Source organism: Amblyraja radiata, chromosome 1 (genome assembly GCF_010909765.2).
Source record: "Amblyraja radiata isolate CabotCenter1 chromosome 1, sAmbRad1.1.pri, whole genome shotgun sequence".
In the NCBI taxonomy this organism is placed as follows: Eukaryota; Metazoa; Chordata; class Chondrichthyes; order Rajiformes; family Rajidae; genus Amblyraja; species Amblyraja radiata.
Window position 1 is genome coordinate 109,567,103 of NC_045956.1, and position 144,179 is coordinate 109,711,281.

General features: G+C 43.7%; 1 protein-coding gene across 2 annotated transcripts; it reads left to right on the forward strand.

The window, feature by feature from the left end:
- Positions 1-36,248: 36,248 nt before the first annotated feature.
- Positions 36,249-93,369, forward strand: pdgfra (platelet derived growth factor receptor alpha). 2 transcript variants are annotated; one of them, XM_033028494.1, is made up of 23 exons: positions 36,249-36,886; positions 55,741-55,816; positions 58,183-58,497; positions 60,926-61,192; positions 61,856-61,986; positions 64,400-64,562; positions 67,337-67,526; positions 70,195-70,310; positions 71,494-71,620; positions 71,831-72,027; positions 73,124-73,218; positions 74,535-74,667; positions 75,753-75,857; positions 77,953-78,063; positions 78,359-78,512; positions 79,032-79,198; positions 82,116-82,234; positions 82,377-82,499; positions 83,594-83,705; positions 84,810-84,909; positions 85,029-85,134; positions 88,475-88,713; positions 91,682-93,369. In XM_033028494.1, exons 2-23 carry the CDS (start codon positions 55,756-55,758, stop codon positions 91,827-91,829), a joined length of 3,279 nt encoding a protein of 1,092 aa, XP_032884385.1. In that variant the 5' UTR covers positions 36,249-36,886; positions 55,741-55,755; the 3' UTR covers positions 91,830-93,369. The 2 variants fall into 2 exon arrangements, with proteins under 2 accessions (XP_032884385.1, XP_032884392.1); XM_033028501.1 differs by lacking the exon at positions 36,249-36,886 and adding an exon at positions 36,911-37,656.
- The last annotated feature ends 50,810 nt before the right edge of the window (positions 93,370-144,179 follow it).

The window sequence follows — 144,179 nt, forward strand, 5'->3', positions numbered from 1 at the left end:
AACCGTCTCTGCCGCACAAATTCAGCAGACGCATGTCCAACATTTGAGTGCTGCCAAGAAATCATTTTTTCTGCTTGTTATGCGGATTTGTATATCTCAAAACTGACGGGACTAGCACGTTACAAAGTAAATCTGACCTTTGCCCTTGGATCTTGTGTAAGCAGAAAAAGCCAACACGATCTAACTATAGATAATGTTAACTATTCCATTCCACATAGCAACACAGCAAAACACACGAAAACTCCTTGGAGAGATTAATAAATTGATCTGATCACCATGTTAAAGGGGACAAAGGTTTCAAAGTACAATTTCACTGATAGGTTTGAGAACTTCACAGATTATTGAACTGGGCCATTTCCTACTGTTATACGAGCAAATACTTAGAATGAATGCAGCAACAGCATTTGCCCATGTCAATACGAATATATTTTGGCAACACAACATTTTCCAACAGTTGGATTAATAATGTAAATGTGCATTAACAAGTTTTTATAAAAATGGATCTAGTAAACGGAACAAATGTTGGAACTTCTGTGGAAGTTATCTGTTACTCTTGAGTGAAAAAAATAGTTTGATCAGTGAAATACATCAATGCAATGCTTTATGTGAAGTCTTTTTCTGACGTGCTAGCATAATTTGTACGGCATTGCTCATGATAACTCAGATTACATTATTGGTGGGGTCCTGAAATGTAGGAATGAGGCAGCGGTAACTAACCCCTGAAAGGATTCAGAAAGAAGTTGAAGAAAATATAATCACATGAGTTGTGCATTATTGAATTCAGTGGTTGGAAACTACATCAGGGTCACTTTTATCCTTTGGTGATCAGTCCTACCTATCACATTGTTCAATCCAACATTCAGCCTTGTGTTAGACATTATTGAAATAGTTCTCCTAAGTTATGTGAAAAACACATATAGATTGTGTCTGAATTTCAAATGTGCATTTGTAATGGGTAAGATCTTTGGAATCTTCAGGTTAATAAGACAGGTCCCGATCCGAAACATAGCCCATGCATTCTCTCCCCAGAGGCAGCCTGACGTCCTGAGTTTCTCCAGGACTTTGGGTTTTGCTCAAAAGTCTTCAATCCTGATGGACTTCTTCCAAGGATGTTACAAGCGGTTATTAGTGAGAAGGTGATACATTGGTTGTAATTTTCAGAAACACCCTCGCTTCAAAGAAGCTTGCATTAGATTAGAAGACACCCCTTTGTTCAAAAAGTGAGACAGAGAACAACAACTATCACAGGCAACTATTATTAAAGGTATTGCAGTAAGAGGAAGTCATGGTAATTCGGAAAATTCAACACGGTCTTTTGAAAGGGAGATTATATTTAACCCATCTTTTTTGGCGCTAAATTAACACATGCTGTGAACAAAGAAAAACTGCTGAATGTACTGTATTTAGATTTCAGATAGTGCAGTATCTAAGGTTATTGCAGAAAATAAAATAGTGTAGGACATAACATAATGACAGGGATAGAAGAGAGGCTAACTAACAGGAAATAGAGTTGGCATAAATGGGTCTTTTTCTGGTTCGTAAGAAATAGCAAGTGCTGTACCACAGGGATCTGTGGCTGAAGAAGGATCCCGACCCGAAACATCACTTGTTCATTTTCTCCAGAGATGCTGCCCGACCCGCCTCATTACTCCAGCATTTCGTGCCTGTCTTTGGTATAAACCAGCATCTGCATTCTTTTTTTATTACAGGTATCAGTGTTGGGACCTTGATGTTTTAGAATATATAATCCTTGAATGAAGATATTGTTTCGGTGATTTCACAAATATTGCGAAAAGTTGTGGTGGGCATAAGGCAATATTGATTGGTGTGGCAGATAGAGTACTTTGCGGGAAATGTGACATTGCCCCGTTTTGGCAGTAAACAATAAAAATAAAGCACATTATCTAAATAGTAATCTTTTGCAGAGCTCTGAAATACCCAGAGAGTTTGGGGAGTCCGAATGAAAGATTCTTAAAAAGCAGGTAGACACGTACATTGAGTAATTACGAAAGCTAGCAGAATGTTATTGTTTTGGACTGGAGACATTGAACGCAAAAGGAGAAACATCATCTTTCAATTTTAATTGATGAGGACCTCATCAACATTGCTCACTGCTACACTGGTCTCTTTATTTTAGGAACATAGAAACATAGAAGCATAGAAAATAGGTGCAGGAGGAGGCCATTCGGCCCTTCAAGCCCTTCGGCTCTTAATTGATTGGAAGCAACAGATTTCACCAGTTACTACATTTCATTTTGGAATGGGAGGTTTGTTTATTGACGACAGGTTAGGATGGGATCCATTGGTGTTTGACAGAGAGAAAATGCGAGATCCAAGCATACATGATCTTGAGGGCTCTGTCGAGTGAATGCAGGGAAGATATTTCCTTTGTAGCAAAATGTAGAAATGGAGATTACTGATTAAATATTTGTGGTTGTCCTTTCAGGACAGAGATTAGGCTCTTTTTACCTTTGTGAGTCTTTGGAAATCTCTTGCTCAAAGATTGTCGGAAGCAGATCTCTGTCGCTTACAGTCGCTTACAGTCGCTCCAACTCGTCCCGAAGTTTCACAATCAGCTGTGACTGGGGAGAGAGAGAGAGGGGGAGGGGGAGGGAGAGAGAGGGGGAGGGAGAGGGAAAAAGAGAGAGAGAGAGAGAGAGAGAGAGAGAGAGAGAGAGGGGGGGGGGGGGTGTTGAGAGAATCCAGCAAAGTCTAATCAAGGAAAGTCCGAGGGTCATCAGAGAGGTAGATAGTAGTTCAGCGCAGCTCTCTGGTTGTGGTAGGATGATTCAGTTGACTGAAAACAGCTAGGAAGAAACTGTCCCTGAATCTGGTGGTGTGCGATTTCACACATCTATAATTTTTGCCTGATGAGAGAGGGGAGAAGAGGGAGTGGCCAGGGTGTGACTCGTCCTTGATTATGCTGCTGGCCTTGCCAAAGCAGCGTGTGGTATAAATGGAGTCAATAGAAGGGAGGTTGGTTTGTGTGATGGTCTGGGCTGTGTCCACAATTCACTGCAATGTCTTGCAGTCTTGGGTGGAGCTGTTCCCAAACCAAGCTGTGATGCATCCTGATAAAATGCTTTCTATGGTGTATCTGTAGTAGTTGGTGAGAGTTGTAGGAGACATGCCAAACTTCCTATGTCTTCTAAGGAAGTAGATAGCATTGGTGTGCTTTCTTGGACGTTGCTTCTATATGGGTGGTCAGGGAGAAGTTGTTGGTGATATTGACTCCTAGGAATTTGAAGTTTTCAACCATCTCTACTTCGGCACCGTCAATGCAGACTGGGGTATGTGTACTGCTTCACATCCTGAAGTCGTTCACTATCTCCTAGGTCTTGCTGACATTGAGAGAAAGGTTGTTGTCTCGACACCAGGACACGTACCCCTGTACTCTGTCTCATCATCATTTGATATCCGGCCCACAATGGTGTCGTTTGTGAATCTGACAATTGAATTAAATTTGTACATGGCTGCACGGTCGTGGGTGTACAAGGAGTGAAGGGGCTGAGAAAGCATGTATCCTTGCGGAGCCCCCGTGTTTGTCTCCTGTCCTCACTGATTGGGGTCTGTTGGTCAGGAAGTTGAGGATCCAGTTGCAGAGATGGACGCTGACACAAAGTCCTGCCGGTTTGGTGATAGGCTTGGATGGTGTAATGGTATTAAAGGCAGAGCTGTCGTCTATATATAGGAGGATGACGTTGGTGTCTCTTTTATCCAGGTGGTCTCGGGATGAGTGTAGGGCTAGGGCAATGGCATCATCCGTGGATCTGTTTTGTTGGTAGACAAACTGCAGTGGGTCAAGGCTGCTGGGTAGACTGGATTTAATGTGTTCCATAACTCACCTCTCAAAATAGCCATTAAAGGAATGGGTAGATATCAGGTTAGTACAGGAAGTGGACTCCAACATAGATCCACCAGGCCTTAATCTCAAACACCATTCCTGATTTCATCACTTCCGGCTCTCTGCCCTCTAAAGCCTCCAACCTTATCATTCCCCAGCCCCGCACGGCCCAATTTTATCTTCTCCCCAAAATCCGCAAACAGAACTGTCCTGGCAGACCCATTGTTTCTGCTTGCTCATGTCCCACCGAATTAATATCCACATACCTCAACTCCATCCTCCCCCCCCCCCCCCCCCATGGTCCACTCCCTCCATACCTACGTCCACTCCCTCCATATCTATATCCAAGGCACCTCACATGCTTTTTGTCTCCTTAATGACTTCAGTTTTCCAGGCCCCCGTTCCTTCATCTTTACTATGGATGTCCAGTCACTCTACACCTCCATCCCCCACCAGGAGGGTCTTAAAGCCCTCAGTTTCTTCCGTGACCACAGAACCAGCCAATTTCCATCTACCAATACTCTCCTCCACGTAGCAGAGCTGATCCCTACCCTCAACAACTTCGACTCTCTCCACTTCCTCCAAATCCAAGGCGTAGCTATGGGCACCAGCTATGCCTTCCTCTTTGTAGGGTATGTCGAACAATTCCTGTTCCAGGCTTACACTGGCCCTATCCCCGAACTCTACCTCCGCTACATTGACGACTGCATTGGTGCTACCTCCTGCACCCATGCAGAACTCACTGACTTCATCAACTTCGCCAATAATTTCCATCCTGCACTCAAATTCACTTGGACCAACTCCGACATCTCCCTACCATTTCTAGATCTCACCGTCTCCATCACAGGAAACAGACTATTGACCGACATCTACTACAAACCTAATGACACCGATAGCTATCTTGACTACACTTCATCCCACCCTGCTTCCTGTAAAGACTCTATCCCCTACTCACAATTCCTCCATCTACGCAGCATCTGCGCCCAGGATGAGGTGTTCCATACCAGGGCATCGGAGATCTCCTCATTCATTAGGAAACGGGGGTGCCCCTCTTCCATTATAGATGAGGCTCTCACTAGGGTCTCCTCGATATCCCGCAGCTCCGCTCTTGCTCCCCCCCCCCCCCTTCGTAACAAGGACAGAGTCCCCCTTGTCCTCGCCTTCCACCCCATCAGCCGTCGCATTTAATCCTCCAATGTTTTCGCCACCTCCAACGGGATCCCACTACTGGCCGCATCTTCCCATCTCCGCCCCTTTCTGCTTTTCCCAGAGCTCTTTTCCAAAACTCCCTGGTCAACTCATCCCTTCCCACCCAAACCACCCCCTCCCCAGGTACTTTCCCCTGCAACCGTAGGAGATGCAACACCTGTCCCGTCACCTCCCCACTCGACTCCATCCAAGGACCCAAACAGACTTTCCAGGTGAGGCAAAGGTTCACTTTCATCACCTTCAACCTCATCTACTGTATCCGTTGTTTCAGGTGTCAACTTCTCTACATCTGCGAGACCAAGCGCAGGCTCGGCGATCGTTTCGCTGAACACCTCCTCTCAGTCCGTCTTAACCTACCAGATCTCCTGGTGGCTCAGCACTTCAACTCCCCCTCCCATTACCAATCTGACCTTTCTGTTCCACGCCTCCTCCATTGTCAGAGTGAGGCCCAGCGCAAATTGGAGGAACGCACCTCATATTTCACTTGGGTACTTTACACCCCAGTGGTATGAACATTGACTTCTCTAACTTCAGATAGCTCTTGCTTTCTATCTCCATCCCCTTCCCCTTCCCACTTCTCCCACCAATCTTACTGTCTCCAACTACATTCTATCTTTGTCCCGCCCCCTCCCCTGACATCAGTCTGAAGAAGGGTCTCGACCTGAAACGTCTCCCATTCCTTCTCTCCAGAGATGCTGCCTGACCCGCTGAGTTACTCCAGCATTTTGTGTCTACCTTCGATTTAAACCAGCATCTGCAGTTCTTTCCTACACATAGATCTGCCATGATTGTACTGAATGGTGGAGCAGACATGAGGCATTGAATGGTCGATATGTGCTTCCATTTAGGCTTCTGTGCTGAAAGAAAAATTGGGGGGAGTGGTCAAAGACATTTGCACTTGTATACTTCTCCTAAAATGTAGTTTAAAATGTCCTGCCGAAGCCAATTAACCTGCTAACAATTTTACCGAAGCCAATTAACCTATTAACCTGTATGTCTTTGGAGTGTGAGTGAAAACCGGAGCCCCCAGAGAAAACCCACGGAGGTCACGTGGACAATGTGCAAACTCTGTATCGACAGCACCCGTGGTCAGTATCGAACATGTCTCTGGTGCTGTTAGATTAAAAACTCATCACAGTGCCACCAAGGGGGTGGAGGGGATGAGGCTAAGTGGGCAGAGTAATGGGGAAGGGGGAGAAGAGACCGAGTGGACAAAGCGATGGCTAACAGAAAGAAGGGGCAGCGGGGGGGGGGGAAGAGAGATCCATGGTGACCGAACATGTTCTGTCAGTGGCAGCGGCATGAAGAAAGTATTTTCTCCAGGGGCTACAACATGAGCCGCAATAACAGCCACATCAACCAAACCGTACGGTAGGTGAAAGGCTCGCTGGTGTACCTTGCGAGCAGGGGTAGGTGTAGGAAGCCTGGGCTGAGGAGGTGGTGCGAGCAGGGGTGACATTGGCAGGTTTGTGCCTTCTAACCAAAATCTGTGATAAAGGGGTCAGTTAAATTAGGCTTTACTGTACTCATTTCTTGTATTGAATAAGAGCCTGAAAACAAAGGAAATACTCAACATTAGACTGTATCCGTGGGAAGAGAAACAGAGTGAATGTTTTGGAATGAAGGTTCGGCCTGCCATGCTGAGTATTTCAGCGTTTTCAGTTTTTATTTTAGATTTCCAGCATCTGCGTTTTATGAAAATATTCCCTTGTCACGAAGAGGTTTGCTAGTTGAATGTTGTAATTTTGAATAAAACCTGTAAGTTTAGATTACTTTGTTTACATGGCGTTTAAAGTGATGCGCATTATCTCTGGAGAACAAATGTGTTGGAAATATGAGGTTCCACCCACCATGAATGGTTTGAGTGAGTGATGTTTTATGGAATTACATTCATTTTCAATTCTTTATCCATTGTCAAGGTGGTTTCTGCTAGGTCAGGTCTACAAACCTGTTAAAATGTACCTTCGAGCTTCTTATCGATTGTTATACTGTGTGGCCTTATCGGTTTGCAAGGCAGGAAATGTGTCTCAAACATTGCTTGATAGCTAAATGTTGACCTGCAGCTTTTGGGCACCACCCAATTCCCCAATGACATCATTTGAAATCCAATGCAAATGATCCACCTTTGTGTATTAAGGAAGTTTGAATAAGCACTCGGTGTGTGGGTAAGGCAGTTAAGCTGCTGCATTTATTCTCTGACACTTCATATGCAGGCAATGGATTTCTTGAAGCGAGTAGTGCCTGCGGTTATATCTGGGGAAGTGGTTTTGGATGTTGAGCCTACAGATCGTGATACAGTTCCCAGGCTTTTAAAAATGGGACAGTTGAGTCTGCTTTCAGTAGGACGTACAATAGAAGAAATGAATTCCACCGTTCAGCTGCGTGGACCAGAGCCATCAAAAGGTGCACTTTTTGTATCTTAACTGTACTAGGTCAGCAATGGGTAGTGGCATAAACCTTTTGGGATTTGTATTATACTACAGAATGTTAAGATTTAAAAGAATGACGTTTGTATCTTGCAGAAAGTATACAAATGTACTTTTTCTAGATCAACTAATTTTATTAAATTGTTTTGGATGGTAGAAAAAAATAGGTAGATCTTGAAAAAGACAATTCTGTAACACAAATAAATATTGTTCAACCGATCTGATCAATTGGTTGACTCTCTTTAGAAATGATCAGGAGCTTTGTTCAAACATTTAGGAAATAAATTGACATTTTAATTGTATTTGTTTATTTCACATCTGAAGTTAGGTGAACTGATGTATTATTGGAATTAAGGAATCTTAAAGGGCCTGTCCCACTTTACGAGGTAATTCAAGAGCTATCACGAGTTTAAAAAAAAATCAAACTCATAGTAAGTAGAATGTACGTAGCGGGTTGTAACGCTAACGGCAGGTTCTCGGGAAACGCGGTAAGCTCGTGAAGATTTTTCAACATGTTGAAATATGTCCACGTTAGCCCCGAGTACCTACGAGCGGCTATTATCGTAATTCTCCGAGTTCGAATCAGGGGAAACTCGGGAGAACTCTTGAATTACCTCGTACAGGCCCTTAATAGTAGTTTAAAAAACTTGTTTTGACTATTATCTGAAAGCATGCTTAAACTAAACTACCTTAATCCAGACAGAGTGAATATTTGCTTTTACATTAATTCCTTCTGTTAATAATTACAAGCAGGCGTTAACCAACATGTTTTTAAAGATAAAATAGAACGTTTTTACATTTTCTTCCTTAAATTTAACTAGCAATAGGTCTCTTGAACTTTTATAAACAAACAGTTATCTGTCTTTTATTAAAGAATCAGAAATTTGGAACAGGAATTCCACTTGATTACCTCTGTTATTGGTCTAATGGAAATAAAATGTCTTTAGATATCGTTTGGTTAAACTGTTTTGAGAAATATTTGAACATTTGACTTTTGAGTTGGCTGAATAATTTAGTTCTTTCCTGCCAGTAAATTGTATTTCTTACTTTAAAACTTATTTTGTGCCCTTGTGGGTTTTTCCTTCTGGATACTTATTAATCTTGATTTGTCTCTACTACCATATGTGTCGACCTTGCTTCAGATTTGCTCCATTTTATTTGTTGAGCTCTTCTGGCATTGAGAATATCCAGATTTTATTCACAGCGATCCTCACTCAAGATAATAGAAAAGACCAAAGTGCATCACTATGGTAATGCACCCTGAAATCACCCCATGGAGATCTTCAGAATTTTGAGAGTGATAAGGGTGCAGAATAATGTTCTTTGGCTAGGAAATTTCAATGTCCATCATCAGTAATGGCCCAATAGCACCAGTCATCAATATCCTAATTCTCCATAATAATAATTCCTGCCTCTGTCTTCAAGGTTTAATTTTTGTTACTTGCTTGCTATACTCTTACAATATAAATGTCTCTAATTTCTGAGCATCCTCTGGTCCTTGCTTGCTGTGAGATTACTAATATGCAAGGTAAGATTTAAAATAGTGTATTTTCTTTTTGTTCCCCTTGTATACTAATCTAAAAAAATTATTTCAATGGATTCTGTGAGCAACGGTTCAATTTACTTTTTGCCGACTTAATTTATTTTTGGATGATCTTGACTTCAAATATAAAGTAGATAATAAATATGCATGATGCCAGAAGTTCTTGCAGTCAACAGACATGAGTTTAAAAGTGGAAAGAATAGTCATGTGTAATTCCAACTAAAGAATCATCCCAGGTATGGAAGAAACCAGAGATGAATGAACAGCAAAAGATCAATTGCTGTTGTGTTCACTACCCTATGTTAAGTCCTGCCTGACAATCTTATCTTTAATTGAATCTTCCTTAACCCCCCCCCCCCCCGCTCCCTTCTCTATAAATTCACTCAACCATATTTCAATAACCATATTCAATCTAACAATTTTAAAATATATTTGCACTCTGAAATCTTTGTAAGCAATAAGCAAAAAGGAATAAAATGTTTCCCTTAAATGTCACATTTGTTTCTGAATTTTAAGGTGAACATGAAGAACTATATTCATCATAATTAAAGATTAAATTAAATGATCTATACTTTCCCAGACATCTGAGACACTGTACCCAGTGGTACCAATTAGCTTCATTTTATTCAAGTTTGAGAGTCAGGATTTCTATTCAGAATTGCCCTCAAAACTTAATTACTGATTATTCTGGAAAGTGTTATTATGATGCATATAAGGAAGATTTTTTTCCATGACCATATCCACGTTTGATTGCCTTATTTTATTCCCTTACTGGGTTATAGAAAAAAAACCTCAGAGCTTTTGTTTTCACAGTTACTTCAAAAAGTAAATGAAATTGGAGTCTAAATACTTCTTGCTTCATTTTCACTGTAAGCTGAAAGGGCCACATTAATCATATGGTTACAACGCCCAAATATCAAATTTACTGCACTTTCATCAAATAAAGTAAGACAATTTGTGAAGAATTTCCTGATGACGAATTCCTGATGAAATTTAGCACTGTCTCATGTTTCAGTGAGTGGTTCCACTGTTCATCCAAATATGATAGACATTTCCACATGGCTTGCATGCCAGAAGTAACCTTTCACTGAATGTCCTCAGTTCATTAGAGATCACTATATGTTATGGAGGGTGCAATCTCACACCTTCATTCATTTATATGGGTCAAATTAAAATGCTCCTTGCCTCCAAGTTAGAAGGTCTGGAGTTTATCTCAGATACAAGAATAAATAATCAAGGAAGACATTGTGATGCCATAATGAGATGGTACGATGCAGTGTGAAGAATCTTACCATTTATTCCATTGAAATACAAACTGAGAGTGGCTGAGACGCTGTCTATAACCTGGCCGGGCATTTTCATTTTTGTTTTTACTAAAATCAAAGGAAATAAATGCAGTGTGGGATGTTAAATAGCTGTTAATTCACATACTATTGAAATTTAAAGCCTGCCTAGGATAAAATTGCTTGATAAATTAAAACTGGCCTGTTTGGCTGCTCCGATTGACATAGAATATCTGATGGAACTAACTAAAGAATGGTAAGTATTCTAATTGAATGTTATCACTAAAACAATACCTGATGTTGGGAGATCTTTACTCTTTTTAAATAGTCTCAATTTTTGCTCGAGTAATATCGTCAAAAAATGGGCTATGTTGCATTTTGCAGATGTAAAAGGACACAAAGTACTGGAGTAACTCAGCAGGTCAGGCAGCATCTCTGCAGAAGATTAACCGGTGAAGTTTCAGATCCTCTTCTTTTCTCTTGTATTTTGCATATCCTGACAACTATAAAAAATAATCCTTGCGCACAAGATAATTCTTACTAATTTTAAAGATATAAGTGAGCATTTACATAACATAATGATTGGTCACAAGGGAAATCTTAACATCACATCAGTGGAGGAATTCACTATCTAAGGAAAAATCTTATTCCATTAATCAGGCCTTCCCTGTTCTATGCGCTGATGAATCAAAAGCAGTGTATCATTCATTCACATGGAAGGAGCATTTGTACGCATTTGTACATAGAAAGAAAGTGTCACTGATACATGTAAAATTAAATGATATGCCAACTCTTCAAGGATAGAAAGTAAAAATTCCTCCAGCTTAACTTCCCCAAATTTGTTTAGGCCATTTATTTGAGCAATGCACCCTAAGCTGCTGGGCACATCCTTCCATGAATTCAGTTCAGGTCATGCAATACCTGTATAGGTCTTGGTCCTAGTAAGTTGGTTATTGAACTGTTTTGACTGTTTTACTGTTCTTTTTACAATCCATGTTCTCGGGATATCTAAATCCAAATTTTATTAGTTATTTATGTTATGACATCGGTTGGAAGCTGCATAACAAATCTCATTGCGCTTATGTGCAATGACAATAAAATATATTATTATTATTATTATTATTATAATAATAATAATAATAATTATTATTATAATAATTATTATTATTTTATACAGACAGTAGTAGCACCTTGAGAGAGTTTCTATGAGAATCTGTCCAATAGCCCAGGGTTTCTGGGCTCTTAGAAAACAGCAAATCTGATATACATTTCTCCAATTCCTGTGGTTTGCATATTTTTCCAGGTAAAAACCACAGGGAATTTTGCCTCTTCCAAAAAATAAAGGCTTTCATTTGTTCCGTCACAATTTTTTTCATATTGATTTTTTGGTGGTTACAATTACAATCATTTCCATTAATTGAAAAAAAGCTGTGAAGCATTTTTGCTGGGTTTTATTTTAGGGGTTAAATTCTGCATATATAGTCAATAGACAATAGACAATTGACAAAAGGTCTATTTGTCCCTTCGAACCAACACCGCCATTCAATGCGTTCATGGCTGATCATCCCCAATCAGTACTCCGTTTCTGCCTTCTCCCTATATCCCCTGACTCCACTATTTTTAAGAGCCTCTCTTGCTCTCTTGAAAGCATCCAAAGAACCTGCCTCCACCGCCCTCTGAGGCAGAGAATTCCACAGGCTCACCACCCTCTGTGAGAAAAAGTGTTTCCTCATCTCCGATCTAAATGGCTTACTCCTTATTCTTAAACTGTGGCCCCTGACTCCCACAACATCGGGAACATGTTTCCTGCCTCTAGCATGTCCAAACCCTAAACAATCTTTTATGTTTCAATGAGATTCCCTCTCATCCTTCTAAACTCCAGAGTGTACAAGCCCAGCTGCTCCATTCTCTCAGCATATGACAGTCCCGCCATAGAAACATAGAAACATAGAAATTAGGTGCAGGAGTAGGCCATTCGGCCCTTCGAGCCTGCACCGCCATTCAATATGATCATGGCTGATCATCCAACTCAGTATCCCGTACCTGCCTTCTCTCCATACCCTCTGATCCCCTTAGCCACAAGGGCCACATCTAACTCCCTCTTAAATATAGCCAATGAACTGGCCTCGACTACCCTCTGTGGCAGAGAGTTCCAGAGATTCACCACTCTCTGTGTGAAAAAAGTTCTTCTCATCTCGGTTTTAAAGGATTTCCCCCTTATCCTTAAGCTGTGACCCCTTGTCCTGGACTTCCCCAACATTGGGAGCAATCTTCCTGCATCTAGTCTGTCCAACCCCTTAAGAATTTTATAAGTTTCTATAAGATACCCTCTCAATCTCCTAAATTCTAGAGCGTATAAACCAAGTCTATCCAGTCTTTCTTCATAAGACAGTCCTGACATCCCAGAAATCAGTCTGGTGAACCTTCTCTGCACTCCCTCTATGGCAATAATGTCCTTCCTCAGATTTGGAGACCAAAACTGTACGCAATACTCCAGGTGTGGTCTCACCAAGACCCTGTACAACTGCAGTAGAACCTCCCTGCTCCTATACTCAAATCCTTTTGCTATGAAAGCTAACATACCATTCGCTTTCTTCACTGCCTGCTGCACCTGCATGCCTACTTTCAATGACTGGTGTACCATGACACCCAGGTCTCGCTGCATCTCCCCTTTTCCTAGTCGGCCACCATTTAGATAATAGTCTGCTTTCCTGTTTTTGCCACCAAAATGGATAACCTCACATTTATCCACATTATACTGCATCTGCCAAACATTTGCCCACTCACCCAGCCTATCCAAGTCACCTTGCAGTCTCCTAGCATCCTCCTCACAGCTAACACTGCCCCCCAGCTTAGTGTCATCCGCAAACTTGGAGATATTGCCTTCAATTCCCTCATCCAGATCATTAATATATATTGTAAATAGCTGGGGTCCCAGCACTGAGCCTTGCGGTACCCCACTAGTCACTGCCTGCCATTGTGAAAAGGACCCGTTTACTCCTACTCTTTGCTTCCTGTTTGCCAGCCAGTTCTCTATCCACATCAATACTGAACCCCCAATGCCGTGTGCTTTAAGTTTGTATACTAATCTCTTATGTGGGACCTTGTCGAAAGCCTTCTGGAAGTCCAGATACACCACATCCACTGGTTCTCCCTTATCCACGGTACTAGTTACATCCTCGAAAAATCCTATAAGATTCGTCAGACATGATTTACCTTTTGTAAATCCATGCTGACTTTGTCCAATGATTTCACCACTTTCCAAATGTGCTGCTATCCCATCTTTAATAACTGACTCTAGCAGTTTCCCCACTACCGATGTTAGACTAACTGGTCTGTAATTCCCCGTTTTCTCTCTCCCTCCCATCTTAAAAAGTGGGGTTACGTTTGCTACCCGCCAATCCTCAGGAACTACTCCAGAATCTAAAGAGTTTTGAAAGATTATTACTAATGCATCCACTATTTCTGGAGCTACTTCCTTAAGTACTCTGGGATGCAGCCTATCTGGCCCTGGGGATTTATCGGCCTTTAATCCATTCAATTTACCCAACACCACTTCCCGGCTAACCTGGATTTCACTCAATTCCTCCAACTCCTCTATGGCAATAATGACCCGCGGTCCCCTGCTATTTCCGGCAGATTATTTATGCCTTCCTTAGTGAAGACGGAACCAAAGTAGTTATTCAATTGGTCCGCCATATCCTTGTACCCCATGATCAACTCACATGTTTCTGACTGCAAGGGACCTACATTTGTTTGAACTAATCTCTTTCTTTTCACATATCTATAAAAACTTTTGCAGTCAGTTTTTATGTTCTCTGCCAGTTTTCTTTCATAATCTATTTTTTCTTTCCTAATTAAGCCCTTTGTCCTCCTCTGCTGGTCTCTGAATTTCTCCCAGTATGCTGCTTTTTCTGGCTAATTTGTACGCATCATCCTTCGCTTTGATACTATCCCTGATTTCCCTTGTTATCCACGGATGCACTACCTTCCCTGATTTATTCTTTTGCCAAACTGGGATGAACAATTTTTGTAGTTCATCCATGCAGTCTTTAAATGCCTTCCATTGCATATCCACCGTCAACCCTTTTAGAATTAATTGCCAGTCAATCTTGGCCAATTCACGTCTCATACCCTCAAAGTTACCTTTCTTTAAGTTCAGAACCATTGTTTCTGAATTAACAATGTCACTCTCCATCCTAATGAAGAACTCAACCATATTATGGTCACTCTTGCCCAAGGGGGCATGTACAACAAGACTGCTAACTAACCCTTCCTCATTACTCAATACCCAGTCTAAAATAGCCTGCTCTCTCGTTGGTTCCTCTACATGTTGATTTAGATAACTATCCCGCATACATTCCAAGAAATCCTCTTCCTCAGCACCCCTGCCAATTTGATTCACCCAATCTATATGTAGATTGAAGTCACCCATTATAACGGTTTTGCCTTTGTCGCACGCATTTCTAATTTCCTGTTTGATACCATCTCCAACTTCACTACTACTGTTAGGTGGCCTGTACACAACACCCACCAGCGTTTTCTGCCCCTTAGTGCTTCGCAGCTCTACCCATATCGATTCCACATCGTCCAAACTAATGTCCTTCCTTTCCATTGCGTTAATCTCCTCTCTAATCAGCAATGCTACCCCACCTCCTTTTCCTTTCTCTCTATCCCTCCTGAATATTGAATATCCCTGGATGTTCAGCTCCCAGCCTTGGTCACCCTGGAGCCATGTCTCCGTGATCCCAACTATATCATAGTCATCTGCACATTCAACTCATCCACCTTATTACGAATGCTCCTTGCATTGAGACACAAAGCCTTCAGGCTTGTTTTTACAACATTCTTACCCCTTATACAATTATGTTGAAAAGTGGCCCTTTTTGATTTTTGCCCTGGTTTTGTCTGCCTGCCACTTTTACTTTTCACCTTGCTACCTATTGCTTCTACCCTCATTTTACACCCCTCTGTCTCTACGCTCACACATTTAAGAAACCCTTTCCCTTTAACTCCATCCTCCACTATCCCATTCGACACCCCACCCCCCTTATTCAATTTAAAACCACCCGTGTAGCAGTGGCAAACCTGCCTGCCAGAATGCTGGTCCCACACCTGTTAAGATGCAATCCGTCCCTTTTGTACAGTTCCCCCTTACCCCAAAACAGATCCCAGTGATCTAAGAATCTAAATCCCTGCCCCGTGCACCAGTTCCTCAGCCACACGTTCAGGTCCCGTATCTCCCTGTTCCTGCTCTCGCCAGCACGAGGAACTGGAAGCAAACCGGAGATAACAACCCTGGAGGTCCTGCTTTTCAGCATTTTTCCGAGCTCTCTAAAGTCACGCTGCAGAATATTCATCCCCTTCTTTCCGACATCGTTTGTGCCGACATGCACTACCACTTCCGGATGTTCACCTTCGCCCTTGAGGATTTTCTGCACTCTGTCCGTGACATCCTGGACCCTGGCACCAGGAAGGCAGCACACCATCCTCGCATCCCGTCTGTTGCCGCAGAAACCCCTGTCCGTACCTCTCACAATGGAGTCTCCCACTACAATGGCGTTGCCTGCCTTAGGCCTTTTTGGTTTTGGCTCAACAGCCCTATTCACATCGCAAGCCAGTCCGCCGCCCAGTGTAAACACCTCTTCTGTCCCGACAGCTTCTAAGTGGGTGAACCTGTTCTCAAGAGGTACAACACCCGGGGACGTTGGCATTCCATGCTTCCCTCCCGTTCTCACTGTCTCCCACCTTCTCTCTTCCAGTACCTTAGGTGTAACAATCGTACTGTAGGACTTGTCGAGGAACGACTCAGTTTCTCGGACGAACCGGAGGTCATCCACTTGCTTCTCCAGTTCCCCAACACGGCCCTTCAGGAGCTCTACCTGGATGCACTTCTCGCATTTGTAGCAGCCAGAGGCACCAGCGGTGTCCTTGACCTCCCACATACTGCAAGCATCGCACTGAATCAGCTTGCCTGACATCTCCTTCTTTCATCTCTACCTCTCAAGTGTATTGCGTGGTCTCCTCTCCTCAGCCTCCTCGCCGAAGACTCTCGAGCCAAAGACTCACACTTTTCTCACAGGGCACTTCCCTCACCTCACAAGGCCGCTCACTCACTGCTGCTCCCTAAGAGCAGTCTTGCTTAAATTGACTGATAAATTGCCTGATTTACCAATTTCTCAGTTTTCAACTGTTTTCCCGGCACTGACTCACTTCTCTCCTCCCACTTGGGCTAGAGCCAATCAGTCGTATCTCTTGCTAAGCTCCTGCTGCTGTTGCTCCCAAACTACAGCAGTTCTGAGTAAAGTCTGCCTGTCCTTGGCCGCTACTTTAACTGTTTTCCCTGCACTGACTCACTTCTCTCCTCCCACTTGGGCTAGAGCCAATCAGTCGTATCTCTTGCTAAACTCCTGCTGCTGTTGCTCCCAAAACTACAGCAGTCCCGGGAATTAACCTTGTAAACCTACGCTGCACTCCCTCAATAGCAAGAATGTCCTTCCTCAAATTAGGGGACCAAAACTGCACACAATACTCCAGGTGTGGTCTCACTAGGGCCCTGTTGTATAAAATTATAGTAAAGTGGCAGACCCTTTCCATCTCTCACAATATCTGTTTTCATTGAAATCACAGAAAAATATAAATAACATGATATGAAATAGCGTTTGATAGCACATATTTTCACTCGCACCTCTTTTGCATAGTTCTTTAAATTTAAAACCTCCCTTAAGTTTGATTTTACTTCGGAGTCACGTGAGTGACTACGTGAAGAGCCCGCTCAGCACGCATGCGCGGCATTACGTTCAGCAGTGCAACAGCGGCGCATCGGGAGTCAGGCGCTCCCGCTACGGGGTGAAAGAACGGACCGTCAGGTAAGCTCTGAGGTTGGGTTTTCTTTCACAGGGAGCCTTCTGCTTTCAGGCAGAGAAGAAAGGCTCTTGGACAAACCTGTTCCCCGCTCGACTCCACGGAGGAGCGTTCCATCTGGGGGGGGGGGCAGCAACAAGGCGGTAGGACCACTTACCCGGCGCTCCGCTATTCCCCGACACCGCGCTGGAAGTAAAGCCACGGAAGAGGCGTCCGGGCTGTGGCTTCCGACTTGTCGGACGGGGACGTCTCTCCACCCGCACGGGGGGAAAGACAGCCGCCTGAAAAGACCTGTTCCCCGCTCGACTCCACGGAGGAGCGTTCCATCTGGGGGGGGCAGCAACAAGGCGGTAGGAACGCTTTCCGGGCGCTCCGCTATTCCCCGACACCGCGCCGAGCCCAGCCTGAGCAGCGGGCTGGAAGTAAAGCCACGGAAGAGGCGTCCGGCCGGTGGCTTCCGACTTGTCGGACGGGGACGTCTCTCCACCCGCCCGGGGGTGAGACAGCCGCCTGAGCCGCTTGGAGCGGCTCCTGGAGCAGGAGCTCCAGCGAGACGCGCTTCGTGAGAGGCGCTCTCGCAGGGGGAGTTCAGGCACTCCCTCCACAGTGCCTTGTGCACTGCCCATTGCTTCCTCCTTACCCGAGGGTAGCTTTGGTGACCAGGACTGGGCTGGTCAAGAAGAGGGGACGATGACTGAAGATCTCGGGAGTATGCAAGGGGTGCAGGAACAGGAAGAGCTGCTAGGTGTGGTGGACCGCTACGTGGCAACCTCATGTGCAGGAGGCCGTTAAAGGCCAAACCAGCGGCCAGCATTGACCACCTCTCCAACAGGCCCCTACAGGAGAGGTGGTCAATAAGGCCTTAGAAAACTGCAGCGGATCCTCAGGCTCCTGACGTCAGCCATCACATAGTTTGCTCGTTCCGTGGACAAATATGGAGATGATCACAACCTTCGTAAACAAATCATAAAACCTGCCATAAAATCCTAAATTTGTGGGGTTGTGCAAAACCCCAGCCACTGAGGATATGGAAGAGGCTTTAAAAAAATGTCAGTCTCATGAGGGCAGGCCCGGGACGAGCAAACCAAAAACAATAATTCCTAAGCAGCAGCACCCAATCGCGTCCATCAGTCGACGTCTACCATATGGGACTGGTGTAAAGCTCGGGGTCCGCATTCTATCCCCGGAAGTCTTCTTTAGACCAGGGCCCATAGCGGACCCCATGGAAAATGCGCCACCCCCCAACATCACCGCCACGTCAGACAACGTGCAAGACTTGATGGACCGGCAGGAAACAGAACAATACCCATAACCATGGAGGTAGGTGGGTCTGGTTCCTACCAGCATATAGAAAATAGAGGCTTAATACTAACAGGGGGGAGATTACACCTGTTTTAAGAAGCACGGGAGTCTATCACGAGTGATCAGTGTATACTCAATGGCATTAGTGGATACAAAATACAATTCATACTAGAAAAATTGCCACCAGTTCAACATTCACCCCAGAGGGTATTTTTCCCTCTCCGTTAGAGAAACGATAGGGACAAGCTGAACTGGTGAGACTATTTACAAAGGGTATCATGGGAAAACATGAACCCTTGCAATATATTCACTAAACCGAAACAAGATGGTGGATGTCGCATCATCATTGACTTAACTTCACTAAATATGTTTGTTAAGTATATACATTTCAAAATGGAAACAGTTGTTACTGTCAAACAACTACATTCCAAAGGATACTTCATGGCAAGCATTGATCTTAAAGATGTTTACTATTTAGTACCATTCACAAGGATCATCGCAGATACCTGAAATTTACCTAGATGGGGCAGCTATAGCAGGTTAAAGCGATGTCTTAAATGGTAGGCAAGACCATGGAATTGACGATGTTAGCTGCGTCAGCTACAAAACAGTTATTCGAAACGGTGGGATTGTCTTACATCCAGATAAATCTAAGTTTAAGCATCCACAATCATTAACTACTTGAGCTTCACAATTAATTCAGACTACGTGACTGTAACATTGCCAAGAGACAAAATAGTAGAATTGGCACAATCATGCAACAATTTAATGGTCAACAAACTACCAACTACTCAACAAGTAACAGAGTAATTGGAAAAATGGTAGCAGCATTTTCCGGCTACATAATTCGGACCTTTACACCAAAAACAACATACAGGTCATTATGATCGTGTCATGAAGTTACCCACTGAAGCAATATCAGAACTACAGTGGTGGGCAAAAAACGTTTGGCATAGTTTACAGCCCTATTATCATCACTAACCCTATGTTAGTTATCCAAACAGATGCCAGTGCTCAAGGCTGGGGAGCAACTAACTCTATATCCAGCACAAGTGATAGATGGACTAACCCAGAGTCATCGTTACCACTTACACTGGACATTAATTATCTAGAGATGTTGGGTGACTTTTATGGTTTAAAAGCATATGCATAAATATGCATCACTTGCATGTACGGTTACAAATAGATAATACTACGGTGGTGGCCTACATTAACCATATGGGCGGCATAAAATCGGTATCATGCGACAAGTTGGTCAACACAATTTGGCAATGGTGTGTCGAAAGACATATTTGGCTATCAGCAACTTACCTGCCAGGTAAGCTAAATACAGTGGCAGACACCAGGTCACGTAAATTTAATGACAACATCGAATGGATGTTAAACCCCAAAAAAATTGCAATAGTTATCAAGCAATATGGCATGCCAGATATCGATTTATTTGCATCAAGGCTAAATCACCAGGTACCTATGTATGTCGCTTGGGAACCAGACCCTGAGGCAGCAGCGGTAGATGCGTTCGCGCTGGATTGGGGAAATTCTTCTATGCATTTCCTCCCTTCTGCCTCATCAGTTGGGGACTACGCACAATACAAATGGACTCTGCTTCAGGTATTTTGATAGTACCCGACTGGCCTACGCAGCCATGGTTCCCAATACTCCATGACATGGTTGTTGAAACTCCGATGGTATCCCCCAGTGACCCAGAGTTATTAACACCCAGTGTCGGGCACAAGCCACCCGTGCCATGAAAAAATCAAACTCCTGGGTTGCAGATTCTGCACAAACCACTTCTGGGACTGGGATTATCAGAACACACCGTCAACACCATGTCAGCATCCCTCCGAACATCCACTAAAAAACAGCACTTGTCCAGCATCAAAAAATGGGAGAAGTACTGTTTGGATACAGGGACCACCTACTCAACCGCTACAGTTACCAACGTACTGGAATTCCTGGCGAACCTTCACCATGATGAAGAATTCAGCTACAGAGCCATCAACACAGCTAGAAGTGCCCTGCCTGTCTATTTAAAACCAGCTCCAGGACAACAGGCCATGGGGTCCCACCCGCTGGTGGTCAAACTAATGAAGGGTATTTACAACTCTAACCCCCTAGACCAAGGTACACTCATATATGGGATGTCATTGTGGTCCTGACATACCTCAGGGGATGGCCACCAGCCAGATCCCTCAACCTGGAACAATCTATGCTCAAAACACTCATGTTGATGGCACTTGTATCTGCACAGAGGGTCCAGTCGCTACACCTATTGTGACTGGACAGCATGCTCACAGCTCCAGACCAGATCTCTGTCGTTATCCAGGGACTGATCAAACAGAGTAGACCAGGAACACCTAATCCAGTCGTGGAATTCCGGGCTTACCCGCCAGAACCACGGTTATGTGCCATGACCCACCTACTATCCTACATAGACACAACCAAAAATATTCGAGGGAGATGAAAAGCCTTGTGGGTCAGTCATAAAAAACCTTATGGTCGGGTGACGAGCCAAACCATTGCGAGATGGCTCAAGCAGGTGCTAAAAGCTGCTGGGATAAACACTAACATGTACAAATCTCATTCCACCAGGGCAGAATCCACGTCGACGGCTAAAAGAATGGACGTGCCTATAGACCACATCCTGGCTACAGCAGGATGGTCGGGGGAAAGACCGTTCAGAAATTTTATAATAAGCCGTTGGCAAAACCTGTTTTATTTGCAGAAAAGATTTTACAGACTGCAAATATTTAATTTAAGCCCAGGGGAGCAATTTAATTTCTTTGTTGTTATTGTTAATAAATACCATTGTGTTTTTTCTAGAAACAGATTCATTGGTTGATTACGATAACACACTTCCTCCCTCAAGGACTTCGGCAGTGCGTGAAGTAATACCTGTTACACGGTTTGAAATCACAGAGCTTTGAAGTCTTCACGTAGTCACTCACGTGACTCCGAAGTAAAATAGTAAGATTAAACGAGAATTTACCAGTTTGAAGTTTGATCTGTATTTTATGAGGAGTTACGATGAGGGATTACGTGCCCTCCGCTCCCACCCTCAATAATATGGGTCAAACTGATAAACTGATGTCTCTTTGTCTTTACTATGTTTACTTCAATAACTGTGTCTATCTGTGATTCCACACCGCTGCTTTGAAGTATGCCGCGCATGCGTGCTGAGCGGGCTCTTCACGAAATCCCTCATCGTAACTCCTCATAAAATACAGATCAAACTTCAAACTGGTAAGTTCTCGTTTAATCTTACTATTTTATAGTCTTTATATTAAACATGCTTTTGTGTTTTTTTCATGCAGTGAGTTAGGACTGGCTTCAAACAAAACAGTAGAGAGCACAAAGAATAATTAGATCAGACCGAACGAGATCAATTCATCCCTACTCAGAGTTATATATTTTTTATTTAAAATAATAGCTTGAAGTTAGATGATCATAGATGAATTGTAGATGAATCTCAGAAATTACAAATGTTGTTGGATGTAGAGAAGCAAAGTAATTGGAGCGGAGGATCATTGCAACAAGGGAAATAATCTTCTAAAATGAAAATGTAAGAATTATTAATTTAAAAAAATGATATGGAGCAGATGTTGGTGTCGGCATAAAATAGCTCCTAACCGTTCAACGTGGCGGGCGCTGGATGCCTGGCCATTCAGTTTAAGAAGAGCATTGCTGACTATCGAATAGAGATTTAATTGGCTTCCTAGGTATACAGATATAACATGGCCATTGGCATGGTGACACCTGGATGGTGCTGTTCAGAAGCTAGTACTTGGACTGTGAAGTAGGTGAGTTAAACATCAGTGATAGGGAAATTATTGGAAAAATTCTGTGGCACAGGATTAATTTGCACTTGGAAGGACTGACCGTAATGATAGTCAGCAAGTCCCACTTCTACCAAGAGGTAACTAAGTGTGTCAATAATGCCGCCTAGATGGACTTCAGGGTTTTAATTCATTTTACGGATACAGTGTGGAAACAGGCCCTTCGGCTCACTGAGTCTGCACCGACCTACGATCACCCATACATTAGTTCAATCCTACACACTAGGGACAGTTTACAGAAGCCAATTAACCTACAAACCTGCACGTATTTGGAATGTGGGAGGAAACCAAAGCACCCGGAGAAAGCCCATATGGTCACAGGAAGAACGAACAAACTCTGCACGGAGAGCACCCATAGTCAGGGTCGAACCCGGGTCTCTGGCGCTTTAAGGCAGCAACGCTACCACTGTGCCACAGTGCCTCCCCTCTGTCATGACATCACTCTGCCATGTGATGTATTTTACAAGATGTCACATGACAGATGGGATTGAAGGATGTCCATGGTAAATTGGATCTGAAAGTGTCTGTGAAATAAGAAGCAGAGGGAATAGCTGAGTGGTTTCTGTGAGTGGAAGCCTCCCGTGGCCGGGCTTGCGCACGCCGTGGCAGGAGAGCGAGGGGGGAAAGAGAGGGAGAGGGCGGACTTGAACACGGTGAGCGGGGTGAACGGCGACCAAATTACTGCGATTCGGGGGGGGTGACATAACTCGCAGCACGTGGAAAACAGTGCGCAGCAGGCGGCGTGAGCAGACCCATTGTGACTTCATCAGCTAATTTAATTTCAAAGATATTTCAGATTTGTGATCATTTTCATAAATAACTCAAGAAATAAAGCTCAAAATCTTCAGGTAAGCCGATTTCTGAATCCACAGGATAAAACTCTACAGGAATATTACAAAAATTACTGTTAGAGTGCCTTTTTTTGAGCAGTATGATTGCACACACACACACACGCACACACACACACACACACACACACACACACACACACACACACACACACACACACACACACACACACACACACACACACACACACACACACACACACATCCAAGATCAGAGTTTTAATAGTTATTGGACCAAGTGGGACCCTGTGGGGGCTGAGGGCAGAGACAGGGACAGAAAGAGAGATGGTAGAGACAGTGAGAGAGATAGAGAGAGAGAGAGAGGGCAGAGACAAGGGGAGAGAGAGAGGGCAGAGACAGGGAGAGAGAGAGAGGGCAGAGGCAGGGAGAGAGAGAGAGAGAGGGCAGAGACAAGGGGAGAGAGAGAGGGCAGAGACAGGGAGAGAGAGAGAGGGCAGAGGGAGAGAGAGGGCAGAGACAGGGAGAGAGAGGGCAGAGACAGGGAGAGAGAAAGGGCAGAGACAAGGAGAGAGAGAGAGAGAGAGAGGGCAGAGACAAGGGGAGAGAGAGAGGGCAGAGAAAGGGAGAGAGAGAGAGGGCAGAGACTGAGAGAGAGAGGGCAGAGAGAGGGAGAGCAGAGGCAGGGAGAGGGTTGCGGGCAGACGTGGACTCAAGGGAGGCCGAGCGGCGCGACTGGGCTTGCTAGCAGTGTGGCTGGGCTTGCGAGCGGTGGGGTAGGAGAGAGAGGGAGGGTAGAGACGGGGCGGGAAGCAAGATGAAGAGGGCAGACTTGAAGATTTTGATAAGGTATTGTAATCTCATGGGATTGAAGATTTAGGTCAGGTGCTGGAAGTGGGAATAATGTAGCTAGATAATCATATAGTCATACAGCACGGAAACTTGCCCTTCAGTGCAACTCATTCATGCCATCCAAGATGCCCCCCCCCCCCCAATCTAAGCATTTGGCCAATATGCCCCCAAATCTTTCTCATCCACATACCTGTCTAAATGCCTTTTAAATGTTGTTATTGGATCTGCCTCAACTACCTCTAGCAGCTCATTCCATATACTCGCTACGTTCTATGGGAAACGTTGCATCTCAGGTTCCTATGGTATCCTCCATTAGCCATTCCTCGGCCCACTTGCTGAATTGATCAGGATCCTGCTGTAATTCATGACAACCATCTTCACTGTCTACAATTTCACCTATTCTACTGTCTGCTGTCATTGTGAACATGGATATGGTGGGCCCACAGGCATGATTCCATTACTGCAACAGTCTGCGAATTTACTGTATGACACAGATTCATGTGTTCAGGATCCAATAACTGCCCAAACACTTTGAAAGAGTTTCCAGTGCTATCTTATGAGAAATTCCAATGTCTGTTTGCTCCTGTTTAATGTAATGCTTAGGAACACACTAGACTAAGTGGGACCTGTTGGGTCCCAGTCATACGGAAGGCCTAGTCCTCCAACGCAATATTCCACCACTCACCCATTCCCCCAACGCGATATTCCACCACTCACCCATTCCCCCAACGCAACCCGTTCCCCCAACGCAATATTCCGCCGCTCACACATAGCCCCTAACTGTGCAGGTGCTGCTCATTTCCGCTCATCCCCAAGCACTCCCTCCCCCTCCTCTTTCTGTGTGGGAGGGGAGGAGGGGAGGGGGAGGGAAGGAAGTGGGGTGTGTGGCAGGGGGGGGTGGGGGGGTGTGGGGTGGGAGAGGAGGAGGGGTGTGTGTGGATGGGGTGGTGTAGGAGGGTGGAGGGGGTGGTGTGGAGGGAGGGATGTGCGTGGCATGGGGTGAGGGGTGAGGGGGAGGTATGTATGTGGGCAGGAGGGGTGTGGGAGGGGGGAGGGAGGGATGTAGGTGGGAGGAGTGTGTGTGGGGAAGGGGGTGTATGTGGGCAGGGTGTGTGTGTGTGTGTGTGTGGGTGGGGAGTTGTGAGGGAGGATGCGGGCAGGGGGGTTGTGGGGGGAGAGGTGTATGGGCGGGGTGAGGGATGTGTGGGCAGTGGGAGGGGTGTATGGGGGCGGGGGGCAGTTGGTGGGGTGGGAGTGTTGTGGGGGTGGTTGTGGGGGGGCTGTGGTGGCGGGTGGTTTGTGGGGGGGTTATTGTGGGGGGGATTGTTGGGGGGGGGGTTGTTGTGGGAGGAGTTTTTGTGGAGGGGTTGTTGTGGGGGAGATTGTGAGGGATGTTGTGGGTGCAGGGGGGTTGTGGGTGCGGGGGGATTGAGTGGGAGGGGGGTTGTGGGAGAGGGGGGGGGTTGTGGGGGAGGGTGGATTATGGGGGTGGGGAGGGTTATGGTGAGGGTTGTGGGGGCGGGGGGGGGGGTTTGTTGGGGCAGGGGGTTTGTGGGGGGGCTGTTGTGGGGACAGGGGGGTTGTGGGGGCGGGGGGATGTTGTGGGGCGGGGGTGTGTGGGGACAGGTGTGTGCGGCAGGGTAGTGTGTGGGTGGGGGGTGTGTGGGCGGGGGGCATGTGGGGGGAGGGGTGTGCGGGCCGGGGGGTGTGTGGGGGGAGAGGGGTGGTTGGGCGGAGGGGGGAGGGGGGGAGGGGGGAGTGAGCTCGGAGAAAAGACGGGGGAAGAGCCATGTGGAGAGGGGGGCATCATGGTGGAGGGGGGTTGAGCCAGCGAGGGGGACCAGAGGGGTAGTGGTTGAAATTGACGGCGCGATGGGGACTCACAGCGGGCGCTGGTCGCCAGTCGTTCGCCTTCACTTTCTGTTTGGCGACATCGCATCTCCAACTCTGGGCTGGGCTGGGTCTCCGACTCTGGGCTGGGCTGGGCGGGGTCTCCGACGCTGTGCAGGGCTGCTTGGGGCTGGGCTGCTTTGGGTCTCTCCGAAAATTGTGTCTGGTTGTAAACCTCCGTCAGCCATCCTCAGCTCCAGTGAAGACGCGATGGCGCAGGAAGGGATGGACCGTCCTGGGGAGTGACAGGGGAAGAGACTAATCCGTTTGGCGTTGACTGGCAGGAGAAAGGATCGATCTGCGCATGCGCAGTTTGCAAAGATTTTTAAACCTCGCTTACTTTTACGACATTCAACCGATCGGAATGAAACTTGGTGCACTCGCAGCACAGGAGAACGGTGAGTGAACTGGCGAAAAATCGTAGCGCTATCATTTTTGCGCAATTAGAAAGACCGCGCAAACTGGAAGATAACAAGATCAGAATTTTAGTTATGGATAGATAGATAGATAACCATATAATATAACCATATAACAATTACAGCACGGAAACAGGCCATCTCGACCCTTCTAGTCTGTGCCGAACACGTATTCTCCCCTAGTCCCATATACCTGCGCTCAGACCATAACCCTCCATTCCTTTCCCGTTCATATAACTATCCAATTTATTTTTAAATGATAAAAACGAACCTGCCTCCACCAGCTTCACTGGAAGCTCGTTCCACACAGCCACCACTCTCTGAGTAAAGAAGTTCCCCCTCATGTTACCCCAAAACTTCTGTCCCTTAATTCTCAAGTCATGTCCCCTTGTTTGAATCTTCCCTACTCTCAGTGGGAAAAGCTTATCCACGTCAACTCTTTTAGAACCCTAGGGTGCAGTCCAATCCAGTCCAGATGACTTATCCACCTTCAGCTCTTTCAGCTTCCCAAGCACCTTTTCCCTAGTAATAGCCACTACACTAACTTCCAACCCCTGACTCTTTTGAATTTTAGGCACGTTGCTGGAGTCTTCCACTGTGAAGACTGATGCAAATAACGTATTCAACCTCTGCCATTTCTTTATTCCCCATCATCACTTCTTCTGCATCATTCTACAGCCGCCCAACTTCCACTCTTGCCTCTTTCTTACTCTTTATATAACTGAAGAAACTCTTGCTATCCTCTCTCATATTATTGGCTAGCTTACCTTTGCATTTCATATCTTCACCCCGTATTACTTTTGTTCATCTTTTCTCCCCGTATTGCCTTGCCATGTAAGAAAATAGTTTTAAGCCAAACACCGTGTAGTCAAGTCAAGTCAAGTCAAGTTTATTCGTCACGAGATGTGCAGTGAAATGAAAAGTGGCAATGCTCGCGGACTTTGTGCAAAAAGACAAACAAACAAACAACCAGAATTGAACAGAATCATATATTCTTTTTAGATTGTAAGTAATTACATACATTGTTTAGTTACTTACATCATTCACCCTCGCTATGCAAAATAGTTATGAAATAGCTTAATTGTTGGAGAGGAAAACATTACTGCTCAAATTGCCATTCCATTGTTTTTGGAAGGTTGGGGGTGCTTTTGGACTGGACCCGCAGCATGGTGAGCGCCCCACTATGCCGGCTGGCCGCTCCCCTCAGCCGGACTCTTGCGTCCTCTGCTGGCGGTAATCAAACAAGCTGCGGGCTCTGCAGCGATGGGTGAGCGTGGACAACTGAATCCAACGTAAACGGAGCTCCAACGACCCGACGCACTTACCTGTCGTTTACTTAGTGTTACCTTGACCGCTTAACTTCATAATTTTAACTCATATTCAACGACAGGCAGGCAGACTCTGCGGAGGTTTAATTAGTCAAGAATTGTGAAAGTCAGGCGTTTAAGGATCGAAGAAAAAACGAGAATGGAATAAGCACAATGAAACCAACACGAAGAAGTACGAACACGAAAAGAACACTGACATACAATGTCGGGTTTGAGATAAAACTAAGCACATTCATTCTGTTTTCCTTACAATCTATTTCAGTGATTGCTATTCCAGTGCTATTTCAGTAAGACTGAATTTCAATTCGTTATATATACAATTTGTACATTGGTCATCTTCAGTGCATGCGACGACTCCAGCATTTTTTTTGATATAGAGAGTTGTTATTTGTGACTTATAAAGAGCTTTGAATCCGACGCGCCTTCTCTTTAACGCTGCAACGGGATATAATCCACATCTCTTTATCAGCAGCTGTCTGGTGCCCCATCTCATTCTCTGGAAGGATTTGACTCCGCAAAGCGCCAGAGTAAACATAATTTCTAAATGGATTCACCCATTGTGCAAATCCATTAATTACTTCAGTTCGCGTAAAAATCACCGCCGATAGACAATGAGCCATTGCCAAGTTGATGCAACTGTTCGTAGACATTGTGATCATTACTGCTGAGAGAAGTCGGCTTCCACTCGCAATTCTTTCATTAGAACTTTGCAGATTAGACAAATGATTTGCGCGAAGGTCACAATGTCACTGTTGTGGAGGCAGGAATATCCTCTGTAGTCCCCTTGAAATGTGCAGTGGTCAGCGATGCCATTGTCTTATCGGCGCTTACTGACGCTCTCGGCTTCAGTTGCTGCTCACTTAACCCAGCCGCGCTTTGTGGACAGCGTTCGCAAACACACGGCAGGCGGCATCAAATGCCTCTCCTTGTGCTCAAATTAAACGCTCATGATGTAACAGGGTGTACTAAAACTAGATTCGCCTACTCATTCCGACATTAAATATGTGGCGTGTACAAGGTTTATTACAAACATTGGTCATTTTGAGAGCGTTTGATCTGCGCGGTTTATTCAGTTAACTAACGTTATCTGGACACCATCTATAAATTTCTGCCTTTTCCTGTTGTCTAGCTCTTCTTATCTACTTCTGATTAGCACTACTCACCTACAGAGATCATTTTGGACCCTCGAGTTTGTTTACAGTCTGAGCGGATCTCAGAATAGTAGTCAGTCTGTTGTTTTTCAATATACTGAGGTATCTAGTAACACTTCATTCTGGACCTTTTGTGCAGAGGTGTGTTTATAACACTGCTGTGTGTGACGCTAGCAAGTTGGAATGCATAGGCAGTAGAATATATTACAATTCTGCATGCTTTTTGTTTTGTATATACTGTATTTTGATGGTGAATAAAGTTTACTTTTGAAATAAAATATATTCTGGACCATTGGGACGACAGGAGTGTCCTCAGGAGGCGCTTCGTGACATGGATGGGCATCAACGAACGTAGGACTGGGTAAATGCGCAGGAACTTCCAGTCCAGGTATACCTGAAACCGCGGTCACATCAGATAGCAGAGGTGAGGCAGGATTGAACTACAATATGGCAGGCATCCTAACAGCTCAAAGAGCTGGCCATATGTTCGTGCAACCTACCCTGTGCCAAAGATTGGGTGAATTTCCGAGATAAATCGATTGGGAAATGGACAATGCCGTGTTTAGGAAAACGTTGAAGACCCGCCACAGGCAACACATCTTAAAATCACCGTCTATAAGAATTGACGGTTTTATTTCTGGTTAAATAAAAAGTGCTGGAGTAACTCAGTGGGTCAGGCAACATTTCTGTATCTCATAGATAGACGACGTTTCGGGTCGGGACTCGGGTCTGAAGAAGGGTGTAGACCCGAAATGTCATTTATCTATGTGCCCCTGAGATGCTGCCTAACCCGCCGAGTTCCTCCAGCCCCTTGTATTTTGATTTAGAAAAATCAATATCCTCGTGTCTTTATTACCTTCTGACCAGGTCACCAGGTACTCTATCGGTCCGGAAGAAATTGGGCGAGGACTGTGGGCTGGTTAGATGGAGATTTGGGGGTCACATACTTGGATTCTCATGGAGTATCCTGATGCAAAGATCGAATCAATGTGCAGCAGACCAGTTTACTGTCAACAAAATGAACGCTACCTGCAAGTACCACCGACAAACGCTTGAATAATGAATCAAAACAGAAGTCTTGACTGTTGGAGAGGAATGGAACTGAGGAACTGTAGTATTGTGAACGCTAGAGACCTGCAGCGAATCCATTCGTGGTAACATTGGATAGGTCACGTGTGGTATGTTCTTAACTCACTACACTGAATGGTCACAATTGTGGCTTCCTCTGATGTTCTCGCACATAATGCACCACATTTTACAGAAAACGGTTAGCATTTCGATCATCAATGTGTGTGTGTGTGTGTGTACGGCTGGCGGCCGTGGAGGGTGGGAGCTGAGTATATTAATAGTTTAGATATATACATATAGCATTAGCATGAGTATATTAGAATCTGAAGAAGGGTCTCGACCTGAAACGTCACCCATTCCTTCTCTCCGGAGATGCTGTCTATCCCGCTGAGTTACTCCAGCGATTTGTGTCTACCTTGAGCATATTAGTAATTGCATTTACGATGGATGGGTTCCCAAATTGATTCATGAGGTGGAGACGGCCTGCAGAGAGGAGGTAAGGGCACTAAATAGCTGGTGCTTGGAAAATAACCTCTCTCTCAATGTCAGCAAAACTAAAGAGATGATCGTGGACTACAGGAGACAGCAGGGGAGTGGACACCATCCCATCCACATCGGTGATGCTGAGGTTGAAAGGGTCAGCAGCTTCAGGTTCCTCGGTGTGCACATCACTGAGGACCTCTCTTGGACACAGCACATGGACACAATAACAAAGAAAGCCCGCCAGCGGCTCTTTTTCCTGAGAAGACTGGGGAAGTTTGGCATGAACGCCAGCATCCTCCCAAACTTCTACAGTTGCACCATCGACAGTCTGCTGACGGGCTGCATCACAGTCTGGTGCGGGAACTGTTCTGCCCACAGCCGCAAATCACTACAGAGAGTGGTGAAGGCGGCACAGCACATCACTGGCAACTGTCTCCCGGCCATTCAGGACATTTTCCACAGGCGATGCCTGCGGAAGGCACACAGCATCATCAAGGATCATAGCCACCCAACACGCAGACTGTTCTCCATGTTACAGTCAGGCAGACGATACAGGTGCATGGCTGCATGTACCACCAGACTTAAGAACAGTTTTTAGCATCAGGCCATCAGGCTTCTGAATTCATAAACACACTTCACATCATATATGTTGATTATTTTATTATTGTCTTTTTACCTACCAATGTCATGTTTATCTTATTTTATTCTTGTTGCTGAGGTGATCCGTTGTCTTGTCAAACACATTTCATTGTACCGTTGACCCTGTGCTAACCTGCATATGACAAATAAAACTGAATTGAAATTGAATTGGAAGGGGGAGTGGGTTGTCTCCGAGAAGGGATGAAGCGGACTGGACCGTACTATCTGGAGTTTAAGAGAAGGGATCCCATCTCGCTTGTTTGGTAAACGCTATTTCGCAGAGTTGGACTTTCTAGAGCCGAGATTCGTGGTCTCGAAGTATGGAATTGGTCTTCGGGCGATGAGAACACATTTCTTCGTTCAGATGGTGGTGAATCGTTGGAGTTATTTATCCAAGAGTGCTGTGAAGGTTTCGTCGCTGAGTTCATGCAAGGCAGACATTGATATGTCTTTAAATATTAAGGGAATTAAGGGACAACGCGTTTGCACAAGAAAGTGACATCTCTTCTTCTTGCGTATGGCGTGCCCAGCCTAAAGTTGTAGGACAACTTGTTCTATTTGATCTTATTTGATTGTGCACGCCAGGTTGATTGCATTCGTTGAAACAGGTCGGACCACGTGAAGGTTACAATCTCCCACTCCAAAGTGACGCTGAGGTAAAATATCAACCATGATGGTATTGAATGGCGGAGCGCATGGGGCCAAAACGTCCACTCCTGCTTATAGTTTGAATGGGGTTTCAGTCAATGAAATGTGTTTCCGGAGAAATAAAGTCGGCAAGTAGAGCTGGTTCAAATATATGACTTACCTGCTTTAAAGACATCGCACAATGGATGTAGTAAACACGTAATGTGCCGCAATAAATAGTAAAACAAAAGTCGTAGTAACGGACGAAATAGATACGATGGCAAACTCCCTTGAGAACCGACCACGAGAAAAGGATTGGGATAATGCACCTGAAGACCATGCGAGACCAGGACTAAAGTCCAAATAGCTCCCAACATTTAATATCAGCCAGCATGGAGGAACTGCAGATGCTTGTTTATTTTAAAAAAAAACCAGAGTGCTGGAGGAACTCAGTGGGTCGGGCAGCATCTGAATTCTGAAGAAGGGCCCCGACCCAAAACGTCACCTATCCAGAGATGTGTAGAAATGAACTACAGATGTTTGGCATGTCCCGACGTCAGGCACAAAGTACTCAGCGGTCCAGGCAGCATCTTGTTGATCATATTGAATGGCGGTGCAGGCTCGAAGGGCCGAATGGCCTACTCCTGCACCTAATTTCTATGATGATCTCTGGAGGAAAAGGATGGGTGACGTTTCGGGTCGGGACCCTTCTTCAGACCTGCTGCCTGACTCACCGAGTTACTCCATCACTCTGTGTCTTTATTTAATTTCAGCACCCGCGACCTAACAAATCATCTGATCTCCAAAACAAGCATGAAGGTTTAAAGTCATGAAACTAAGCTGGCACGCTGAAGTCGCTAGTACTCTTTGCTACACGGGTGAAGCGTGCTTGAGAATCAATCAGTAAAACCTTGGTCCCAAAGATGAGATCAAACGCCACAGCAAGTTTACATTTGCGGCGAATTCGTGGAAGGCGCTGGCAGTAACTGCTCACACGAACCTACTAATCCCAAATCGATTAAATTTAAAAATCACGCAAAAATTAATATAGACATCCCCTCCCACCCAAAGGAACAACGAGCCTTAGCTATCACTCACAGTGAACAGAGTAATAGTTATCTTGAGACGAATAGCGCTCACTGCGTGGGGTTGTGGTAAAGCCAAAGTCTGGATTCTATTAGTGCTGATTCTGAACATATCCAATGTTTTTGTAGAGGTGGCGAACAATTCACTCAATATTCATCTCATATTGGGATTAATACAAAAAACTCGTATCATTTCGATGGGTTACTTTGAGTCCCAGCACTGTGTGACATATGGTCAAGGAGTTGGCACTGTAGGGACTAGAGGTCTTCAATAAACCATCGGGGGACACATATGGTGAGCATTTTAACGCTTTCTATCAGACGCACGGCCTGATAAGAAACAAATAAACAAACAGACCTGTCAATTTGGAGGCATTTTTTTACCCTCCTGCCCATTAGGACCACACAGATTCCACTTAGGTCGCCGGGCAGTTTATTTAATTGCCTTTTCCCGGCAGATCATCCCCAGCAAGATGAGGGCCCAGCTGGTCCGATTTAACAATCCGCGTCGGGCAAAAGACGCGGAGAGATTTAAATGTTTGGGATTTACAAACGACATCCCACCGAGCGACAGCAGTTTCAGTAATATTCACCCCTCCATTACTCCCCTGACTCCAAGGCAATCAAACGGGGAGTTAGTCTGCTCTCGCTGCATTAAATGAAGCAGATTAGCTACAAAGTGAGAGGTGATTGCGTTCCAGGCAGAGGGCTGGTTCTGTCCACTTCGTCCCTTCCTCTTGTCACATTCCCAGATCCGCAAATAAATTCTCACACAAGGGAACTTTTTTATGGTAAATGTTTGTTAATGAGCGCGGAACAGAGACTCTGCGAACGAGACTGGTAATTGCAGTTGAATGCGCTAAGGGGAGTTGGGGGTCAATGCTCGATCTCCAGAGAGTGACAGGCAGCGCTCGCTGGCAGCCGTCCCGGGGATGTACTGGAGCTTCATCAACTGCATGATCATAAACAGGGCGATGCTTTGATTTCCGCTTGGTGACACTGTTGTTTGGAACAGTTTTTGCTTGTTTAGAATGTACATCAAAGCATTCATTTTGAGTAAGGTCACAAAACAAACGGAAACGACAATCTAAATAATTGCTGGATTCTGGACTGCGAAATGTTGGAGCAAATCGTGAATTTATTCATGAAAAAGAGTCTTTAGTTTTATCCCAACCTGCACCTGCATCGAACCGCAATGGTTGGATTTCCAATCTCGAGGTTGGAATAAACTAACATGAGAGTAATCTGCAAGTGAGTTGTCGCCTTCTCCAGATCCTGATCGGATTATTCTGATATGTGTTTGTGTAAAGAGTAACGTTGCATATGTACGTCCTATCTCGGCTGTGCATAAATGTAGACTGGTCGCATGCACGTTAATGCCGGATGTCCCTCAACCCCCCCCCCCCCCCCCCCCCCCGGAACGTTGTTTATGAACGAAGAGACTCGTTCACAGAAGCACCGAGATGAACGATAGTTGTTCGTGAATTAGTTTGGTTTAATGATACGGCGTGGAAACGGGCCCTTCGGCCCACCGAATCTACGCTGATCGGCGACCCCTGTAGCTATCCTAACTACTAGGAACCTTTTCAGAAGGCAATTAACCTACAAACCTGTACGTCTTTGGAGTGTGGGAGGAAACCGGAGCACCAGGGGGAAACCCACAAGGTCACGGGGAGAAGGTACAGGCGCCAGACAGACAGCACCCGTAGTCAGAATCCAACCTGGGTCTCTGGCGCAGCAAAAGTTGCGCTGTACCGCGCAACTCTACCGCTGTGCCACCTTCCAGCAGCAACTAGTGTTCCACCTGCGCTCAAGGCACAGGGATGTAACCGGACCAAACCATGGAGCCAATGGATTACCCAAACCCAAACCTGCCGGCTCTCGTCTCCATCCCCTCCAACTGTACAATGGCGGAGGGGGTTAGAATGGGGTAGCTGGTGTCAACTGTGTTGGTTTAATTAGGCGCTGAGTTCATTGAGGGATACCGCGTTTAGCTGGGATGTTGAAGCTAGATGATCCAAGACACTCTGACCCGACCATGTAGAACTGGGGTAGCCTGTGTGCCGGTGAAGAGAGACCATCCAGCCAGGCTCATTGGTCAGTCGCAGCGATGGCCTGGCCATAAATTCATAAATTCAGAAGCGATAGGAGCAGAATTAGGCCATTCGGCCCATCAAGTCTACCCCGGTCTTTGGGCGAGGCATACTTCCAATCTATTCTAGACAAACCAAAGGGCCAATGCACTGACGGCCACGGTCTGCGTGAACGGATAGCCAAGTATTGTGCAATCGTTTTGGTGTTAACCAGTCAGTTCGGTATCAAATGCGCCTTCGCCACTCCAACCCCCCCCCCCCCCCCCCCCACCCTCCCCCTCCCCCTCCCCCCGTCTCTCTCACACTCATTCCACTTGTACTCAAGTTTGCTCTGACCTCGATGTTTACATTATCCCGTCAAAGTCGGCGACCAGTTTGTTTCCAGGGACCAGCAATAACTTTCAGAGTACCCAGGACTCCGCCTCCCCAGCCAAATCACACCCAAACAAGCCTCCACGACTTCTCAAAGTCGCGCAGCCACCATCTAATCCTAACCAATGTGGACCAGTGGCGTTAACGGGACATATGACAATAAAACACTCTTGATTCTTGATTGCCTATAAACTAAGGAATTTGTCGTGGAAAGACGGCTAACAGAACTTATTTTATGTCAGTGCCAGGTTTCTTCTATATAAATGAAAAGGATGATACCTAGCGCGTAGTTATAAACAGAAAATGAATATACAAATGGATAAGGCAAGAGAAGGTGGGCGAGGACAAGGAGGGAAACGCCAAGGAAGCGGAAAGGGGATAAAACGAGCAGGGGAAGGTGAAAACTTATGTAAAGACTAGGTACACCTCGAGCCCCTGAGTTACTCCAGTTTTTTTGTGTTTTTTTTTGTAAACCAGCATCTGCAGTTCCCTTCCAAAACATTTTTTTCTTTCTCGTTCGGGAAGTGTGCATTATTTATAACATGTTCTTGCTTCCATTTCAAACGCACAAGTGTCCGGCACGGTGCCGTCTGCTAGTTGTTCTGGGGTATTATGGATTTCCCGAGTAGCCACCAACAAGAGACTGGCCGGACTGGCCTGGCGTTGCCTCCCAACGATTTCCTGGAACACATGTGGAAGTAATAGTTCGCCTGTACCTTCACAGTGCTGAAGATATATTACTGCAGCTAGCGGCTGGAGGCAAGATGAGAAACATCACTCAGCAAACAAAAAAAACCCCAAACCATCGCAGCCGCCCGCTCCTTCCAGCAGAGTCTGACTGACACACACTTTACCACCCGTGTATAAACACTGCGCTGGTTCAGTAGCTCTCCCCCATCTCCAACACCCCCAAAATCTCCCGCAAGCCTGTTGCTTGCTTTCTGCCCAAATAGTAAAGAGGGGGTTGGGACCGAGAATCAGAACAACCTTATTATCCACGAAAACTGAGATTTCTGTACAATCGCAAACGAAAAGTGGGACAGAGCAAGGGCGCCTCCTTCTTTTACTAACGGGAGTTGCTGCGAGTCACTCCTCAAAAACGACCAATTTATCACACAGCAACACAATTACATGGTGTTATGAAATGCGTTCTGCTTTTCAAAAACTTGTTTTTCCTGTAGATTTATGGTGGTCGTAAACGCTGAGAGAGAGAAAAACGAAATAGAAAGCATTTAGTCACCTCCCTTCCCTTAAAAATACCCAGTTCTTGCACCTAGTTAAAATTATTTCTTTCGAAATATTATTACGAATATACATTGTTCTCGTAAAATCGCTTGATGTGTAAATCTGTTCACAAAGATCTGGAAGATGAACAACAAAAATAAGGTTCTCCTCCGTACAAAACTTTCTACAAAACGCACATATGGCAACTTTCTGAATAAGACGGCCCTAGTTGTGACTGTGCCCCTGCGTGGATAAGAGTTGGGGAGGCGCAACCTCCAGAATCTCAAGCTATAGCAAGACTCCCGGCGCTGACTGAGAGCAGAGCAGAGACTCTTATTCTGAAGCGACCACAGGGGCTTCATTTCCTGACAGTTATTTACTTAAAGCAAATGATTAGTTTTTTTGGAAGGATGGACTGCAACATTGAATCAATTACAAGACGCTGTTCTGTGCGCCCATTAACAGCCAGAGCACAACTCCAACGTTAAACCTATATGCTGCCGCCCGTTTTAAGAGGAGTTTGTGGATTTACCACTTTACGCAAGGTAAGGGGAACGTGAAGTAAATTAATTAAGCCGATGCTGGCTTGTTTTATTATCGCTGCTCGACGATTTCGTAAAGAAATTCACGGTCGAAAGCTGTGACAGAGGAACGCAAATTGCTAACTCCCTGTTTCGTTCTCTCACTCCACACACACAGGGTCAGTTTCAGAGTTGTTTCGAATTTATTCCGAGAGTTTTTAGCTACTAATATTAGTGTGGACGACTATTTTCTGAAGATTGTTATCTTTGGCTTAAAAAAAATTGTGCGGGAGTGCGAATTTCTTTGACTTGGAGAGGCTGGAGGTTGAATGTAAAATACTTGTCTGAGGACTGCAGTGTGTTTTTTTGGTGTGTTGCTGATGTGTGATGGGAGTGAGTGGACTGCTCCCTCCGATGGTGTTGTGTCACGCCAGCCCGCCGCTCGTTGCATTGCACTTGGACAGCACTAACGATGATGGCTTTGGTGCGCAGATCCTATAATGACAAACACATTGGCGGTGGATGTGGAAGCCATCGGTTGCCTGCGTCAGGGGTTTAAGGAATTTCGAACAAGATACAGGATTTTTTTTTTTGCTGGCAATACTATACTGTCCCTGGATCGAGGGTGGAGGAGGGAGAGATTTTTTGGATTGTCCGGGAGCCTTGCCATGCGGATGAATTGCGTAAACAGGAAGGAAAGGAGAACGGTGCCAGGTCTGTTGGAGTGTCCGTGAAGTGAGCTGCATTGAGTTGCGAGCTGTGCTGGAGTTTCGGCGGGCGCTAAAGTGGCAGAGGTAGGAACAGAACGGTCATTTATTTTAGTTGCGCGACTCTTTATCTCGGAGCATTCTGCCGTTTCCCCGCAACCCCCAGTCCCATCACTTCTCCCTGTTAGCGCTCACACATCTTCCCTGCAGCTTGGGCTATTTCTGTTAAGCATTAGGCTCTTTTCTGTATGATGGACCCCATCAGTAAATAATTCCTCTTTCTGCTCTCTGAGGCGCCGTCTTTCCCAGCCGTTCCCACCTCAACTGTCCTCTTATCTTTCCCCTTTCTTTCCTTTGCACGTTTCCTTTTTTATTTCCGTCATTCCTTTTTATAATCTCTCCTCTCTCTTCTCTCGCTGTTTCTCTTTTTCTCCATCCCCTCCCCCATCCTCCCTGATCCACATACTTATACACACGCCCCAGTAATACATCTGTAGTCTATTATACGTTTCCCTGCATTTTTTTTAGTTCTGGGCTTTTCTCAAAGGCACGGGGCTCACAGTTCCCCTACGCCCCCACCTTTCTTTCTCAGCACAATCTCCAACCATTCTCTCACAGCCCCCACCCCCCAACGCCAACATTTCGCCTGATTTTTCACACAGCAGATTGAGAAACAGCGGGCGGCCGGTCGCGCAACCATTTGGCCCGAAGCTATCTTCAAGCTCTTTACCCAAGTGCCAAAACCCAGCGGGAGGACTGGACCAGCTGTCCGGGTGGCACCGAAACGGTTAACGCGCGCTATGGCGATAAAAGAGAGCGCACGGAGAGTGGGCATCCGACCTCAGTCGGTAGCTGGCACTTTAAGGAGCTGCTTCTGCTGCTGTTGCTTCTAGCCATGTAAAGTCGAGTACAATGGAGCGCCTGTAAGGCAACCTTTTGATAAAGCAATTTCTGTCCCAGGGAAATCCCTTCTATTCGCCCTAGTTTAATCCCTGTATTTGATAAATGCGAGGCGAATGTTTTAAACTGTTGTAACCCGTTTATATTCGTTATTGACGATCGCCTGGTTGTGTAGTTCTATTCCGGGCAGGCAGTTCAATCTTTTATTAACTCATGGCAGTATTTGGGGGAGCGGGACAGATTGCAATCGGTGCTCGAAACCTTTTCTCCGATGGGGAGATGGCCAGCGCCAGCGGGGGGAGGCATTGCTCGTCGTTTGCAAGATGCCAGCTCAAATGAGCACGGGAGGGTTTTCATTACACCCCATCATCATTACACAAGAGAGGCGTTCGTTGTCCAATCCCATCTCTCGGTCTCCGAGGGGCCGAATAGGATTTTTGCCCAGCGGTTTTGGACAGTGGCTCTGTCAGTCTGGATTCAGCTGCCCCCTTTTTGATGGTCTCCAGAGGGCGAACATTAAAAGCGGTTCGCTGAGTCTGATAACTAAGACTTATGTGTCTGACTTTTACTACAGCAGGCAGGATAATGGTTTACAGTCTCAGAACCCAAGTTTTCAAACTGCTGCTTACATGTGCACACTCAGAGCAAAGCCTATTGACCGTAGAAACGAAATTTCTATTGACCAATCTTTTGTAGTCGAGAGACAAATAAATGTGATCAATTATTGGGGTTCGAATCATAAACCCTATCTCATACATACGTGGTTGAAATGACTAAAGCTACGGAGAACCAAGACGGTGCAGATGCTGGAATTTTGAGCAAAACACAAAGTTCTAGAGGAACTCAGCAGGCCAGGCAGCATCTGGAGAGTGAAATGGATAGACGACCTTTCGGGTCAGGACCCTTCCCCAGACTGAAGAAGGGTCCCGACCTGAAACGTCGCTGGTCCACTCTCCCCACAGATGCTGCTGTGTGACCTGCTGGGCTCCACCAGCGGGTTGTGTTTTGACTAAAGCTATAACTGAGTAGCATTGTCCGTACAAGGCTGGGTAGTTGCACCTATTTGTGGCATGGATAACATTAAAGTGTTTACAAAATAATTTTGCTTTTTCAAAACGCACTAACTTTGAAACGAATACGAATAGATAAAAATATATGAGTGATTTATCAACTCATGTGAGTATTTGGAAAAACGTTACAGAAATAGGTTAGAAAATTGTGCGGACGGCGAGTAAACGAAAACAAAGCACTTTGAGTTTTGTTGTCACTAATTCGGATCGAATTATTGATGGAACTGAGCATCGGGAGATCGAATAGAAATTTGTACAAATGTGAGTGCGAGACGGGAACAATGGCGCCCCCTACACGATCTGGGTAGAATTCCACTCATGGTTCACCACAGCATAAGTATTTATATTGTTGCAACAGCCCTCTTGTTCTCTACTCACTTACTATAAAGGGCAATAACCAGTTTCCAGAAAGTGGCAATTCGCGGAGCAACGCAGTCGACCCAGTTGATTCGCAGTTATTTTAGTTTTGCCCGATTTTACTCCAGCTTGCATTGGAAGATTGATGTTTGCTCTCCGCCAAAACACAAAGTGTTGGAGTAACTCAAACGGCCAGGCAGCATCTGTGGAGGAAATGGATAGGCGACGTTAGGGGCGGAACCCTTCCTCAGACTGCCGCTGCCTGACCTGCTGAGTTACTCCAGCGCTTTGTGTTTTGTTCTAGATTCCATCATCTGGGGTTCCCCGTGTCTTCGTTTTATTCTCCGAACATTTTATCACAAACACTCTCTGGGTATTTCTAAATGCATTGGAGATTCGTTGCATTTGGGAATAACAATGCCGTAGAAAACAAGGCCAACAATGCCGTAGAAAATAATCATCAAAACTAGCTGCAGCGTTGTGGCTGTAGCTGGTTTATTGGGGTGACATTGCCTGCACAGTAACAGGAACACCCGCTTTGGATGTGCCCCTGTACTTGCGTTTACACCACCCAAAACGTGGGATTCCCGAATACTATGGACTTTCATCAGATTGAATAGAAGTTGAAAGGATGTTGGAGAATTTAACAGCTTCATTGTATCAGTATTTGACAAAACAATCCAGGTATCTCAATTGCGCCAAGTTCTCCAAAAGGAAAACAGCGCTCATAGACAAAAAATGCTTATTACATGTTTACAGTTTTAAACATTTCTTCGAGTCTAACATAACCTTCATTTAACGAGCACAGTATATCGTTAAATTAAAATAGCCATTATATTTGCCCTGTAAGCCTGCATTTTAAAATGGCTAAATACTTATTGCATCAAAACTAAATTGCAGGATTCAAATCCTGGGAAAGTTTAGATAGTGGCGTCTGATTTAAATTTAGCCCAGAACTCACTCGCCGTAATTAACATTACTCGCTTTCTCAGAAATAAATGTTTACAGCTTTTGTTGTTTAGGCGGGGGTTCTGTATCAGCGGCAGGTAAATCACCGAAACAGCCCGTTTTCCACGCATTCCCAGTTCCAGGAAAGGATTAGCCTCTGCTCCAAACATTTCGCGCCCTAAATCTTCTGTTAAATAGAATTACAATGAAGAATATCGTTTTGTCTGTTTATTTCGTTTGAAAAAGTTAAAGCAAATTTAGTAAACATGCGAAAATGACATACTATTCACTATTAATTAAAATACAACATTAATTTACTTGGTTGATCTTTTAATGTTCTAATATAAATGCAATGCTAAGGTAGATTTTTTTGTTTTTGTTTAGTTTTCCTTCCCGAATCAGTTACTTAGATTTAGATTTATTTGAATAACTTCACGTTCGAGTTGTCTCCACGTTTAAAAAATACATGTAGTACAACTACAGTTGGAAACAGTACATAATCAATGCAATAAAAGTAAATACATGCTGCAAAATATAAAGCTGGATGCGGATGTTGTGTCTGTGTAGCGGAGTTTTGTGAGTTCACTGCTAGTCTAAATGATGGAGTGCATGTTAGGTGTGCATGTTAATATCCAGGCAACTCCAGGCAGCAAGTTGTTGATCGGTGGAGACACAGCTCCACCTTGTGGATTGTCTCTCGCAGTACAAGTCGATGCATTATTAACCCTTAGATAGATACAAAAAGCTGGAGTAACTCAGTGGGACAGGCAGCATCTCTGGATAGAGGAATGGGTGACGTTTCGGGTCGAGACCCTTCTTCACCGGCTTTTCCAGCCAAGCTCAAACATCAGGCCCAGAGTCAAGGATGTTCCATTGGCATATGTATCGAAACAGAACAATTACATTATTTTATGAAGTAGCACAGCATTCCATAGATAATGTAATAAACGAACATAAAAATAAGTTCAATAAATAAAAAGTACAATATAATAGAAAAGAAAAACAAATCAATGCTAAAAGTCTACAGTGCAATCAAGGCAGGTTGTAGTTCAGAGTAGAGCTGCAGTTTGTAGTATTCAATAGCCTGATGGTTGTTGGGAAGAAGCTGTTCCTGAACGTGGACTTACAGTTTTCAGGCTCCTGTGCCTTCTTTTCAATGGCAGGAGTGAAATGAGTGTGTGGCCAGGGAGGTGGGGGTCCTTGATGACGCTGGCTGCCTTTTTGAGGCAGTGCCTCCTGTTGATCCCTTCGATGGTGGGAAGGTCAGCACCCATGATGGACTGGGCAGCATTGACCACTTTTTGTAAACTCCTTCATTCCTGGGCATTGGAGTTGCTGAACCTTCCTAAGATTTAAAAAAAAACAATAATTTTAAATGAGTCAATGTGCAATTATGTGAGATGATTCCAAATTTAGAATTCTTCCAACAAACGATCCATCAACATAGAACATAGAGGAATACAGTTCATAAATGGCCCTTCTTCACCGGCTTGTATTGTATTGTATTTATTTACCTTTCTTGTACATCAGTGGAGCTGCACACTAAATCTCGTTGCACTGACGTGCAATGACAATAAAAGATATTATTATTATTATTATTATTATTATTCCACCCACAATGTCCTCGCCAAACATGATGCCATATCTGAACCAATTCATATCCCTTCATTCCCTGCATACCCATGTGCCTATCCGCAAACCTCTTGAGTCACTTCCCCACCACCTCGGCAGCGTGCTCCAGGCATCCACCACTCTCTGTGTAAATAAAACTTGCCCCTCACCACTCCTTGAAAGTTTATCCCTTTAACCTTAAAGCTTTGCCTTCTAGTTGTTGACATTTTCACCCAGGGCACAAGGTTCTGACTGTCTACTCTGTCTATGCCTCTCATAAGTTTATATGCATCTATCAGGTCTCCCCTCAGCTTCTGACACTCCAGCGAAACCAATCTAAGTTTGTCCAACCTCTCCTTAAAGTTAATACCATCTAATCCAAGCAGCATTCTGGTAAACCTATTTTACACTCTCCCTAATCATTTAGGGTTAATAAATCAACATCCACCCTTCTTTCCTGTCCTCCCTGGTGATCATTAATGGACTGGGTAAAACAAATGTATTGAACAATTGAGATTTGATTAGCAAGCGTATGCAATGTTTTTGGCATATGCTAAATTTCTTTGGCACATCACATGTATTCTCATGCCTTGCTTGGCTTTGATCTGTTAGACTGTTACTGCTTCAAAAATACTAGGATTTTAGTTTTCATCATGAACCGAGATGTGCTTTAAGATGAAACCAGTCTCCATTTGTAAAAGCACAAAGTGCTGGAGTAACTCAGTAGGTCAGGCAGCATCAATGGAGACAACATTTCAGGTTGGGACCCATTTTCAGCCTGAAACAAATTGCGTCTCCATTTGTAACCTCGATTTTAATTCTGTACAGGCGGGTTTACCTACCTCAGATTCTAATCGATGAGAGAGCAGTTTAGACAGATCACAATGCTTTCAGGTCAGAGTGAGATGAAGGATGTTGTGTTGTAGAAGATGCACACTTATACCTTCAGGACACTGGTATCGAATTTTAGTCGCTCCTCGAGGCCAAGACGGCGTCTGAAGAAGGGTTTCGGCCCGAAACGTCGCCTATTTCCTTCGCTCCATAGATGCTGCTGCACCCGCTGAGTTCCTCCAGCAATTTTGTGTACCTTCCTTCAGGACACTGGTTGTGTTTTGACTTCCTCACAGGGGCTTCTCTGAGAGCCCGTGTGTTGCCAGCTGAAGTAGGTTTTGAATGAACAGAGACTTTCTTTCCATTCATAGATCATCTGTTAAATGATTACAGATGAGTTTATGACTCTGAACATTTGCCAAGTTGGATGCGTGCACAAGTATGCAGAATTGTATTTTGTTGAAGGGGGAAGGGGAGGGTGAACAGTTCCAGCCGGTAATCAGGAAAGAGAATGAGATGTAATTCCAATCTCTTTAACACCTCAGGAGGAGATAATTTGTCAGTGTTTTTAGTGAACTGGGAAATGGATTAAAGCATTCCTATTTTACTGGAAATACAGGCCAGAGGAAATTGGAAGAAGTTTTCACCACAGGCAAGTATTAGCACATTTCATCTTGTCAACTCCCTGAACACAAAATGGTGTTGTTTAAAAAAAAAATCAATAATAGCCCTATATCCAGAAATCACATTTGCAAGAAATGCTCAACAAAATCACAGAAATAAGCTCCTTAAAAGCAACTTCCGACCAAGTGCTCTTTTAATGCATCTTGGTATATTTTCTAGCATTAAAGATGCAATATAAATCTAGTTGTAATTGCTTTGTAGTGTATTACCGGAACAAAACACTAAAGTACAAACATTGTAACACGTATCACATGTTCTATTCCTTTTTTTACTGCTGTGCCTTCCATTTGATATCTTTCTGGGAGTATTTAGTGGGAAGTTATCTCCCCAGCAAGCATGGCTGTCAACCCAACATCATCCCAAGAGGAGATGTCTTGTGAGCTCTACGTGCAATACCATGATTCATCATAGGACTGAGAAGCCCTCCAGTGAAAATGATCACATACTGAAATGTCACAAGGACTAAGCTTGGTGAAACCCGGTGTGTGATCCATAAATCCTCAGCTGGCTTTTGGTTGCTCATCCTCCCATTTGCATTTGTTACAAATTGCATTATGTGGCAGAAATATGACTGTTGATCTCTCAGGATTAGTGGAGAGTGTGGGGAGGAACTGATTTGGAATGCTTGTGCTGAAGCACTAGGTGAAGCCGTGTTCCTGGAACACCTATGGTCTGCAATTGAACCCAAGTTTTGTGAAACAGGATACTCCATATTACAATGATCTTCTACAATTAGGGGCTGATTGATTCACCTTTCACAGGGTTTCTACTGATCAATTCATCGGAAACAACAAATTCTCATCAATTAAGTCGCTTCTTTTAGTTGCACAGATGCAATAGTTTATTGACTGAATAGACAATAGACAATAGGTGCAGAAGTAGGCCATTGGGCCCTTCGAGCCAGCACCGCCATTCAATGTGATCATGGCTGATCACTGAAGAATTTTCACTGATGGATGACCATGGGCAGAAATCCTGGGAGTGGGGGGAGGGGTGGGGAACCATGTTTTGAGAGGTGAGGGACAATCTCCCCCATGTTTTGTGAAACATGTTGCAGCAAAAACCCCTGGGACTGGCTGTAGCGTCCAGGTCGGCTGGCAGGTCTGGCTGTAGTGCCCAGGTCACCTGCGTGTCCCGGGAATGGCTGCAGTTCCCAGGTCGGCTCGCTTGCCCCATGTCTGGCTGCAGTTCCCAAGTCGCCTGCATGCCCCGGGACTGGCTGCAATTCCCAGGTCAGCTCGCTTGCCCCATGTCTGGATGTAGCGCCCAGGTCGCCTGCGTGCCCCGGGACTGGCTGCAATTCCCAGGTCAGCTCGCTTGCCCCATGTCTGGCTGCAGTTCCCAAGTCGCCTGCGTGCCCCGGGACTGGCTGCAGTTCCCAGGTCGCGAAAACTAATTGAAGAAAAATACGCCTGCTGGCCGGATGATTTCGGGTTAAGGGCCGGATCCAGCCCGTGGGCCATAGGTTGCCGACCCCTGTCCTAGATGTCAGGCCTCATTGTGTCCCCCCCCCCTTCCCCATGGTTTAAAAGAGATTTCTGCCCATTTTTGCAATAATGGGCTTCACAGCCCAAGAGGTGAAGCAGTCTTGGGAGAAGGCTGGAAATTGCACTGGGAAACATATGGCCAGTCTTTCATTCTCACTGGATCCAAATCCTGGAATTTCCTCCCAACAAAACTGCAGGAGGCCAGTACCTTCACCAGAAGAGCACAGCATTTCAAGAAGGACATTCTCCACCACCTTCACAAGGGCAGTAAGAATTGGGCATGAAATGTTGGTCTCGCCAGTAATGCCATCATCCACAGATATGGGGTGGCTGAGTGGCGCAGTGGTCGAGTTGCTGCCCTATAGCGTTCGATCCTGACTAGTAGGATAGTGCTAGTGTATGGGGTGACCGCTGGACGGCACAGACTCGTTAGGCTGAAGGGTCTGTTCCCGCACAGTATCTCCCGTCTAAAGTCTAAAATGAATAAATATAGAATGCTGTTTTGTGTAATGCAATGGGTATCATTTAATAGGAAGTATTGATTCTAAAAGCTTGATGTTTCTGCTGAATATGCATCATTTATTCATTCAATTAAGTGAAATGCTTATGCTGATCTTTGTTTGAAAATTGTACTTATTTTATATCCTCTCCCTTCTTATCAAACACACCTTCAGTCCATACATGTACCTACTCTTTCTGCTCATAAATTACTATTTACTTTAGTAAATGTAAATCAAATAAAATAACCAAGTGAATGGGCCTGTTCAGGGAGTCTAAGAACAGTGAATGTTTATGCATAATGTTTCTAATTTCTGTAAAAAATGAATGTTTTGTTAACATCCAGAGATTTAACCACACAAAAAAAAACCAAGACGACACTCTGGCACTTTGGGTGGGCATTCTAGAGTTACATTCCAGGAGTACTACACTGTCTGAGGTGTCACCTTTTGAATGATTTATTAAATTAAGCTCTCAGGTCGATATAAAAAGATATAAAATGGATATAAAATGAATATAAAATTGGCTTTTTTGAAGAACGTAGTTGCCTCTGGTGTATTGGCCAAGGTTTATTCCACAGTCAATTTTACTGAAATTAAATATCAATTCATTATAGGTTCTGTGTTCAAGTTCCTGCAGTACTTTAAAAATAGGTTGTGGACAGTACAGAACTTAGTCACATGATGTATAGAAGGAGTGATGTAATGCAGTTCTCGCTTTTATCTTTTAAATGCATATATTTGAAGATTTGTGACTGATCATTTCATGGGTTAATTCTAAAATGTAAATATTTGTATTCGGCTTGACATGGACACAGATATTTGTATTCACTCTCCGTTTCTTTCCCCTCAACATCCCCTATTGCACCTTTACCCAGACATTAGCTCCACATCTGTTCTTGCACACAACTAATGTTGTTGAGGCATCACATTAGTTGGAATGTAAGAGCTGCTAGTTCCTTGTGGCGGGAAATCGCCAATAGTCATTCCAAGAGTAACTAAAGCAAATTCCAGTAGATGAGGGAACCTGAATTTAAAAATAAAAAGGAAAACTTGGAACTCTTCAGCGGGTCAGCCAGCATCTGTGAAGAGAAAAACAAGAGTGGGTGTTTCAGATTGTAGAAAAGTTGGATATGTAAAGGAGAGGACCAAAGGAAAGCACTGTGTCAGATAGAGACCAGCTGAGGTTGGATGTAGCAGTAGTAGTGGTGGAAGTGGATGTTAAAGGCTCATAACTAATGAAGTTGCTGTCTGGGGTAACAATGAAATCTGTATTTGCCAGCGAAGAGGAAAGCAAAAAAATCCAAATGTAGAAAATGTGAGATAGGAAGCTGGATTGGAGACTTCAATGAAATTGTTGACTTCATTATTGAATCTGGAAGGCTGCCATTTGCCACGGGGGTGAGTAGATTACTGTTCATCATGCTGATGCTGAACTGATTTGAAGGCCAAAGGTAGAGAGGTTAGAATAGGTTTGGGTTATAGAATTATAGTGACAGATAACTGAAGGTGCAGGGCAATGTTTGGAGACTGAATGGAGGTGGGCAGTCCTCATGCAGGGTCATGACCCGAACGCCGACCATCCAGTTGCCTCCACAGATGCTGCTTGATCTACTGAGTTCTTCCAGCAGCTGTTTTTGTTTTTGGTCCAGCATCTGAAGAAGGGTTTCAGCCCAAAACGTTGCCTATTTCCCTCGCTCCATAGATGCTGCTGCACCCACTGAGTTTCTCCAGCATTTTTGTGTACCTTCGATTTTCCAGCATCTGCAGTTCCAACACCAGCATCTGCCATCTCTCTCCCTCTGCTCTGCAAAGCTGACGTTGGGTGTTGGGTGTCCATGGTGTCAAGGGGACTGCACATTGAGCATTGACTGCAGTGCACTGTGTCGGAAGAAATGTAAATGAACAGCCATCTCATTTGGAAGGACTGCTTGGGTTGCCGGACATTGCAAAGGTTTGGGATGTAAGGGAGGAGAGCGTTTTCTACTGTGATTGAATTGAAAGGTGTTGTTAGAGAGGGGATTGACCCACAGCAAATTTATTCAGAGTAATTTGTTGGATTTGCCGAGGCTTGATGCCAGAAGGACGTGGCTTTCCTGTTGTTTACTCGGGATTTTTGCTAATTGTGTGAAACGTTTGAGGAAAAAAGCTCTTCCATCATCCCAAATACCTGTGTATCTCTGGGCAGCTTTGCTGCATAGAGCTATACGGCATGGAAACAGGCCCTTCGGCCAACTCATCCATGCTGACCAAAATGTCTTATCCAAGCTAGGCCCATGCTTGGCCCATATCTCTCGGAATCTTTTCTATCCATGTACCTGTCCAAGTGTCTTTTAAATGTTGTTATCGTACTCAACTACCTCCTCTGGCAGCTCGTTCCATAAAGCCACAATCTTTGAGTAAAAAAGTTTCCCCTAAAATATGTATTACATTTTAAGATCTCACCTGAAACATATGTCCTCTTGGTTTTGATTCCCCTACCCTAGGTTAAAAACTGTGCATTCACACTATCTTTCTTCTCATGATCTTATACATGTCTATCAGATCAGCCCTCACTGAGCCTCCAGCTTGGAGAATTCCAGGCACTGATGTGTCAGTGTTCTATGATGAACCCTGATGATATTTCCTAATTAGTGGTGGCCAGTGTTCAAGATGAATGGAGTCTAATTTGTTTTGTTCATCTTAGCTTGATACTTCAGTGCTGCAATGTTTCATATGGCTTTTGTGTAGCCCCAGAAAATCTCAATTGATATGGCCACTGAGTTTCTTTATCATTGTTTCTCAACTTTGCAGTTCCTGGATCCATATATATATTATTTTGCACATCAAGGCTGGTGACTTTATCACTGCTGTTAGTACTGGTAGTTAGTCCCATCATTAGGAATTGTAGATTTGTTGTTACTCCATTGACTGAATTCAAAGTGAAACTCTCCCAAGTTTGCCCAGCGTTTGGAAGCTTCATTCTTGGTAAACAAAAAATGCATGAGCTGATTGTGATTGGTTCAGAACAATATCATAATTTTATAAACATTTGAAACTTTATGCTAATTTGTGGGATAACAATTTGGGACGTGATACCCAGCTGCTCCACTTTCATAGATTTGTGATACTGTAACCCTCAGTCTCCCTGCTCCTGAACCCCAACGAGATATTAGTGGAGTAAGATCAGCTAATATTTTGACTGGAAATGCTGAAATGATAATTAATATCATAGTCTAGCACAAATGGGCCACTTGTTGATCAATAATGGGTGGCACAGTGGTAGAGTTGTTGCCTTACAGCACCAGAGACCCCGTTTCGATCCTGACTACGGGTGCTGTCTGTACGGAGTTTGTACGTTCTCCCCGGGACCGCGTGGGTATTCCCCAGGTGCTCAGGTTTCCTCTCACACTCCAAAGAAGTACAGGTTTTGTAGGTTAATTGGCTTCAATAAAAGATTGTAAATTGTCCCTGGTGTGTAGGATAGGGCTAGTATATGAGGATTGCTGGTTGGTGCAGACTCGATGGGCCAAAGTGCCTGTGACTGCTCTGTTTCTCTAATCTAAATTAACCTACATTTGCATTAGCTTTGGATTTCGCTAATGGTTTTGTTTTACACTGTCAACACAGAATGGTTCCAACAGAGAGTGTCCACACAGAGCATTTCCAACACACACTTTTCATCAGGGAGTGTCAGCTATTTGCCTAAGCTGATCATCAAATGCAATGCAATGTTGCACTTATTAAATCCCAACTGAGCCGGCAAACACTCATGGAAAAAAACTGACCATGTTCCTACTTACTCCTGCAGCCGACTCCAACCAACTAATCCAGGCCAGCATTGACATCACAGTCTGCAAATGGTTGGAGTCTTGTGGTTGCAGGAAGAAGTCAAGAAAAGCTATAAGTCTCTATAAAAGAAGGACATACTGCAAAACCAACATTTACTGTTGTCTGTTTGATGTTCCGCACTCTGCAATCAATTTTCATCTCTGCATTTCCTGTTGGCAGGGCTGTAGGTGATCCCAATCTGGTTTGGAAATGTTCATGTTAAGAAATAGAGAGCTGGAGGGGGAAAATACAGGAAATATATATAATAAAATGTCATCAGGCCAGGTGAATGATCTGCATGGAATTCTGTAAAATAACAGTGGAAGTCTGAAATACCACACTGGCGTCCAGTAGGAATGTGGGTGTTCTTGGCACAGCGGGCAGCGTGTGTGTGTGAGAGAGTGAAAGAACGAGGCACCTTGTGAGACTGATCAATGGACAAATCTGAGTTTATTTAAATTTCAAAACTATGGCCGCAGTAAGGTATATACAGTCTTGGCCAGCTCAATATTCGCAATGCCAACAGCGTGGCTCCCAAGAGAAAGATTGTTCGGAATGGGCAGATCTCCCTCTGAGTTTCTTGGCTGCCATGCTGAAAGTATCAAATCAGGCTGATGCCTCGTACTAGGGTCTCGTCCCGAAACGTCACCTATTCCTTCTCTCCAGAGATGCTGCCTGTCCTGCTGAGTTACATTTTGTGTCTACCTTCAATTTAAACCAGCATCTGCAGTTCTTTCCTACACACTGATCAGATCATTGGGCGAGGCAGAAGTCCAAATCAATGCACAATGATGGAAAGACAATGCAGTAATTTTAAAAGGTAAAAGTGTCAATGCAAACGGTCTTCAAATGGCCAAGCTGACAACCAATTCTCTCAACCCTCGATGGTGCTCTTTAAATTTAGAAAGTTGAAGACTTGTGTATCTTTTTAGTGGCTAATTGTTGCAATCGCTGTGAGTCACTGCAGAAATGGCTGAGGTGATGCATTTAGTGGGATGAGCATCTCTTTTGATTGCATTATTTTTCCACTGCTGTTTGTCCCAAAGTGTGATCGGATAATGACAGAACAACAGCAGCATGATACTTGGGTTCCCCAAAATCAACGTAATTTAAGGGTAGAGAAAGAAAGCAAGGAAGCAATGGAGGAGGGTGAATAGGGGTAAAAGTAAACTAGGAAAGGGCAAAAAGAGAGGGAACAGAATGAATTGATAGAGAGAGAAAGAAGACAAAATGTCTGTGTAAATGACCTAACAGACACAGGTCTGGAGTTTAAATCATCCTTAATCATAGCATATAGTATAGCGGTACAGTAGGTTGTTAGTTCATCACTACAGCTTACACGACTACGTAATGTAGGAAATGGGTGTTAATATAAAGTGTACAGTAAGGTGGAGTTAATGATGCTGATTGGTTCACATGCGATAACCAATCTACATCCTTCCCCGTAAAGAGAAAAGGTTGTTAGGCAAATATTAAACAGTCAGACAAATGTTAAACACACGCAATTAAACGTACTCGCCGTATCTGTCAGGTGGTCTACTAATTCGACCCAAACGCGTGCGGACAAACCCCTCTCCCTCTGTAATAGAAAAGTTAGTGGGGGAGGGAAGCAGTGACCCGGAGAAGGGGAATGCAGCTGGGGACCGGTGGGGGGACCGGCGGGGTGAGCATACGGGAATGTTAACGTGGTTAGATGGGGTAACCAACCGAGGCGGAGAGTGCACGCTGGGAATAGTGGTAACAGGAGCAGCAGAGGGTTTAAACGGCAGAGGTGGAGCATATGGATCGGCTGGAGGTGGTCGAGGTTCGTTCACTAGCAGCAAATGCTGACGGCTTTGACTGTACAGAACACCATCAGCGTTGACAAGGTAGGAGCGGGGTTCCTTAGACGGGCCGACACCGAAACCCAGAAGGGTATGTCCCACAGCAGTCTGCATACGGACAACGTGACCCTGCAGTAGCGGCTTCAGTGGTTTGCTGGACTTGTCATAGGAGCGCTTCTCAATGGTGTGTTTCTCCTGTATACGCTTCTGGACCGCAGCTGGTTTAAACACCTGTGGCTTCAGCTGTCGCTGGGCAACGGGTAGTAGAGGTCGTGTTGTACGAGACATCAGGCGTTGAGCTGGTGAACCCAGGACCCCGTCCCTGGAAATGTTTCTAAAGTTTAAGAGGTCGAGGTAGACACCAGACTTGGCAAGATGAGAGCGTTCCATTAGTTGTTTTGTGCTCCTGATGACACGTTCAGCTAGGCCGTTGGATTGGGGATATTCAGGGCTGCTTGTGACATGGTGGAAGTTCCAACATTTGGCAAAGTGTTTAAATACGTGGCTAGTGAATTGTCTTCCGTTGTCAGTTTGCAGACGAACTGGTGTGCCGAATAGAGAAAAATGTCTCTGAAGCTTTTGTATAACCATCTCGGATGTGATGGTGGGCACAAGTCGAGTTCGAACCAGTTGGATTAGGAGTCGACTAGGACTAGGTAGTGTTTACCGTGCCATTCAAAAATGTCCACTGCCAGAGATGTCCAAGACAGTGCTGGGGGGGATTGTTGCAGTGGAGGCTGTTTTGTTGGTGGGGTGCCAAACTGTTGCAGATGGGGCAGGATGCTGTTCTGTCCCGTATGCACTTGGACATCCCAGGCCAATAGAACATGCTCTGTGCGTGGCCTCGGTGCCTGGGTGGCCGTTGTGTACCACTTTGCAGTATTTGTCTTGTAAAGATGATGGGATCACGACTTTGTGACCCTTGACAATGACACCGTCTTGTATTACCAACTCATCATGGACTAGGAAGAATGGCTGTACCTCCAATGGTGTGCTGGATTGTTTTCCTGGCCAGCCTCTTTCGATAATGGATGAGAGCGCCTGTGTGTTCAGCCAGGCGATGCAGGCGTTCCGTGGGAATGAAGTCAACCTTGAGAACTGTGAGCTTGTTGCATTCTCACATTCATAGGGATGCCATTCACTAGATGCACATGGTGCACGAGAGAGAGTGTCGGCGATGAGCATGTCCTTTCCTTTTTTGTAAACGATTCTGAAGTCGAACCGCTGGAGCTGCATCATCATGTGCTGCAAACGTGCAGGTGCTGCGTGAATGAGTTGGTTCAGGATGGTTACTAGTGGTTGATGGTCGGTTTCAACTGCGAAAGTGTTCCCAAAGATGACATTTTTTAATTTAGAGCATGAGAAGACCACAGCTAGCAGCTCCTTCTCAATTTGGGCATAGCGCTGTTCGGTGTCCGTCATGGTGCGAGAGGTGTACGATACCGGCAATACTATGCCGTTGGCAGATGTTTGAAGGCAGGCTGCGCCCAACCCGTATTGTGAGGCATCACAGGTTATTGTGACAGGTCGCTTCAGGTCGAAGTATGTCAAGGTAGGAGTGCTAGCCAGCTCTATTTAAAAAAAGTCAAATTGGTGTTGCTGGTACTAGGTCCATTCAGTGTCTTTGCGGGTGAGCTGTCTCAGTGGTGAACTGAGTTCACTGAGATTGGGTATAAACTTTCCCAGGTAGTTCACCACACCCAGAAAGCATTGTAGGCTGTGTACGTCGACAGGGGCAGGCATTTCGCGGATGGCTGCAGTTTTCTTCGGGTCTGGATTCAGACCATCGCGAGTGAATATGTGTCCGACATAGGTGACCACTGGAACGCGGAACTTGCATTTCTTGTGGTTGAACTTTAGGTTAATCTCATGTGCCCTGTCCAGAATCTGCTTGAGATTGTAGTCATGCTCCACTATGTCTATACCATACAGCAGGATGTCATCTATAATGATGGCACATGGGAAGTCTGTGAACAGCTGACCCATGGTTCTCTGAAAGACTTCGCTAGCCAAATTGATACCAAATGGCATTCTGAGAAATTTGAATCTGCCAAATGGTGTAGCGAATGTAGTGAGGTTCGAGGACTCGTCATCTAGAGGTATCTGCCAGAATGAGCTTTTGGCGTCTAGAACGGAGAACACAGTTGCGCGACCAATTTGGGACGCGACATCTTCGACAATTCTCATCGGATAATGTGGGCGCTTGATGGCAGTGTTTAGGTCTCTTGGGTTGATGCACATACGGAGCTCGTCTTTGTCTTTCTTTCTCGTGACAACCATGGTGGAGACCCAGTCTGTAGGTTCACTGATTTCAGCCAGTACAACCATGGAAACCATATTTCTAAGTTCAGTCTGGATTCTGTCACGCATGGCATGTGGCAGGCGGTGGGGAGCACGGATAGCTGGGCCAAAGGTGGTCAACTGCGATTTTATAAGTCACAGGAAGCTTGCCCAGCTTGTCATCGAACAGATCAGGGTAGGTTCGAATTGGGTCCTCAGATATAAGCAACTTGTGAACGGAGCGATCGAAAAAGACTAGCCCAAGGTCCTGGCATGCATGGATGCCCAGTAGAGTCACAGAGTCCGATTTTAGGATGTAGAAAGTCAGATTTTTTGTGGTATTTTCCAATACACATTTAAAGCTAGTTCTTCCAAGAGGATGCAGCACCTCCCCCCATAAGCATGCAGGGTAGAGTCGTCTCAAAGTAGAATTGTATCCAATTGGCCTTCACAGGCTTGTTCTTAATTAGCATGGACACAGAGGGATCCAAAAGCTTACCAGCTGTGTGGAGGAGGGTGTGAACAGTAGACTCTTCATATGAGCTAATTGGATCGTCCTCATGGGCAGCTTCGAGCTGGTCTTGGGAGTCTGAAAATGTTTGGTCTTGTTGCAGCAGGTGCAGATTAGACGCCGAGCTAGAATTGCGGTTCCCACGGGACCTGCAGCAAATGGTGAAATGGTTTATCTTCTTGCAGTAGTTGCATGCTTGCCGTTCGCTGCACAGAATATCCGTCCCTTGTTGTGGAGATAGTTACAGTTCGGACATCTTTGCGGCGGTTCATTCATAAATCTTCTGTTGGCTGTTGATGTGGTTCGTTTAATGAAGCCTGTCAGGTTTATACTCTTTTTCTGAGTGTCACTGGTCGCTCAGTGGGGCCACAATCTCAGACATGCGGCAGGCATGCACAGCTTGTTCAAGAGTTAGGTCAGCATTCGGTAATAGTTCTGTCTTGAGCTTTTGGTCAGACATGCCACTGACAAGTATCAAACTGACAAAAATCACAAATTAATCGTTCAACAGGTTCATCAGGAAGCTGTTGCCGCGCGAAGAACTTGGCTCTTTCCTAGATGTGGTTAGAGGGTAGGTCACACATTTCGCGGAATTTACGTAGCAGGACATTGAGGTTATGCACAGTCTCAGCTGGAACAACTACCTGGCCATTATCGTCAAGAACGGCTTGCGAGAAGTCGAAGGTTTGCGCTCACATCATAGCCTCTGGTACCGCCAGGTTTAGTTGAAGCGAAGCTTTGACCTCATCTGGGTCATTTCGATGGACGATGTTGATATAGTGTTCGTAGTCGATCTCGAAGAGCCTCCATCATTCTTCGATGTCCGAGTCAAAGATGAGGTGTGCTGGCTTGCGGCACGAGTGAGCCAAGATAATACAGATAAAACTGATAAAAAGCAAATAAAACCCGATAACGGACGCAGTGGGCCACTTCACGCTTTCTGACACCATGTAAATGACCTATCAGACACAGGTCTGGCGTTTAAATCATCTTTAATCATAGCATATAGTATAGAGGTACAGTAGGTTGTTAGTTCATCACTACCCTTACAAGACTACGTAATGTAGGAAATGGGTGTTAATATAAAGTGTACAGTAAGGTGGAGTTAATGATGCTGATTGGTTCACATGCAATAACCAATCTACAGTCTGTATATGTAATTCCTTTATATGACTGTGTAACAATGTCCAGTGAATGGCAGTGACTCAGATAGCTGTGGCATGGTACAGGAAATACATGTTGCCAAACATAGCTTCCTAAACGGATGAATGTTGAAGGGATGAAACACACCTTGTACATAATACTAAAGTTGTACAAAACTGCCAGTGTTCCTGGAATAATGTACATACTTTCTCTTTCTAGTAATTTTCCACAAACATGGCCACATTCTGGAAGACATTGCTGATTGTGGATTGCTTCTTCCTGGGAGTCCTCAAAGGTAAACTCATGTTCATAAATTCCAGGAGCAGAATTAGGTCATTAATCCATTCAATCATGGCTGATCTATCTTTCCCTCTCCACCCCATTCTCCTGTCGTTGCCCCATAACCCCAGACACCCTTACTAATCAAGAATCTGCCAATCTCCGCCTTAAATATATCCATTGACTTGGCCTCCACAGCCATCTGTGGCAATGTAAGACAGCAGGCTCTTTAATAAATGCATCTTTACAAGACAACTGAAAATATGACTTTGGCAATTCAAGTCTTAATATGAAAGGGATTTGTTATTTGTTGCTTAGGTCAGATTAAATATCTTCAACAATGGTGCACTTGTGAACTATCTTGCTGCAGTTTAAGGCATATAGAACACAGAACATCTAACAGTACAGCACAGCCCTTTGGCCCTCGATGTCTGTGCCGAACATGTTGCCAAGATAAACTGATCTCGTCAACCTGTACATGGTCCACATCCCTCCATTCTCTGCATATCCACGTTCCTATCTAAAAGCCTCTCAAACCACTACAATATCTGTGTCTACCACCACCCCAGGCAGCTTGTTTGTGTAAAGATTCTTGTTTCATGTCTCCTTTAAACTTTGTCCCTCTCATCTTAATTCTAAGCCCTCAGGTCTTTGCCATTTCCACTCTGTGAAAATGGTTCTGACTGTCCACCTAGTCCTTTTCTGGCATGTGGGTATGCGGTAAAGAGAGATCAGATTTTCATGAATCGCCATGGCATCCTATCTTGTACAAGTCACTGATCGATGTCCTCAGGGAAGCTTTCCCATCTGCTAACAATTGGGTGGCGAGGATTGTGGGTGGTGGTAAGGGTGACGGGGGGGGGGGGGGGGGGGGTAGTGCCAAAATGACCCTGTCCTTGCTGCTTTCCTTTCCCCAAGAATTACCTCAATTGGTTGCCAAGCCACGTTGCCTAGATTTTTCTGCTAGGTGTACCGTATGGATGCATTTAGATGAAAAATCCATTCTATTATTTAATTGTTGAATCAACAAATGACTGTACCTAACTTTGTCATCCACTGAGACAAATACCCTCAGTATAGATATCAACTCACAGGTAACTGTTGGTATCCAGGAAGAGATTGTAAGGAGGACTGGGAGCATTGGAAGGATCTTTACCCAGAGAACAATTGAATGCTTCCAATAACTGTAGATGTTAGCTCTTACTCGGTATATGCCTGTTATCAGAATATCTAATCTTCCCAATCCATACATAGTGCATGGGTATACATTGACCTGGAATGCATATTAAAAAAAAACACGCATCCTTCCCCTATTTCCTTATGTACTTGGATAAAAAACAGAGAAGTATTGACCTTTTGCACAAAGTACACACCAATTTGAATATTAGTCTTCAAAGCCTGCTTTGATTCAATATTTCTATTTTATTATTCACTTTATGTTGATGATAAAAAGAACTATTCTGAAATTCTAAACAAAGATGAAAATGAGATTATTCTTTGTGATGTGGTGCCACAATGTTATTGGCATAGTCACAGATGGTGGCATGATAAGTTATTCATTGGGCGTCTTGGTAATCTTCCAGTTCACTCAAACTACCAAAGTAGGAACAACGTAGACACACGTTGATATGGGCATTAAATTGGTCAAAGACTGCCGTGAACCATTCTGCAGGGGGATACACAAACTGAGTGACAATGCTCTGGAACCAGGGCAATACTGGTGGTGATAGCTAGTAACAGAACAGGAAATGCAATCAAATGAAGACATCAATATTTTTGCATTCCTCAAAGAGGATGCAAAGGCTACTTAATATACAGATCATCACTTTTCGAAAATAAAACACAAAGTACTGGAGTTACACAGTGGATGGGCACAAAATGTTGGAGTAACTCAGCGGGTCAGGCAGCATCTGCGAAAAACGTAGATAATCACTTTGTAATAAAAAGGAACTGCAGATGCTGGTTTATACCACAGATAGACACAAAATGCTGGAGTAACACAGTGGGTTATACTAAAGATAGGCACAAAAAACTGGAGTCACTCGGTGCGTTATACCAAAGATAGACACCAACTGCTAGATTAAAGATGCATCCTGACCCGCTGAGTTACTCCAGCATTTTATGACTAATCACCCGTACCAAAGGATATAATGAAAGATGTATTTCTGAGCACCATCCATAATTATATCTTGTTTGAAAGATTCCAGTGTTCACTTTGCATTTAGTTTAGTTTAATATTGTCACATGTTCTGAGATACATTGAGATGCTTGTTCTGCTTGTAGTGACATTTGAAGAAATTGACCACGACAGAGGATAATTGAGCAAGGAAAGGATACTTTTTGTTTTGTGAATAATGAGAATTACTCTTTTGCTGTATTTAGGGCCCCACCTGGCTCTGTGCCAGATGTTACCAGATGTTTACCCCAACGAAGTCGAAATAAGGGTCGCCCTCCATTCAACTTTCACCCTGACGTGCTCAGGGGAGAATGAGGTGGACTGGGAGTTGCCGTTTTATGATATTAAGGAGAACATCAACAAAACAAATGAAAACAACAATAGCGGGAACTTTATACAAACACTCGAGGTTACCAAAGCATCAGGGATCCTCACTGGGAAGTATATCTGCTACTACCCAGCACTTCAGTACGACGACAATGATGAGATTGAAGGCCGGGGTATTTATGTGTTCGTTCCAGGTGCGTAGATTAGTTGGATTTTAATTGCCAATGGCTTCAATTTTATCTTGCCACTACTGCACTTTTTATTTTGCTTACAGGAGTATCACCTTTTAATATCTCAGCCTCATAGTCAGCCTCAGAGTGTAGGGCAAACAGAGAGTGTAGCAGCTTGTCATGTCCTGTGGATGGCTGGGCTCCAACATGACCACACCTCATGATTTCATAAGCATGTACTCTCCAGTGGGACCTGTTGGTTTGGCATTCTGCTTTACCTCATCAGACCGGGCACAACCACTAATTGCAGCAGTTTGGCTGAGTTCAGCCGTCTCCAGCAGAGACTGAAGCTTGAACTTGTTGCTTCCCAGTGCTGTGTGGCTGAGTTCTGCACTTTACATTTATATATCAATCGGGAAGCTGAGGATCCAACGCAAATTTCATGATTGTATCTTTACAAATATGTCCAAAATATGTTAGGGGTTGAGGGTGTTGTGATGGGTTGTTATGAATGGTCATGGCAATTGGTGGAGTTACCAGAGTATCTGCTTCTACCACATGAGAAAAGCAAACATGAACATGTTCCCTCTATTAAGTGGGCTTGTTGCATTAGCAAACTCATGTTACAGCCAGAGAATTATTCGGCATGGAAACAGGCACTTCAGCCTCATTTATCAATGTTGACTAAGTTGCTTATCTGAGCTAGTTATAGTTGCCTACATTTGGTCCTCTAAACCTTTTCTATCCATGTATCTTTCCAAATGTCCTTTCAACATTGTAATTCTATCCACCTCTACCAACCTCTGGCAACTTGTTTGATGTACCCACTACCTTCTGTGTGGAAAAGTTGCCCCCCCAAGATGTAATTGTGACAGTTCCTATCCAGGCTAGTTTTTTTAATGTTTATACTTTTCAAAATCTTTACTTTCCAGTTGAGAGTTTATACATTGTAGGGTTACAAATTGAAATATGCAAGCTACAGTTCAAAAATTGGCAATGGCTTTGAAGGGATGGAAGAGTTTAACGTGTTGTCATTTATTTAAAAGTTTTATTTTATGTAGAAATGTGAAAACGAGTTCTAATTGTTGCATACTGCACAGGTAGGTTGAGTGCTAGCTGTGACCCTTTCACCAGGAAGCTGATGACACTTTAGATTGGAAGCTTTCCATGATCTCTCATGCATTGGTAAAGGAGTTAAATTATGAATGACAAATTGAGTGAAATCATTTTTTCCTTTGCTGTAAACTGCACCTCCCTCTTGCAAATTGGCTGACAGCAGCTGAAAGTTATTCAAACCAAGAAAAATAAGTTTGGTCTTATGATTTTGTAGTTGCTATGCAGTTGCAGTTAACTTTCTGAAATTATAGTTCTGACTAAAGCCTCTGGGGTGTATTCATGTTCTAGTGCAAAGCTGGTGTGCATTTTATAATCAAAACTTCATGTTGGAGTTGGATAAAATTTAACTAATGGGCCTGTCCCACTTAGGCGATTTTTCAGCGGACTGCCGGTGACTGTCAAGTTGCTGGCAGTCGCCTGAAAAACTGGCAACTGGAACAGCGACTGTCAGAGTGGAACACATGCAAACTCATCGCTTCCGTCACCAGCCCATGTGTATTATTTAGACAGCACTCCCCCCGCTTGCCCTCTCTAAAAAATTCACATGGTGCAAAGCCAAGGTGATACAGACACACACCACGATGAACAGGAAGGTTGGCGCTGTAATTAAGACGGCTAAAGCATTGTGTGCGGTAAGTCCTTTAAAAGAGAGGGGGGGGGGGAGGGGGGAGAAGGGGGGGGGGGGGAGGACTTTTAAGAAGCCAGAGAAACATGGCTGTGAAAGCTCGGCAGACATTTAATGTATCCTTGGTTCTGAAAACTACTGCTTACCTTTTTTTCCCCAATGAGCCAATGAAATTCACCGGTCAGCACCGGCTGCAACCTACGAGAACCTCTGAGAACCTTCGACCTCCTGGCAACCCACTAGGACCTCCCGGCGACCCACCTACAGCTCAAGAATTCTCGCTACTCCTCATGGCGGCTTCATTCTAGTCGTTGCTAATTTTTCAACATGTTGAAAAATTCTCGGCGACCATAATGAGGCTGCGACTAGTTCCCAGAATATGGGAACTCCTCATGACCATGAAGGCCACTCCCCGGCAACTACCCGCGAACATGTGCCGACTGCATAGTCTCTTACAGTCGCCTAAAAAGTCGCCTAAGTGGGACAGGCCCATTACTTTAGCAAAACCATTAACTGGAAACAAGGCATCACATAAGAGCTTTAATTGAAAAAAATAAACACCCATAATGTTGTTCTAATGGAAGGGGGGGGTTAGCATGTACATCAAACGTAAAGCAAGAACCAATGCTGTCTTAATTAATTTCACCATGTATTGTGGCAATTGCCCATTTTTGAGAGGGATTATTGTTTAATACTTTGGCCTTTTCACAGATCCCGACTATCCTTTGATCCCACAATTGCATTTTGAGAATGTAGTAATAGTAGCAGAGGGTGAAGAGGCTGTGATTCCGTGTCGAGTTTCTGATCCAGACGTGCATGTCACCTTGACTAATATTGATACCAAGAACATAATCTCCGCTACCTATGACAATAAAGAGGGATTCAAAGGCCCCTTCAGAGAGGGGATGTATGTCTGCATCACAACAGTCAATGGTGTGGAGCACAGATCCGAGGAGTACATTGTTAATACATTTAAAGGTAATGTAACTCTTGATGCAGTCATTCACTAGATCAATGCTAACTGTTACTTAATTTTATTTCCTGGGTTTGAAGTTTCAAACCAAGATTGTAGGATGAAAGAAAACACTTCATGTATAATTATATCTACAAACTGTTACATGAAAACCTAATGAGAAAATAAACTTGCTCTTGTGCCTAAACGTCAAGGCTATTGAAGGTAGTAATTAATATATTAATTTTGGTTTGTACCTTGACCACTGAAAGATTAAGACAAGCTAAATTAGAAAACTATTTGTAATGATTTAGCATAAGATATTAAATGGTATGTAACATAAAGTTGTCAACATAATTATATGATGTTTATCAGCAGAGATCAAATAGATGACTAGTCATTGTTTCTGATTTATATGGGGATATATGAACGTATCAAACATTGTTTAATATGTTTGGGTTTGTTTCAGTGCAATATTGAATTAAAAAAAACGTTTAATAATTTTAAGGTGGATTTTCTCCCCATTAACAGTGAATTCTTAGATTCTACAACTTTATTACAAATAACAAATGTAAAAATGTTATATTTTAAAATTCTTTGTTCCATTTATAAAAGATGACAAAATGTATTTTAAAATCTGCTCCCATTGAGATGGGCATTAACATTATCTTATTGCATTTGTCTTTCAGTGGGTAAGGATCTGAAAGTTGAAATAGAAGCCATTAAAAGTATAGTTAAAGTCGGAGAGAGCATCCGTGTAACCTGTTCAGTAGTGGACAATGAAGTGGTGACTATCAACTGGAATTATCCAGGAGAAAATGTATGCAAAGCTCATCACCTTTTATATTTCCTTACCCTGTGACTGACCATTGAAATCAATTTAAGGAAACACTGCTGAATGTAATGGAGTTGTAACATTTTTACTGGCATAATTAATATTTTGGCAAAATGTGATTATATATAATTAAGTATAAGATCTATTTAATGCATTTTGATATGTTATGAATTTAAGCAAGGACTGACAGGAGTATGTAGTGAAATGCAATTTGTTTGTGCATTATGTTCTGCATAGACACGAATGCAACTGTGTCACAGGCCTGCACACTTTACTTTAGCAATGTGCCAGTGAAAAAACTTGGGCTTGTTCAAACATTTCTCAGGATGCATTAATGCTCTGCAGAATGGATTGAGAGTATATCACTCATGTCTTTACTCTGAATGTAGAGAGCTGGCTCCCTAAAGATGAACTTTATTGGTTGGTGTTCACAAGGGTTTTATTTTTGAAGTGGTCCTATTTACTGAAATCACCGCTCATCAGGTGCATATACATTTCTCTTAACTGACTGCATATTAGAGTTCAGGTTATGCATCACAAAACTAGGGCTTTTAGTCCACCATGTACGTACATGGCATTAGTAAGTGTGCAGATAACACTGAAGTGAGTAGCATTGTAGACAGCAAGGATGGTTATCAAAAATTGCAGTATGATCTTGATCAGTTGGGCAAGTGGGCTGGGGAATGGTTGATGGAGTTTAATGCAGAGAAGTGAAAGGTTTTGCATTTTGGAAAGTCTAACCAGGGCAGGACCTGCACAGTGAAAGGCAGGGCTCTGGGGAGTGTTAGTGAACGGAGGGATCTAGGGGTGCAGATACATAATACCTTGAAAGTGGCATCACAGGTAGATAGGGTGGTCACGAGGCTTTCGGCACATTGGCATTCATCAGAGTAATGAGTATAGAAGTTGGAATGTTATGTTACAGTTGTACTAGATATTGGTGAGGACACATTTGGAGTATGGTGTTCAGTTTTGATCATCTAACACAAGATGTTCCTAAGCTGGAAAGGGGGCAGAGAAGATTTACAAGGATGTTGCCAGGACTCAAGGGCTTGAACAATTGGGAGTGATTGAGCAGGCTAGAACTTTATTCCTTGGAGTACAGGAGGATGAGGCACTATCTTATAGAGGTGTATAAGATCATGAGAGGAGGAGATGGGGTAAATACACAGTTTTTACTCAGAGGTAGGGGAATGAAGGATCAGAAGACATAGGTTTAAGGTGAGGGAGGGATTAATTTAATAGGAACCCGAGGTGCAACTTTTTTACACAATGGGTTGTAGGGTATATGGAATGAGCTGCCAGAGGAGGTAATTGAGGCAGATACTATCAAAATGTTTTAAAGTCCTTTGGCCAGGTACATGCAAAAGATAGGTTTAGAAGGATATGGGCCAAACGCAGGCAGGTGGATCTAGTGTAGATGGAGCATGTTGGTCGGTTTGGGTATGTTGGGCCGAAGGTCCTGTTTACACTCTATATGACTATGATTCAATGTCCATGCCGACCATTTTGCCCATCTACTGTACATTAACCACATTAGCTCCACATCCTTCTATATCTAACCTCTTCAAGTACCTGTCTGAATGGCTCTTAAACATAGTGATTGTATCTGCCTCCACAACTTCTTCTGGCACCGCATTCCAGATATCAACCACTCTCAATGTAATCTCTCAATACTACTCACTTTAAACATATGGCCTCTTGGTTTTGATATCCCTATGAACATTTTTTTTTAATTAAAAATAAATCAATTTGTCAATCAGAATTGAGTTGTGGCTTGGGGCGAAGTAATTTGACATGTCCCTTCCCTTCTGACTTTAATAGAAAGCAGAACAAGAGCAAAAATGTCATTGGGCACCATTAGGCAACGCCCAATGATATTCTTCACAGATAATGTTCACAGAGACACATTCTCAGGCCTTTTCAGTGGTTTTGGATTAATATTTTGAAATTCCTACTTAACAGATATCTGTGAGTACATTCAACATGGTACTCAACACAAGGACTGCATTGACTCAAGGAAAGGGTAGCAAAGCAAACTATATATATTTTTTAAAGTTAAACTTTAACTCCACAATAGGGGATGCAATCTCTTCCTGAATTTCAGAAGACCTTGTTTTGAGCCTTTAGATTGGAAATTAACCCTAAGATACTATTAGCCACGTGATCCAATAAGAGATCACTTGGAAAGATCTCTGCTTGAACATCAACTACAAACTGTGAATCTTTTCATAGTGAAATTAATGTAACTGCAAAAGTGCATCCTAAGAATGTTTAAATTTGTTCTGTTGTTCGTTATAAATGTCAGTACTGTTACAATGCTACTTCTTAAATCTAAAGGGAAAACTATAAGAGAGACTGTAAATATTCACATAGATTACTTGCTTCACTTCTGAAGGGGAAGGAAGATCTCAAGGAAGTTAAACACCCATACATAAAAATAACGAAGACTCTGGAAATTGAGAATGCCACGCTGGAAGATGCTGGAATCTATGAATGTTCTGTGTCACATGCAACTCAAGACACCTCCAGTAAAAAGCAGGTTCACATCCAAGTTAATGGTATGCATGAATTAAAGTATTTGTCTATTTTACTTTTAATGTTATATATTGGCTCAGAAGAACAGACTTCCAGCCACATAGCATAGCTTCCATCAACATTGCCACTTGCTAAAGAGGAAGCTTTAATGTACCATCACAATATCTTTCACTCAGTATTCCAAAATAAATTGGATTCAAGTTTAAGTTGTGCTGAATGCAAATTTGAATTTAGGTGCCGCTAACTCCTGAGTTCAAATCATATATTCTCCATTTAGACTTGTAATGAGACCTGCGCTACTTTGGGCAAATGATCACTGCAGTTATGTTGGTGTTATCACTGCATCCCAGTTATTTCTGTTCATTAATAGCAGATAGTGAAGATGGTTGTGAAAGATTGTAGCAGGATCTGGATCGATTGGCCAGGTGGGCTGAGGAATGGTTGATGGAATTTAATAGAGAGAAGTGTGAGGTGTTGCATTTTGGGATGTCTAACAAGGGCAGGACCTACACATTGAATGGTAGGCCTCTGGGGCGTGTTGTAGAGCAGAGGGATCTAGGAGTGCAGGTGCGTGGTTCCTTGAAGGTTGAGTTGCAGGTAGATAAGGTGGTCAAAAAGGCTTTTGGCACATTGGCCTTCATCGTATTGAGTATGGAAGTTGGGAGATCATGTTGCAGTTGTATAAGACGTTGGTGAGACCGCATTTACAGTATTGTGTTCAGTTCTGGGCACCATGTTATAAGATATAAGATATGGCAAACTTGAAAGGGTTCAGAGAAGATTTACGAGGATGTTGAGGGTTTGAATTATAGGGAGATGTTGAGTAGGCTGAATCTCTATTCCTTGGAGTGCAGGAGGATGTGGGGTGATCTTATAGAGGTGTATAAAATCATGAGAGGAATAGATCGGGTAGATGCACAGAATCTCTTGCTCAGAGTAGGGGAATTGAGGACCAGAAGACATAGGTTCAAGGTGAAGGGGGAAAAGATTTAATAGGAATATGAGGGGTAACTTTTTCACACAAAGGGTGGTAGGTGTATGGAACAAGCTGCCAGAGGAGGTAGTTGAAGCTGGGACGTTTAAGAAACAGTAAGACAGGTACATAGATAGGACAAGTTTGGAGGGATATGGACCAAACACAGGCAGATGGGACTAGTGCAGCTGGGACATGTTGGCCGGTGTGGGCAGGTTGGGCTGAAGGGCCTGTTTCCACACTGTATCACTGACTCTAAGATTTCCAAATAATGAATAAATATAATGCGACCATGTAGTATTTTATTATTTTATTACATTTAATGTTAAGTCTTCATGTAACGTCTATGCAGGGAGAGAGGAAGGACTGCTTTGGGAAATCAACTAATATTACATTCCATTATTGTTAGATTGCTTGAAGGGTTTGTGTTATACATAAAGCATGAGCAGAAAAGTCAAGTGTGCCCCAAAAATGTTCAAGTTGATGTACTATTAAATTGGGTTAAAATTAGTGCAATGAAATGTGAAAATCAGAATCAGGAAAAGATCAGGTAACAGGCGTCTGCTCCATTCCAAGATGGTGAAAGTAGCAACTCCACTGATACATTCAATAACCACACAGTTTGCTGGGGACGGCAACATATTTTGGCTCATGAAACTATGGGATTTTTATCCTTGTTTTTAAAGATCATGTTCCTGTACAAAAAAGGCAGGACACTTTCTTATCGCATGGGAAGACAAACAATGCGGTGGAGACTAGACGAGAACTAAATCTAGATCAATACAAAATGTGGTGTTCTGCCTTTCTTTTAGAATGAGTTTCCCATGATTCGGTTTTATTCTGTAATTTCTGTAGTGCTGTGGCAAATATTGATTCCTCACCCAATATCACACAGCAGATTATTCTATCACAAGGTGGACAAAAATGCTGGAGAAACTCAGCGGGTGCAGCAGCATTTATGGAGCGAAGGAAATAGGCAATCTTTCGGGCCAAAACCCTTCTTCAGACCAGCCTGAAGAAGGGTTTTGGCCCGAAACGTTGCCTATTTCCTTCGCTCCATAGATGCTGCTGCACTCGCTGAGTTTCTCCAGCACTTTTGTCCACCTTCGATTTTCCAGCATCTGCAGTTCCTTCTTAAACACTTATTCTATCACAATCTCCTTTGGGACCTTGAATGTCTGCTGTTTTTCTCCTGCAATAAAATAATGAGCACTCCTAGGCGTATATAATTGACTATAAAGCGCTTTGGATTATCGTTTGTTTGAACGGCAAGTTGGTTCTTTGCATGTTTTTGGTGCAATCGTTACCCAAGTTATATTAATTGTGTTAGATGGAAGAATCAAAACTGGGCAAAGGTTTTACTTTGCAGTGATTTAGGAATTTCTGAAGAAGGCTAATGTACATTTATTTCTCAAAAGAATATCTGACAATAATTCTGATTTGACAGTTTATAGTTTAGCTTTAGTTTACAGATACAGTATACATATTGACCACTCATTTACACTTGTTCCATGTTATCCTACGTTCTCATCTGCTCCCTACACACTTGAGGTAATTTACAGAGGTGAATTAACCTAAAAACCCGTATGATGCGGGAGGAAACCAGAGCACCTGGAGGAAATTTATGCCGGCACAGGGAGAATTTGCAAATTCCACACAGACAGCTAACGGGGTCAGGATCGAACCCAGGTCTCTGGTGCTGAGGTAGCAGCTGTACCTTGTTAGCAGGCAAGATTCTCTGTCCAAAATTAGATCAATTGCACCAAGAATTACAAATAAGGGCTCATATAATCTACTTTTTTTCCCTTTTCCTCTGCTCCTTAGAGAAGGGCTTTATACATTTGAATCCCAGTTTTGGGGAAGAAGAGTTTGCAGACCTGCATGAAGTCAAGCAATTTGTGGTCAACATTGAGGCCTACCCAGTACCCACTGTTCGGTGGCTAAAATACAATGTTACTCTGCATGAGGATAACAATGAAGTGATGATCAACACCATTAAAGCCCAGGAAAACAGGTAAAGATGGACTCCACAACACCAGTTCAACACATGATCGGTGGAATGTGACACACTTGCTGGAAGTAATCCGGACGCCAGTATACTGATTAAATTGCGCAACAGTCCAATTAATTGCCAATAATTTGCTATATCTATTGATTTATTGCAATGTCATGTGTTCTTCTGTAGTAGCATGTAAGACAACTTGGAACTTCGGCCACTCAGAACATAAGAAATTAGGTGTAGGCCTTCTCCTCTGAGCCTGCCCTGCCATTCAACAAGGTTGACCTTCAAGCTCAGCACCATTTTCCTGTCCTAGTCCCATTATTCTTTAATATCCAGACATCTATTAATCTCAAATGAAAGTCCTAGAGCCCCAGTAGGGCTCAGGTGTAGCAAATTCCTTAACATAGAAACACAGAAACATAGAAAATAGGTGCAGGAGGAGGCCATTCGGCCCTTCGAGCCAGCACCACCATTCGTTGTGATCATGGCTGATCGTCCCCTATCAATAACCCGTGCCTGCCTTCTCCCCATATCCCTTGACTCCACTAGCCCCTAGAGCTCTATCTAACTCTCTCTTAAATCCACCCAGTGACTTGGCCTCCACTGCCCTCTGTGGCAGGGAATTCCATAAATTCACAACTCTCTGGGTGAAAAAGTTTTTTCTCACCTCAGTCTTAAATGACCTCCCCTTTATTCTAAGACTGTGGCCCCTGGTTCTGGACTCGCCCAACATTGGGAACATTTTTCCTGCATCTAGCTTGTCCAGTCCTTTTATAATTTTATATGTTTCTATAAGATAACCCCTCATCCTTCTAAACTCCAGTGAATACAAGCCTAGTCTTTTCAATCTTTCCTCATATGACAGTCCCGCCATCCCAGGGATCAATCTCGTGAACCTACGCTGCACTGCCTCAATCAAAAGAATGTCCTTCCTCAAATTAGAAGACCAAAACTGTACACCAGATGTGTACAATAGTCCAGATGTGGTCTCACCAGAGCCCTATACAACTGCAGAAGAACCTCTTTACTCCTATACTTCTGAGGGAAGATAGTCAACTGATCTTCAGCCCAAAAGGACTGGCCCCATACGTTGAGATTGTGACTGCCAGTTCCAGACTCCTCGGCCAGAGAATCTTACATATATTTACCTCAATTAGCCCGTCTAAGAACTTGTGCTTCAGTGAAGTCATCTCTGATTCTTCTAAAGTATAAAGAATTGATGCCTATTTTTTTTAATGTCTCCTCCTATAACAAACCCACTAACCTGGAAATCAGTCTTCAATGCATTACCTCTAGAGCAAATATATTGTTTTGTAGGCAAACAGATCAAAATTGCAGACTATACCCCTGATCTGGTATCACCAAGGCTCCTTATAATTGCAGTAAGCTATCTATACTTCTGTTCCCAAATCATCTTGCAGCCATTGTCAACATTGCCTTCCTAACTGTTTGCTGTTGAAATGTTGCATGTTGAATTTTAGTGACTTGTGCACAAGATCACCCAAGGGAATGTAAGATTTAGGATGCGGATGCACTTGCTATCCCATACCACTGGCAGCCACCTTGGGCTTGGTAGCATTATTTTTTCTTCCCAGTCTAAAGGCCATAGTTTCATTTCTGATACATCACTAGTTTGACGATTGATGTACATTTTGCTATATTTTTTTGCAAAAGCAAATTCATCTGCAGAAAGAGAAACAGACTCAACATTTTAGTGTGCAAGTCCAAAAATTCTATAGATATTTTAAATCTGAAACAAAAAACCCAGAAAAAAAGCTGGAAAGAATCATTTGTTTAGGTAGCATCTGTGGAAAGAGAAACAGAGTTGAAATTTCAGATAGACACCATATCTCCCACAATTGCTGCTTGACTTGCTGAGTGTTTTCAGCATGTTCTGTTTTTTGATTGATTGAATTAATGAAAGATACAATGTGGAAACAGGCCCTTCCGCACATTGTGTCCACGATCTATGACCCTATGACCTCTATCCTGCTTTTGAATCCACTCCCTATACACAAATTGTCCTTAATTTACAAAGACACATGTCTTTGGGATGTGAGAGAAAACCGGAGCACCCGGAGGAAACTTGTGTGGTCACAGGGAGAACATGCAGACTTCACACAGACAGCACCTGAGGTTGGGTGGAACATGGCAATATGATGCACCCTCATTTCATACATCATTTGGGGTTGATGATCTTTTGTCAAATCCAGAAAAATGAAGCAACTTTTAAGATGGGAGGAGGGATGAGAACAAAGGGGATAATCTTCATGGAATGGAAACTTGGAGGGATTGAATGGCACAAGAAATGGTGGTGCCAACTGTGAGATTGAAAGTGATGCCACATGAGTTGCTGGCTCACCTTGAATAAACGGTTGGGCCCCTAAATACTGGGAAAGGAACAGGATGAAGGACAGATGTTTTGTAGCTTATCCTTGCATTGGAGGGTGCAGTGAGAAGGGGAGTGAGCGTTGGTGGAGATGGAAGAATGAACCAAAAATTGTGGAGTCATTATCAAATTTGGGGTCATGTGAGATGTTGTCAAGATGTTTAATGTTTCTTGTGGTATTATCAATGAATCCTGAGGTCCACACTTAATATTGTGTTTTACTATGTGCATGGTCTTTCAATCTCCATTTATTAATTCCCTTTTTGCTCTTTGTTACTTGACTTTGTCCAGGTATCAAAGTAATTTAACCCTGATTCGTGCAACGAAACAAGACAGTGGAGCCTACAGCATCATTGTTGAACATGAAGATAATAGTACTATCTTTACATTCTTCTTGCAGGTGAAAGGTAAATCCAGAATCTCTATTCTGTTCTTTAACTAAATGATTTTTGAGGAGCCAAGTGTTTTTATACTTCCTTGTAATGATTCACTATAGTGATCTTTTAGGCTAGTGATACTTAGAAAGTTTAAAAGACTAAAAGCAAAACTGCAGAATGGTGAAAATCGTAAATAAATGTTTGATTCTTGAATCATATAGTGAGTGTGTAAGTAATATATAAACTAATGAGAGGCATAGGATAGGTTAGACCGTCAGAAAACTGTTTTCAGTGTTACAAATGTCCAACTGGAAGGCATAGCTTTAATGTGAGAGGGGCTAGTTCAATGGAGATGTACGGGACAAGTTTTATACAGAGAGAGTGGTGGGGGCCTGGAACACGTTGTCAAGGGTGGTGGTGGAGGCAAATACGACAGTGCCGTTTAAGAGGCTTTTAGATAGACACATGGAAGTGCAGGGAATAGAGGGATATGGATCATGTACTGGCAGATGCGATCAGTTTAACTTGGTGTCATGTTCGGCATAAGCATTGTGAGTAGAAGGGCCTGTTCCTGTGCTGTACTGTTCTATGTTCCATGGTCGTGTCAGAGGTCTGCCAGCATTCCATAGAGAAGCAGTGGGTATTGTTTCAGAAATGTTCAGTCACAGCAAATACTGCAGTTTGATCTGACCTGAGGTACAATCAGGGTCTATTCTGCGAATAACAAGTTCATGAGGTCTCTGTCTGTTTAAACCTATGTATTAAGGTAAAAGGCTACAGTGAAAAAGTTTGGGCCAAGCGAATAATTGACATTCAGTTTTATTTGCCCATGTACTTGGTTTCCACTGGGAAGGTCAAGTTAGCCTTGCCCTTGGTGAGCCCTCTGATTCGTTTTGAGATTTAATTGCATGTCAGCTCGCATTTTCACTCGCTTTGGCTAAATATTGCTGAAGTAAGGTCTCTCAAACTAAAGAAAAAAGGTGGAAGTTCATTCACAAAAGACATTCTGCAATTGACACTTGTGCATGAAATTTAATATTCAAACTTTAAAAAAAATGAACAGTCATTTAAATGATAATAAAATTGGGCACCATCTTATGCCATTATTATCGATGCTTGTACATACTATTTTAAATTACTATTGATATACTGTTTTGGTTGACAAAAATGGTTCATTTTTATTTTAATGTTATGTTTCCACTTCCTGTTGCAGTGCCAGCAAAGATCATCAATCTTTATGACGAGCACCATGGCTCTGCAAATGGCCAGATTGTTTCATGTTCTGCAGATGGGACACCCAGCCCAGAGGTCGAATGGCTAATCTGTACAGACCTAAAAAAGTGAGGCCTTAATCATTCAATCATGCTGCATTTTTCAGTGAGGAAACTACCTACTTTAAATAATAATTTCTATTCTATTAGTTTAAAGAGTTACCATTACAAGATTTCATTTATTTCTCCAAGAAGCCAATTTTTTGTTGAAAATACATATCCAATACATCACTGGTGGATAATGAAAATAAACCTAAATAATCTCTGTATTTCTTTCAGGTGTGCAAATGACTCAATGCTGTGGAATGTTCTCCACAGTAATTCGACTGGTATAAGTATCGAGACCCATCAGACAAAGACAAATCTTGTAGAGAGCAAACTGACCTTTCTGAAAGTGGATAACACAGTGGCTGTGAAATGCATTGCAAAGAACGAGCTTGCAGTTGTTGCACGTGAAGTCAAACTGGTGGCTCACAGTGAGTAATGGTTTTGTTCCATCCCCTAGAACAAGTCATAGAATCATAGAGTCATACAGCATGGATGCAGGCCCTTCTGCCCAACATGCCCGTGCTGACCAAGGTATCCCATCTACCCTAGTTCCACATGCCCGCATTTGGCCTGGCGTATAACCCCCTAAACCTTTCCTGTCCATGTAAGGTATTTGTTCGTTTTCAACCAGAATAAACTGACATGTCGCAAGGTGTCTTTCAAAATCCGCCAATGTAGTGCAATTCATTTTTGCGGGAATAATTCCAAATGTTAAAAGGAAGACATGTAAAGGTAATGCGTTACAAACTATTGTGGGTGCTTAACTTGGGTCTGTGATTCATTAAACATTGAAGGTCCAGGTCCCCGTCACAAAGTTTTGCACATGTATTACATTGAATTTCTGGGCCAATTGATTAAGAATGTCAAAATACACTTTGTGCTAGACTTTGCTTTGGCTTCATCTAGAATAGGTGCCCACTTTTGAATTTTAAAAGTCTGCTGTGAAGCAGGATGTGTGACATTCAGTTGATGTCCACTTTAAGAGATGTTTGTTATAAAGTTGGTGCAATGGAAATGGTTTTATTTTGATCTGAGTTCATCAGAGCTCTGCTGCATTGACTCCTGCTCACACCAGTTCATCATTTGACAATTGCTCTGAATAGTGAAAGATTAGAGTCACGAAGATCTCAATTTAAACCAACAATGCCACATGTGGGACATCACTTCCAGGTTTTACTCTGAAAGTGAGGCCCCACAGAGGGACTTGCTGCTTTAAATTACTGTTGAATGATTTAAAAATCAAAATATTAATAATTTTTGGAATGACACAAAGTGCTGGAGTAACTCAGCGGGTTAGGCAGCACCTCTGGGGAATACGGATAGGTGACATTTTAGGTTGGGACCCATCTTAAGACTCACTCGCCAGTCTGAAGAAGGGTCCTGACCTGAAATGTTGCCTATCCATGTTCTCCAGGGTTCCTGCCTGACCTGCTGAGTTACTTCAGCACTTATTTTTTAAACTAGTATGTGCGGTTCCTTGCTTTTACATTTTTGGAATAACTGTCTTTTACCACTGGTTTGCAGATCCACACTCCGAATTAACTGTGGCGGCTGCAGTATTGGTGCTGTTGGTTATCGTGATCATTTCTCTGATAGTGCTAGTTGTAGTTTGGAAACAGGTAAGCAACATTTCCAACTCTCTAATCTGGAGGTCTTAGAATTCCTGAAACACAAATGAAGGAAAGTGAAATTAACCTAAGTATATTCTTTGGCAGAAATAAAATAATATATCCAAAAGACCCATTAAGAGGATAAAAATATAGGCACACAAATGTTTGCTTTAACTTTGGTGCATGAAAGTATAATTTATAGTCACAGACATAGCAGCTTGGGCCCATCACATATATGACAATACTTTTCTCCATCTACACTAATCCCTTATATATGCAGCTGTCTAAATGTATTTTAAACCTTGTGATTGTATTTGACTCCACCACCTTCTTTGGTGGAATGTTCCAGGTATAAACTTCTCTCTGTACAAAAAAAAGGTTCTCAAATCTCCTTTAAAACTCCTTTATCTCACCTTAAATTTGTATCTACCATGGGAAAAAGATTTTGACTATCTGCCTTATTTTTGCCTGTTATAATTTTATACACCTCTATCTGCCCACCACTCAGCCTTGTTTACTCCAAGGAAATTAAGCCCAGCCTATCCAATATCTCTTCATAATTAAAGTCCTTCAATCCAGGCAGCATCCTGGTGAAACTTCTCTGCATTCTCTGCAGTGCAACCACATCCTTGCTACAGTGTAGCGACTAGAACTGCACACAATACTCTTGTGCGGCCTAACCAGTGTTTTGTAAAGTTGTAACATAATACCTTAACCTTTGTATTCTACCTTATACCTTCACCCATTTATCTGCCTATGTTGTCACTTCAGAGAATTACAGACTTGAATCTCAAGGTCTCATTTGTTCTTCAACATTCCCCAGAGCCTTTGCATTTTTCTGTATATGTCCTATCCCTATTTGACATGAGAAAATGCATCACCTCATCTAGTCAGGATTAAATTGCATCTGTGATGCTCCACCCTAATGTTCCATCTGAACTGTATCTAGCTGCAGCTTTAGACAATATGCCATGATATCATAATTCCGAGTGCTAATCAATACTCTAATATCATCTGAATTACTAGAAGGCTCCTTGCATTAAAGTAAAAGCTTGAATCTGCTAATCCTCCCATGCTCCCTAACCTGCCTCTGTCTGTTATATGATTCCTAAAACAGCTTAATGCAGCTCATACAGTTACATTCTTCAAAGGTATAATCAAGTTTTATTAGAAATATTTTTATCCTATTCAAATTGATAACCCTCACGATGGTGTCAATAAAATAAACGTGCAAAATAGATACATTTTAACAGATTATTATAAATTTGCTTGACAGAAAAATTGTCTTACCTTAATAATATAAAACGATTCATTATTTTGTGTAGAAACCAAGATATGAGATAAGATGGAGAGTCATTGAATCCATAAGTCCGGATGGCCATGAATATATTTATGTTGACCCGATGCAACTTCCCTATGATACTAGATGGGAGTTTCCTCGGGAAGGACTTGTCCTTGGTAAGTACTTGTCTTGTGTTGCAAAGAGGCATTCAGATAACAAATATAAATTCCATTAGCCATTAATTATAATTTCTCAAATATCGGGACGCATTAAACCATTTAGAATGTCAAAAATCCTTTTGAAAGAAGTATAATTTTTACTTCTTCCAATCTTGATTCACTGGTTGCATTCTTGCGAGTTCAAAACCTATGCAGAGATTTAAGCACAAAGTCCAGCTACCGGAGTCAAAGGTAGTTTCTTTGGAATGTGATGCTTCAAAAAAAGGCTCTGTTTGATCTCCTTAGTGGATGGAAAAGATTCAATGGTATTATTTGAATGAGCAATGTTATACTCCCCATAGTTCCTTCAAACCAACATTATTGAACTAAACTACTGTATAATGTTTTTTGAGGGACCTGTTGTACACACCTTTGCTTTTCCACTTTACATATGTTCGTAGCCATAAAGCAATATCAGATGTCCAGGGGATGCTGAAATGTATGTGAAATTGTTTTTTTATATACAAGACAGTGCTCCTAAAATTACCTTAAGGTATCAGTAATAAAGTAGAATTATATGAAATCGCAGGTAGTATCCCATTGGTCTTCAGATACCCTTTGTAATAACCAGTTAGTCAATTTTTCCAAAGGAGATGGAACCTATGGTGTGGGAAACTACTGCAGAAGCTGGTTTAAATCGAAGATAGACACAAAATGCTAGACTAACTCAGCGGGACAGGCAGCATCTCAGGAGAGAAGGAATGGGTGACATTTCGGGTCGAGACCCTTGTTCAGATTGAAGTAGGGTCTCGATCCGAAACGTCACCCATTCATTCTCTCCAGAGATGCTCCCTGTCCCGCTGAGTTACTCCAGCATTTTGTGTCTATCTTAGATGGAACCTACCGTTGGTCATGAGATATTTATTTAAAAAATAGACCACATAGAAAATTGTGAATTGTGAATGGATTATAAAATCCGGAATAGAATTTGCTCTTTCTCACATACTTTTCTCCTGCTCTGCGAATTAACCCCAAACCATACAATTTTTATGATAATATCTGTAATGTTACATTGATTATTGTGCATTGTGTGCTTTTTAAAGGCCGCATCCTTGGTTCTGGGGCATTTGGAAAGGTTGTTGAAGGAACTGCATACGGTTTGAGTCGCTCACAGCCTGTCACGAAAGTTGCAGTGAAAATGCTGAAACGTGAGTTTACTTGTATTGTTCATAACTTAGCCAAGTGGTGAAAATGACTTAAAATGTCTTACAGTACAGTAGTTTCACTCACATTATTGATTTAATCCATTAGTACTGATTGAGTTGGCTACTTTCTTACCAGTATGTTAACTGGCCTGTTTTGGGTTAACCTCAGCATGGGCATGGTTTGATGTAATTTACATTGAAGAAACCCTGTAAATTTTCGCAATCGATTTTACATGGAATCTTTCGCGTATTAGAGTCATAGAGTCAGCAGCTTGGAAACAGGCCCTTTGGACCAGCTTGCCCATGCTAACCAAGATGCTGCATCTACACTAGTCCACCTGCCTACGTTTGGCCCAAATCCCCTAAACCTTTTGTAGCCATGTACATGTATGCAAACAAGACCTTTTTTAAAAGTTTTTATTAGACTTTTAATTATTAAAAGTATTTGCATGTTACTCAAAGGCTTTCCAATAGCTACTTGAAATTGTTAATCATAGTTAAAATGATTCAGTATTACCTAATCATCCCCCATTTAGGACCCTTAAAACTGTAACACGCTGGATCATTGAAGTAGGAAGGGTTAGGGTTAGAAGGCAAGTGGAATACATAAAGTCCCACATAGAAACAGAGAAAATAGGTGCAGGAGGAGGCTTTCGGCCCTTCGAGCCAGCACCGCCATTCATTATGATCATGGCTGATCGTCCCCAATCAATAACCCGTGCCTGCCTTCTCCCCATATCCCTTGACTCCACTAGCCCCTAGAGCTCTATCTAACTCTCTCTTAAATACATCCAGTGATTTGGCCTCCACTTCCCTCTGTGGCAGGGAATTCCACAAATTCACAACTCTCTGGGTGAAAAAGTTTTTTTTCACCTCAGTCTTAAATGGCTTCCCCTTTATTCTAAGCCTGTGGCCCCTGGTTCTGGACTCGCCCAACATTGGGAACATTTTTCCTGCATCTAGCTTGTCTAGTCCTTTTATAATTTTATATGTTTCTATAAGATCCCCCCTCATTCTTCTAAACTCCAGTGAATACAAGCCTAGTCTTTTCAATCTTTCCTCATATGACAGTCCCGCCATCCCAGGGATCAATTTCGTGAACCTACGCTGCACTGCCTCAATCACAAGGATGTCCTTCTACAAATTAGGAGACCAAAACTGTACACAATACTCCAGATGTTGTCTTACCAGAGCCCTATACAACTGCAGAAGAACCTCTCTACTCCTATACTGAAATCCTGTTGTTATGAAGGCCAACATTCCATTAGCTTTCTTCACTGCCTGTTGTACCTGCTCGCCAACTTTCAGTGACCGGTGTACAAGGACACGCAGGTCTTGCTGTACCTCCCCGTTTCCTCACCTAACCCCATAGAGATAATAATCTGCCCCCTTGTTTTTGCCACCAAAGTGGATAATCTCACATTTATCTATATTATACTGCATCTGCCACGCATCTGCCCACTTACTCAACCTGTCCAGGTCACCCTGCAACCTCCTAACATCCTCTTCACATTTCACACTGTCACCCAGCTTTGTGACATCCACAAACTTGCTAGTGTTTGTGTTTTGAGACTCGGGAGCAGCCTATACGTGGTAAAGATAGAGGGGAAAGGGAGAAACTAATATCAAGCGGGTTTTCACAAAATATTAAAAAAAACATAATTTGCTCTTTAAAAAATTGTAAAATAGTTTGAACACTTTCTGATTTGTTTAAATAAAAATGCACGCAACAGATGTATGAATTTCATTATAAACAATGAACTTTTTCCAATTGTGAATTTTTCATTGATTTCTTATTCTATTTTCTTTTTTTTTTTTTTTTTTTCTTTTTTTTTATTATTTTTAGTAAAGGATAGAAAGATGTGAAATATATAGTGTGTGAAAAAAGAAAACGAGTAAATGAAAAAAGTTGAGAGAGAGAATAGAGAGAAGAAAAGAAAAAAAAAAAAAAAGAGGAGATCATTATTTATAGTCTTGACCAACCCTCGTCCAGTCCTGAAACAGTTATTTTTTACAGTTGTGTTGCACCATATGATTCCAAAAAAACGACGAATGGAGACCAACTCGTTATGAATTGCCTTATTCTATTTTCTCACAGCTACAGCTCGTTCCAGTGAGAAGCAGGCCTTGATGTCAGAGCTGAAGATAATGACCCACCTCGGTCCACATTTAAACATTGTTAATCTGCTTGGGGCTTGCACAAAAGCAGGTGAGGTGTTGGATTTTACTTGCCCTGCATTTCTGAATTTAGTAAACTATTGCAGAATGGGAATGTTAAACATTGCAAAGAAATGACGATAGGCACAAAAAGCTGGAGTAACTCTGCAGGACAGGCAACATCTCTGGAGAGAAGGAATGGATGACGTTTCGGGTCGAGACCATTCTTCAGATTCAAAAACTACCTCCCAAGCAATCCACACTTTCGCTTTTAAACACAGCATTAAGGAAAGTTTTTTTAGTTCTGGCATGCAGCATGTTAATTTTACTTTTTTTTTTACCATTAGGTCCCATTTACATCATTACAGAATACTGTTTCTATGGGGACCTGGTCAACTACCTGCATAAAAATAGGGACAGTTTTATTAATCGATATTCTGAAAAAGGAAAGAAAGAAATGGATATTTTTGGTATAAACCCTGCTGATGAAAGCACACGAAGGTGAATTCATTGTTTGCAGCCTTTTATAATTTATTTTGCCACTGATTATGATGTCAATCAAATGAATTTATCATCATAACAAAATACAATCTTGAAAACATCCACGGTCGTGCTTGATTCCTTTGCGTGCATTAATGAGTCATGTAGACAACGGAATTTCTTCATGGTAGAATCAATTTTATTGTATTCTGTAGGTTTTTTGAAAATATTAAATAAAAAGTAACCAAAATAAACTTGTATTTAACATCTCCATGTAAATATTACTGAATGCAAAACAATTAGAACTTATTCTATTTGTCCACTTAAAACCCAATGGCCAAATATAATTTAAATTGCAGCCTAGCTTAGTTAATTATGTACCTGCTTCTAAATGAGGAAGCTGCTGGCATAGGTGCCATTTTAGGAGCTCAGTGTCTAACCTGAGCAGAGAGTCTTGTTCAGTTTTGAACAAGTTTTCAGACCAGGAATAAGACTGTTGGTTTTACTTTGAACATGACAACCATGTCATTATTTCTACAGTTACGTGATCTTGTCTTTTGAGAGCAATGGGGACTACATGGACATGAAACAAGCAGGAAGCACCCAGTATGTGCCAATGTTGGAAAGGAAAGCCAGCTTCAAATATACTGACATCCAGCAGCATGTGTACGATCATCCACCTTCACAGAAAAAGAAGTCCTTAACAGGTAAGAGACAGTTTTTGTTCTATTAATTCTATGATTTTCAAAATAAATTTCAGGCATGTTTTAGAACAGGGGAGAGGAACAAAATCCATTTGTTGACTGAATTGATTATGTCTTTGTGATTAATGTTAATTATTGAACCGTCCCCAAAATTTAAGAAGTGACACACACTTAACACTTAACTGAACTATTTGGCTTAAAGTTATTAGGACAGGATTTGCATTTATGTGGCATCTTTGCCAGGTGATGCATGGATTAGCGGCTGTTAGCTACAGGGAGAGGTTGCTTAGACATGTTATTTTGTTTTACATAGATACATAGACAATAGGTTCGAGCCAGCACCGGCGTTCAATGTGATAATGGCTGATCATCCACAATCAGTAGCCCATTCCTGCCTACTCCCCATACCCCTTGATTCCGCTAGCCCTATCTAACTCTCTTTTGAATGCATTCAGTGAATCTGCCTCCACTGCCTTCTGGCAGAGAATTCCACAAATTCACCTTTCTCTGTGTGAAAACGTTTTTCCTCTTCTCAGTTCTAAATGGCCTACCCTTATTCTTAAACTGTGGCTCCCCCAATATCCCTTAATAATTTTATATGTTTCTATAAAATCCCCTCTCATCCTTCTAAATTCCAGTGAATAGAAGCGTAGTCGCTCCATTCTTTCATCATATGACAGTCCCGCCATCCCGGGAATTAACCTCGTGAACCTATGCTGCACTCCCTCAATAGCAAAAATGTCCTTTCTCAAATTAGGAGACCAAAAACTGCACACAATGTTCCAGGTGTGGTCTCACCAGGGCCATGTATAACTGCAGAAGGACCTCTTTGCTCCTATACACATCTCCTCTTCTTATGAGGGCCAACATGCCATTAGCTTTCTTCACTGCCTGGAACTCCAGAGGTTCGGAGAGGCATAGGTAGGGTATATGGTCAGAATTGTTTCTCAGGATGAAAAAAAGTCAAATACTAGAGGGCATGACTCTAAGATGAGAAGGTTTTTATAGACAGAGGATGGTGATTGCCTAGAATGCGCTGCCAGAGCTGGTGATTGAGGCAGACGCGATAATGGCATTTTGGAGACTTTTGGACAGGCGTATGGATATGTATGGAATGGAGAAAATGGATTATGTGCAGAGTAATAAGAGATAAGTGGCCTTGGCATCATGTTTGAAGCAAAATTGTGGGCCAAAGGGCCAATTCCTGTGCTGTACTATTCTATATTCTATGGTTAATATAGTAAAAACATCTCATGGCACATCACATGTGTGCTCTCAAACTAATATTGATGTTTGTGACAAAGGAGGAAATTAGGGTAGGCAATTCCCCTCCCTCACTCTCCATTGTAGAATAGGTGATTTATAACAAACAGAAATAGGTGATGTAGCTTGGGCTGTGAATTCCAGAGTTTAGGACCTTGGAAACTGAAGGCACCTGTCAAAGGTGAAGCAACCACATGCAGGGGCAGAATTTAAGGCCAGAATTTGAGGCATGGAGCCACCGAGATGGTTTATAAGGCTGTGCGAGTGTATGGAAGAAAGGAGAAATCTGAAATCGCAAATGTGATTTAGAAATCAACCAGCAAATATTGTTGACCAGTAAGTACATAGGTGAGTAGATGAATAGGGCCTATTAGGAGTTATGACATGGGTGGCAGTGTTTTAGTTCAGAAGTGTATGCATGGGGAGCCATCCAGGGATACTATGGAATTAGCCAGTCTAGAGATAATGTATTGGGGTGAATGTTTCCATCCAGGGATACTATGGAATTAGCCAGCCTGGAGATAATGACTCAGGGTGAATGTTTCAACATGAGTAAGTTGATGTGCAGGGGCATGGTCAGGCTATTGGCTCTTTGAAATATGTTCCTTTACTATTTATAACAAAATAGTGATTTCTAATTATTAGTGTGGGCATAGGCAACAAAGAAAATGATTCACAATTTGTTCCTATTTTTTAAAGTAAATATAAGATATAATGAAGTATATCGCCATGATTGCAATACTTGTAAATTATATCTTCATATTATAGTATAAATGAAAATGTAAGCGTTTTCCTTCTTTCCCAGAGAAAAATCTGCTCAAGATTTACAGGATTGTTTCATGTCCCATCAAATATAAATAGACGGCTTAATATTTCTGGACATTTCAATTCTGAATTTATTGATTAATGAAAGAAGGGGATGTTATGCTCTTCACATAAAACAAATCATGCCGAATCAAGAACTCTGTCGTATGTTATGGTTAGATGAAGGTAATGGTGGCACCTTGTTGTAGCGGTAGAGTTGCTGCCTTACAGCGCCAGAGACCCGGGTTCGATCCTGACTACGGGTGCTGTCTGTACGGAGATTGTATGTTCTCCCCGTGACCTTTATGGGTTTTCTACGAGATCTTCGGTTTCCTTCCACACTCCAAAGACGTACAGGTTTGTAGGTTAATTGGTTTGGTATAAATATAAATTGTCCCTAGTCTGTGTAGGATCATGTTAATATGTGGGGATCGCTCGTAGGTGCGGACCCGATGGGCCGAAGGGCCTGTTTCCACGCTGTATCTCTAAACTAAACTAAACTTACCATGTTGTCAACTTCAAGTATGTTGGAGAGACTCCATTTGCACAAATGTGGCACTTCAAAAGCGATTGCCAATTGCTGCTGAATTGGGTGCATTTCATGTTGTGAAATCATATCCACCGTCTGCTATAAATGGATAGAGAGTGCCCAAATTAATTTAACTGAGGACACATACTGGACCCACACAAAGGAACTTGGGCTAAATGTGAATTCAGCTCCAAAAATAAAAAAATCCCTGCAACAAAATCCCTGCACCAACCAGTTTCCCAACTAGTCAGTTACATTTCTAGTTCCTGGTTACTTATGATGATGGCAGCAAGTCACAATTAACATTTACCATTCACCCAACAGATACAGATGAAACATGGAATCCTCTTTCAGATGACAGCTCGGAGGGGCTTTCTTTCATGGATCTAATCAGCTTCACCTTTCAAGTTGCACAAGGAATGGAGTTTCTAGCTTCTAAAAATGTAAGTGTGTGTCTCATTACCAGTGGAACCACCTTATGATCCACAGATGTTCCCGTCTTACCTCGGCACAGACTCTGACAAGATTTGGTGTTACATTGTGGTGAAGATTCAGTCTTTCTTTGTTCTTTTTCTTTTCACACAGTGTGTGCATCGTGACCTGGCAGCACGTAACGTGCTTCTAGCGCAAGGAAAAGTTGTCAAGATCTGTGACTTTGGTCTGGCACGAGACATCATGCATGACTCCAACTATGTTTCTAAAGGCAACGTGAGTATCAGACAAATCATATTAGATCTATAGATTTTCTTTTTAAAAGACACAAAGTGCTGGAGTGTCCTAGTGGGTCAGGCAGCATCTCTGGAGACCATAGTTAGGTGATGTTTCGGGTCGGAACCCTTCTTCAGACTCAGTCTGAACCACTGCCTGACCCGCTGAGTTACTTCAGCACTGTCTTTTTTTTTGTAAACCAGCAGTTCCAGTTCCTAGTTTCTAGATCTATAGATAACTCTATGAAGAATTCTCGGACTGTAGAACATGTCTTTGGGTTTAGACTTATTATTGGCAAATATATCGATGTACAGTGAAAATCTATGTTTTGCATGCTATTCAATCAGATCAGATAATACTTTACATAAATATAATCAAGTCAAACTCATGTACAATAGGTAGAGCAAAAGGAAAGATACAGAGTACTGAATATAGTTCTCAGCATTATAGTGCATAGCATTGTAACTCTGTGGAACATTCAGACATGCTTGGCTGCTCGATCAGTCATTGAAGGAAAAGCTCCATCATTGTACTGTTATGCAGCCATTGAGTCAGAAAGCACTGGACTCACAATGTCCCTGCTGATTATTAAATACTAATTTGTACTAATTCCATATACCTGCACTTAGTCTATAGCCTTCCGTGCCTTGGCATTTTAAATGCTTGTCTAGATACTTCTTAAAGGCACTGCATTCCAATTTCCAACCATCTTCTGGTTGCAATAACGGCAGTGTAAAAACAACTTAAAAAATCACTTCCACTTTAATTCCAGAGTCAGGCAATGTATAGAATCAAGGAACTGCAGATGCTGGTTTACAAAACAGGAAACAAAGTGCTGGAGTAACTCAGTGGGTCAGGGACAGCTCCGGTGAATATTCATAGGTACTGTTTTCGGTCTGGACCCTTAATCGGTGTGTTCGACAGTGATGTTCTCCGGAGATGCTGCCTTAGTTAGCGAGTTACTCCCTGTGTTACTCCAACACTTTATGTCTTTTTCTGGCAACGCATATGTTGTAAGGTGTCTTTCTATAATATTCCATTCAAATGATGATCATTTATAACTCAATTTGGATCTTTTCAATTTATTATTTCAGACTTTCCTACCTGTGAAGTGGATGGCTCCAGAGAGCATATTTGACAACATGTACACTACGCTAAGCGATGTTTGGTCTTACGGCGTTCTTCTGTGGGAAATATTCTCCTTGGGTTGGTGAAACTTTATATATACTATGTAGTTTAAGATCTTATAAAACAGCAACAGTTTATTTTGCATAGAGAGATTAGTGAGGGATTGCAGAAGCTATAGTTTTAAGAGTTAACAATTTGGGAGGGTATTTATGTGCTGCATCTCACTCTAACATCAACAATGGTCAGCGATCATGTGTGGTAACCAGAATATGACATCTTTGGAAGGGCCACACATTATACTTCTGTACATGTCCATAACGGAATTAATGGTTATTAGGGGTGGACAGTGGGGGATGGGATGTAATTGATGGGTTGCTGTGTGTCTGTAGTGGAGACTTATTTCTGACCGTTGAGTTCCACCGTAATGCACCTACCTCTGGCCGAACTGAGAACTGGGTGCAATGGCCATGGGTTGAACCCCGCAAATCAGACCCATGTGGATCAGTTACTGTTAACAACTTTGTCAACTGAACCCAGGAACTGATGCTTTGATTTTCAAGATGCATTTACAATTGCTCTGCATCAGTTATAGAGTCTTACGGCATGGAAACAGGCCCTTCATCCAACGTGCCCCATCTACATTAGTCCTACCTGCCTGCATTTGGCCCATATTCCTGTAGCTGCCTAAATGTTTCTTAAACATTGCAATAGTACCTGCCTCAACTACCTTCTCTGGCAGCTCATTCTATACATCCATCACCCTTTGTGTAAACAAATGTTTATCTGATTAGTGCAGAAAGCTCACTGTGAGGCAACAGTTACCCTCATGATATTATTGTCAGAGAAATGCTGACATTTTGAAAAAGTCACTTCAGAACACCTGGTTAAAACAAAAAAAGTTAATTTAAAATAGTTCCAGACATCAAAGTTATTAAGTGACTAGAGTGCCAAAGCCCACCATAATCATTTGAATTTAATTTTGACTTTTTCAGCTTAACTGGTCCTGTAATATTTATAACAAAATGACCTCATGATGAATTCTTTTTATCGCAGATACCAATTTTCTTTCGGACTAATGAGTATTGTTCAAAGTATCATTGGTGCTTTTGTTGTTGTATATGAACTATTCTGTGAGAATTGTACAAGCAAGTTCAGCTCATCTCTCTCTATGTTCTGTTTTAGGTGGCACGCCATATCCAGGAATGATGGTAGATTCCAACTTTTACAATAAGATAAAGAGTGGCTACAGAATGACGAAACCTGAACATGCTTCTTCAGATGTGTACGTTTGCAGCTGACATGCTGTAGATTACAGCTTTGATAAAAAATTATTGAACATGAATAGATAAGTTAATTCTTGAATCTTAAAGTAAATTTCTGTTTCAACATTCCTCCATGTAGCTATGACCTGATGGTGAAATGCTGGAACAGTGAACCGGAGAAAAGGCCTTCCTTTAGCTGCCTGGCTGAGATTATTGGGTGTTTGTTGCCAGAGGGCTACAAGAAGGTATGTCCCTTGCATGGAACTATTGCATGTCCCTTTGCATGTTAAACAACACCAGAATTTTAGTTTAGTTTAGTTTATTGTCACGTGTACCGAGGTACAGTGAAAAGCTTTTTTGTTGCGTGCTAAGCAATCTGTGGAAAGAAAGCTCATGATTACAATAACAATCGATCCATCTGCAGCAAAATTCATTGTAGGTGCAGTAGTCAGTGAAGAAAGAACTTTGGCTGCTCTATTCATAAAAAATAAATAGTTCTCAGCAGATTATAAGGAAGATACAGTTACTAGTCATCATCCCGTACACTAGCATTATTCCTACATACTAGGGACAACTTACAACCTTCTGAAGAAGGGTCTTGGCCCGAAACGTTGCCCATCTCCTTCGCTCCATAGATGCTGCTGCACCCACTGAGTTTCTCCAGCATTTTTGTGTACCAGGGACAACTTACAATTTTACAGAAGCCAATTAACCTATAAACCTGCATGTTTTTGGAGTGTGGGAGCAAACTGGAATACCCAGAGAAAACTCATGTGGGAGAACGTACAGACTCCGTACAAACAGCATCCGTAGTCACGGTCGAACCCAGATCTGTGCTGACCCAAACGACCCTGTGTGTTGATGGGAGTGTGTCCAAGCAGGTAGAATACCTCATAACAGTCTTAATGATTTGATTGGCATTAGTGATGCCAAATTTAGACTGGCTAAGCTAACAAACCTGAGCCCATCCATGTAAACTTTTAGAATCATGCAGCATGGGAACAGGCCCCACAGGACATCAAGTCTGTGTTGACAATCAGGTGCCTACCTACACTAATCACATTATATTCTCCACAATGCTCAGAATTTAAATCTCACCGACACACTGGGAGATAACACAATGCCAAGTTACCAATCCAAGCATCTTTGGGATGTAGGAACGAACCAAAACACCTGGACAAAACCTATACAGCCATGAGAGGAACATGCAAACTCCACATAGACAGCACTGGAGGTCAGGATCAAATCTGGGTATCTGGAGCTGTGAGACAGTAGCTGTATTAGATGCTGTTCATGTGTGTCCATGTTTTGATTGAATTGGCTTTGAAATTATCCTCAGGCTTAGTGTGGTTCAAGAAAGTTTAAAAAACATAGAAACATAGAAATTAGGTGCAGGAGTAGGCCATTCGGCCCTTCGAGCCTGCACCGCCATTCAATATGATCATGGCTGATCATCCAACTCAGTATCCCGTACCTGCCTTCTCTCCATACCCTCTGATCCCCTTAGCCATAAGGGCCACATCTAACTCCCTCTTAAATATAGCCAATGAACTGGCCTCAACTACCCTCTGTGGCAGAGAGTTCCAGAGATTCACCACTCTCTGTGTGAAAAAAGTTTTTCTCATCTCGGTTTTAAAGGATTTCCCCCTTATCCTTAAGCTGTGACCCCTTGTCCTGGACTTCCCCAACATCGGGAACAATCTTCCTGCATCTAGCCTGTCCAACCCCTTAAGAACTTTGTAAGTTACTATAAGATCCCCTCTCAATCTCCTAAATTCTAGAGAGTATAAACCGAGTCTATCCAGTCTTTCTTCATAAGACAGTCCTGACATCCCAGGAATCAGTCTGGTGAACCTTCTCTGCACTTGCTCTATGGCAATAATGTCCTTCCTCAGATTTGGAGACCAAAACTGTACGCAATACTCCAGGTGTGGTCTCACCAAGACCCTGTACAACTGCAGTAGAACCTCCCTGCTCCTATACTCAAATCCTTTTGCTATGAAAGCTAACATACCATTCGCTTTCTTCACTGCCTGCTGCACCTGCATGCCTACTTTCAATGACTGGTGTACCATGACACCCAGGTCTCGCTGCATCTCCCCTTTTCCTAATCGGCCACCATTTAAATAATAGTCTGCTTTCCTGTTTTTGCCACCATAATGGATAACCTCACATTTATCCACATTATACTGCATCTGCCAAACATTTGCCCACTCACCCAGCCTATCCAAGTCACCTTGCAGTCTCCTAGCATCCTCCTCACAGCTAACACTGCCCCCCAGCTTAGTGTCATCCGCAAACTTGGAGATATTGCCTTCAATTCCCTCATCCAGATCATTAATATATATTGTAAATAGCTGGGGTCCCAGCACTGAGCCTTGCGGTACCCCACTAGTCACTGCCCGCCATTGTGAAAAGGACCTGTTTACTCCTACTCTTTGCTTCCTGTTTGCCAGCCAGTTCTCTATCCACATCAATACTGAACCCCCAATGCCGTGTGCTTTAAGTTTGTATACTAATCTCTTATGTGGGACCTTGTCGAAAGCCTTCTGGAAGTCCAGATACACCACATCCACTGGTTCTCCCCTATCCATGCTACTAGTTACATCCTCGAAAAATTCTATAAGATTCGTCAGACATGATTTACCTTTCGTAAATCCATGCTGACTTTGTCCAATGATTTCACCACTTTCCAAATGTGCTGCTATCCCATCTTTAATAACTGACTCTAGCAGTTTCCCCACTACCGATGTTAGACTAACTGGTCTGTAATTTAAAAAATAATAATTTGTACTGAAACAGATGTCTAATATGGACACTACAGACTGGAATGTGCCCAAATTGCTCTGATCAATGTTATTGTTTGTACCATTTTTGAATATCTCCTGTGAATAAGAAAAAAGTGAAACTGATATTTATACTTCACCTTTCATATCATGGATTTACTGTTACTGCACAACTTTTGAAATGCTTCTTTTATGTGGGATAAAAATGAGTCAATGTGAGTGCAGTCCAACAAACTGTAATGCAATAATGACAAAAATATATATTTTGGTGAGCAAGTCACAAAGAGCTGGAGGAAATCAACGGGTCAGGCAGCATCTATGGAGGGAATGAACAGACAATGTTTTGTGCATGTCAGGACACATTTTGAGTGTGATGAAGGATTCTTATCCCGAACATCGCCTGTCCATTTCTTCCACAGGCGCTGCCTTACCTGTTGAGTTCCTCCAGAACTTTGTGTTTTGATTAAGATCCCAGCATCTGCAGTTACTTGTGTCTCCATTTATTTTGGTGACATTGATTGGGGAGTGAACATAGGCAAGGCTGGTCATCTGCTTGCCTTCAAAGTGTTTCTGTAGGATTGTTTGTGTCTACCTCAGAGAATAAGTAGGATATATCATTAAAAATATAGCATTTTAATGGTCGGCCCCCAATTTTGGGGTTTGGACCTTCTGGATTGGAACTTACCTGGAACCTTACAATGAGCCAGGGTGCAATGAGCCGTATTGACATCTGCCGCAGTACATCCTACTCAACTCTCTTTTCAACCCTTATAACTACATTTTCTTCCTTAACAAACAGAGCTACAAACAGATGAACGATGACTTTCTGAAGAGCGACCATCCGGCTGTTGCTCGCATGCGGGTAGAATCCACGGACCCTTACATTGGAATTAACTACAGCAATGAGGAGAAGAAGAAAGACAGGGAGAGTGGTTTTGATGAGCAACGGCTAAGTGCTGACAGTGGTTATATTATCCCACTGCCTGATATTGACCCAATCACAGACAGTGACCCCACTTCTTCAAGAAACCGCCACAGGTAAATCTACCTTCAGATGCAGTATGCATGCTTATTAAAATCCTCGAATGATTAAATCTACTGGATGTGATTGTATAGTGATTATGTAATTGGTGTAGAAGTACAAAGGCCTAGTTTGGGACTGTCGTGAGGGGGGGGGGGGACAATGGAGGGACCAGCCTGGGGGGGGGGGGGGGGGGGGGACCGCCATGAGGGAGGTGGGGAGAGAACACCGGACAATGGGGGGGCAGAGGCCAATGGGGACCCAGCATGGGGGAACTGCTGGCGGGTGGGGGACAAAAGGGGGAGCCGGCGTGCTTTGTAACTTTGTCAGTGCCGTAGGTGGCTGCTATTTGTATACATTGGGTATGCAAGCAAAGAATTTCACTGTGAATAGTCACATGTGACAATAAAGTATTCCTATTCTTAATGATGGTGGCATTTATCCAAATCCCAGTATGACAACTAGGGAATTTAAATTCAATTAACGTAATAAACGGGAATGAAATAGATTGTGTAAAATTGGCCAAGTAACTACAGGTGCACAACCTTTTATCCGAAAGCCTTGGGACCAGACACTTTTCGTAATTCAGAATTTGTCGGTCTTCGGAATGGAATTTTTTTTGCGTAGATTTTAATGGCTGGCTCAGTGGTAGAGTGCTCGGCTCATATCCGCAAGGTCGCGAGTTTGCGCCTTGATCCCGGCAGTTACTCGGTCGCGAGTTTGCGTCTTCAATGTAGTTTTTTCTAGCAGGATAAATGTCTGTATGAAATGCAGTGTAGGAGAGGTGTACTGACTGTGTGGGCAGAACTTTGGAAGTGATTGCCCACCAGTCTAAAAAGCCGCTGTGTCTCCCTGTCCCTGGGATAGCAGGGGGCGATCAAACAGCACAATACCCCCCTCCCCCTCCAACTCCAGAGGAATCCGCTCCCCGATGGGCCGCTACGGCGACAAGTGGCTGTTTGCCCACAGCCCGAGCTGCGCCCCCTCATCCGCCACCCCAAGAACAAGACGTACCTTGCACACCATCAGCTTCTGCCCCTACGTGTTCCTCTGGAGTTGGAGCGGGGCTGGGCTGGAGTTGCTGCTGGCTGTGGGTCTCTGGGATCTCCGTGCTTGCAGTGGGCCTGGGGGTCGGTGTCCCATTGGGCCTGACGTCTCCGGCCACCCCCCTGGACAGGAGCTGAGACTGTGAACTGTACAGCCCTTGCCCCCTCCCTCTGCAACTGCAAACAACCCCACTCTCCTGCAAGGGCGGTACAGTTCCCGGAGGATGGCAGGTGGCCAGAGACGTCAGGACCAACAGGAACCCGCTCCCCGATGGGCCCCTACGACGCCCCGAGCTGCGCCCCGTCATCCGCAACCCAGGTTCCTCTGTAGTTGGAGCGGGGCTGGGCTGGGCTGCTGTTGGCTGTGGGTCTCTGGGATCTCCGTGCTTACAGTGGGCCTGGGGGTCGGTGTCCCGTTGGTCCTGACGTCTCCGGTGACTGGCACGGTCCTGCTCAAAGATCCTATAGCGGAGCTATAAGATCTTTGGTCCTGCTGGCATCGCCGACTTGAAGACAGTGCAAAGCCCCCGCGCCGGTGCAATGGGCGGGGAGCTGGAGAGGGGAGGGAAGGGGTCACACACATGGCCGGGAAGCAGAGGGGTGTAGGTGGGGTGAAACTGAAGGGAGCGACAATCTGCTGCTGCCTGCCCCGCTGAGTTAAAAAGTTCCCACGCAAGACTCACGATACACTGTATATCGTGAGTCTACCGTGGGAACTTTTTAACTCAGCGGGCAGGCAGCAGCATATTGTCAATTATTAACCCTCCCGCGCAATATACCCTCACCTTCTCTTTTATGAATGGGGATTTAGTTCCCCTTTCTTCGAGGACCGACCGGAGGTTCCGCTGTCACCTCTGCGGGCCGCCCTCGGTGAACGTTTTCAAGGACCTTTCTTCAAGGACCGAAATAAATGGCCGCTATTCGGAGGTTTTCGTTATTTGGATCTTCGGATAAAAGGTTGTGCACCTGTGCTGAATTATCTCCAAAGAGACTGGTGTCCATTATGGAAAGAAACCCGCTGTCCTTGCATGATGTGCCTTCCCCCACAGTGGTATCCATTGTGGGGGGATGATTTTTGTGTGTAAGTGATTATTTTAGTCTGTGTCCAAGATGGCTGTCGGAAGGGAGAGTGGACGCTGGCGCGGTTTAGCTGCCGCTGCTCTCTCTTCACATTGTGTTTTTGATTTTTTTGTCTTTGAATCGAATTCTGTCTTTAATTTGTGTATTGGTGATGTCTTTATTATTTATTTTACTCCGATTATATGTTTTTTACTCTTGTTAAATTCTGTAAGGTGTCCTTGAGTCTTTTGAAAGGCGCCCATAAATAAAATTTATTAATATTAATATTAATATTAATATTATTATTATTATTATTATTATTATTAATATTATTATTATTATTATTATTATTATTATTATTATTATTATTATGTGTCTGACAACAACATGGTTGACTCTTAATTGAAGAGGTTTGCTAAATTCTTCCTACATAGACTGTAGCTATTTAACAAAGTAGCCTACCATGAGGGGAATCTGCTATTGCATGTGGTGCTTGCTTCCCATGAATGAAAGGTCCGTCAAATGGACCACTTTATCAAGCAGTAAAATTGATCCTGATCAGCCACCCAAATTTCAAAGTATATTTGCTTCCCCCTTCAGTTAGGATGGCATGCAACATTCCCAGGTTTCAAAAAGTAGAAATGATCTGCCTCCTGTCCTTCTCAAATGCCATGTTTTATCTGATGTTGATGGATGGTAAAAGTTCAAGATGACTTACTTTATTCTTTGTTGGTGAATTGGGAGGTTGCTATGGAATGACCAATGACCCACTAATTAAGTCATATCACTCTACTTGCTTAGTTCATGTCATGCCTGTTTATTGCTCCATATGTTAATTTTTAAATAACTTTTAAAAAACATACGCCCTTTTCTTTCTCAGTTCCCAGACATCTGAAGAAAGCGCAATAGAGACCGGTTCCAGCAGCTCAACTTTTATAAAGCGTGAGGATGAGACCATAGAAGACATGGAAATGATTGATGACATGGCCATTGATCCCTCAGACTTGGTGGAAGATAGCTTCCTGTAACCAGCTACATTGTAGAAAAATAAACATACCCTATCCAGCTATGTCCTTCTCTATAACCACTTACTGAAGCATGCCCAAGGAGAGAACTTGATGTACATCTCAAAACGGGACCAATTTGGAAAGATATCTTGGGACAACATTGTGATTCGTATTGTAGAACATATCATATGTCTATTTCAATGCATTATTTTTCTATTATGGTACACTCTATTGTTTTATTGTGCGTACACACTGCCATTCTTCTGGACTAAACATAAGGCTATACAAAGTTACTTGTGTGTTTCAAAGACTCTTTGCTACATGTTAGATGGTTCTTATATCTGGATATTTGATCACATTCATCAGATGCTTCATATGCACAGAATGATAACCATTACTAAGAATGTATGCTTTGTACGTATTGTTGTATCATATTTTTTCTGCAGCTGAAGATTAACAATGATTATCATTCTCCAGGTGGATTCCAATAAGTGATTTACCATTGTTTTCAGACACCAATGCACACCTTCACTTATTATGTGTTCTTTTCAGTGCTTACTTCCTAATGATAAAATACTTTTTTTCTTGCAAAGCACAATTTTTGGGAGTAACTACACGTAAAGAATGCACTTTGGATCTTTGTAAGATCCTAGACTTGAATATTTCAAATGTTTGTGCAAATTGATGAAAACATCACCAGTGTGACTACGACCTGCATTGAAAAGCTAAACTAAGAGCTTGGAATCATTTGTTATACCTCGGGTAGTAGATTGAGCCAACACCTGAACTGACTTGTAATCATGCAATCATTAGGAAATCAAAGGATTTACTGAGCTTGGAAAACTGGTGCAGTTGAACAAGTTGTAAATGACCTGGTAGGATTGTGGTGAAGACATGCCAAGAGTTATGAAGAGGAATTACTGAAGAAAAATCACTTTAAAAGGAGCTAAAAGGAAAAGCAAACTGCTTCTTTCGAGCCAGTCTGAAGAATGAATCTGGTCATGGAGAGCTTTGGTTAAATAGTAGACAACTGACACCAATACTTTATGGGCCAAATAGTACAACCACTTCTGCAATTTTTAGGAGGATGCCACAAAGCACAGTATTCCATTATGTAAATATTGTAAATTCAGTCTCACTAATTCAGTCGAAACTGAACGTTAATTCATTCTGAGGCATCGCAACTTGCTGATTGAAGTGGTCATGTGATATCAAACTGAACTTGCCTATGACCAAAAAGGAAAGAACCCTACAAATGTTCTGGGAACTCAAGCTGGAGAATTGAAATATATTACAAAACTGAAATCTTTACAGTTAAAGGATCAACTTTGAACTGAACTCACCATCTTCTTCTTGCGTATGGCGTGCACAGCCTAAAGTTGTAGGACAACTTGTTCTATTTGATCTTATTTGATTGTGCACGCCAGGTTGATTGCATTCGTCGAAACAGGGCGGACCACGTGAAGGTTGCAATCTTCCCACCCCAACTCACCATGTAGTGACAGTTACTTTTGACTGGTTTACATGCTAAAAACCAGTAAAATGGATAATTTAATGGCAATAGCTAGTTTACGAATTGCTGATTGATGTTGGTAATTAGTCAATATGTTATTTGCTGAACTTTACAAACAATAGAAACCAGGTGTAACTGAGTCATTGAATATCTTTATGCACCATAAGCAAAGACCATTATAAATCATCTGGATTTTCTGAATGTTCCCTGCATGTATGTATACAAATTTATCATTAAATCTTTTCAGAGATGGTCATTAGTTCAAAAACCTGAACAAAAATTGATAACTCAAACTAACAGCTACATAAACTTAGCTGCTTCTTAAACTGTCAAATTAAATTTAACCTAAGGGTTCAAGTAAAAACAGAAAATGTTGGAAATGCTCAGCAGGTCGGCACGGTGGCAGTGTTGTGGGTGGCACAGTTGCTCAGTGGTAGAGTTGCTGCCTTTCAATGCTAGAGACCTGGGTTCAATCCTGACTATGTGTGCTGCCTGTATAGAACTTGTATATTCTCCCTGGGACCTTGTGGGTTTTCCCCCTGGGCTCCGTTTTCCTCCCACACTCCAAAGATGGACAGGTTTGTAGGTTAATTGGCTTTGGTAAAGATTGTAAATTGTTCCTAGTGTGTAGAATAGTTCTATTGCAAAGGGATCACTGTTAGGCACGGTCTTGGTGGACCGAAGGATCTATTAATGCGCTGTATCTCTAAACTAAACTAAACTAAAGGTCTGGTTACAACTGAGAAAATAAAAATAAAGTAAACATTTTAGGTCAAAGTCCTTTTATTCAAACTAGTAAGGAGAGAAAAAAATAGCTTGTTATGATGCAGGGTGAGTGGGAGGAAGGAAATCCCTGATAGGTAAAACTGTGTGACCATGGGAATAAGTTGTGAAGAAGGATATCTGGTCAACCAACAACAGGGAGCAGTTAGAGATAACAGCTTCCCCTGGACAAAAAGAAAAAAAGGTGCGGTAGGGGGGTGTGGGGGGGGGGGGGGGTTGAAACAAACAAGCTGAGCCAATTTTGCAGGTGGACAAATTATACAGACAGAGAAGTCAATTTTTACCTGAAGTTGCAGATGTTATTTAACTGTAAGGCGAGGCTGGTCTTCTTACAACTCCTACAATCTTTTGATAATGTTCTCAATCTCTAACTTCTCCCATTCACTTACTGGTCAGATAACTTTGTTCATTCCCATGATTTCCTGTTTTGACCCTTCCAGAGACATCCCCCAATCCCACGCCCACCCTGCAGCCTAACAAACTTATTTTTCCCTCTCTCTCGGTTTTGTTACAGGATCATCAGTCTGAAATGTTGACTCTGTTTCTCTTCCTACAGATGTGGCTTAACCTGTTGAGTATTTCTGGTATTTTCTGTTTTTAAAACAAAAATCCTGCATCTAGAGTTTTTGTTTAGATTTTCTTTAACCATCATGTTTTCCCAATGAATGACTTTATTTGGATGTTGTTATTCAGATTGGCTTGGAGACTAGTTTGTCTAGTCTGGACTAGAGATGTTATTTGGCTTATTTCTGACTCAGTAAAACACCAGATTTTGTACTTGTACTTTTGACTGAGCAAAGTGCATTAATGAGCCTTCTTGCTCCAAACTATTAAGGCATTATCAGACTGCAAAATAATATATATCCCATGGCACATTATAGTTGCTGTATTAAGAGTAGAATTAGAAAATAATTATGAAGATATACTGACCACAAACCACTTTTTTAAATGCTTTGGTAAATCTCCTATCCTGACTTCTGTGATACTACACACCATTTCCTGCTCAGACCAATATTAGAAATGAAAAAAAAAAAACACTCCTCCATATCCAACAATAACAAGGAAACAAATATATGAAGTGACTATTGGAACACTGGTTATTTTCTTTTTTATAATGTGCAAGATTAAATGTAAAGAAAATAAGAAATAATTTTGCAGGTTAACATATTCAGTGTTTCCATTCCAAGAGGAATTTCAAATGTTAAATGAACAAGTTAATGGGGCAGATCAAGATGATGTAGCATTGAGTAGGAATCATGACTTTATCTTTGAATGGCTTGAATGTTACAATGTGGTTGAATTTTATCCAATTCTACTAAGTTACCATGCACATTGGATATATATGATGATGTTATACATCATTTCTGTATATATATACATATATATATGTGTATTTCAGTGTAGTCATTTGAGTTACTGCCATACATTTATGTCTAGCTGTATCACTGCCTATGTTTATATTTTTTGACTGTGATGTTATCCACAGGAACGTTACATGTTGCACTTTTGAATGTCTTAAGAATTATATTTTAAAATTTTAAAAAGCGAAATGATTTCAAAGGGATTGAATTGTTGATGCTTGTCTGGACTGTATGTAGGTTGATGTCTCAAACATTTTATTATGATGAAATTACACAGTTTTAAATACTTTTTTAAAAATAATTTTTTTATGTTACATCAAAAACACATTGTCTAAACTCAGCATTTCTATTTCAATAAATTCAGATGAATGTAATGACCGGTCTTGGACCGTTTTTCCCTCACTCTATTTTTAAATGGATGTTTCTTAGCTTTTTGAGTATTGCTGGGACTGTGGTCATCCACCCATGTGAGTTATATTTTGTCATAATGGTTGACTAATCCTGACTCATGGTTAAGGGTGGTGGAAAGGCTTTCAGTCAAGTCAAGTTAAGTTTATTCGTCACATACACATACGAGATGTGCAGTGAAATGAAAAGTGGCAATGCTCGCGGACTTTGTGCAAAAAGACAAACAACCAAACAAACTACAAAAAGAATGGAACAGAATCACATATTCTTTTACATATTAAATATTGTGGGCGGAAGGAAAAAGGGGAAAAAACAGCAATTTTAAAAAAAGCAGTAGAGTGGTACAGTAAAAGTTAGTCCCTGGTGAGATCGGAGTTTACAGTCCTAATGGCCTCTGGGAAGTAACTCCTTCTCAACCTCTCCATTCTCACAGCATGGCAACGGAGGCGTTTGCCTGCGTAGCAGCTGGAACTTGCGAGCTGAGTAATTCATCACAAGAAACTCATTCTCTAACTGGCTTTTGTAGCCATGTTGATGAAGGATGCTTAGTGATAATAATGCCATTGAAGTCATGAGGAGTTCTTTGGTCTTCTGTTGGAGATGATTATTTCCAAGCACTTGCGTGGTGTCGCTTTTCAGATGATACCTTAATTTTATCCTGATCTATGAGCTCTGAATGTTTAATTATGTGAAGAGTTGTAAATGGAAGTTGCCAGATGACCTGCAGGTATCTACTGATTGGTTAGAGCCTTGAGCATCACAGCATAGTGCTCGGATTGTAAAGGAAACCAAACAGAAAGGTGGGTCGCTGGTGGTAACGGAGTACAAGAGTGAAGGGCCAGGAATACTTGAGTAGAATCATGCAATCTTACCAACGAGAAGTGGCCATTTTACCTATTCTTTAACAAAAAACATCTAATTATTCCCAGTCCTCCCTATGGATAGTCCTAAAATTGTTATAATTTGAAGTGTCTATCGATTTACTGTTTGAATTTTATTTTACCTGATTCAATGGCTTTTTAGTAGGTATGTTGCAAAGCCTACCTGAAGCGTCATTGAAAATCTGTCGTTGCGGGTGTGCGCGATTTTGGCGCCGTTTAGAGGGGGCGGGTTTAAAACGCGATTTTCTCCAGGCTGTTCAAATCGAAGATGTTCAGCCTAGTTAATTATTAACGAAAAATCGCGGGAAGACCCCGTCGCAAAAGCTATTATTAGTTTTAAAGGCCTCGTATAATAGTTATAGTAGTTTAAAAATCAATCTCTAAACCCGCGACCGCCAGCAACCGCAGGGTCTCATAAAGCAGACAGCAGACGGTAGGCTGTATATTTTTACATTAAAAAGGGCTTCTAAAGATCCCTTTATACAAAGTTTAATATTGCGAGTAGCTCATTTTGGGCCCATTATATCCCGCAGTATTTTTCTCGGCATTTGGGGGCACAAATCTACCGCAATGTGAACGTTCTAAACCAGCGCGTTCCACAGGGACCCACTGGAAAGCTGATTTAAATGGGCATTTATTTACAGCAATTAAACACTAAATTCCTTCCATTTGGCCTATAAATTAATGTAAATGAGATTTAAAAATCATGTTTTATTGTGAATTATTTGTGAATATTATTTGGACATTTAGGCTATTTAAAAATGTTAATCATTTATTAAGAAATGGATAGATGTTTAGATCTAGTAATTGAAGTCTGAAATTAGCTACAATTAGGTAACTAACTAATTATATGCTTTAATTTCAGGTCATCCAAGTAAGATTATTTTATATTTGTTTCAGAATGCTTCAATCTATGATAACTGAAAATTTCATTCAGTTCTCTTAATTTTTAAGAAAGTTATGGGCTTTTGACTGTTCACGATCACAGCTTTTTTGTTATGTCCATAGAAAATCAATAGGGAACAAGATGCTCATTTCCGAGTATGAAAATGGCCATAACTTTTTAAATACTTGAGATATGAAAGTGAATTAGGTGTCAAATTAAACTTATTTTTATGCTTTATCTGATGGGATAAATTACAGACTTGATTTTTAAAATCTCAAAATTTTGTAACATTGCTATTTTTAGGGCACTGCATTTCATCTTCTAACAACTGTCTGTGCGGGGCAGAAACGTTTACATCTTTCCTCAGACTCTTCTGCCATTTATCTTGAACTCTTAATTAAATCCTGAAAATCCTAGCATTGTAATAATAATTGTTTTTTAAATATATAATATGAAATTCTCAGGAATGTTATTATTTCCATTTTCTCTGTGGGGCAGTACATGTAGATAGAGTGAAAAAAGAAGGCACCTGCTTTGCTGGCCTTCATTGGTCAGGACATTAAATATATGCTGGCTTGAAGGGCCGAATGGCCTGCTCCTGCACCTATTGTTTATTGTCTATAAAATTCAGGAAATCATAATGCAGCTTGATAGAATGTTGATTCTAGTCATAGTGCGAAATCCATCATCAAGTTCGCTGACGACACCACTGTTGTGGGACGTATCACTGATGGGGATGAGTCAGAGTATAGAAGAGAGATCGAGCAACTGTCCATATGGTGCCAGCACAATAACCTGGCCCTCAACACCAGCAAAACCAAGGAACTGATTGTGGACTTTGGAAGGAGTAGGATGGAGACCCACAGTCCTGTTTATATCAACGGGTCGATGGTTGAAAGGGTCAAGAGCTTCAAATTCCTGGGCGTGCACATCGCTGAAGATCTTTCCTGGTCTGAGAACACTAATGCAATCATCAAAAAAGCTCACCAGCGCCTCTACTTCCTGAGAAGATTACGGAGAGTCGGTTTGTCAAGGAGGACTCTCTAACTTCTCCAGGTGCACAGTAGAGAGCATGCTGACCAGTTGCATCATGGTTTGGTTTGGCAACTTGAGCGCCCTGGAGAAAAGAGACTACCAAAAGTAGTAAACACTGCCCAGTCCATCATCGGCTCTGACCTTCCTTCCAACGAGGGGATTTATCGCAGTCGCTGCCTCAAAAAGGCTGGCAGTATCATCAAAGACCCACATCATCCTGGCCACACACTCATCTCCCTGCTACCTACAGGTAGAAGGTACAGGAGCCTGAAGACTGCAACGACCAGGTTCAGGAATAGCTACTTCCCCACAGTCATCAGGCTATTAAACCTGGCTCGGACAAAACTATGAACATTAATAACCTATTATTTGTTATTTGCACTTTATCTGTTTATTTATTCATGTGTTTTGTAGTCAATGCCTATTATGTTCTGTTGTGCTGAAGCAAAGTAATAATTTCATTGTCCTATCAGGGACACATGACAATAAACTCTCTTGAACCTGAACTTGAACTCTTGAATCAGGCTGCATTTGGAATGGACTTGAGCCACAGTTGCTACTGACCTCATAAGGAAATGTGTGGAGGAGTTCTCACAAAAACTATCTGAGTTTTCCCTTAACCAGAAGCCTTGGATGAACCAGGAGGTTTGCAATCTCCTGCGGACCAGATCTCGGGCAGTCAAGTCTGGTGGATTGGAATCATATGGAAAGTCCAGATATGAGCTCAGTAAAGTCATCAAAAAGACTGAAAGGGGCTTCTGGAGGATGAGGTGTACGTTTGGCCGCTGTGGATGGGCTTGCGCTCCATCACTTCCTTCCTTGTGGCAGCTCAATCGACAGCGAGGCATCACTCCCGCACGAGCTCCAATGCATTCTATGCATGCTTCAATAAGGAGAACACCGATGTGCCTTCTTGGGGCCCCATAGCTCCTGATGGTATTACAATCTCAGTAACTGAGGCCGACGTCAGAAGAGGGTGAACCTTCGGAAAGCACCTGGACCTGGTCGCGTTTCAATACCTGCACGGACCAGCTGGACGGAGTTTTTGATGCTTTCATTACTGAAGTCTGAGTTTCCACCTGCTTTAAAAGGCATCAATAATACTAATTCACAATAAGGGTAATGTGACATGCCTCAAGACTACTGATGTATGGCACTAATATTCATGGCGATTAAGTGCTTTGGCTTGGTTATGCTTGGTTATGGCGCCTATAAACAGTAAGAACCTGGACCCGCTACAATTTGCCTGCCAATGGGAGATGCAATCTCACTGGCTCTCCACTTTGCACTGGATTATGTGGATAATAACCAGTTGGAGTAGAGGAGAGAGTGTGCGACTGAATGGTGCTGGGACAACAACCTTGCTCCTGGCGTCAGTAGGACCAAACTGATTGTTGACCTTAGAAGAGGAAGGCCAAGAATCAACGAACCTGTCTTCATCAACAGTTTGGTGGTGGAGAGAGACAACAACCTCAAGTTCCTGGGCATGTATATCTCTGCACATTTACTTCCTTAGAAGTTTGAGGAAATCCGGTATTTCAACAATTACTCTCTTGCACCTCCACAGGTATATAGTACAGAGCATATTGACTGGTTGCAACACGGCCTCTTTCAACAACAAATGCACAGGATAGAAGGAGATTACAAAAAGTGGCGGACACTACCCGCTCCATCATGGGTACTGACTCCACACCGTCAAAGGGACCTATAAGAGGTGCTGACTCAAAAAGGATTCTGAAAATTGTAATGTCCAGGTTCAGCAACAGCTTCTCCCCAACAACCATCAGGCAATTGAAGTACCAACTCATAGAAACATAGAAAATAGGTGCAGGAGGAGGCTATTCGGCCCTTCGAGACAGCACCACCATTCATTGTGATCATGGCTGATCGTCGCCTATCAATAACCCGTGCCTGCCTTCTCCCCATATCCCTTGACTCCACTAGCCCCAAGAGCTCTATCTAACTCTCACTTAAATCCATCCAGTGATTAGGCCGCCACTGCCCTCTGTGGCAGGGAATTCCATAAATTCACAACTCTCTGGGTGAAAAAGTTTTTTCTCACCTCAGTTTTAAATGACCTCCCCTTTATTTTAAGACTGTGGCCCCTGGTTCTGGACTCACCCAACATTGGGAACATTTTTCCTGCATCTAGCTTGTCCAGTCTTTTATAATTTTATATGTTTCTATAAGATTCCCACCTCATCCTTCTAAACTCCAGTAAATACAAGCCTAGTCCTTTCAATCTTTCCTCATATGACAGTCCCGCCATCCAACTAGACTCTCAGGTGAGAACTGCCTGGGCTGCACTAGGGACTTTGAGCTATGTGTGTTTTTTAATTTGTTAATCTTCTTTTTAAGATTAGTTATTATTTTATCTCTTGAGCACTGTATTTACAAACCTGTTATACAGCTGCTGCAAGTTTTACAACATCTTCAACTTTTCATTGCTGAGGTCTGAGGTTCCCACCTGCTTTAAAGGGATATCAATAATACCAGTGCCCGAGAAGAGTAAAGTGACGTGCCTAAAGACTACCGACCTGTGGCACTAACTTTACATTATATTACTACAGATCCGGTGGCGCTGTTACTAACTGCCTCCGCCCACAGTCTGGTTGTCTTTTGTTTTTTTGTTATGTTTAAAGTGTGTTTTTTTGGGGGGGTTTTTTCAGTATTTTATGTGGGGGGGGGAAGAGGGTATGGTAAGGGGGAACCATCCTTCAGTCACTTCCTGACGAGATGGTGACTATTATCTGAGTCGCGCCCTCGTCCCCCTCATTGCGGCCTACTAACTGGATTGGCGCGGCCTTTCCTGCCGGACTGGACCAGAGCTTCAGCAGCGGCGGCGAGGCGCTGGAAACATCGCGGAGCGGAGTGGGCGAGGCCTTACCTGGACCGCCGCTTGGAGCTCCGGAGTGTTGGGCTGCTGCTCCAACATCGCGGAGCTGTGGGTGCGGAACTCCTAACGCGGGCGGCGCTGACCTCAACATCGCGTAGTCCTGGGACCCTTTGCCAGGGGTCGCCAGCGCGACTGTGGACATCGGGAGCCGCGGACTCAGGTGGAAGGTGGCCGATTCAGAAGTCCAGGCCACGGAGGATGTTCTCCCGTTCGACGTTGGGGTTCCATCGTTCCCGGCAAGAGGGCCTGAACATCGGGCCGCCCGTAGCGGCGACTGCGGGGTGCTTGGGAGGCCCCGACCATGGGTGAACATTGGGGAACATCAGCGAGGAGGCTGACTAGACTTTGGTTCCTACCCTCACAGTGGGGAACTTTGGTGCCGCTGTGGGGATGTTTGTGTTGTGGACTATAGTGTTCTGTATTTTTGTGTTTTTTTTAAATTATTTGTATGACTAAGGGAAAAAGAATGTTGTTGTCTCTTAATTGAAGACAATGACAATAAATTAAATCAAATCAAATCAAATTCATATTATTCTCTTATCTATTGACTACTGTGTTAACAAATCTGTAATGCTACTATTGCAAGTAAGAATTTCATTGTTCCATTTCAGGACATATGACAATAAAACAATCTCTTGACAATGACTCCCCTGCAGGGATGAAAGTACCGTCAACTTTTTATGTCTGTTTATACTGGTAAACTTGGCTATTTTAACCATTTGTACTTCAATATAGAAACATAGAAACATAGAAATTAGGTGCAGGAGTAGGCCATTCGGCCCTTCGAGCCTGCACCGCCATTCAATATGATCATGGCTGATCATCCAACTCAGTATCCCGTACCTGCCTTCTCTCCATACCCTCTGATCCCCTTAGCCACAAGGGCCACATCTAACTCCCTCTTAAATATAGCCAATGAACTGGCCTCGACTACCCTCTGTGGCAGGGAGTTCCAGAGATTCACCACTCTCTGTGTGAAAAAGGTTCTTCTCATCTCGGTTTTAAAAGATTTCCCCCTTATCCTTAAGCTGTGACCCCTTGTCCTGAACTTCCCCAACATCGGGAGCAATCTTCCTGCATCTAGCCTGTCCAACCCCTTAAGAATTTTGTAAGTTTCTATAAGATCCCCTCTCAATCTCCTAAATTCTAGAGAGTATAAACCAAGTCTATCCAGTCTTTCTTCATAAGACAGTCCTGACATCCCAGGAATCAGTCTGGTGAACCTTCTCTGCACTCCCTCTATGGCAATAATGTCCTTCCTCAGATTTGGAGACCAAAACTGTACGCAATACTCCAGGTGTGGTCTCACCAAGACCCTGTACAACTGCAGTAGAACCTCCCTGCTCCTATACTCAAATCCTTTTGCTATGAAAGCTAACATACCATTCGCTTTCTTCACTGCCTGCTGCACCTGCATGCCCACTTTCAATGACTGGTGTACCATGACACCCAGGTCTCGCTGCATCTCCCCTTTTCCTAGTCGGGCACCATTTAGATAATAGTCTGCTTTCCTGTTTTTGCCACCAAAATGGATAACCTCACATTTATCCACATTATACTGCATCTGCCAAACATTTGCCCACTCACCCAGCCTATCCAAGTCACCTTGCAGTCTCCTAGCATCCTCCTCACAGCTAACACTGCCCCCCAGCTTAGTGTCATCCGCAAACTTGGAGATATTGCCTTCAATTCCCTCATCCAGATCATTAATATATATTGTAAATAGCTGGGGTCCCAGCACTGAGCCTTGCGGTACCCCACTAGTCACTGCCTGCCATTGTGAAAAGGACCCGTTTACTCCTACTCTTTGCTTCCTGTTTGCCAGCCAGTTCTCTATCCACATCAATACTGAACCCCCAATGCCGTGTGCTTTAAGTTTGTAAACTAATCTCTTATGTGGGACCTTGTCGAAAGCCTTCTGGAAGTCCAGATACACCACATCCATTGGTTCTCCCCTATCCACGCTACTAGTTACATCCTCGAAAAATTCTATAAGATTCGTCAGACATGATTACCTTTTGTAAATCCATGCTGACTTTGTCCAATGATTTCACCACTTTCCAAATGTGCTGCTATCCCATCTTTAATAACTGACTCTAGCAGTTTCCCCACTACCGATGTTAGACTAACTGGTCTGTAATTCCCCGTTTTCTCTCTCCTTAAAAAGAGGGGTTACGTTTGCTACCCGCCAATCCTCAGGAACTACTCCAGAATCTAAAGAGTTTTGAAAGATTATTACTAATGCATCCACTATTTCTGGAGCTACTTCCTTAAGTACTCTGGGATGCAGCCTATCTGGCCCTGGGGATTTATCGGCCTTTAATCCATATAATTTACCCAACACCACTTCCCGGCTAACCTGGATTTCACTCAATTCCTCCAACTCCTTTGACCCGCGGTCCCCTGCTATTTCCGGCAGATTATTTATGTCTTCCTTAGTGAAGACGGAACCAAAGTAGTTATTCAATTGGTCCGCCATATCCTTGTTCCCCATGATCAACTCACCTGTTTCTGACTGCAAGGGACCTACATTTGTTTTAACTAATCTCTTTCTTTTCACATATCTATAAAAACTTTTGCAGTCAGTTTTTATGTTCCCTGACAGTTTTCTTTCATAATCTATTTTTCCTTTCCTAATTAAGCCCTTTGTCCTCCTCTGCTGGTCTCTGAATTTCTCCCAGTCCTCCGGTATGCTGCTTTTTCTGGCTAATTTGTACGCATCATCCTTCGCTTTGATACTATCCCTGATTTCCCTTGTTATCCACGGATGCACTACCTTCCCTGATTTATTATTTTGCCAAACTGGGATGAACAATTTTTGTAGTTCATCCATGCAGTCTTTAAATGTCTTCCATTGCATATCCACCGTCAACCCTTTTTAAATTAATTGCCAGTCAATCTTGGCCAATTCACGTCTCATACCCTCAAAGTTACCTTTCTTTAAGTTCAGAACCATTGTTTCTGAATTAACAATGTCACTCTCCATCCTAATGAAGAACTCAACCATATTATGGTCACTCTTGCCCAAGGGGGCACGTACATCAAGACTGCTAACTAACCCTTCCTCATTACTCAATACCCAGTCTAAAATAGCCTGCTCTCTCGTTGGTTCCTCTACATGTTGATTTAGATAACTATCCCGCATACATTCCAAAAAATCCTCTTCCTCAGCACCCCTGCCAATTTGATTCACCCAATCTATATGTAGATTGAAGTCACCCATTATCACGGTTTTGCCTTTGTCGCACGCATTTCTAATTTCCTGTTTGATACCATCTCCAACTTCACTACTACTGTTAGGTGGCCTGTACACAACACCCACCAGCGTTTTCTGCCCCTTAGTGTTTCGCAGCTCTACCCATACCGATTCCACATCCTGCAAACTAATGTCCTTCCTTTCCATTGCGTTAATCTCCTCTCTAATCAGCAACGCTACCCCACCTCCTTTTCCTTTCTCTCTATCCCTCCTGAATATTGAATATCCCTGGATGTTCAGCTCCCAGCCTTGGTCACCCTGGAGCCATGTCTCCGTGATCCCAACTATATCATAGTCATTAATAGCTATCTGCACATTCAACTCATCCACCTTATTACGAATGCTCCTTGCATTGAGACACAAAGCCTTCAGGCTTGTTTTTACAACACTCTTACCCCTTATACAATTTTGTTGAAAAGTGACCCTTTTTGATTTTTGCCCTGGATTTTCCGGCCTGCCACTTTTACTTTTCACCTTGCTACCTATTGCTTCTACCCTCATTTTACACCCCTCTGTCTCTACGCTCACACATTTAAGAAAACCTTTCCCTTTAACTCCATCCTCCACTAGCCCATTCGACACCCCACCCCCCTTATTCAGTTTAAAACCACCCGTGTAGCAGTGGCAAACCTGCCTGCCAGAATGCTGGTCCCACACCTGTTAAGATGCAATCCGTCCCTTTTGTACAGTTCCCCCTCACCCCAAAACAGATCCCAGTGATCTAAGAATCTAAATCCCTGCCCCGTACACCAGTTCCTCAGCCACACGTTCAGGTCCCGTATCTCCCTGTTCCTGCTCTCGCCAGCACGAGGAACTGGAAGCAAACCGGAGATAACAACCCTGGAGGTCCTGCTTTTCAGCATTTTTCCGAGCTCTCTAAAGTCACGCTGCAGAATATTCATCCCCTTCTTTCCGACATCGTTTGTGCCGACATGCACTACCACTTCCGGATGTTCACCTTCGCCCTTGAGGATTTTCTGCACTCTGTCCGTGACATCCTGGATCCTGGCACCAGGAAGGCAGCACACCATCCTCGCATCCCGTCTGTTGCCGCAGAAACCCCTGTCCGTACCTCTCACAATGGAGTCTCCCACTACAATGGCGTTGCCTGCCTTAGGCCTTTTTGGTTTTGGCTCAACAGCCCTATTCGCATCACAAGCCAGTCCGTCGCCCAGTGTAAACACCTCTTCTGTCCCGACAGCTTCTAAGTGGGTGAACCTGTTCACAAGAGGTACAACACCCGGGGAAGTTGGCATTCCATGCTTCCCTCCCGTTCTCACTGTCTCCCACCTTCTCTCTTCCAGTACCTTAGGTGTAACAATCGTACTGTAGGACTTGTCGAGGAACGACTCAGTTTCTTGGACGAACCGGAGGTCATCCACTTGCTTCTCAAGTTCCCCAACACGGCCCTTCAGGAGCTGTACCGGGATGCACTTCTCGCATTTGTAGCAGCCAGAGGCACCGGCGGTGTCCTTGACTTCCCACATACTGCAAGCATGGCACTGAATCAGCTTGCCTGACATCTCCTTCTTTCGTCTCCTCTCCGAAGCCTCTCGAGCCATGTTTCAGCCATGTTCCTACTGATATGTCATGCCAGACAGTTCCACCTTAATTTCTCCTCCACAAGAATTTTTGTCAATGGGATAACAACTACATTGTATCAGGAAGATGTGAAGTATCATTAAAGATGGCTGCCACCTTGACCATTCCCTTTTCTCTCTTAGGATAGACACAAAAAGCTTGAGAATCTCTGCAGGTCAGACAGCAACTCTGGAGAAAAGGAATAGGTGACATTTCGGGCCGAGACCCTTCTTCAGTCTGAAGAAGGGTCGAGACCCAAAACGTCACCTATTCCTTTTCTCCAGAGCTGCTGTCTGACACGCTGTTACCCAAGCTTTTTGTGTCTATCTTCAGTTTAAACCAACATCTGCAGTTCCTTCCTACCCTTTTCTCTCTTTTACCTTCTGAGAACTTGAAAGTCCAGACATACAGTATGAACAGCTAATGTAATCATATTACTGAAGGAATATGAACGTCACCTCTTTCACACCCCCTTTTCTCCAGAGGTGCTGCCACATTTTCTTACTCTGAACCTTACCACATTCAGTTATTCCATTATTACACTTTACAATATTTTTGCACTACCACACACTACAATATTTGCACCATTCTGCTATTTTGCACTCATCATCATATTTATCGTTGTATCTATTATTATATTATATTGTATGTTGTTTACTCTGAGTTTCATGGAAACAAGACATTTAGATTAGAGATACAGCGTGGAAACAAGCCCATCAGCCCATTGAGTCTGCGGCGACCTGCGATCCGCCATATACTAGTTCTATCCTACACACTAGGGGCAATTTACAGAGGCCAATTAACCTACGAATCTGTATTTCTTTGGAATTAGGGAGGAAACCGTAACACCTGGAGGAAACCCATGTGGTCACAGGGAGAACGTACAAACTCTGTGCAGACAGCATCCATAGTCAGGATCTAATCTGGATCTCTGACACTGAAAGGCAGCAACTCCACCGTTGTACCACTGTGCTGCCCGAACTTAACTTCACCCGTGCGTATATGGCAATCAAATAATCTGAATCTAAATCTATGGTATAACTAACTGTATGAAGTGAGATCTAAATCTATGGTATAACTAACTGCGTGAAGTGAAATGAGTAACTCGTTAAGATGAGAAAATAAGAGTACTGGAGATTCAGAATAATTACCATTGAGAAAAGCTTGAGAAAAGTATCTTATTATGCACCAGCTCTTGCATTTCCTACACCAACTGCATCATCCTGTGTGATTGTCAAGACTAATTATTAGCAAATGAGGTGTGGAAATGTTTACATCCCAAACAGTGTTGCAACTTTTCAACAGATTTCTTTCATGGGCCTGACAGCAGACGACGTTAATAATTCATGATGGTGACGGGTGCCTTTAAGGCTGGTTCTATTATTCATGGCCATTGGTGAGGTGCTGGCACCTTGTCCTGCAGACAGGGCCGGTGCTAGGAATTGCGGGGCCCAATTAGAAAACTGATGGCGGGGCCCCTACTCTAGAAAAGTAAAAATTTATGTATGCTTATATTTCGTGTAGTTTCGGGAATTTTAAGGCAAGCTGGTTGGCGATTGGATGCACCCCCCTTAGAGACAGCGTTTGATTGGCCGCGAAATAAATTTGTCAAATCTGTAACAAAAATCGCTGGTCGGTGCGAACTCAGTGGACTATCTGGTTGTATCTCCAAACTAATCTGGTTGTATCTCCAAACTAATCTGGTTGTATCTCCAAACTAATCTGGTTGTATCTCCAAACTAATCTGGTTGTATCAACCAGATTATCTGGTGGTATCTCCAAACTAAACAGTATAACATGCAGGTACATTCATTTAAAATTAAATTCAGTGATTATTTCACATGATTTCTCACTGTGTAAAGCTCAATATCTGACCAATTTCTGTTTAACACGTTTGGTCTGCCGTGAGCATTTTTCGTTGCATCTCGTTGCATCTCCCCTTTTCCTAATCGGCCACAATTCAGATAATAGTCTACTTTCCTGTTTTTGCCACCAAAGTGGATAACCTCACATTTATCCACTTTATACTGCATCTCCCATGCATTTGCCCTCTCACCCAACCTATCCAAGTCACCTTGCAGCCTCCTAGTTTAGAGGGGTTTAAACGGTTTAGAGATGTTTAGAGGGCTTCAGATGGGTTCAGGTGTGTTTACAATTGTTTAGAGGGGAATAGAGGGAAATAGGGGGGCTAGAGGGGGTTTAGAGGTGTTCAGAGGGTCCCAGAGGGGTTTAGAGACGTTATAAGCCCCCCGTGAGAAATTGTAATTCTCTGAAATTGAAGATAGACATAAAGCTGGAGTAACTCCGCAGGGCAGGCAGCGCAGCGACTCTGGAGAGAAGACCCTTCTTCAGACCGAACTGAACTCGCGTCGATGAGAGTACGTGTGATTGTCTGAAGAAGGGTCTCGACCAGAAACACAACCCTCTTCCCAGAGCCGCTGCCCGTCCCGCTGAGCCAACTTCAACTTCAGAGCCAAACAAAAAACACAGAGTGCTGGAGGAACTCAGCGGGCCAGGCGGCTGCCTCACCCGCAGCATTTCTCCAGCATTTTTGTCTACTGCAAAACGTCATTCCGGGAATGCTGAGGGGACAGGGTGATAGAGAGGGAGTGGGAGAGCTAGAGAGAGACGAGATGGGGAGCGGGAGAGAGAGCGCGAGAGAAAGAGGGAGGGAGTGAGCAAAAGACAGAGAGACACAACCAAAGATCCGCTATAAGATGTTCAAAAGGGAACTGGATCCAAGATCTTTGGACACAACGTGGGTCGGTAGGTGAATGACAAACCTGCACACCAGGAAGAAGCCCCTTCTCGCGGTCCGGGGCCCTCACTCATGATGGTGAGTTAAATGAAATTCTCAACGTGTCACCGATCTACATTCCTCAGTAAATGTAATTGTGTTTTAAACAAGTATTAATGACGTCGCGTGAATTTTATTCAAGGAACACGGCGTCATTAATGGAGAGGAGGAGAAGTTAGAGAGGAGGTTGTGAAACTGTCTCCGGAGAGAGGAGGAGAAGTTAGAGAGGAGGTTGTGAAACTGTCTCCGGAGAGAGGAGGAGAAGTTAGAGAGGAGGTTGTGAAACTGTCTCCGGAGAGAGGAGGAGAAGTTAGAGAGGAGGTTGTGAAACTGTCTCCGGAGAGAGGAGGAGAAGTTAGAGAGGAGGTTGTGAAACTGTCTCCGGAGAGAGGAGGAGAAGTTAGAGAGGAGGTTGTGAAACTGTCTCCGGAGACAGTTTCACAACCTCCTCTCTAACTTCTCCTCCTTTCTTTCCCCACCCCCCATCAGTCCTTTCTTTCCCCACCCCCCATCAGTCACTTTCTTTCCCCACCCCCCATCAGTCTGAAGAAGGGTTTCGGCCCGAAACGTCGCCTATTTCCTTCGCTCCATAGATGCTGCTGCACCCGCTGAGTTTCCCCAGCAATTTTGTGTACCTACGGCGTCATTAATACTTGTTCAAAACACTATAACATTTACTGAGGAATGCGGATAGATGCAGATTCATGACATTGCATAACAAGGTGTTAAGTACTTACCGTTAAGATGTGCTAACAGCACTAGTTAACAAATCGTTTGTGTATGATGGCCGTGCAGCGGTTGTTATACATGTTCGTTTAAAAAAATCCGGATGGCGAATTAAAAAAAATCTTTATTTAACAAAGAGAATTCGTATTTCCGTACGAAATACTGAACATTAGTGCGGGGCCCCGCTTAGGCGCGGGGCCCAATTGGGAGCAATCGGTCAAATCGGCTTAACGCCGGCCCTGCCTGCAGAGAAGGGCCAACAGCGAGCAGCTGTTTTCTGCGCTGTCAGAATAGCTTCTTCAAAGAGTTTGTCACATCTTCACCGAGAGCTGATAACACAGCAGGTAGTAGCAACGTCGCACATTGAGTCAAGTGTGTAAACATTCCCAACAAATGTTCAAATCAATTAGAAGATTACAGTGGAGTAAAGTGACTCGTCTGGTGTGTGCTTAACACAAAGGCAACTCAAATTTTATGGGAACAGTCCTGGTCTCAAAACTTACGTAGACCAACTGACTGGAGCGTTTGTGGACGTATTTTATGAGTACTGTGTTTACAGACCTGTATGTTGCTGCGAATACAAATTTTGTAGTTCCATTTTCAATACATGTGACAATTAAATACTCTTGACTTTGGGCATTGCCTGGTCTTATTCGCTTTTTATGAATCCTGTGTACTTGCCATCTGCTGATGTCAAGCGGACTGACTTTATTGGTTGGAGGGGCACAGCCTCTGTGGGGATGGGGAATTCAGGAGGTTCTGAACAAGGATTTTTGTTTAAATTGAGGATGGTCACAGTCGCGCAGCGATTGAACTGCTGTCTCATAATTAATCTACAAACCCGCAGGACTTTTGGATGAAGGAGGAAACCTATGCAGTCACAGGGAGAACATGCAAACTGTACATAGACAGCACCCAAGGTCAGGAATGAACCCAGGTCTCTGGTACTATGAGGCAGCAGCTGTACCAGTTGTGCAGTGTGCTGCCATGTACTTGTGGATGAACATGCCAGCACCCTTGTCCTGTCTTAAGCACCCACAGGCTGGGCCCCGCCACCATTACAAATGCTATCATTTTTGGGCTCTCTGCCTCCCAATACTTGTGTTGCAATCACCAATCACAAGTAAATGGACAGCAGAGCTTTGATCTGATCTATTGGTTATGGGATTGTTTGACTCAGTTAAACAGCATGTTGCGTCTGCTGTTTAACATGCTTCTAGTCCTGTTTTGCAGTTTGGTTTTGGAAGACGCTGCACTTCAAAGGATTCAACGGTATTTTATTGTCATGTACCAATTAAGGTACATTGATATTCGAATTACCATAGTTAAAAAAAACAACAATACATACAACGACATAAAAGTTAACATAAACATCCACCACAGCAGACTCCCCACATTCCTCACTGTGATGGAAGGCACTAAAGTCCAATCATCTTCCCTCTTTATTCTCCCATGGTCGGGGCAGTCGAACCATCCACAGTTGGGGCGATCAAAGCTCCCACAGCCGGCGGTCGAAGCCCCACATCGGGGCAGTTGAAACTCCTGTGGTTGGAGCTCCTGAAGTTGGTCTCTAACCAGGGACCGTGAGCTCCACGATGTTAAAGTCAGCAGGGCTCCTGCGGTTGGTGCTCTGAGATCGATTCCTGGCAAAGGGATCGCTTTAGGGAACGGGGGTTCCCCTCTTCGACAATAGTTTAGGCTCTCACCAGGATCTCCTCTATATCCCGTAGCTCCGCTCTCACTTCCCATCCCCCCACTCATAATAAGGACAGAGTCCCTCTTGTCCTCACCTTCCACCCTACCAGCCGTCGCATACAACAAATAATCCTCCAACATTTTCGCCACCTCCAATGGGATCCCACCACCGGCCACATCTTCCCAACTCCTCCCCTTTCGGCTTTCCGCAGAAACCATTCCCTCTGTAACTCCATGTTCAATTCGTCCCTTTCCACCCAAACCACCCACTTCCCGGGTACTTTCCCTTGCAACCGCAGGAAATGCTACACTTGTCACTTTACCTCCCCCCTCGGCTCCATCCAAGGACCCAAGCAGTCTTTCCAGGTGATGCAGTGGTTCACCTCCAACCTCATCTATTGCATCTGCTGTTCCAGGTGTCAACTGCTCTACATCGGTGAGACCAAACGCAGGCTTGGCGATCGCTTCGCTCAACACCTCCGCTCAGTTCACAATAACCAACCTGATCTCCCGGTGGCTCAGCATTTCAACAATTCCTCCCATTCCGAATCTGACCTTTCTGTCCTGGGCCTCCTCCAAGGCCAGAGTGAGTCCTACTTCAAATTGGAGGAGCAGCAAGCACCTCATATTTTGCTTGGTTTCAGGTCATCCTTGCTTTCTCCCTCCTTCCTCTTCGTTTCCCAGCTCTCCCACAGCCTACTGTCTCCGCCTCTTCCTTTCTTTTTCCCGTCCCACCCCATCATTCAGAAGAAGGGTCTCGATCCGAAATGTTGCCTATTACTTCGCTCCATAGATACTGCCTCACCCGCTGAGTTTCTCCAGCATTTTTGTCTACCTGCAAGTTCCACGATGGTAGGTCCGCAGGCTCCCTCGGTTGGAGCTCCCAAATCGATCTCCAGCAAGAGGCCGCCAACTCGTCGATGTTAGGCCAGGTTAAGAATAAAGGGTAAAACCCCTGTCTCATGGTGAGAGTTGACACACGAGGTACCCCGATTTAAAACTCGTGGTAATAACGTACGATTAACGTAGCTGTAACGTCGGAACTCATGGACGCAACTTAGAGACTCGTGGCGCTAACGGTAGGTACCCGTGAAACTTGTCAACTCTTGAAAAAAATCAAACATGTTTAAAGTTTTCACGAGTCAAATTTACTCTTGTGGTTAAGAATTGAAACATTTTAACTCGTTGTAAGAACTTAGTGGCCCGTGCGTTTACCTTAGTGTATCGTGAGTCTACCGTGGGAACTCTTAAGCCATTTAAAACAGAGATGAGGAAACACCTTTTCACACAGAGAGTTGTGTTTGTGGAATTCTCTGCCTCAGAGGGCGGTGGAGGCTGGTTCTCTGGATACTTTCAAGAGAGAGCCAGATAGGGCTCTTAAAGATAGCGGAGTCAGGGGATATGGGGAGAACACAGGAACGGGATACTGATTGTGGATGATCACATTGAAGGGCCGAATGGCCTATTCCTGCACCTATTGTCTATTGTCTATTGAGATACGATAAGGAAAAAAATCCCAACTCCGTCGCGGTAAGAGATTATAAAGGTTTCCCCCAACCCCCACTCCCACATAAAACAAGCTAAAGGATACTAAAACATACATTTCACACATACGATTAAAACAACAAAGAAGGAAGGGACAGACAGACTGTCGTCGACAAAACAAAGTAGATGATTGTCGACTTCAGGAGGTCGCTGCCAAAACACACACCCCTCAACATCAGTGGCACCACGGTGGAGAGAGTGGAGAGCATAAAGTTCCTCGGAGTGCAAATTACAGACAGTCTCACCTGGTCCAGGAACAACACTGGGATCGTCAAACGGGCCCATCAGCGACTGCACTTCCTGAGGAAAGTCAAACAGGCCTCACTCCCCACCAACATCCTCAGGACATTCTACAGGGGCACGGTGGAGTCTGTACTCACGTACTGCATGAACACATGGTACTCCACCTGCAACTGCTCAGACAGGAAGGCTCTGCAGAGGGTAGTGAGGGGAGCAGAGAGGATCATTGGCGTCTCCCTACCCTCGGTACAAGAACTGTTCCAGAGCCGCTGTCTGAAAAAAGCTCTGAGAATAGCTAAGGACAAACTGCACCCCCTCCACATACACCTGGATCTCCTGCCATCAGGCAAGAGATACCCTAGCATCAAAGCCTGCACAAGACTGCTAAACAGCTTCCTGCCACAGGCTGTGAGGCTGCTAAACAGTCACTCTGTACTCACAGTCACCTGATTCTGCGGCTTTGCACTGACATTTTGATAACTCTGGCACTGGCCACTCAAATCAGCTGCCCTGGACATTTTAATGACTGTTTTTACCGTATTTTAATGTTGCTGTTTTACCTGCTTTTAACTATTTATACTGTTTCATCAGGGACTGGATTGTTTTTACTGTTATTATGTGTGAAATGTTTTAAGTTTCATGTGCGATGCTCCGGTATTCCCTGGGAAACGTCTTCTCATTTTGCACTGTACAATTGTTGCTTTGCAAGATGACAATAAAGGTTGATTGATTGATTGATTGATTGATTGATTGATTGATTGATTGATTGATTGATTGATTGATTGATTGATTGATTGATTGATTGATTGATTGATTGATTGATTGATTGATTGATTGATTGATTGATTGGTGAGGCAGCCATTGCGGTTGCCAGTGTCAAGAAGCTTGGAGTATCATATTCAGATTTGGTCAACCTGCAATAGGAAAGATGCAATTACACTGGACTGAGATGAATGGAGATGTAAGAGGATGTTGCCAGGACTTGACGTACTAAGTTATTGGAAGAGGTTGGGCAGGCTAGTACCATCCCTTGGAGCACAGGAGACTGAGGGGGTGATCTTATAGTGGAGTATAAAATCATGAAGGGCATAGATAGGGTGAACTCACACAGCATTTTTCTCAAAGTTGAGGAATCTTGAAGGTGAAGGCAGGGGAAAGATTTAACAGGAACCTGTGGGGCAAATAGAGGCTGGTATGTATATGGAATGAGCTGCAAGAGGAAGTGGTTGAGGAAGGCGTGATAAGAATCTGCAAAATACATTTGGACTGGTACATGGATGGGAAAGATTAAGATGGATATGGGTCAAACACAGGCAAATGGGACGTGCAAATGAGCATCTTGTCGGCATGGACGGATTGGGCCAAAGGGTCGGTTTCCATGCTGCGTAACTATAGCTCTGACTCTAAATGCCTGGTGCCACTCATGTTGGTCCCTACTGTAGCTCCTTCTTCAACTAGGGCTGATCCTGAAATCCCAGTTGTTTATGTTGGACTCCAAACCTTCAAGATTTGATTCTAGAATAACCAGTTGTAATTCCTCTTGAACATGACCGCACACTCAAATGGAGGGATGCAGCTGAATTGGTAGGACTGTCATTTCAGTGGTAAAATCTGTAAGGATTTGTGCTAGGGTTGGATTCAAAAAGGCGACATTATCAAAATGTTTCAGTTGCAAGTCGAGGTTAAGTACTTTATTTTTAAAAGCTGGTCACCACAGCTATGTTGTGGCAGGTGATTGATGTTCGAAGTGGGAGTGATAATAGATTTTTAAGAACAATAAACCATTCATAGATACAGCTGTAATAGAATGGGGCAGGAAATAATGTCCACTTAGTTTAGTTTGGAGATGCAGTGTAGAAACAGGGCCTTCAGCCCACCAAGTCGGTGATGATCAGTGATCACCCATACACTAGTTCTTCCCTTGAAACCAATTGAAGCCAATTAACCTACAAACCTGCACCATATGGAATGTGAGAGAAACCTAAAGCACCAAGAGACAACTCACACGGTCACAGGGAGAACATAAAAACACTGTGCAGACAACACCCTTATTCAGGATCGAACCCGGGTCTCTGGCGCCGTACATCAACAACTCTACCACTGCACCAATGTGCCGCCCTATGTTTTAATAATAGATGCGGGATGGGAGTAACGAGGAGAATGAAGGAAATTATAGTGCTGGCTGAATTGGAATCGTTTTTGTGGCTTTTCGATGTCGATGAGCCATAAAATTTGAATTGTTGGTTTAGTTGAGTTGTTCAAACAGGGCACAGAGTCCCAAATCTCAGTAGGGGCAACGTGGAAAAGCTTAGTTTAAAACATGTGGGTGGGTGGTTGGGCTGCTGCACATATTTCCAGAATTGAATCATTTATTGAGCTTTTGAGGACATTGCCATGGTACAACAGTGGCACCTACAGGCGAGGAGGCCAATCGCTGCAGAGCGCTTAAACATTGGATTTAAGGAGGAAATGGACCACATCTCATTACCTCTTGAAATTCAAAACTGGATTAGCATTTATTTTACTATGAACTACTGTGGACTGTGTCTTTGGTTGCACAATGGACTTTGATTTTTAAAATGACGGCAGAGTCGGCAACCCTCCCCCAACTACGCAAGCACGGATAGCGGACCTGACAACCCTCCCGCAACTGCGCAGGCCCGGCTGACGGGGCCGGCAAGCGCAGTTAACGGTAAAAAATAAATAGAAGTTTATTAAGGGAATAACTTGGGAATTACTTTGTCAAATGGAACAAAACTTGCTACTGCACACCCCTGGCGAATGGTGAGTAAGGTGCTCCTAAAATAGAAGCGCTATCGTGCACCGTTTTGGCTGTATCTCGCACATAAACCCGATCTCCTGGTTTAAACGGGTGCATGTTTCCTTTTGCCAGAGGGAGCTGTGCCTGCTTAACTTTCTCTGTGATTTTACTAACTGTTTCGCACATGGCTTGAGCATATTTTAAGGATTTTTTATCGTTCCATATCAGGGCTACCTTCTCAGGAGTAATCGGGGGTCGATTTCCTGTTGTCATAGGTCGCCCCATCAATATATCGTGAGGTGTTAGGCCCGTGTTTCTATTTTTCTGTTTTCTCAGGGCATACATCACTACGGACATGGCGTCTGGCCACAACTTATTTTGCTGACATACTTTGGCCAAAGTAGCTTTTATCTCTCCCTTTACTCTTTCTACCATCCCTGAGGGCTGTGATTGATATGATATGTGTAATTTCCACTGGAACCCAAGAGCTTTCGACAAGTTCTGAACTAATTTACTGGTGAAATGAGTTCCTCTGTCACTGTTTATTCCCATGGGTATTCCGAATCTAGGTATTATTTCTTTCATTAAAATATTGACTACCGTCCTTACATCATCTCTCCTAGTGGGGTTGTGCTTCCACCTATCTGGAGAACCTATCATCTATGACCAGGTTGTACTTAAAACCCTTTGCTGCTGGCATATGTACAAAATCAATTTGCAAATTCTCAAAAGGCGATTCAGGTTGTGGTAAGTGATCAAATGTTACAGGCGTCTTCCCTCTATTATTTTGTTGACACACCAGACGTGTTCTTGCAACTTTATCAATTATGACTGTTGTACGTGGTGCATACCATTGCTGGGACAATGCATGTGCCACCCCCCCCTTTTCCCATGTGAGCCTGTCCATGGGCTAGGCGAGACAGGGACAAAAATAGGCTCCTGGGGCAAACTACCCAACCATCAGGGTGGACCCAGACAATGGGGCTTTGCTCCAGGAATTATTTTGCTGGAGTGATGCTAGGCTCTGGGCATCCTGAAACTGGGCTACTTCAATGCTAACCGGGAGCTTTCTTTGTGCTGCAGACTTAATTATAGCCGCGGGGTTTGCCTGAGGGCAATCTGTTTGGCTACATAATCAGCTGATTTGTTTCCCTTTGATACATCATCATCCGATGATGTATGAGCCTCACATTTAATAACTGCAATTTGCAGTGGCAATTGTATGGCATCCAATAAATGTAAGACCAGTTTATCATGCTTAATAGTCTTTCCTGTTAATGTGATGAATCCTCTATTTTTCCATAACTGCCCAAAGTCATGTACAATACCAAATGCATAGCGAGGATTTGTGTAGATATTAGCACTTTTATCTTTTGTCGATATGCAGCCACGAGTCAGGGATAACAGCTCAGCTGCCTGAGCAGACATTCCGGATGGTAAAGTATACAGTATGCCTCCAGCACTTGGTGTGTCGTGACCAACGCATATCCTGCTAATAATCTGTCATCGTTAGGTCGGTGTGAAGAGCCATCAGTAAATAGGACCAGGTCAGGATTATCAATCGAATTACTCAGTAATTCCAGCGGGCAGTGGCAGTTGCTTCTACAAGCATTAGACATGCATGGTCACATCCTTCTTCTGGCAGTGGTACAAAGGTAGCTGGGTTTATAGCAGGTGATCGCTGCTAGGTATAATTCAGATGCGATTAAAGGATAACTTCATATCCTGTTCTTCTAGCGGCTGTGAAATGCTGTGTAGCTGCTGAGTTCAATAATAACATCACGGCATGAGGCACAGTCACTACACAAGGCTGATCAAGAACGATGGGGATTTATTTTTCTACCATCGTATCTGCTGCTGCTACAGCTCGCAAGCAGGCTGGCATGCCATTCACTACAGCTGGTAAAGCCACGGAATAATACCACGGAATAATAAGCTACCGGTCTTATTCCCCCTTCATGATCTTGAACCAGGACCCCAGTCGCAAACCCCTTTGATACTAATGGGGCGATAGGGATCACTATTTTGTTAATAGCTCTCAGGTCCTGGACAAAATGCCATTCATTACGTCTTCTCACCTTGTGGATTGGCAGAATAGGAGTATTACACGACTTTGCATTTTCACTAATACTCCTTTTGTAATAAAGACATGATGATTATAGCTATCACTTCTTCAGCCTCCGAGGTCAGTCGATACTGGTTGAAACATGGCAAAGCAGCACCCTTTATTAAAGTCACTTTATGTTCAGGGGCTGATCGCATTCGCCCCACGTGATTCTTATGCTTTGCCCATAGTTCAGAGGGTACTTGGACCAGGGCCACTGGTAACCGTGGCAGATCCTCAGTAGACGGTTGTTGCTTTTCAAAAATAGTGTCCCATTCCTTTCTGACCCATGTGATCTTTCCTTCCGTGTCATTAAAAAAGTCAATCTGGACCACTCCTTTTTCCATTGGCAACCTTAAAACATGAATTGACCATTTGTCCTTCAGTCTTTTTATCATCTCTCCTATTTCCTCCGCTGCTGCTGGAGGTCTAGTAGCTATGGTCAAGTATCTCAGAAGTATCTCCCATCCCAAATCGATCCTTTTGGTTTTGAGAGAGGTGGACCATTATTCCTAATCCCAGGACCCCAAAGAACAAATAAGGGGTCACTGTTAATTGTTCGAGTTTATTCAACCAGGGGGAGACTTTTTCCTGGTACACGGAATTAGGGAGGAGCGTATATAATGCAGTGCAATGTGTTTGCTTATACCCCCGTCCCACTTAAGAAACCTGAACGGAAACCTCTGGAGACTTTGCGCCCCACCCAAGGCTTCCGTGCGGTTCCCGGAGGTTTTTGTCAGTCTCCCTAATGGTCGAAAGTGGTTTCCGCTTCTTCTATGTTCCGGCGAAAAAGCGGAGAAGAAGCGGAAACCACTTTCGACCATTAGGGAGACTGACAAAAACCTCCGGGAACTTCCGGGAGCCGCACGGAAACCTTGGGTGGGGTGCAAAGTCTCCAGAGGTTTCAATTCAGGTTTCCTAAGTGGGACAGGGGCATTATGTTCTTGGCTGGTTTCAACAAGATACTGTAAATACTGGCCTTTTGAATCCTGCACTCTTTGCCGAGCACAGTGGATTTGATTAACCAATAGACTGTACGGATTGCTGCTCAATTGCCAACAAAATAGGATGGGCATCTTTTGGCCTTGTTTTGCCCTTCCTCCTACATTAAATTTATCAATTGATGTGTCTGCATTTGAGGGAGTTCCATAGACATGTCGTCTGCATTACTGTGTAAAACCGCTCCCAGTTTGCACAGAGCCTGTCTTCCCAGTAACGGGAGTGGGGCTGTTCTAGAGGTTATAAAAGTATCTGTAAGGGACTTGCCATTTACCTGAATATGAGTGGGCTCTGATAAAGGTTCTATCATGGGGATACCGGCAACTGCAATAGTATTAATATTTGACTGACTGATGGGGATGTCCATGGACGGGGGCACAGATGACATAGTGGCTCCGGTATCTACTAGAAGGTCTAAATGGCAGTCACCTATCTTGACTGCAACCATGGATTCTTCTTCCATTGATTTAGACAATCTGATCACAGCTGATCACAATCTGATGTACCACCTTACCTCTGCGGCATCCCAATGTTGATGGATTAGGATTACCGAATGAGAAGGGGTTATTAAATGAGAAGGGGGCAGGGGGTGGATCTCCTCCCTGATGCTGTGGGCAACATCTGTGATCTCAAGCCCAATACTCTATTTTTCCACATCTCCAGCATGTACCTCGTGTTGTGTTTTTTTTATTTGCCCTTGTCCCCTTTCTTGGCCCTTACCTCTACCACTTTCTCCTCTTCCCCAGCCTCGTCTCCCCATATAATACTGGCCCGATGTTTTGAGTTTCGGCTCTCTCACTTGAGCAAACAGTCCCTACCTTTCCATGTTCACAAGCGCGGTTATCACATTTTCCCATGGCTTATTTTGCCATTCTATATTAACCAATTAAGAAATGCATTGGACTCTCTTAAGGGATCTGGAGCTTCTGCAACCATGGCTCTAGCTTCAGCTGGGGTCCAGGGTTTCCACACGGGCACTACCCTACCATAATACTGTATCAGTGACATGGGCTTAGACTCTTCCTCAACATTCATCATCTTAAGAATACTTATATAATAGTATTCTAAATATAGACCTACCATCGACAGAGGTACTTAGAGAAGAGTGGGAACGGGAACTAATGATAAAAATTACGAAGGTTAAATGGGAAAAATACCTGATATATATTCACAAATGTTCAATTAATGTAAGACATAATTTAATTCAATTTAAAATTGTACATAGATTATATTACTCAAAAACAAGATTGAACAAATTTTATCCAAATATATCCGCCACTTGTGATAAATGTCTAGCCCAAAAGGCAACTATAACACACTCCTTAGTCTCCTGCATAAAACTTTATAGATTTTGGAATGATATTTTTGAAATATTTACAAAATTATTCAAGACAAGAATGGAACCTAATACTGAAATGATTATATTTGGCGTAATGGAAGATGGGAATAAATTGAACACATCTCAAAATCTATTCCTTAACTATGGTTTAATAATAGCAAAAAAATTAATTCTTAAATTTTGGAAGGGTACATCAATACCAACGCTTAAAATGTGGATTGCAAGTATGTTGGACACCGCTCATCTTGAGGAAATGCGATTCCTCCTAATGGATAAATCAGACCAATTCATAACGAGTTGGTCTCCATTCGTCGTTTTTTTGGAATCATATGGTGCAACACAATTGTAAAAAATAACTGTTTCAGGACTGGACGAGGGTTGGTCAAGACTATAAATAATGATCTCCTCTTTTTTTTTTTTTTCTTTTCTTCTCTCTATTCTCTCTCTCAACTTTTTTCATTTACTCGTTTTCTTTTTTCACACACTATATATTTCACATCTTTCTATCCTTTACTATCTAACTTCTTTTTCTTATTCTAATCTTTTTTCAGTGTAACAAAAAAAAAAAAGAAGTTGTACATAAAATGTATTATGAAAATATATATTAGGCACTTTGGTGCCATATGACTGTACTTACTTCTAATAAAATAAAATATTAAAAAAAAAAAAACATTCATCATCTGGAGCTTTGTTTGCTCATCCTTCTTTTTGATATCTTCTTAATCGTGTATCAGGTCCCCTCTCAATGGTACTATCTGCTTCTGCTTCACTTGCCAGAGGAGCTGTGTCTCTTTTACAGGTGGACTGATCCACCCAAGACACCAGAGGTAGAAACAGAGCCTCAGCACCTAACGGGGCAGCAGCCTGTTTTTCCTCTATATACGCCGGGTTATATGGAGGTTGTCACTGGTGTAATGCAGCCGCCATCATCAACAGATCATCAAATTCATCCTCTACCGGGGGTGCCTTTTCTACAGGAAGTCGGGGATATATTGCTGCCACTTGCTTTGGCACAGGACCCACATTTCCCTCTTTGTGCTGAACACCTTTCTCCTCCTCTAGGGGCTGGTTCTTTTCTCCATCCCCGCCCATTTCCTTATTGTTTCTATCAATTTTAAAGTTATACGCAGCACTCCAACTATAACTGATAACACCATCACTGCAAATATTAATTGTGCTCCCATCTCACCAAACCATTTCTTTTTTAGAGATAGGTCGGACAGAGATAGCTTATAACATCCCCCATTGGGCCAATCTCCATTTGATCGATCAACTAGATCACCACAAATATTCACCACTCATTGGTCATATCCGTTCTTTGCTCTTACCACATCTGCTGGCGATCCCGGTGGAACAATAGGTTCTCCTATCTTTTCCCGGTGTCTTATGGTCTTTTTTTTATCACCTTGGCAATGTTCTCTCGTATAGGAACAAAGAGGTCCTTCTGCAGTTATACAGAGCCCCAGTGAGACCACACCTGGAGTATTGTGTGCAGTTTTAGTCCCCTAATTTGAGGAAGGATATTCTTGCTATTGAGGGAGTGCAGCGTAGGTTTACAAGGTTAATTCCCGGGATGGTGGGACTGTCATATGCTGAGAGAATGGAGCGGCAGGGCTTATATACTCTGGAGTTTAGGAGGATGAGAGGGTATCTTATTGAAACATATAAGATTATTAAGGGTTTGGACATGCTGGAGGCAGGAAACATGTTCCCGATGTTGGGGGAGTACAGAACCAGGGGCCACAGTTTAAGAATAAGGGGTAAGCCATTTAGAACGGAGATGAGGAAACACTTTTTCACACAGATTAGATTTAGATTAGATTAGATTAGATTCGTTTTATTGTCATTCAGACCTTTCGGTCTGAACGAAATTTTGTTTCCCTGCAGTCATACATATAATTTAAAAAAATGGCAAAAACACACAATCAACACAAATTTAACATCCACCACAGTGAGTTCACCAAACACCTCCTCACTGTGGTGGAAGGCAAAATCTTAAAGTCTCTGTCTCTTCCCTCTTTGTTCTCCCTCTGCGCCGAGGCGACGGTTCAAACTCCGCGGGTGGTTGCTGCCTCCGCCACAACTCCAGGGCCGAGTCGGGTCTCCGCCGCTGCTGCTGCCGCCACAGCTTCGGTGCCGAGCCGGGTCTCCACTGCTGCTGCTGCCGCTGCTACAGCTTCAGTGCCGAGCCGGGTCTCCGCTGCTGCTGCTGCCGCCGCTACAGCTTCGGTGCCGAGCCGGGTCTCCGCTGCTGCTGCTGCCGCCGCTACAGCTTTGGTGCCGAGCCGGGTCTCCGCTGCTGCTGCTGCTGCCGCTACAGCTTCGGTGCCGAGCCGGGTCTCCGCTGCTGCTGCTGCCGCTGCCACAGCTCCAGGGCCGAGCCAGGTCTCTGCTGCTGCTGCTGCCGCCGCTACAGCTTCGGTGCCGAGCCAGGTCTCCGCTGCTGCTGCTGCCGCCGCTACAGCTTCGGGGCCGAGTCAGGTCTCCGATGCTGCTGCTGCCGCCGCTACAGCTTCGGTGCCGAGCCGGGTCTCCGCTGCTGCTGCTGCCGCCGCTACAGCTTCGGTGCCGGGCCGGGTCTTCGCTGCTGCTGCTGCCGCCGCTACAGCTTCGGGGCCGAGTCAGGTCTCCGCTGCTGCTGCTGTTGCTGCTACAGCTCCGATGCCGCCAGCTCCGCCATTAGGCCTCGGCGCAGACGGAGACGGGGAATACGACCGAAGAAAAAGTCGCATCCCCCGAAGGAAGAGACCAAAGCATGTTTCTCCCACCCCACCCACACACATACACAACTTAATAAAACAAAATTAACTAAAACATGACAAGGAACAAAACGAAAGAAAAAAAAACAGACGGACTGCAGGTGGGCCGCAGCTGTTAAGCCAGCGCCGCCATCTTGGATCATTACTAATCATTACCAATACAGAGAGTTGTGAGTATGGAATTCTCTGCCACAGAGGGCGGTGGAGGCTGGTTCCCTGGATACTTTCAAGAGAGAGCTAGATAGGGCTCTTAAAGATAGCGGAGTCAGGGGATATGGGGAGAAGGCAGGAACAGGGTACTGATTGGGGATGATCAGCCATGATCATAGTGAATGGTGGTGCTGGCTCGAAGGGCCGAATGGTCTACTCCTGTACCCATTGTCTATTGTCTATTATCGGCATCTTTCCCTCCAGGATCACCTGTTTCTTTTTGCTAGGTCTCCCTCTGTCAGTAGGATCAAATTCTCCGATCGACAATTGTTGCCTTCCATATTCTTCTCTCAAGTCTGTAAAACAAAAGTTAGGTTTCCGCGGACAATTTCTTATTATATTCTATTCACAGTTTTACTCCGTCCGCAAACCTCAAAGTCACCTTTCAATTTCTATAGCACCTGCTCCAATTTATCTTCTACACCCAACGTGAGTAAATTTATCTTATCTGCTACTTCGCCTCTTGGCTCAGCGCGAATCACCAGCCAGATAAGCTTTGTTTAAAAAGGAACTGCAGATGTTGAAAAATCGAAGGTAGACAAAAATGCTGGAGAAACTCAGCGGGCGAGGCAGCATCCACGGAGCGAAGGAAATAGGCAACTTTTTGGGGATAGGGCCCTGGTACGCCTCGAACGATTGTTCGACGTACCCTACAAAGAGGCAGGCATAGCTCAGGCCCATGTGCATGCCCATAGCTACGCCTTGTATTTGGAGGAAATGGGAGGAGTCATAGAAATAGAAACATAGAAAATAGGTGCAGGAGGCCATTCAGCCCTTCGAGCCAGCACCGCCATTCATTGTGATCATGGCTGATCGTCCCCAATCAATAACCTGTGCCTGCCTTCTCCCCACATCCCTTGATTCCACGTGCCCCTAGAGCTCTATCTAACTCTCTTAAATCCATCCAGTGATTTGGCCTCCACTGCCCTCTGTGGCAGGGAATTCCACAAATTCACAACTCTCTGGGTGAAATAGTTTTTTCTCACCTCAGTCTTAAATGGCCTCCCCTTTATTCTAAGACTGTGGCCCCTGGTTCTGGACTCGCCCAACATTGGGAACATTTTTCCTGCATCGAGTTGTCCAGTCCTTTTATAACTTTATATGTTTCTATAAGAATCCCCCTCATCCTTCTAAACTCCAGTGAATACAAGCCTAGTCTTTTCAATCTTTCCTCATATGACAGTCCCACCATCCCAGGGATCAATCTTGTGAATCTACGCTGCACTGCCACAATCACAAGGATGTCCTTCCTCAAATTAGGAGACCAAAACTGTACACAATACTCCAGATGTGGTCTTACCAGAACCATATACAACTACAGAAGAAACTCTTTACTCCTATACTGAAATCCTCTTGTTATGAAGGCCAACATTCCATTAGCTTTCTTCACTGCTTGCTGTACCTGCACGCCAACTTTCAGTGACTGGTGTACAAGGACACCCAGGTCTCGCTGCACCTCCCCCTTACCTAACCTAACACCATTGAGATAATAATCTGCCCCCTTGTTTTTGCCGCCAAAGTGGATAACCTCACATTAATCTATATTATACTGCATCTGCCACGCATCTGCCCACTAACTCAACCTGTCCAGGTCACCCTGCAACCTCCTAACATCCTCTTCACAGTTCACACTGCCACCTAGCTTTGTGTCATCCGCAAACATGCTAGTGTTGCTCCCAATTCCCTCCTCCAAATCAGTAATATATATGTTAAACTGTTGCGGCCCCAACACCGAGCCTTGCGGCACTCCATTCGCCACTGCCTGCCATTCAGAAAAGGACCCGTTCACTCCTACTCTTTGCTTCCTGTCTGCCAACCAATTTTCTATCCATGTCAACACCCTACCCCCAATACCATGTGCTCTAATTTTAGTCACCAGTCTCCCGTGCGGGACCTTATCAAAGGCTTTCTGAAAGTCTAGATACACTACGTCCACTGGCTCCCATTCATCCATTTTACTTGTCATATCCCCAAAAAATTCCAGAAGATTAGTCAAGCATGATTTCCCTTTCATAAATCCATGTTGACTTGAACTAATCCTTTTACTGCTATCCAAATGCCCCATTATTACCTCCTTAATAATTGACTCCAGCATCTTTCTCACCACCGAAGTCAGGCTAACTGGTCTGTAATTCCCCGTTTTCCCTCTCGCTCCTTTCTTGAAAAGTGGGATAACATTAGCTATCCTCCAATCCACATGAACTGATCCTGAATCTATTGAACATTGGAAAATGATCACCAATGCGTCCACTATTTCTGGAGCCACCTCCCTGAGGACCCTGGGATGCAGACCATCCGGCCCAGGGGATTTATCATCCTTCAGTTCCATTAGCCTACCCAATACTATTTCTCGCCTAATGAACATTTCTTTCAGTTCCTCTACCCCCTTAGATCCTCTGTCCTCCAGTACATCTGGGAGATTGTTTGTGTCTTCCATAGTGAAGACAGATCCGAAGTAGTTGTTCAACTCTTCTGCCATTTCCTTGTTACCCATAATAATTTCACCCGTGTCTGCCTTCAAGGGACCCACATTTGACTTTGCTACTCTTTTTCCCTTAACATATCTAAAGAAGCTTTTACTGTCCCTCTTTATATTCCTGGCCAGCTTCCCCTCGTACTTCATCTTTTCAGCCCATATTGCCCGTTTTGTTTCATTCTGTTGTCCTATGAAAGTTTCCCAATCTTGTGGCTTCTGGCTACTCTTTGCTGTGTCATACATCTTTCCTGTTAGTTTTATTCTATCCCTAACTTCTCATCAGCCACGGTTGCCTCCTACTCCCCTTAGAATCTTTCTTCCTTTTTGGAATGAAATGATCCTGCGTCTTCCGGATTATGCCCAGAAATTCCTGCCATTGCTGTTCCACCGTCATTCCTCCTAGGATCCCTTTCCAGTCTACCTTGGCCAGCTCCTCCCTCATGCCTACATACAGAGCCGGCCTTAAGACGATTTGACCGATTGCTCTCAATTGGGCCCCGCGCCTAAGGGGGGCCCCGCACTAATGTTCCGTATTTCGTATGGAAATACGAATTCTCTTTGTTAAATAAAGTTTTTTTTTAATTCGCCATCTGGATTTTTTTTTTTAAACGAACATGTATAACCAAAGATCTTCTAGCAGAGCTCCACTATAGGATCTTTGTGTATAACAACCGCTGCACGGCCATCAGACACAAACGATTTGTTAACTAGTACTGTTAGCACTTCTTAACAGCAAGTACTTAACACGTTGTTATACAATATCATCAATGCATCCATCCGCATTCCTCAGTAAATGTTATTGTGTTTTGAACAAGTATTAATGACGCCGTGTTCCTTTGAATAAAATTCACGCGGCATCATTAACACTTGTTTAAAACACAATTACATTTACTGAGGAATGTAGATCGATGACACGTTAAAAATTTCTTTAAACTCACCATCATGAGTGAGGGCCCTGGACCGCGAGATGGGGCTTCTTCCTGGTGTGCAGGTTAGTCATTCACCTACCGACCCACGTTGTGTCTCTGTGTTTTGTTCTCTCCCTCCCTCCTTCTTTCTCTCGCGCTCTCTCTCCCGCTCCCCATCTCGTCTCTCTCTAGCTCTCTCACCCTGTCGCCTCAGCATTCCCGGAATCATTGACGTTTTGCGGTAGAGAAAAATGCTGGAGAAACCCAGCGGGTGAGGCAGCCGCCTTGCCCGCTGAGTTCCTCCAGCACTTTGTGTTTTTTGTTTGACTCTGAAGTTGAAGGTGGATCAACGGGACGGGCAGCGGCTCTGGGGAGAGGGTTGCGTTTCTGGTCGAGACCCTTCTTCAGACAATCACAAGTACTCTCGCCGACGAGAGTTCAGTTTAGTCTGAAGAAGGGTCTTCTCTCCAGAATCGCTGCGCTGCCTGACCTGCTGAGTTTCTCCAGCTTTATGTCTATCTTCAATTTCAGAGAAATACAATTTCTCACGGGGGCCTTATAACGTCTCTAAACCCTTCTGGGACCCTCTGAACACCTCTAAACCCCCTATTCCCTTCTAAACACTTCTAAACACACCTGAACCCATCTGAAGCCCTCTAAACATCTCTAACCCGTTTAAACCCCTCTAAACTAGGAGGCTGCAAGGTAACTTGGATAGGTACACAAAATTGCTGGGGAAACTCAGCGGGTGCAGCAGCATCTATGGAGCGAAGGAAATAGGCGACGTTTCGGGCCAAAACCCTTCTTCAGACTGGTAACTTGGATAGGCTGGGTGAGTGAGCAAATGCATGGCAGATGCAGTATAATGCGGATAAATGTGAGGTTATCCACTTTGGTGGCAAAAACAGGAAAGTAGACTGTTATCTGAATTGTGGGCGATTAGGAAAAGGGGAGATGCAACGAGACCTGGGTGTCATGGTTCACCAGTCATTGAAAGTAGGCACGCAGGTGCAGCAGGCAGTGAAGAAAGCAAATGGTATGTTAGCATTCATAGCAAAATGATTTGAGTATAGGAGGTTGTACTGCAGTTGTACATGGTCTTGGTGAGACCACACCTGGAGTATTGCGTACAGTTTTGGGCTCCTAATCTGAGGAAGGGCTTTCTTGCCATAGAGGGAGTACAGAGAAGGTTCACCAGACTGATTCCTGGGATGTCAGGTCTTTCATATGAAGAAAGACTGGATGGACTCGGCTTGTACTCGCTAGAATTTAGAAGATTGAGGGGGGATCTTGTAGAAACTTACAACATTCTTAAGGGGTTGGACAGGCTAGATGCAGGAAGATTGTTTCCGATGTTGGGGAAGTCCAGAACAAGGGGTCACAGTTTAAGGATAAAGGGGAAATCTTTTAGGACTGAGATGAGAAACACGTTTTTTACACAGAGAGTGGTGAATCTCTGGAATTCTCTGCCACAGAATGTAGTTGAGCCCAGTTCATTGGCTATATTTAAGAGTGAGTTAGATGTGGCCCTTGTGGCTAAAGGGATCAGGGGGTATGGAGAGAAGGCAGGTACAGGATACTGAGTTGGATGATCAGCCATGATCATATTGAATGGCGGTGCAGGCTCGAAGGGCCGAATGGCCTACTCCTGCACCTATTTTCTATGTTTCTATGACTGCGTCCAACTGCTGTCTGGTTCGTTGATCGGTTTGCTAGATATGAACTGTTTAGGGAGAGAAAAATGCTCAGGGCAGACCAAACGTGTTAAACAGAAATTGGTCAGATATTGACCATTACACAGTGAGAAATCATGTGAAATAATCACTGAATTTAATTTTAAATGAATGTACCTGCATGTTATGCTGTTTAGTTTGGAGATACAACCAGATAGTTTACTGAGTTCGCACCGACCAGCGATTTTTGTTTTCGTATTTGACAATTTTATTTGGCGGCCAATTGAACGCTGTCTCTAAGGGGATTGCATCCAATCATCAACCAGCTTGCCTTACAATTCCCGTCCAATCAACAAATAGGTCTCCTCCCGTCCAATTAGCCGCTGTCTCCAAGGACATTGTGTCCAATCACATAATTAGCAGCTACGGTAAATGTTGGAAGCCAGCGGAGCTACTGACAGGCAAACGGGAGGGAGCAGGAGAGATTCACACAGTGTAGAATCCATAGCACTTAGTGTACAATTTCATAATATATACTAAATAACTGGGCTGACAGACCTTGGCTGGGAATCTGGGGTTCAACAAAATTGTTCCCAATTGGGCCCCGCACCCCCTAAGGCCGGCCCTGCCTACATAGTCCCCTTTGTTCAACTTCACTTCTCAAATTGCAGATTAAAACTAATCATATTATGATCACTACCTCCAAGCGGTTCCTTTACCTCGAGTTCTCTTATCAAATCTGGTTCATTAGATGACACTAAATTCATTAGATGACATTAGATTGCCTTTTCTCTGGTCGGCTCTATGACATGCTGCTCTAAGAATCCATCTCGGAGGCATTCTACAAACTCTCTTTCTTGGGGTCCTGAACCAACCTGATTTTCCCAGTCTACCTGCATATTGAAATCCCCCATCACCACAGTGGCATTACCTTTGTTACATGCCAGTTTTAACTCCTGCTGCAACGTACACCCTACATCCGGGCTACTATTTTGGGGTCTGTAGATAACACTAATTAGTGTTTCTTGTCTTTACAATTCCTCAACTCAATCCACAGTGACTCTACCTCATCAGTCCCTATGTCTTCCTTCGCAAGGGACTGAATTCCATCCCTCACCAGCAGAGCTACCCTCCTCCTCTGCCTACCCGCCTGTCCTTTCTATAGGATGTATAACCCTGAATATTAAGTTCCCAGGCCCGATCCTCCTGCAGCCACGTCTCAGTAATCCCCACAATGTCATATCTACCAACCTCTAACTGAGCCTCAAGCTCAATTACTTTATTTCTTATACTTCGCGCATTCATATACAATACTTTTAATTCCTTACGCATCTCACCTTTCACATCGCTCGCTATTATACTTGGCCATACTCTCCTATCCCTTTGTGAGCTTCCTTTCCCGTAAATTCTGGGGTCATTATCTATCCCTTTACTCTCTTTCCCTTTAACTCCGTCCTTGACTATCCCATTTGACACCCCACCCCCCTTATTCAGTTTAAAACCACCTGTGTAGCAGTGGCAAACCTGCCTGCCAGAATGCTGGACCCTACCTGTTAAGGTGCAATCTGCCCCTTTTGTACAGTTCCCCCTTACTCCAAAACAGATCCCAGTGATCTAAGAATCTAAATCCCTGCCTCCTGCACCAGTTCCTCAGCCACACATTCAGGTCCTGTATCTCCCTTTTCCTGCTCTCGCCAGCACGAGGAACTGGAAGCAAACCGGAGATAACAACACTGGAGGTCCTGCTTTTCAGCATTTTTCCGAGCTCTCAAAAGTCACACTGCAGAATATTTATCCCCTTCTTTCCGACATGCACTACCACTTCCGGCTGTTCACCTTTGCACTTGAAGATCACCCCTCTTACAGAATCAATAACGATGTATACCCATAACTAAGCAAAGCAAATATCACAACCGATGACAGACTGGTGTAAAGTCAAACATAGTCCGGGTACTTCATGACCGGCCTGCAAACACGACCGGCATGTGTTCGATAGAGGCCATCTCCATTCTTTTTCTCCGGGGAAAGAGCTGTTGATTCCACCGCCGTGGGGGAGTGGACCAATGCCTCCGGAGTCAAAGCAGGAGACCGTGGTGCAGGCGCAGATGGAACAGACAGAGGAACTGTCACAGTCATGGATTGTTGTGCTGGCAAGAGCATGCAAGGGTCACTAGATGCAGATGGAAATGAACTTGTATGATCCGGATAATAAGGAGGAGGGATTGGCTCCTTCACAGGCAGATGATGTTGTCTATTTCGTCGGTAGGTGCTGCCATCAGCTCTAACAATGTACGCATCTGGCAAACTCTCTGAATTGTTGGCTGGTGAACTGGCTGCCATTGTCAGACAACAGCTTGCCTGGAGATCCATGGATGGAAAAATAACGAGATAATTTTGAAATCACACCGCTGGAAGTGGGGCTGCTGAGAAAATCAATGTCGAACCATCCTGAATACGAATCCACGAGCACTAGGTACTGCTTGCCGTGCCACTCAAATAAATCAGCTGCCACTGTAGACCATGGGAGCGCAGGTACAGGATGTGACAGAAGTGGTTGATTTTGTTGATGAGGCGTCAGGCGATTGCACACAGCGAATGCTGCCATATTTTTGTTGATGTATTCGGCAATGCCAGGCCAGTAAAACATGCTTTTCACCCGTGAATCAGTGGCTTCAGCACCTGGGTGCCTTGCATGGACAGCGTCAAAATACCAGTGATGCAACGAAACAGGAACCACGGCCTTATGTCCTTTTAAAACAATGCCGTCTTGTAGCACTAATTTGTCTCGAACAGGGAAGAAAGGTCGGACTGGCAAAGGAACATTGTAGTGCTTGTCTGGCCAGCCGCGCTTAATGACAGAAGTTAGCGACCGTAGGGTCTTGTCGGTGGCAGTGTGGGCAACCAGGCCCTCCATCCAAGATGAAGGGATGAAGGATACAGACATCACGATAAAGTCATCATCCTGCGAGGGTAGATCCTTGCAGGTCTTCTGAGGTGCACGTGAAAGAGTGTCTGCCAGGTGCATATCCTTCAGGAGCTGTACCTGGATGCACTTCTCACATTTGTAGCAGCCAGAGACACCAGCGGTGTCCTTGACCTCCCACATACTGCAAGCATCACACTGAATCAGCTTGCTTGACCTTTCCTTCTTTTGTCTCTCCCTCTCCAGCATTTGGTGTGGCGTCCTCCCTCAGCCTCCTCGCCGAAGACTCGTAGCCAAAGACTCATACTTTTCTCACAGGGCACTTAAGACTTGCACTTTTCTCACAGGGCACTTCCCTCGACAGGGCCACACCCCTTCTTCTTCGTCTTCTTCTTCTTTGGAGTTTTACGGCAGCCGGCATCCACAATGTTGCATTGCTGCCACCTTCTGGCTTCACTCCACAGTCCTCATGTCTTTACATTATATCCTTTTTATAAGGCCAGAGACCCTCAAGAAATTAAACAACACCTTTACTCCTTTTCCTTCCCCTCCATACTCTAGAATGTTCTTTTCTGATATATCTGTCATTCCAATTTTCTTCATTTCACTGATCAAAACTCTTCTTTCTGTTTCATATCTTCTACATGCAACTAGAGCATGCTGAACTGTTTCCGGCTGATGGCATTCCTCACACATCCCAGTAGGGTGTTTTCCCAATATTTTTAATGTGCTGTTCAGGTGAGTGTGTCCTATCCTCAATCTTGCTAATACTACCTGTTCTCTCCTGTTCCCCCCTCTTCTTGCTGTAATGCCCACTCTATTTTGTAGCGAATAGAGGTGTCTCCCCTTTGTCTCCTGTTCCCAGTATTGTTGCCATTCCTGATTTATTTTCTTCCACACAATGTGTTTTCCTTCAGATTTGGATAATTGTAGGTTTACCTCTATGTTCTCTTTTTTAACGGCCTCTTTTGCTAATTTATCCACCTTTTCATTTCCTAGCACACCAATGTGTGCTGGGACCCACAACAAAGTCACGTCACTGCCCTTCCTTGTTACTTGGCTTAATAGTAGTAGAATTTCATACACTAGGTCAGGCCGCCTATGGGATGCACCAGACCCAATACTCTGGATTGCAGACAATGAGTCGCTACATATTAATACTTTGCATGGTTGCACCTGTTCTATCCACCGAACTGCCATCAAAATAGCGTACAGTTCCACTGTATACATTGCCAAATAGTTATTTGTTCTTTTGTAAATCTCAACATTCACCCCTTGCACTACCACAGCTGCCCCTGTTGTTTCAGCTACTGGGTCCTTTGATCCATCTGTGAAAATTAAGAGGTGTTCCCTGTATCTATTATATATATGGTTATGGTATTCTGTTTTTAGGTCCGAATTTTTTCCCCTCCTTTTTGCCTCCCATATCTCCAGATCAACTTTTGGGATGTTCAGTAACCATATTGGGACAGATGGCCACAATACTGCAGGGCAGAACTCTTTGTCCTCTACTTCCATGTCCCTTGCCACACCTCCTCCAACCCAGCCGAAGCTTCCAGACTGAGCCACCCCTCTCTCCCAGCACTCCTGTACTACCTGTTTTGTTGGGTGGTTCTCTCCATGACTCTTAAGGCTTAGCCAGTAATTAGCCATTAGTTGTCTGCGGTGCAGTCTCAACGGCATCTCCCCATTTTCCACCTGTAGTGCACATACAGGTAGGGCCACACCCCTTGAGCAAGTCTTGCTTATATTAGATGCTAAATTGCTTAATTGTCCAATTTACCAATCTTCTAATCTAATTGTTCAGCCAATCCCCACACTCACTCCCAACCTTCCTTCCTCTGATGAGCTTGGAAGTATGTGCTTTGTCTGACCTGCACTCAAAGACGGCTAAAGTGCTGTTTGCTCTCTTTGCACTCAAGGCTCACCAAGTCCAGCCAATGGTCGTCGTTCTCACTGCTGCTTTGTCCAACTTGCTCTCAAAGAGTCAAACGAAAAGTTGTTAACAACTTAACAACTTATCGTGCAGATGTAAGTCTGGAGAAAAAAACAGCAGTTTATTTTTGTTGCCTGCACTTAATATTGCTTTTCAATCTTTGCATCAGAAGAGGGCCATTACCAGCCTGTATGTACCTCTGTATTCCGGCCACAAGATGGTGCTACAGGGCAGATTTTAAATTCTTGGCAGAGATTCATTTGACTCGCTTTCCATAAGTGCTGAATATTTGATTATTACTCAGTAGATCGTCATTTTATTTTGCATTTATTTTATTTTTATCCTCACCGGGTTTCTTCATTTGTTTGTCTTAAAATCTTCGGCATCCACTTCGATGCATAAGACGAACTGAATGACCTCCTCTTTCAGTATTTCTGCTCTGTCCAGCTCAGGGTTTCTTTCGATTACCTTGAGATAATCTAAAGAGAGGTCGAAATGCTTTTCCAAATGAAGATAAACTATGCAGTTGCAGTCATTACCAGTGAGGCTTCCTGACACGCTCTTGTACTAGAGACATCCCCAAGATCTATTGTTGCCCCTTTCTTGTTTCTCATGCAGCTTGGAAACAGGCCCTTCGGCCCACCGAGTCTGTGCCTACCAGCAATCACCCCATATACTAACCTGCACACCAGGGAAAATGTTACAACTTACTGAAGCCAATTAACCTACAAACCTGTACATCTTTGGAGTGTGAGAGGAAACCGGAGCACCCGGAGAAAGCAGACAACACCCGTAACTGAGTCCCCACTGACCAGCGACCTCTGCTCATTAACGCTATCCTACCCACACTCGGGACAATTTTACACTTATATCAATCCAATTAACCTACATACTTGTACGTCTTTGGAGTGTGGGAGGAATCCAAAGATCTCAGAGAAAACCCACGCGGTCACGGGGAGAACGTGCAAACTCCATACAGACAGCACCCGTAGTTGGGATCGAACCCGGGTCTCTGGTGCTGAAAGTGTTGTACGGCAGCAACTCTACTGCTAGGCCAACATGCCGCCCTCGCGCCACCGTGCCGTTCTCGTGCCCTCAACCAGATTATCAATCCACCTCTTGTACTCTGACTTGGCATTACCCATTATTCAAGCAACGATGGTGGTATTGTCAGCGAACCTAAAGTTGGCAATGGAGCTGGGTCTGGCTGCACGTACATTGGTACAGAGTGAGTGAAGCAGAGGACTGAGCATGTAGCCTTGAGGTGCCCTTTTGCTGACGGTGAACAATGAGTTGATTAGTTTTAATTTAGCTTAGTTTAGTTTAATATTGTCATGTGTACCTAGGTACAGTGGCAAGCTTTTTTGTTGCATGCTATCCAGTCAGCGAAAAGACTATATATGATTACAGTCATACAAGCAAACTGTCCACAGTGTGTAGATACAGGATAAATGTTTAGTGCAAGATAAAGTCCAGTAAAGTCCAATCAAAGATAGTTGGAAGGTCTCCAATGAGGTAGATGGGAGGTCAGGAAGGGATTGTTACTTAACAAAGAGAACATAGTGGAAGATAGAACTTGCAATTAACTGAAGTAATCATAGCAACACTTGGCAATAGCAAAAGAAACATACAATTACAAGGGTGATATAAGATGAACATAATGGATATTAGGGTTTGGTATAATTTCAGCAATTAGAAGGAATGGGTGAGACAGATTTTCGACACATGATACCACAAGCCCTTCAGTTCATGATAGCTGGGCAAACCATGATGCCAATTTAAACTGCACATCTGCCTGCACATGGTCTGAAGAAGGGTTTCGGCCCGAACCGTTGCCTATTTCCTTCGCTCCATAGATGCTGCTGCACCCGCTGAGTTTCTCCAGCATTTTTGTCTACCTTCCATATCCATTTATTCCTTGCCTGTCTAAATACTTCTACAACATTGTCTATATCTGCTTCCACACTTCCCCTGGCAGCATATTTCATGCACCTTTGCTAGGGTAGTATGCTGGCACAGCGGTAGTTGCTGCCTAGCAGTGCCAGAGACCCAGGTTCAATTCTGACTGTGGGTGCTGTCGGTACGGAGTATGTACCCACCCTCTGTGACCGCATGGGTTTTCACCGGATGCTCCGGTTTCCTCGGTGACTGCCAATCACCCCCCCACCCCCCGGACACTTATTATCACTTATTATTATTTATTTAAATCATTTGCTATGTCGCTCTTCCAGGGAGATGCTAAATGCATTTCGTTGTCTCTGTATTGTACACTGACAATGACAATTAAAATTGAATCTGAATCTGAATCTGAATCCTCCCACTCTCAAATACATACAGGTTTGTTGGTTAATTTGGCTTCTATGAATTGTAAATTGTCCCTAGTGCATAAGATAGTGTGAGTGTGCGGGTATCACTGGTTGGCGCGGAGTCGGTGGGCCGAAGGGCCTGTTTCCGCGCAGTGTCTCTAAACTAAATTAAACTAAAACTAAATCACTCTTTTTAAAATAATCCTTCAAATATCTCCTTTAGAATTTCCCCATCTTACTTTAAAGCTATGGTTTCTAGTATTTGATATTTCCACCCTGGGAAGAAGACCCCAACTATCTACCCTATTTATGCCTCTCACAACTGTATATAGTTATATCAGGTTGCACCTCAAGCCTCCGATGCTTCAGATCCAAGCTTGTCCAACCTCATCTTAGATCTAACACTCTCTAATCCAGGCAACATCCCGATGAACATCTTCTGTACCCCATCCAAACCCCCCTCCCCCCCCAATCCATTCTGTAATGTGGTGATCAGACTGCACACCATACTCTAAATGTGCTCTAGCAACAATAATACAGCTACAACAGGACTTGCCAACTTTTATATTCATGACCTCGACCGTCGCTGTCTACTTCTTTACAACCCTATCTACTTGTGGTGCCCATTTCAGGAAGCTATGGACTTGCACCCCAAGATCTCTCTGTACACTAATGGTCCTAAATGTCCTTCCATTTACTTGGAGGTCAAATGTAAGAGGAATGTATACAGCAAATAGCAGTGGGACAAAGCCTGGTGTCTGGGAGACACAGCTGGAAAACTCCCCAATTTCAAGCAATATCCCCTTAACCACCTGCCCCCTCAGCTCCAGAGTTTACACATCTCCCATCAACCTGCTTGTTTCCACTCCTCTGAACACTCACCTCCAATCCCCTCATCTCACATTTCTCTTTTCTCCCCCCACTTTCCCCTCCCCCTTGTCCCATTCCACCCATCCCCTCCCTCTGGATGTACATTTCACTCCTCCTCTTCATTCATTGTCTGGCAATCTTACACTCTTGTACTTAAGCATGATTGTGCCTAATGTATAGTAGGATTATTACTGAACTCTATGCATCCAAAGAATCTCAATGTACCTAGGTGTGCTTTTCACTTCTAGCCTTTCTCACTTGCTCGACTCCTCACCTGTATCTGCCTGTATCACTCACTAGGTTTTGTCCCACCTTCAACTCTCTTTTCAAGCTTTCTCTCCCCCTACTTGAATCAGTCTGAAGAAGGGAACCACCCTGAAACACCGCCTGTCCATTCCCCTCACAATTGTTGCCTTGCCCGCTGAGTTCCTTCAGCACTTTATTGTTTGCTCATAATAATATTTATGCCTCCAGCACACCTGCTGGAAATGTTTGGCTATCTCCCATCCCATCCCACACCTTTCCAAACAGTTGTGGGCAGTCTGGGGTCAAGGGTAACACCTTAAGAATTTTAGCATTTCACAGTGGTGCAACGGTAGAGTTACTGCCTTACAGCGTCAGAGACCCGGGTTCAATCCTGACTACAGGTGTTGTCTGTATGGAGAACTGTATAGTACGTTCTCCCTGTGACCATGTGGGTTTTCCCCGGGTGCTCCAGTTTCCTCCCACACTCCAAAGACATACAGATTTGTAGCTTAATTGGATTTAATAAAATTATAAATTGTCCCTTGAGCAGGACAGCACTAGTGTACGGAACGTGTCGGCGTGGACTTGGTAGGCCGAAGGGCTTGTTTCCGTGCTGTATCTCTAAACTAAACTAAACTAAACTAAATATGATCCCCTCGCACTCAATTCTCAGGTCTGAATACACTTCAACATACAACCTCTGGGTTGTCAGATAGGAATCTTAAAACAAATCAATCTGGAGGAGGGTCTCAACCCAAAACATCACCCATTCCTTCTCTCCAGAGACGCTGCCTGTCCCGCTGAGTTACTCCAGCTTTTTGTGTCTGTCTACAGTTTAAACCAGCATCTGCAGTTCCTTCCTACACATCTGCAGTTCCTTCCTATACAAATCAATCTGGGGCAGGTAGGATGTTAACTTTTCTTTAAATCTTTAACTGGCCCAATTAGAATTGGATTGTCTGCTTCGATTCCACCTTATTTTACAGACTTTGTGTGGTGTAGCAACCAATCCATAAGCACTGGCCTGTCATTCTCAGCACAACCACTGCTGTAACCCATTCTCATACAAAATAATAGGTTTCTGGCTGAACAATAAATGAGACAATTCAAAGGCTTTTGCCAAGTTGCAGAAACAATAGGTTTCCCCAGCATGTTTCTGGCTGAAGTCCATCAAAAATATCCCAGGCCATTTATATAAAAATACATATTGCACTGAGGCACCTGTAAAGTGAACTAATATTGATCCTTAGCATCTGTTAGGTTTTACAGTTATGAGTCCAGTACTACTAAGATGTCAAACAGAACAAAGCAGTCAACAGCATGCAGTGTGGAGCTGTATAAACTTTACTCCATACAACTTGCACAAAACAACAGGGCAGTAATACACACCAGTAGAGTCAATTCAATGGTGTCAGGGGCTGACTTTTCCATTAGGATTTGATTTTTGTTAAACTTGGCAGAGAGAATTATCCCTTCAAAATAATTATATCTCCAAGGCCTTGAACTTTACTCCTGAGAGAGGCTGAAGGAATCAATACAAGGATAACTTCTGATTTCATGTACAATATCAGAAGGGTTAATTTCAAAATAATTTGGTGCTGGTGTGCAGCAGCAATATCTTAATGTTAAAAAAAACATAAAATGCTGTCGGGAAGCATTTCTGGAGAATATGGACAGTGGGTGTTTCAGGATGGGACCCTTCTTCAGTCTGATTATAGTTGGGGGGGGGGGGGGGGTGGTATGAGCTGGAATAGAGAGGTGGGGGAGGGCAAGTGAGGCAAGTGATAGGTGGGGGCAAAGATGGAAACAAAATCAAAGTCAAAGTCAATGAGATAAGGAGAGAAGAGATAGGAAATCTGAAGCCAGAGGAAGGGATATAGGTGGAAGGGGACAAGGGAAAGTGGAAAGATAGGGCGGTTTAGTGGGAGAAATGGATGTGCATCCGGGTGGGGCACCGAGGAGGAAATAAAAGTGAGGGGGTGGGATGTTGTTGGTTAGTTACCTAAAATTGGAGATTTCAAAGTTCACACAGTTGGCATGTAAGTTACCCAAGCAGAATATGAGGTGCTTAGCTTTGTGGCCACACTCTGGCAGTGGAGGAGGCCCAGGACTGGAAGGTCAGTATGGGAATGGGAATGGGAAGGGGAGTTAAAATAGTTTGCAAACATGAGATCCAGCCAGCCTTAATTTCTTGGTGGTTGTCTTTTTAAAAAGTGATTTCCAAAGCAGCCACTGATTTAATTGAGGAAGCTGTCAACGTTGGCAATTGTACAATCTGCCGTTCCAAATTCCCTTTTAGCTCTTCATACGGGCCATTACCTCTTCAAGGCTTGCAATGCTGGAAGGTGGAGTGGAATCAGTAAAACCAAGACAAAATATACGCCAAAGAATACAGACACAGGGCCCTTGATCCACTGTGTCCATGCGGAACATCAATTCCTCCTTCTCCATTTACATCAGTATGACATTAATTCCATGTCATTCATTCCATGTCAAATTTCTGCTCTCCCAACCTAGACTCCCTCTTTATAAACTGCAAACCGTTCTACTCTCCGAGGGAATTTAACTCCTTTATTCTCGCTGGAGTTTACAATCCCCCCCACGCCTGCGTACGTGAGGCGCAAATGCAATTCGCTGACCAGGTAATGAGGGTAGAGAGTGACTTCCCGGACTCCATGGTCATTGTTTTGGGGGACTTTAACAAAGCTAACCTCAGCTGTGACCTTCCAAAATACAGACTTCATGTTACCTGCCCCACCAGAGGGGAGAGAACACTTGACCACTGTTACACGTCAATCGAGAACACATATTGCTCTGTTCCCCGGGCGGGTCTGGGTCTCTCTGACCATTGCATAGTCCTGCTTTGACTGCACGGATTGTAATGTGTTCGGGGAAGCAACCACAAGCCTCGATGAGTATAAGGACACTGTATCATCATATATCAGCTTTTGCGAGGACAGTTGCATTCCAACTAAGACCCAGACATGGTTCAACAACAACAAGCCCTGGTTCACTGCAGAACTCAGACAGCTCCGACGGTCTAAAGAGAAGGCCTACAGGAGCAGGGATGCAGACCTCTACAGGCAGGCCAAGTACAAGCTGAGAAGGGAAATCAGAGCTGCCAAGGAAAGGTACTCTGAGAAGTTGAGGAGCAAGTTCTCAGCTAATGACTCTTCTTCAGTTTGGAAGGGCTTGCAAGAAATTACCAGCTACAAGAGGAAAGTCACCCCCCCCCAGCTCTTTGGACAATCGTCAGCTGACCAATTACATGAATGGGTTTTACTGCAGGTTTGAAAATCAGAAACGTAACCCTGGTACCCCCTCCCCCCCTCCCCAACCAACACAGCTAGACCCCAGTCTACAAAGAATGGACCCTGTGCTCTCTCCTTCCCATTCACCACTTCACACCTACTTAAGGCAAAGACTCCAGTATGAAAAGAGTGGACCATTTCCCACCCCAACCAACACTTCACACCCACTCACAGCCTGACCTCAGTCTGCAAAGACTGGGCCTTTCTACACCCACCCCCCTCCAATCACCACTTCACACCCAATCACCCGCACCCTCTGTGCTGCACAACATCACTTATCCAATATCAACAATAAAAATAGAGGAGGTGGAGAGGCTTTTCAGAGGACAAAAGAGCTGGAAATCTCCAGGACCGGTCAATGTTTCCCCCTCTACTCTTAAGCTCTGTGCCAAACAGCTGGCACCGGTCTATACAGACATTTTTAACCAGTCCCTGCAAACATGTACTGTCTCTGCCTGCTTCAAAGTCTCCATTATTGTCCCTGTACCCAAAAAGGCAAGGATTATTTGTCTTAATGACTACAGGTCTGTCGCACTGGCCTCTGTAGTCATGAAGACACTTGAAAGGTTTGTGCTGGCCAAGCTGAAAAATATCATAAACTCCCTGCTGGACCCTCTGCAGTTTGCATATTGGGCCAATAGATCTGTGGATGATGCAGTCAACCTGGGCCTGCACTTCATCCTACGGCACCTAGACCACCAGAGGACCAATGCGAGGATCCTGTTTGTTGATTTTAGCTCTGCATTCAACACCATTGTGCCAGAGCTACTACACTCCTAACTTTCCGAGTTGACTGTGCCTGAACCCCTCTGTCGGTGGATCACCAGCTTCCTGACAGACAGGAAGCAGCATGTGAGGCTGGGAAAGCATATCTCGGACCCGCAAACCCTCAGCATAGGAGCACCGTAAGGCTACGTACTCTCTCCTATCCTCTACTCTCTCTACACCAATGACTGCACCTCCACAGCCACCTCTGTCAAGCTTCTCAAGTTTCGGATGACACAACCCTGATTGGACTGATCCAGGATGGGGAGGAATCTGCCTACAGACAGGAAGTGTCACAGTTGGCATCCTGGTGCCGTAGCAACAACCTAGAGCTCAATGCTCTTAAGACAGTGGAATTGATTGTAGACTTTAGGAGAGCTCCTCCTCCCCTCACCCCACTCACCACCAACAACACCACAGTCACATCTGTGGAGTATTTTAAGTTCCTGGGAACCATCATCTCCAAGGACCTTAAGTGGGGGGCTACCATCGACTCCACAGTCAAAAAGGCACAACAGAGGATGTACTTCCTACGGCAGCTGAGGAAGCACAATCTGCCACAGGCAATGATGGTCCAATTCTGCATGGCCATCGTAGAGTCTGTTCTCACCTTCTCCATCATGGTCTGGTTTGGCTCAGCCACCAAGCACGACACCTGGAGGCTGCAGCGAATCGTCCGATCAGCAGAGAAGGTTATTGGCTGCAACCTTCCCTCCATTGATGAACTGTACACTGCAAGGGCCAGGAAGCGAGCGGGCAAGATCATCTCTGACCCCTCTCACCCTGGCCACAAACTCTTTGAATCACTTCCCTCTGGAAGGCGACTCCGGATTGTCAAAGCTGCCACAGCCAGACATAAAAACAGTTTTTGTCCACGAGTAGTTGCTCTACTCAACAGCCAAAAATCTGTAGCCTCCCTTTGATCTGGTATTTTGTTGGTTCACATGCTTGATCAATGGTGTTTTATCATTAATGTCTTATTATTATTAATGTTTAGTGTTTTCGGAGTCATTCGTAACTGTCACTGTTTGTCATGTTGTTACTTGTGGGCGGAGCACCAAGGCAAATTCCTTGTATGTGAATACTTGACCAATAAACTTACTTACTTACTTACTTACTTACTTACTTACTTACTTATTTTATTCCATCCACATTTCCATTAACTCCCCCCAGATCCTTCCACCCATCTACACCAGGGACAATTTACAGTGGCCACTTAACAGTAGAGTTCCTGCCTTAAGGACCTGTCCCACGAGCATGCGACTGCAAGTGGCAAGCGTGACCAAACTGGAAGCGGTGGCCGCACGGAGGTCGTGCGGAGGTCGAGTAATCCCCGTACAGGGCCGGTCCCACCAGCATGCAACTGCATGCGGCGAGCGTGACCAAACCGGAAGCGGGGGCCGCGCGGAGGTCGAGTGAGTGAAGTGAAGTTCGAGCGAAGTCCGCGGGAAGTTCGCTCTTGATGTACGGCGTCAAGACGCTGCGTCCGGCGTCGAGGCGCTGCGTATGCCCGTCGAGGCGGTGCGTATGGCGTTGAGGTGGCTGCGGGCTGGCAGGCCGTTGCCGCAAGGAATTTTTGAACAGTGTCAGTTTTTCGGAGCCCCGCGCGATGTCGGGACCAGCTCCGCACAACTCCATACGGCTCCGGCGATCGAAATGGGACCGGCCCCGCGAGGCCATACGGCTCAAGCGACCACGTTAGGTCGCGCTAGCCGCATGAAGTCGCATGCTCGTGGGACAGGCCCTTTACAGAGCCAGAAACCAGGGTTCAATCCTGACTATGGGAGCTTTCCATATGGAGTTTGTACGTTCTCCCTGTGATCATGAGGGTCTCCAGCTGACCTGGTTTCCTCCCACATTCCAAATACATTCAGGTTTGTAGGTTAATTGGTTTCTGTAAATTGTCTCTCGTGTGTAGGATGGTGTTAGTGTACGGGGTGATTACTGGTCGGAGCGGACTGAAACTGAAACCCCAGCTAAAGGAGGATGCTAGGTGGTAATCAGGAAAAGTTTTCCTGACAAGTTTCACTTAATACCATCATAAGACCTCAAGGAGTGTGGGAGAATTTTACAATGGTGGCGGCCAGGAGAACCATTGTCTTATCTGGATTCAGTACTCAGGCTGAAGCTCATAGTTTGGGGAGGTGTTATCCCATGTTCTGTTTCAATGTAGCTCTTCAGCTGGTGGTGAATAGTATGTTCAGCCATTTGATGGTAATTTAGAGTTAATGCAATGAAACTGGCTATGTAAGAACATCATACTTCCTCAATTAAAGATCATTAGTAATCCAGGTGGATTTTATGACAACTTGGCACTCATCATCACTGGAACCAGTTTTTATGTTTAAAACATAATTTAAAGTTCACAGCTGCTGTGCTCTTCTGAATCACTCTGCACAGCCCTAATTATAACCTCCACCTCAGCACTGAATTGTTTTGGACATTGTATAAAGTTGCACAAGCTACTTTTGTTTGCACTATCTTGGTGTGGTTACCTTGTGTGAGGTATTGTATTGCACTATTGTTCATTGTATAGTTATTGTTGCATTGTGATGTTACTGAGCCTGTAAATGCTGCAGTAAGTAAGGGTTTCATTGATCCTTTCCCAGTGCATATGACAATTAAACACAAAAAAACGGATCAAAATCATAATCATAATCGTAATTTATTACCCAAGTAAATTTTGCAACATACGAGGAATTTGGTTTGCCATACAGTCATACCAAAAAAGCAACAAGGCACACAACAACATAAAAAATGGACATAAACATCCATCACAGCGGCTCCTCCCCATTCCCTACTGCGATGGAAGGCAATAAAGGCTTATCTTCTTTCCTCCTTTTCTCCCGCAGTTGGGGGAGTTAAACTTTCCGCAGTTGGGGTGATCGAGGCTTCCGCAGCCGGCAATCGAAGCTCCCACATTGGGGTGATCTAAGCTCCTGCGTCGGGGCAGTCGAAGCTTGGGCGGCTTGGAGCTCCTGAAGTCGGTCTCTAACCAGGGACCAAGCTCTATATTGTTAAAGTCTGCAGGCTCCTCCAAGGTCGATCCCTGGCAAAGGGATCGCCAGCTCACAATGTTAAGTCCGCAGGCTCCCGTGGTTGGAGCTCCGATGTCTCGACAAGAGGCCGTCAATTCCATGATGTTGGGCCGCAATGCAGACAGAGATACGACATGGAAAAAG

What these genes read in the sequence shown, in the direction of transcription:
- pdgfra (XM_033028494.1), top strand. Translation starts at nt 55,756, where the DNA reads ATGGCCACATTCTGGAAGACATTGCTGATTGTGGATTGCTTCTTCCTG. An exon ending in ATCTGTACAGACCTAAAAAA is followed by an intron (nt 71,621 to 71,830) that starts GTGAGGCCTTAA and finishes TATTTCTTTCAG; the next exon opens with GTGTGCAAATGACTCAATGC. An exon ending in GTGGGAAATATTCTCCTTGG is followed by an intron (nt 83,706 to 84,809) that starts GTTGGTGAAACT and finishes GTTCTGTTTTAG; the next exon opens with GTGGCACGCCATATCCAGGA.